The sequence below is a fragment of the Nilaparvata lugens genome, chromosome 1 (assembly GCF_014356525.2).
Source record: "Nilaparvata lugens isolate BPH chromosome 1, ASM1435652v1, whole genome shotgun sequence".
NCBI lineage: Eukaryota > Metazoa > Arthropoda > Insecta > Hemiptera > Delphacidae > Nilaparvata > Nilaparvata lugens.
In genome coordinates this window covers 55097285-55221398 of record NC_052504.1, presented here as the reverse complement: position 1 = coordinate 55221398, position 124114 = coordinate 55097285, and the positions used below count along the sequence as shown (strand labels likewise).

Sequence of the window (124114 nt, the reverse complement as noted above, 5' to 3'; positions counted from 1 at the left end):
TCGAAATTTGTTGTTTAAATTGTATCTGAAGCCTTATAATTGAGAATCTAAAATCAAACTTTGCATAGATGGGGCGGAGCTCCTGAAATTTTTACAGATATGGGACTTGTGGCAGTTGATAGAGCTTATCGATGACCATTTCAGGTATAACTTTAATCAAAATCGTTGGAGCCGTTTTCGAGAAAATCGCGAAAAACCCTGTTTTTGACAACATTTTCGCCATTTCAGCCGCCATCTTGTATTGCATTTGATCGAAATTGTTCGTGTCGGATCCTTATATTGTAAGGACCTTACGTTCCAAATGTCAAGTCATTCCGTTAATTGGGAGATGAGATATCGTGTACACAGACGCACATACACTCATACACACACACACACACACACACACACACACACACACACCCACACCCACACACACACATATACACATACAGACCAATACCCAAAAACCACTTTTTTGGACTCAGGGGACCTTGAAACGTATAGAAATTTAGAAATTGGGGTACCTTAATTTTTTTCGGAAAGCAATACTTTCCTTACCTATGATAATAGGGCAAGGAAAGTAAAAAAATATAGTCACGGATAAAGGTTGTAGTAGCTCGTTTCAAGATTTCCAAAATTATTGTTATAATTCATACTTTTTCAGATGCTCCGAATGATTCAACGTTATTGGGAATGTTATTATCTAGAAAAGGCTAGAGTGAGTTTTTATGTCGGACTGCTCGATTTGGCGAGAATAGCAGAAAACTGGAAAAGGAATCGAAAATTGGAGGTTTTTGGGCATCCTTTAAAAAGCTCCAGGTATAAAAGGTCAACGTTTTGTATGTAAGCTGTCCAATACTCCAGAATCATTGAACGAAAAACTCAGCTTGTTCGGAATTAATTCCCCAACTTTTCCACTACCTCGTGAATTGTCTATAATGTAGGACTAAACGGAGTTATTTCACTATCGAATAGCAAAATAGCTGGGGCTAGTAGATTGTAAATTCGCTACGTGTATTCGAGAGGTAAGTAGTTCATCTACATATTATTTGAGAGTAGGTACCAAAATCTTTCGCCAGCTAAAATGAACCACGAATCAACTTTTATTTTATCAGACCATGGTTTGACTCGCTCAAATTTCGTAATGTTACAAGAATGACTCATTTGTCGACAAACAGAACAATCATAAATTGTATTGATTCTCTTTTGTTTTTTCATGAGCTGTAAGACTTGAAGGAGAATTTTGAAACTGAAAAGCAGTTTACACAATTCCCCTTCCATTTGAAATTGATTTATACTAAAATATTAATTTTATTTTAATGTTGCAATAACTTCCATAATTTTCCAAAAGGGTACTAGATTGGTGATTTGAACGAATTTCAATAATCCGTACAAATTAAAAACCTTCATTTATCAAAGAGAAAATTTCGTTTGGAGTCCACTGAATTGGTAGACTCATCCGAGTTCAGTTTCAATTTTCTTATTAGCTCACTCTGAACCGATGGCAATGATCGGCCAACTCATATCGCTCATGTCTTCTGAAACTGCTTCCATAACAACCTCAACACAAAACAATTTAATGAATTTCGAAGTGAATGTATGAATCACGATGCGAATCTTATAATTCCAAAAATACTATTCAGGGCGCTTAAACGCAACCCGCGTCACTTCCAATCAGTGGGCTACACAGAGCCGGACCCTCATTGGGGCATTTGAATGTCAGTAGCGTTCAGCGCACTATCATGGGAATTCAGAGATATGAGTTCTACATTCAGGTTGCTTCCGTACCACAGAATGAATTAGCATCTGCTGTTTCAAGTTTTTTAGAAAGTGAAATGTTTGTATTGTAATTGATAATTGAGCTCATGGATGCAATAACAAGTTTGGTTACGAAACTCTCTTAAACAATCTAAACTTATTATATTGTCTCTTGCAGTTGTAACATCTACACCCACGCTGCTTAGCTCCTCGTAGTATGGAAAAGAGAAAGGAAACTAACTTGATTGATTCATTCGTAATGCATTTCACGAATGAGTACGGAAAAACGTTTGTTTCCTCTACACCTAATAAGTACCGACTCTACTACACCTAAGCCTGTACAATATTCCATGAATTAGATCTATGCTCAAGGAGAATGTTATGGAAAAAATGTATTAGCAATAACACTTCATGCGTCATGAGTCTACTCATTGATTACATGGTATTGGTGCCAATAATATGTACAGTGATTATAATTATTGTCAATGTCCATCGAAGTCTAGAATCCGTAATCTTCAACTGCAATAATTCGAGTGTTGCAATAGTCTATTGTTCCCTCAAGCAGCGTCGCCTCGTGAATCATCTGCACAGTAGCAGGTCAACAATGGATATCTGTTATCCATCAATCATGCTATTAATAGTGAAACCTGTACTACTCCTCAATGTAATCATTGTGGCATGCATACTCTGCATCTAAAGTTCAATTTTATCACGTTAATATAAACGTGTAGGTCTATCAATAAAATTTAAAAATAGCTCCGCTTATAATTAGATATTCTTACAGCATCAGTAGTAAATTAGAAGATTTCATACTCTTGCAAGAAATTGGAAGAAAGTATGAGATTGAGTGAAATATAATAATAGTCGGGCCTTCCAATTGGCTTAAAACTTGATCTGTAGGCTAATTCCACTCTTGAATTTATTTAATTATTTTAGAAAATTACCGTTACTGTGGTTCATGTTATTTTTTAATGTTGAATTTCTGGTTGTGGTTACGGATGATTGCAATTTGAAACATGATAATCATTGATGTCTATCTGTTTGAATGAAGTACCCGTACAGCGTACAGGTGCAATTCTATGATTAACATCACGCATCATTTGCATGCATCCGCGGTGGCGCAGGCTTCTCACGAATACCGTATCTCTGCTGGGTGGAAGAATGTTACTCGCACTCTCACTCCCTCTTCTCTTTAATTTTACCAATGAGGGAAAGTGAGTTTGATTGAAATAAAGTTTTGTTTTTCAACCCTCCCAATCATTTCATGAAGTTAAAAAGAGAAAGAATTGAGAAAACTGACAAAGAATTGGTAACATCAAAAATCAAATATTGGACATTGGAGTTTCAAAAATTATTATTTTTTTAACGATAAGTTATTTAAGTGAAGATGAGTCTCAATCTAGAATATTGCTTGATCATTGGAAAGAAAGGGTAGCTTACCATAAGTTGTATCAATAATTGTGTTTCAATTTTTTAAATAAAACTGGAAATTGTTGATTTCAATGACAAAGTAGCCTATCTAATTATCACTAAATTCCCTCCTTAGTTCAATCTCATTCCATTGTACGCATTTAACATTATATAATAATTCACCTACCTTTTGGTATTTGATAGTTTAAATCTCATCTCCATAATGTGAATGTGGGCGAAGAAGCTCATCTGTATATAGTTCGTACAGTAGTCAGTTTTCTGAGTAATTGAAGAAGTGAAGCGTGAAGTTCGGAGAAAGTGTTTCGTTTTGGTGAGAGGTCTTCTTCATGAGAGTTTGGAAGATTTTGTTTGCAGAAGTAAGCTGTCCACACACCACTCACACAACACTGCCTATATAAAAATAATAAATCCATATTATAATGAGTGTCCATAATTAAAAAAGTGGACAAGAAGACAAAATATACAGTTATGTTTTTGTGTCATTGAGTGGAAATACAAGGGGAGGGTTTCGTGTCCCGAAGAATTTGAAAAAAACTCAGCTGAATGAATCGATGTACATAGCTTTAAAATACATTCAGCTGAACCTTACAGGATTCCGGGGCTAGATAAGTAACTAGCTAGATAAGTATGAATATAAGTAAAAGTATTACTATAAGAATTATGAATATAACCACTACCTCGCCGTAAACAAAGCTATAGTGCAAGACAGGTGGTTGATAGTAACGTCAGCACAGGTAGGGCTAATAGGGTTATTAGGGTTAATAAAAACACTAGCTGATAATTATAGATCAGCTGAAATCAACAAATTTCTATTGGTGTAGGAGCCCCACTTATGCTGACGTCATCAGAATGCACTATGGCTTTGTTTAAGGAGGTAGTGATATAATTCGTACCGGTATTCTATAATTTTAAAGAGAGAAAACCAGATTGGAAAAGAGGAGAAATTAATTAAAATTCTTTATCAGAAATAACAAATCTTGAAGTAAAATTCTCTAACAGAGAAAAATTATTAGAGAACAAATAGAGAAAACTCCACTAACAGATAATACCATTCAAAATGTATTTTTGTAAACTCATAAAAATCATCAATATGATCCCATCCCAGAGCTTTCCTATTTTAGCGAATGGGAGGAGCGATAAGTAGACCTAATAATTACAGGCTAAATGATGTGCACCATCACAAAGAAATAACACATTGTAAAACACGTGTTGAGGTTATAAATACAGGTGTAGAAGTGGATTGACATCGCAGATTAGTGAGTCGCTGTCCTTCGTCACAATGCAGGTGCGAGTCGCATCTTCATCGCCACTTGCTCTGCACTTGGTTGTGCTTCTATCCCTTCTAAATACAATTACTCACACTCAAGTCTTCTCCAAAGCTGAACAAAAACGTAAGTCACTCCTCATATCTGAATTATAAAGTTAATCTAATTTACAATAATTTTAAACATGAGAATTTCAACAATCAGAAAAATGAATGTTGTACAGGATGAATGTTGAAAATTTTTGTTTGTTATGGTTCAATCTGAAAAGCGTAATTTTTTTTTTTTTAAAAAAAGATTTGCCTTAAATTGTTGAAATTCATTATAACAATATACTTACCTATTCCGGACGAATTCGAACTGCTTATTATTATTTGATCCATTCTCAACAAGCTGGATGTTCAACCAAACTGGTTTTCAGTTAGAATACCGATAGAAACTGTTCGGTTATTTAAGCTATTTTAATTAGTTCGGTTTGTCGTGTTATGTTGAACCTGAGGTTGAATCACGGCATCAATTCCATAGTCTTGGAGCCGTATATCTCCTTTCTGGATAGTCTATACTAGAGAGTACTAGTCTATTGAAAATTAAGAGTTTGTATTTTTTATATTATTTTGTTCTCTAAACATTGAATCCGTAAGATGATCAACTGAATTATAGAATTAATTATGAATAATAATACTTGAAATTTTACGGTATTTGAAGTAATCGAAATCTCAATTATATAAATCAAAATTATAAAGACAAACAAGCACCCTTGTTCGTATCTTCTCAAATTGAGATCAACATGGTACAAGATCTAATATTGTAGTATAGAGAAAGTACCTCAGTGGGCTGGAAGTCAGTTATTTTTTAACATTTTGAATTCATGTATACTGCTGTATCACAGAACGAAATCTCTGTCTTGGGCGTTTGCTGAGAAGACATTAATTTGTAAGCTAGTTACTTATAGTACATTAGAATATTACATAATTATAGAGTACAACGTAAAATAATAGAATTTAAAGGGCTCCGTCAACGTAATACGGTACTGTAAGACGTTTATGAAGGGGTAGATATGCAAAACGCTTAACATCGACTCGACTTGAAAATCATAAGCCATCGTTTTATAGCGTACCATAATATTGAATAGAATTGTCACTATGGTCAGTGATCTGATTCGTGATGCAAAGTGATTGATCAGCTCCAATCAATGCCGTCGTGAGATGATAACACTCGAAACCATGCAATTATCGACTCCAATACGCTATCAGCTCTAATTTCTTGTCTAAAGGTTAAAATTTTGGGATAAATTAGGATTAATTTGGCCTTTAGTAACATTTTTTGTTTGTATGAAAACTATAGATTATATTTAAATTATTTGCTGTATTTTTAGACCAAATTTACTGCAAACAAGAGTTTATCTTAAAAAGTGTTTTTGAAGGGCACGCCTACCAAATATTTCGAAATTACGACAATATATTCATATGCGAAGCTTTAGCCTGAATACTTTCTATCATGAACGAAAAGAATTCATAGTTTTATAACTCTATTTTTTATAGAATCTTGATACTTGAATTGTTCAGAATTTCGATGACCAATATTCAATTTTCATCATGTAAGCTTAGGTCAATTCTGAGTCAACCTTGACGATTATGATGCGCCCTCGCCCTGGGATCCTAAGTGGTATGCTGGCCTATAAGTTCAACTTATAAAATAAATTAGATATCAGTGGACATGAATGACAATACGAATCTAACAATGACAATACAACAAAAATAAATAATTTGAAATAGTAGATTAAACTTATTCGTGGAGAGCGACATGATTTTTGAATCGTGTTGATTTCTGCCATTCGATGAAAAAGGAAACAAGACTTTCTTGTCACAGCCATAAAAGCAGTCACTTGCAATGCGGAATGAGGAGAATCTATTGATTGAGAGACAACAAAGCCTAGACCCAAAGAAGATGACTTTTAGAACTGCCAAGAGAATACATAATTTTTTGTAATGGTTTCGTGAATTCCTCATTAAAAAAGCATTCAACTTTTGTACAATCTTTTGTAATGTGCTCTTCTTGAAACATTATGTAGCCTAAGTTCAATCAATTGTAGTAGCAAAATTATAATAATACCATCAGATGCCTTTTAAATAGTAGACCTTTTGTTTGTTCATGAAATGGATACGGTAACTCATAACATTTTAGGTAATAATATTATGAAAATAATTTGTAGGTGTGGAAAATAAGCGAGGATATCTTAGACATCCAGGATACTTCAGCGGAAAATTCGGACATCTTTATTCAGCGGAAGGTGACTAACCTACTGAATTGATTTCAAAACTATTATATCTGAATTCCGATACTATTTTTGATCTAGCCTGCTTATTTTCATGTCACTCAAATTTACTGCTGTGTGTGAAGCTGACTCATTTCCACATTATATAATTCTTTGAGATAAAATAATATATTAAGTCATTCGAAATAACAAGGATACCTTAATCGAGATTCTAGATCAATTTTCTGGCAAAGACCATTTCAAATATTGATGATTGACGAATAAAATAACCATAATATTATAACAATACTAAACATATTGCTCTGAATAGCAGTGGGCAACAATATTAGAACCAAATCAGGAAAAATAGCAAATTATAAAATGACCACATGAATGAATTTTATTTCAGATTTTTTTCTAAAAGCAAAAAATGAAAGTATTCACGCTGGAAGATCCACTACCAGACCGCCATTATACAGAGTGTCACCAGCTATGTTCCAACAAGAAGGTGTTGGCAGAGGCTCCCTCCTGAGACATGAATGTAAGATTATTGACAATTATTTTATTGGTTTGAGGATGAGGTTTGGTTTGGAAGCATTGAAATCTCTGGTAACTCTTCAAATCACAAAAAATCAAGAGATGCTTGCAGATTATCTGACAGCTTTGAATTTTGTTGTTGGTATGAACAGCAAAAATAAATGAAGTGGCCTTAGTCGAGTGGAATAGAAGCTGGCTTCATAATCTAGAGGCCCGGCTTTGAATCCTAGGCCGATACTCTTCTCGGTCCACTCCCGTGTTTCGGATGGACAAGATCGACGTCGGTCCCGGCTGCCTAAAGGTAGGCGCACACAGATCGTCATCGGACGGACGACACGCATCGGACGGATCAGACGATTAGATTTGATGCATTGTTTTCAATTGGAGTGCGCATACCTATAGGTATGAAACATTGTTTGAAAACAATGCATCAAATCCAATCGTCCGATGCGTGCTTTCGTCCGATGACGATCTGTGTGCGTCTAGCTTTCGTTTGTGCGTAAATTTCCGCAGCCGACAATGACAAGCATTGTTCTCATTCATATTGTCCAAATTTCAAGTGTGCTAAAACAGCTGATCAAATAGCTTTTGATTATTTGTGTTATTATTCAAGAATCAAACATCTCTAATGATAACAACATATTGCCATTTAAAAGTATAAACTCAACCTCCCCCATTAAAACATAACTGAACACAAACTTTCAGGTTATTCAGACAAATTGAAATCTACCCAATCTGAGATCCTCACCCTGTCCTGGTCGACCTCGGCATTTACGCACAAACGTAAACCCAGCTTGAAAAACAGTTGTTAGGTCGTGTCAGATGCCCTGAAATTGATCGATTGCGACCTGAAAACTCTGACACCAGACCTTGAGCCAGCCAGGTCACTCTATATTATTATTATTATTATTACATTAAACATCGAAATTTATTAATCTCTGCTACTTCAGGATTATAGAGAGTGTGGAAGAATAGTTCTGTGGAGAGATTTATTTTTATTTCCACTACTGTTTTCCATTCAACTTCAACAAGAAAGAAGAGAGGCCAAGATCAATCAATTTCCACTGTATGATGTACTACTTAGTATGATCGTGACTACGTTTTTATCATAGAATAAATATAACATGAATATGACGATATCTCATGGTATAATAAGGCTCTTATGAAATTTGAAATATAATCGTCTTAAACCTTGAGACATCTTCTTATGCTATCTTTTATCTATGGTTTCATTTAGTATAAATAAAAATAAGTAGTGCTGAGATTCTTTCACCATAAAAATGGTTTTTCATTTTTTCAGCATTGAGAGGTGACGCCACATAAAAAAGGAAAAGGCAATAATAAACCACCTGTGCGATTTACAATACCCCCAGAATACACGAGGACAACACAGCCTGTATACTACACAACTGAGAGAGCTACTATGCATCCAACCACAACAGAAACATTTTTCACAACTTGGCCAACAACCTCAGGAATCGAGGGGAAGGGACACCATAAGCCACCATCGAAATTCACAATACCACCTGAATATACACCAATGACAGAGCCATTCCATCATGAAACTGAACCAGTGACTAGTTACCCCTACACAACTCAACACGTCCACATAACATCAGGAATTAAGAAAGGTAAAGGACATCATAAACCAGCTTCCAAATTCACAATACCTGCCGAATACACTCAGACAACAGAACCTGTACATTATACAACTGAACCAGTGACAGTGCACCCAACAACTACTGGAAGAGAAATCTTCACAACACATCCAACAACCGCAGGTGTTAAAAAAGGGAAGGGACACCATAAGCCTGCTTCTAAATTCACAATCCCTCCAGAATATACCCGGACAACAGAACCAGTACATTATCCAACTGAACCAGTGACTAGTACACCAGAAACCACTCAATATGTATATATCACTCAACCAACAACTTTGGGAGACCATAAAGGAAAAGGACATCACACACCAGCCACCATGTTCACAATACCACCAGAATACACACAGACTACAAAGGCTGTATACTATCCAACTGAACAAGTAACAATGCATCCAACAACCTCTGAGGAAGAAGTTGTCACAACTCATCCCATTACAACACAAGGCTCCAAAAAAGGAAAGGGTCATCACAAGCCAGTTTCAATGTTTACAATACCACATGATTATACCCAGACTACGGAGCCAGTGTACTATCATACTGACCTAGAAACTACCCAGAAAGTGTATACTACACAGCCAACAACATCAGGAATCAAGAAAGGAAAAGGGCATCATAGACCAGCTACCATGTTCACAATACCCCCGGAATACACACAGACTACCGAGCCTGATGTATACTATCCAACTGAACAAGTAACATTGCACCCTACAACCACTGAGAAAGAAATTCTCACTACTCATTTTATAACAACACAAGGATTGGAAAAAGGGAAGGGGCATCACAAGCCAGTTTCAATGTTCACAATACCTCACGAATTTACTCAGACAACAGAGCCAGTAAATTATGAAACTGAACCATTTACTACTCAACAAGTGCACATTACTTATCCCGCAACATCAGGAATCAAGAAAGGGAAAGGTCATCATAAGCCAGCTTCCAAATTCACTGTACCTGCAGAGTACACTCAGACAACAGTTCCTGTACAGTATACAACTGAACAAGTAACTGTTCATCCAGATAATACTGAAGAAGTGTACATCACTCAGCCAACAACATCAGGTGTTAAAAAGGGGAAAGGACACCAGAAGCCAGGATTCATGTTCACAATACCACCTGAGTACACCAAGACAACAAAACCTGTATATTACTCAACTGAACCAATCTATATAACTCATCCAACAACTCATTGGTCTATGAAGGGCAAAGGTCATAAAAAACCAGTCTCCAAATTCACAATCCCGTATGAGTACACAATGACTACTCAATCCAATTACAATCCCACTACAATTTTCCATACTTCCAATCCAATGGACTATGGTCAATCAACATCTTCTGTTGAGTTTTTGACAATCAATAATGAACCCCACAACTGGCAAACATCAACAATTAGTTACCCAGATACTACCCATTCTTATGAGGATGGACAATCAACTGATGAACAATTCACTATTCCAGGATATGAAGGTTCAAAGCCTGGCCATTCTGAAGGTATTGTTACAAAGCCTGCATTTTTTACTGAGGCTCCAATAAAATATGAGTCTACTCCAGTTATATATCAGACCAACCAATATAATGGAATGCAAACTGATTTCCAATCAACTGAATACCCTCATTATGAAGAATCTCCATCAATGCAAAATACAGAGCCTGCACATTATCAAACCATGAAGTACTCAGATTTTGATCAGTCAACAGTTCCAGTGGAGATACCAAGTGAGTCATCAACTGAACCACAACATTATGAAGAGTTCTCAACCATCCAAACAGACTCATCAATGCAAAGCACAGAACCTTCTCACTGGCATAGACCAGGTTAAAGTTCCAGATACAATTCAAGTAGATTTGAAAGGATATCCATCTTATGCTGAGAACAGACCTGGCATCAAAGGAAGAGGAGGAAGACACAATATGATTTCAAAACCTTGGTACTTCATGAGCAGAACTTTTCATTAGGAACCTATTATTTCAATTTCCCAAGCGTTGCATATTTTGAGCCCATGAAATGAATTCTGGACAAACTCGAATTGCCAGAATTATTATAATGAGATTGAATAATAATTATGATGTACTATAAAAATAAGTTATATTTAAGTGTTCAAACTATTGTGAATAAAGATAATTTTCTTAGTTCTATTGTTTTTTATTTTACTCTTATTCGCTAGTTCTCAACAAATCTCTGACCTGTGAGTTGATAATAGTATAAATATTATAAGTTAAATACCAAATGGAATGACGGAAATTGAACCCATGACGAATGCAGTGATAGCAGAACTGCATAAACCACCCTCCAGTCAGTGATTAGACTGCTAATAATAATATTGTTGTTATAGCTGTTTTATACCACTATGAACTTGTGGAAATAGTGATGCCTTTCTTGTCTAATGCCTGTAGCATTATCTTGCAGAGACTACCTACTCAAATTAATACCGGAGCGAGATGAATTTGTTGGAAGAAAAGGTTCAAGTGTTCTATATCCTCCAATCAAATTACGAGAATTTAAAATGAAGTTTGAAGCTCTATTCCAAGAAAGTAAAACTTTATTTTGAGTCATCTTGAACACAAAACCAGGGACACTTTTCTTAATAAAATAATAATTCATATGGCTATAAATTCATTCAAATGACACCGTTTCATTTATAGAAATGAGAAGATTTGTGTTCGTTCAATTATTGTCAAAACTGTTTCTATTTGGTTGAATCTATGTATTCAATTTATTAGGTATTTCTCATGGATGGCTATGGAATCAATTCCGGTATTTCGTTTTTTATTTATCAAATTATACACCGTTTATCATTTATTCCAAGACCAATATATAACATTATCTTTGTAGGTAGCAAATTCAATCCTGAAAATGAGTTTTTGATTTTGATAAATAATGACAGCATCTTACAACTCGAAAAAAAGAGTTTTCCTTTGTTATCATCATCATCATCATCATCATCGGCTCGACAATCCAAAGCGGATCTTGACCTACTCTAACATTTGCCTCCATTCTACTCTATGGCAGCACACCTCCAATTCCTGACCCCAACAACTCTTGCATCTCCAGTAACTGCATCCATCCACCTCAACCTTGGTCTACCAGGAGGTCTTCTACCTTCCATGTTGCAAGCCATTATCTTTTTTGGTGGAAATAACTCATCAGCTTTTGCAATATGGCCTGCTCCCCTGACCCTAACTACTAGGATAGGAGCCAGCACATCAGTGAGACCATACATGTTGTACATATCACGATTCTTTCTTCTGCGCCACACTCCATCCAACAGCACTAATCCAGAAATTCTTTGGTTAATCTTCCATCTTCCTCTCGAATATACTTAAATTCTTATCAAGATATTGTTAAAGTACAAGTCTCACTGGCATAGGTAAGCACTGGCCAAATTAGCGTTCGGTAGATCAATTTAGCGTTCAATTACCTATAAAGATATAAGTTTAAATGGTCTTAAGAGATTTCAATAAAACATAATCTTCCAAGTTAATATACCATCAACGGTACCTATATCTTATAACCAAAATTAAATTGGCTGCTTTTATTATTAGAGTATTAGTATTTGAATTTAGAAAATAATCTAACTATTATTACTACCCTAGATCAACAGGCTATTAACACTGTGAATTGAATTCTTAAGGAAAAGAATTCAATTTTCTCTATTAAGCCTCCTAATAAAAATTATCGAACATTTTTATATAAACTGAATTTCATTGTTTTTTTTTACTTTCCTTGCCCTACCTAAACACTAGAGGTAAGGGAAGTATTCTCCTAGCCAACCACGCAAAACGTTCGATCCCCGACTGGATGTTATTATATATATATATTTTTTTTTAACTTCCAACAATTACCGGTAGTAATCAACTTTTATGGAAGACTAGCATGTAAACCGTGATCCGCAAGAGTCTAATTGAAAACTTGACTAACTGAAAACTTGAGACCTACGGTACTGAAATTTTGAAGAATTTAAAATAGTCCTACAACCATCCTCAGTAAATTAAGAATCTATCTACAAAATTGAAAGGTACGGTAATCAGTCCAGTAGTTCAGACGTGATGATGCGTCATTCGTGAATTTCATATCCCGTACGTGTGTATACTATCATACTCACTCGATACTTGTAGATATCCCACTAGTAGCGCGACAGCGCCGTGGTCGTCATGGGTTGTCCCAGCGGTTGTCTTCATAGAGTTCCTGTAGGCTATAGTTTGGCTTTTGTTGAAGGTGTCTAGAAGTATAGTTCCTTAAAGGCGCCTATGCTTTAGAAATTCTTTACTTCTTCTGGAAGATGGTTGTAAATCCTGCTTCATAAGTATCTGGGTCCCTTTTGCGCCAGTCCAGATATCTCTGTCAGTATCATTTCAAGTTTATCAGTCAAGTAGTTCAGACGTGATCACGTGATGATGCGTCAAACATAAATTTCCTATCCCGTACGTGTGTAAGCCAGCTTTCCTTTATTATAGTATGGATGAACAATAAAAAATAAATAACCAGACTTTTATCAGAAATGATAGAATCAAAAAATAAAATAAATGATAATATTAATAATGCAATTTAGGAAATTTACTTCATTTTAAAAGATGTTCGAAATGCCGTCCTTCTCTCCTCCTTTGACAGTGTGCCAGTAGTCTGTCATGAATGTGAATGGAATGTAAATAGTAGGTAGTATGTAATAGTAAATATACTAGTATATTTCGCACCTAGGGCCGAAAATGAGACTTTTCTAGCTCGAAATCGGTTTTCAAGTCCGAGGCCATAGGCCGAGGATTAGAAAAGATTGAGAGCCGGAAACACATTTTTGCCTGTGGTGCGAATGCTATTTTTCGCCACACAGAAAAATAAAACATTATATATTATATACTAGCAGGTAACCCGTGCTTTGTAATGGTCTATTTCAAAACTTGACGTAAATGAAATCTAGGAGAATTGAAAATAGGCCTATAAGAATCCTCGGTTAATTAAGAATTTATATGCAACATTTCAAGTAAATCAGTCCAGTAGTTCAGACGTGATGATGCGTCAAACATAATTTTCCTATCCTTTACACATGTATACCTGTATAAGCCAGTTCTTTCCTTCATTATAGTATAAAAAAAAAGGAAGGAGGAAACCGTATGAGCTAGTGTAGTGCTTGTTCAATTAGTGTCCAGTGAAAGAGCAGAGCAGTGATTGAGTGAATCTAGCTTTTATAGTACAGTCATAAGTGTACATATTAATTAAACAATCAATATCAGTGAGAATATCTAATTAGATATTCGCTGTTAACATTTTCAAGTAGTATGTTAGGGTAGAAAAAATTAGCTCATTAGTCTCCAGACTAGATAGCTAGCTATAGTATTGTACAATAAAAAAAATTAAAATTATAGTATAGAAGAATAGTGATAGATAGATGGATTATTTATCAGTATCCTTGAATAAGAATAACTTTTGAAAGATTTGAGATATCGATGTGCGGTTTTCACCATACTTTCACCATCAGTATTGCGTTAGAACTCGTAGAGAACGGACGTATAGTGGAGTAGTAATAGTGTAGTGTAGAAGGAGTGAGTCAGCAGTTTCTTCGCGATCAAAAGTGGAACAAAAATATTGCATCGAATATCGGTCGTCGACCGCGCAATTCATGCAAGCAAAGCGACCTGCTTTTCGCGGCCGTTCTAAAGCTCGCGTTCGCGTTTCCGTGTGCGTGAGTGTTGATACTAGGGCTGTTTGAAAGGTATGTTTTCAAAATATGTCTAACTTAGTGAAGCCAGCTAGTATTCCTACAGAAGAGCAAAGAGAACAGGGAGCCACTAACGACAATATGGACACCAACACCATGCTAAATACATCAGAAATCCAGTATTCACCGGATAAATATATCAAATTAAATAAACTCAAAACTTCAACCGAGCAGGTACTTTTCATCACCTGGAAAGAGACCGATGAGAAGATGAAGGAATTGGAGAAGAGCAACTTAGAACTGTTAAAAGAAGTGCAGGATTTGGAAGAAAGACTTCTGAATATTGAGAAGAAGATTCACAGCTCACAGCCTACCAGCTCAGCAGCCGAGAACAACTCAACAAATGAGGAAGAATTGGCCAAAAAAACGGAAGCATCAGAACTCGTACTAAGCGGGCTACCACGAAGAGGAAGCTTAGTACTCCATCGCCAGAAGTCAAAAATGTGTCTGCAAAAAGAATTCAACAGAACTTAAATTCTAAAACCACTGACGTGGAGAAGAGAGAGAAGAAAGAAATGCCACCACCCCCAATCATAGTGGATGGTATCTAGAATCTAGATGGACTCCTTAAGAGTTTGGAAAAAGTGTCGCCAGCTGACAAATTTAGAATAAAACTCTTGAGTAGAGAAACGTTCAAAATAAAATAATGCAGTTGACTCCAAAAATTATCGGAATGTTACCAGAGAACTGATTAATGATGTATTTAACTGGCATTCCTATGAAGATAAGCAGTCGAGACCAATGAGAATAATGATTAAAAAACTTCATCACTCTTGTAGTACGGACATGATACTGGAAGATTTGAAGATACAAGGATTGAAAGTTCTAGAAAGTTGTAAATAAGCTAAAGTGGAAGACAAGAGAGCCATTAGATATGTTCATAGTCTCATTCAGCGCGGAAGAAGATATAAAAAAAGTTTTTGAACTTAAAAATATACTTGATTGCAATTAGTATATTGGGACAAAATACGCCAGACTTCCCCACCTAACCTAATCTAACATAACTAAAAATCCAACCTAACCTAACCTAACAAACCTAACCTAACCTAAGGTCAAGGTCAAGGACAGGGTCAAGGTCAAGTTCAAGGTCAAAACTTCAAAAACTCTAAAAAAAATTTAAAAAAGAATTTAAAAAAATTGAAAAAAAATAAAATAAAAAAAAATCAGAAGGTCTCCCACCCACTCTGGAGTGTATATATAGTGTTCACAACAGTGGGGTGGGACCATCAGTGTTCAGTTAAGAGCTATAGAAGACACATCTCCCACATTCAGTTCTAGGACCCGGCGTTTCAGCACATTGCAGCACAGCCACACACTTCTCTTTGTGGAAAAGTATCCTAGGACACACCGTCACCATTTTGATCCTCAATAAAATAGCATATGTTCAATGAATTACTAATTTCCATTCCTCAAATCCTCTTTACCCACATTTAGTAATGTAAGAAGAAGTGATCATTCTATAGAATATACAAGGAGCTTGAATAACCAAACAGTAATGAGATATCCTCTGCAGTGTAATGGTTAGCATGTATGCTTTCAAGAGTCTCAGATATGAATTCTAGAGTGTGATCAAATCATTATATCACAAGGGATATATTTTCCTAGTTATATTTCTCAGAACAGCATCCAATAGTATTCAGTCAGTGTTCAGTCACTGTTCAGTCACTGTTCAGTCAGTGTTCACTTACAGCTCACTAGAAGCTGCAATGAGCTTGGATATAGTAGTTGTTAAAGTATACATAGGGTTCGAACCCACTAGAACGTATCATACCATGACCGTGCCCGTACCGACACATGCAAAAAAATATTCTTTGCATCATTTGATATGTAATGCACCCATTAGACCGTTCCGTCACCGGCCAAGCACGGAGCGTGCCATGCACGTCCAGGTCAACATTTGTCAGCCAGTATATTTTGTCTGTGACGGAACGCTCCTTGCATGGCACGTGACGCCTGCAAACCCCGTTGTAACCGCGTATGCACCGCGTTGGTAACCAGTTCACCGCTACATTCTCTTGCTAACTGACGCGTTCCCAACAACTTCTGACCGGGCATCATACGCGTATCATACGCGTATCATACCCGTATCATACGCGTACCATACGCGTAATGTACTGGCATAGACCGCTGTTGATCCGGTGTAGTGGGCATAGTTGTTATTTTACGTGCCTGGCATGGTCTGACACGGTCCGTGTCTGATACGTTCTAGTGGGTTCGAACCTTTAACAACAAGTAAAGTGTAGTGGTTAGCACTTCTGCTTTCCATTCTAGAGGACTAGGGTTTGAATTATTCATAAGGACCCGGGTTCAGATCTTCATTGTATTTATGGATGTAGGATGTTTGGTTAAGGAATGTAGGTAGGTAGAGTGTAGGTGTAATTGTTTGTAAACCGTTACACCACGATGGAAATCTTTTGTTGAGATAACTTTTTTCAATAGAACAACTATGACTCAACAGAAAAGTTTTCATGTTTCAACTGGTCTGTATGACATCATAATGTACTTATAGCAAAGTGATAAGGAAGTTTTTGAATAATAACGAAAATGTGCAAGTATATAGTATTTATTATCAAATCTCAATTATTGGAAAGAATATACAAATGAAACAGCTTCTCTCCTCTTGTATAATCATCGGTCCTATGATACCTCTCAACTGATGACCAAACAGAGAAAAGTGGCGGTGGGGATAACTTTTCCTGTTTCAACAGGTCTATGATGATGTCACCCCATCATGACTCACTTCTCAATTCCTCTTTATCATTAGTAATGTAGGAAGAAGGATCTCATTCTGTATAATTTGAGTCTTTAAACATAAATCCTCTATGGTGTATTGGTTAGCATGTCAGCTTTCCAAGTCAGAGGTTCCAGGTTCGAATCCAAGGTGGTAAAGGTAAGTATTAAAGGTCAGTATCAACAGAACCAGTGCATATATTTTTTTGTATGTAGAAGTCTGAACACTTTACTAGTGGGTAGAGAAGAGAAAACGATATTTTTATTCTTCCCATATGCATTTATTTTCCATTATAAAACAGAATATATAGATTAGTCATTGAAAATCCTCTTCTATATTTTGTGGTTTCCTGATAGACCTCTGCTGACCTTTTCTCTCATTCTGGAATACTGCATACTCCATCAGTTTGTACAGTATCCCAAAAAGCAGCACTGTAGATATATATTAGTAGAGCAGGTTCTCCTGAACAGCCCTCAGTAACTCTAAATCTCTTCACAAGTCCATCATCTCTACAGTATGAGAATCCTGCAAAGGTTACCTTCCTGTTGTTGCTGATAAGAGTTAGACTCTTGTCACCGCATTCAAATTCAGACCAATACTTTTTGGATGAACGATCATCAAAGATCAATTCAATTTTGACATCCTCATTTTGCCAATTATAGACTTTATCCAAATTTACAACAGCTACTTCACTATACTTGAGACTGTAGATAGTATCCAAAGGTACTCGTTGGCTATCGCCAAACAGAATATATCCTTTAAAGTATGACATTGTCAACAGTTAGCAATTGACTGATGTTCTGCTTTTTATCGGTTCCAAGGTGCGGTATAATCAAGTGGGTGTTATAATTGGAAGAGTTGTGAAGAAAAACGGGGATGAATGTTATACAATATCTTTGAAGGTTGCACTTGCTGCACAGAGCATTTCGGTAGACCCCTGTTATATGACAATGGTCATACACCTTGTCACCATTGAATGGTTTCTCGCAGGCTTCACAGTTGGTGGCAGCATTGTGTCTGGCTTCCTCCCTCTCAAAAAGTGGAAGCATCCTTATTTGACGATGATTGATTGCCTCATCTAGATCTCTCACATGAATGGTTACAGTTTTGATAAAGTGTTCAGCTGCATCAGGTCCTCTGTAGACAATTGGTTCCTGAGGGATGAGGTTGGTGATTGATGGTCATGATGGAAATAAGTTCTTATCTCTAACAAAGTAGAGGCAGTAGCTCATAGCAGTGTGATGCTGGATCACTTTGGTTGCCTTCCTTCCCAATCCATTGCTGCTCTTCCTCGGGCTTCTCCAGTAGACATTCAAAATCTGCATAGGCCACCAATGGTAGTCTAAATTTATTCAAATGTTTCTCGAATTCCATTGTTGGTGGGCTTCCATCTTCCTTGAGTTGAGGCATGATGATCCTAGCAGTCTTGTTGTTGACACAGTACTCCTCATGATCTCTCACCCTCTGCTCGCCATTATTGTTGGTGGTGTAGTGTGTGAAGCATCTACAACAAATGATGATGTGTTGTTCATCTTTACTGAGCTGAGATCCTACAAGTTTTTCAAAGTTTTTTATGAAACAGTAGAGACTGTTGATATTTTCCTCTTCTTCTTCTTCTTCTTCATGATTGGTGGTGGTGGCTTCACTACCATCATTGTTATGGAGGAGTAGTAAATCAAAATGATCCTCCTTCATTTCTTTCGCAACATGTCTCGGATAAATAATACACTTGGAATCCACCCCATATATATTCACAGTTACACTTGGATTATCCCTCTCGAAACTGTCAATTTGATTGATGGTGGTGGGAAAGATATTCCATTGAAATTGTATTTTTCAATGAGCTAATGATATCTATTGTTAACTCAGTGTGATTGCGTCACACCAGATTTTTTCAATTGAAAGGTGGCCATAAAATATGATACATGATTCCGATACAGGATTTCCATATAAAAGGTACCTATGGTGAAAACCGCACATCGATATCTCAAACCTTTCAAGATTTATTCTCATCATTTCCTTTATTATAGTATAGATGATGATATATCCATCTATCTATCATCTTCTATCTTCTTCTTCTTCTTCTTCTCTTCTTCTCTATACTTATAAAAGGCTAAGCCCCAACAGACTGAAATCACACCACAGCCCAAACTACTAAGCCTAAAAACTTGAAATTTTGCACGATTGTTTATGGTAGCCTGAAAACATCCACTAAGAAAGGATTTTCAGAAATTTGCCCCCCTGAGGGAGCTGAGGCCCCCCCAAAATTTTGTACTTTTTAACCGCTCATTTCACAGCAAAGTCATAAGGAACTTTTTTGTTCAGCTACGAAAAAAAATTAGATCTATGCAGAAAAATTTCGATCAGGAGCAAAAGGGGGTCCAGGAGAGGGCATTTTTCGAAAATTTTGATGTAAAATCACACTACAGCTCAAACTAATTGTCCTACAGACTTGAAACTTTGCACAAATATTCTTCAAACATGCTAGACGCGCACTAAGAACGGATTTTGAGATATTTTGCCTCTAAGGGTTTCAAAAGATGAAAAAGGATCCTATTAAGTAAGGTTATGAGCATGGTAAGGTGAGTGCCATATGGAAATGAGATAATTTATTTATTGACATGTGATATTCCAACATATGTTGTAATCATTGGAAATAACAAAATAATATGATAGAAATTCAAAAAAGAACATCTGTTCTATTATTGCTTTCTACCTGATTCCACTCAACCTCAATAATATTGTTCTGATAATTTTTTTTTTTTATAAACATTTTTATTGCCCATAAAAACAAAATACAAAATAAAAAAAACTTACAAAAGAAATATTCTAGATTATAATATTATGCTATTTTACAAATAAATTAAAATTACATGGCACCACCCAGGAAGGGCAAAACCCTGACCGCTGAGTGAGAGTATCAGCTGTTTAGACAATATAAAAATTTATTTACTAATAATCAAAGCTACAAAAATCGAAGTTAACAATAAATTACTAGTAATTATAATATTTGACTGATGTCGAAGAAAAATTTTTGTATCACTCACTTATTTATCTGTTCCATCCTCTGTCTGCCCCTATTAGAAAGATATTCTGACAATGCATTTGGCATGATATTTATTATTTTTGAGCTAAGATACCCCAATTGTCTTCGCACTATTGTCAAATCTGAATAGTTTATATTATAAATGTTATGAGATGTAACTCTCAGGTTATACATAGAAACGTTATTATTCACTGTAAATTCATCCTTCCTCATCCATGCATAATAGAGAAGTTTCTTTATATAAATTTGACGTACTGTCATCACTTTAAATTCAGCAAATGTTTCACTACTAGAAAAAGCCCTTGGCTTATTAAGAATTGCTTTTATCATCATTTTTTGAGATGTAAAAATTTTATTCATGAAAACATCATACGCTCCTCCCCATACCACTAACCCATATTGCAGCACCGATTGAACATAGGCAAAGTAAAGGACCCTAAGTAATTTAATGTCTAATATTTTAAGAACTTTATAAAAGGATAAAGGAAATAAATTTTAAGCGTTTACAGATATATTCTATATGAGGCTCCCACTTAAGGTTACAATCAACCATGATGCCAGATACTTTATAGATTTTTCATTTTTTAGTTGAGGGCATGCACAATCCTTCCATTTCTCAAAATCACAATTTGTATGTATTTTTAAATTCATAGCATCATTTGGTTGACCAACTATTGTAGGAGAAAATGTAATATATTTAGTTTTTGATGTATTTATACTCAATGTATTAATATCAAGCCATTGTTTAACAATGGATATTACTCCTTCTGCTCTCGAGTACTTCTCTAACCATGAGCGGTCCTTAACTATTACAGCCGTATCGTCAGCAAAGGAAATTATTTTCGAACTATCAATATTTAGTTTGAAGATGTCGTTGATATAGAGTAAAAATAAAATCGGGGACAAGACGGTACCTTGTGGTAATCCAAAGTCGTTAAGTTTTGTAGTATTTGATTTGTAACTGTTGTTATCAGATATTAATTGTGTCCGATCACTTAAATAATTCAAGGTGGAGTCCTCTAATCCCGTACCTCTCCAATTTTTTTAGTAATTTATTGTGGGGTATGGTATCATGGGCTTTTGCCAGGTCAATCATTATAGCTAGGCATTTGTTGTTATTGGAAGACATGGCTTCAGAAACTTCATTTGTAAAGGCGGCCAGAGCATCCTCAGTATTTTTGTTACTTTGGAAGCCATATTGATCCTTATGAATTATGTTGTGATTGTTTATAAAACCCATCAATCTAGTTTTGATTGCTTTCTCCATTATTTTTGCTAGATTACTGATTAAACTTATGGGTCTATAATTCTCCGGAAGATCAACGTTACCTGACTTGAAAAGCGGTTTAATTCTGGCTGTCTTGAAGCAAATCGGGAATTCACCAGCCTCAAAGCATTATTAATGATGAAACATAAAGGTTCTGCAATCCAAGTAGATATTTTCTTTATTGTAATATCATTGATATGGTCTAGTCCGGGGCTTGCTGAATTCTTCAAATTTTTTATAATACATTTAATCTCATCACTCGTAACAGGATTCAGGGTAAACTGTTCGTTTATTAATGGGAAGTGGTCGTTGTATATTTCATCACAATCTACATTTATAGCCGGAATTTTACTAGCATATTCTCTACCTACATTTGCGAAAAAATTGTTTAATTTATTGGGGTCAATTTTGATATTATTTCCTTTGTCAGCATTTTTACCAATAATTTCCCTCATAACATTCCATAACTTATTACTATTGTTTTTGTGTTCCTCTAATTTATTTGTATAATAATTTGTTTTAGTGATATTGATCAATTCATTCAACTTATTTCTATAATCCTTAAACTTGTTTTTTAATAAAGTGTTATGTGGCTGTTTAATTAGTTTTAATTTCATTGAATCCCTTACATTTATTGACTTGATAAGACCCGGTGTAATCCAAGGCTTTAAGGCTCGTTTTTTATGTTGAATAGATTTCATCTTTGTAGAATTCTCTATATGACACCTAAGTCCCTCCACAAACAATTCCGTCAATGAATGCCCAGACAACACAGAGACCTCTGTTGGACGTCCAGTGGATGGCCATGTCGGATATTTAGAATATCCGGCGGACATCCGTTTTTTGCCAAAATATGTCCTATGGACGTCCACAGGACATTCAAGTGTCACAGAATCCGATGTCCGTCAGACATCCAAATTTAATCCACACTAGACATTGTTTGGATATTGTAGGACATCCTACGGATGTCTTCCGGATGCAATAATTATGAAATTAGGATAGCCACTGGACATCCATCTACATCCTAATTCAATCCATGCTAGACTTTTTTGGATATTGTAGGACATCATATAGATGTCTTGTGGATGCCATAATTATAAAATTAGGAAATCCATTGGACATCTACTTACGACCAAATTTGGTCTTGCTTTCTTGACCATTGAGGAACTAAGATGTTTGTCATGAATACATTTTTTTATAATATAGTGAAGATTTAGTTACCATTCCGGTGCAGTTCTTGGCCCGAAACGGTACTCAATTCTAGATTCTGTTAAAAAAGAATTTCAATAAATAAAATGCATATTAAAATTTTAACAAAATTTTATTTTGAAATCACAGGTTAATTAAAAACCATCAACATCAGTTCATAAAAGTATAACTTTCCTCCCTAGGTGTCAGTGGCGGCTCCAAAACAAAATAAACGTGTGTGTAATAATAAACAAGGATATGTAAGTGATCGTGTAATAAACAAAAACTATATTCATTCTATTGAAAATTTATTGGATAATTGGATATTTAGTTAAAAGCAATTGAGAATGTAATTGAACTTGAGAAGTTTGTGAGACCTTCTAATATTGAGAATTCCACACAATCAGTAAGGGTTTGCGTGAGCGCGTAAGTACAAGTTAAAAATATTACTGTGCTATATATTGTATTTCCAGGCTAATAATATTAAGACTGATCTTATGTAGAACAGTTTTGGGCTTTCTATTTCTATTGTATTGATTGAATCTTGTAACTTATTTATTTCACTTATTGTTATCTCTTACAGTGACTTGGAATTTTGTTGGGAAAATGATATAATTCAAGTTCTATGACAATTATCCCTATTAAAATGACAATTTAATAATCCCTATTTATCGCGTTCTTACTTCCTATGAAAGTTAGGATTGGTATCTGCAACCTCCAATCTATATTTACACCAGCCGCCACTGCTAGGTGTACAAATAAATATTTTACAAAATGGATATAACCTTGAAAATTTTGATTCAAAAGTATTGATAAAGCAAGACTTTTTCCATATACTAAGATAATGTGGGAAAACGTAAGAATTTTGTTATGAATGAGTTACATTATTCTAAGAGAATCATGAAAAAAGTTAGTAGTACTCATTGAACTTAATTTAAACTATTATTTATAGGCCTATTGTTATTTACTTTTAAAAACATATTCAAGGTTCATGAAGTATGGCAAATATATGATGCAATTTTAGATGTTTAACTACAGCTACTACAAACACCGTTTTTGTTTTGTTTTATGGCAAATATATGATGTAATTTTAGATGTTTTACTACAGCTACTACAAGAACCGTTTTTGTTTTCCGGTTTGACGTTCAGGAGCATGCCTCAACCAATTTTTGGTGGCCTCTTCAATCGTTTTTTCCGTTGCTTCTTGAAACCCCATCTTAACAGCTTCTGAAATGAAGATCAAATTGTTGTAAACTGCTGATTTTATTATAGTCAGAGTGAGGTTTAAATGGTGTTTTACAATTTTAGTTTTCAATCCCTTAAAACGATATTCAAGGCAACCACTTTATTTCTCTTGCCCAAGTGAACAAGCCCTACTGTTCACTGAATCACTAATAGACCAATCAGGACCCCCTATATACCAGGCATTGGTCCTGGACCAATCACGAGTAATGTAAATATATACTATATTCTGTCTAACAAAAGAACGGATTGAATATCATAATAATAATTATTGACCAATCAAAGTGAAGTCTAAGATTCAAGTCGACGATTTAGCATTTTTCTTTATGTTTATTGTTTGTTCCTCATTTACGGCTAAATGCGGCAATGGATTTTCATGAGATTTGGCAGGAATATTCATTTTTTAACTATAAGTCGATGTATACACAAGGCTTTTTGAAATTTTGCGTTTTAAGGATAATATGGTTTAGGCCTATAACTGCGAAAATCAGAATATCTCATCCCCGAAAATCATAAGTATAAAGACGAATGAACTTAACTTAAGAAGATAATGGAAACTTAAATTTTTATTTAAAACCATAGGTTAGGGGTTTAGACTTTTGCTTTTAAATCGCAATATGCTGGTATTATTCAAAATGTTTAGATAATGAAAAGCAAAAAGCTTGCATCTCAGAACATTTGTGTAATTTAGTTTTGCTGAACGTCACCTTAAATTTTTTTGGGGATGCGGTATTTTGACTATAGCTATAACTGCGCAATGTCTACTGTTCCCAGAAGTACTAGTAGTTTTGTTTTGGTAAAATTATCAGCTGAAAGCCTGAAATATTGATTCACATATGACTACTCCTTCATGTAAAAAGAGCTAATTTTCAATTTTGGCAATCATTAAAAAAATATATTGAACAGAATGTGAAACTACCTCAAGACTTTTCAACTGATAGTGTTTTCGAACCAAAATAATTCTTTGCTCACATTCACTCCATCGTTTTGGTAAACAAAGTATAGTGAGCCACTACCTTCACTAGCTAGTGAGTGAGCCCCGGGCTGAAGAGCTCGCTAAAACACTGATATTGTCAGCTGTTCTATTGAAAGCGTTGAAAGTCAAGATAAATAGCTCAAGTTGCATTGAGTTACGAATTGTATGCAACTAATAGTCGTTTGGACAACTAAACACATGCACTTACTCTCAAGGACTCTGGCACTTTGAAGAATTGAAAACTGTTTTTTCCCTTTCGCACCAAACCAGCTGTAGTCTTTGGCTAATTCATCACCAATAAGTCTTCTCATTATTCTTTTCGTCATGTCATTTATGCTGTTTTCGCCAATTTTACTCAGGTAGTTGACCTGGAAAGTTAAAAACAAAAACCATATTAACAGTGTAGTAAAACTCTTATTATTAACACTGCAAGCAAAGTCCAGCACAACTGTAGTAAATTTAAAATAACACATAAGAATAAGAGGTGTCCAATCTGAATGAAGTTGAGGATAAATAGGTACTCAGCATTTCGAGTCAACATGCAATATGCTCTGCTGACCAATTGGTTTGGATAATAGACTCAATACTATATAAGTCATAGCTCAATTACATTTTTATTTTCTAATTTTTAATAAAATCCACCTATTCCAAATTCCTACTTATCCAAAGAAGGTTTGGTCCCAATAAGCTTGGAATACCAAAACTCTACTGTATTGTCTCAATTTGTTTAAACAATTTATAAAAAAACTAGTAAAAACTTCTTTACTTTAACATAGTAACATCAAACATAATAATTTTATTTTTTAATGGTTTTAACATCAATATGTCCATAAGATCCAAGCATTTCTCCTGACAATAATATCTTATACAGTTTAGTTTGGAGAAACTTCAAGTTTAAAAAACTTAAAAAATTGAACACCAGTTGCAGATTTACTTGTACATTAAACTGAAAATTGAAATCTGAAGTTGTACCAACAAAGTATATCTTACCATGTTATTTTTGGAATGATTATCTCTCAGCTCCTCTTCTATTTTGAGCAGACTCTCCTCAGTCTTCATTGGCAATCGTGCCGGATCAAAGTTGATTTCATCATGCTGCTGGTTTGACCAGGGGTCTGTATTTTGATTTTGAGATTTCAATATTGATTCCAACATGTCTCGGTTGCTGTTAGTAGTAGCTCTCAGAAGAGCTAATTGCTGAAGAACTTATTTTCTGAATTCTGGAACAAGTATTTATAATATTAAAACAAAATATTTAAAAAAATAAAAATGGGGATTTATACTTTCACCAGTATTTACCCATTTTACCAGTGATTTTAGAGGGTACATAAAAATGCTTTTTACTCAAAAACTATGGCTCTAATTGAAAAAATATACAAAATAAAAAGTATTTGTAATGCAATTTTACATCTAGAAAACTTACTCTTGTTATGAGTAAGTAATTTTTTGTTATATGATGCACAAAATTTTCAAAGTCGTTTGGTGATAAGAGTTTTGAAAATTCATTGCTCCTAAACTATTCTGAATCTAGCTTCCCCTCGTCCTAGAATTGAAATTAAACTCAAAGATAATCCCTATTTGTCAATTTCAGCCCTAATCCACACTTGGAATTCAAGTTTAAATACCATTTTCGCTAAATTTTGGAGGGTTGTTGTGAGTGCCAGGGGTGAAACATAAGGATGTGCTTCACTGACCTATTGGGGGTCATATAGGTCTGCATGTGTGCCAAGTTTCATCCCGATCATATAAGGGGTTGGAGAGTAACGGGCGCCCGATGAAATTTATTGAAGAATATCATTTAATTGATACTAACATATTATATACTCAAATATATTATAATGTAGTATATTTGATTGAAATAAATAATTGAAAAATAAAGAATGAAAATGAAAAGTCAACTATTTTATACAAATAAATTAAAAAACCCATGGTCATCCATTGTATGATGTCCTATGGACAACTATCTGGGATTTGTTTTGGACCATCCAGATTGGATATGTGATGGACGTCCAGTGGTAGTCCACAATAGCCGTGGATCAACATAGGATATATCGGAAGCGGATCGGACATCCAGTGGATATCATGTGTTGTCTGGGTGAATACCGACGTCATCATTAGAGTACAAGAACCCCCAGTCTTCGTCTTCGATGCGTTTAGTCAGTAGTGCATAGTCAATTATAGGAAAGCTACTTTTTTGTTTCGCCTGTCTGTTATTTGATAGATGGATGTGTAAAGTAGTTGAAAAGTGATCTGTAATTGATGTTTTTAATACATTACCAAAAGATTGTTCTTTTATATCACTATTATTAGTCTTGAGAAAAATATGATCAATACAAGTTGCCGTGCTACCAATTTCTCCTAAATCGGTTGAATAGCAAATTTTCACCTATTAACCTAAGGAAGGTTATCGGCTCCAATGTAATAGATTCTTGGTAAACTATGAATGGATCTATCGCCTATGAATGAGAAATCCAGTTTTCAGAGCAAATGAACTTATAATCTTCAGAAGAATTTTGGCAATATACTACACAAATACACAAAGAACAATATCTTACACGCTTAAGCATCTAAAGTCACTACAAGCTAATGTAGCTTTATAGTTGACAAGCTTATATAGTTGAAAAAAAAGGCTACAGGCTTGTATACACAAGAAACAAATTATAGACAAAATAGAACACTATAAACTGTTTAAAACTCAATTTAAAACATTAAAAATTTCAATTAAACAGAAAAATATTCAGAGAGCACAAAACACTTTCCATAGCCAGCCACCATTTTTAGAGAGAAGCAGGAAGCCTAGCTACAAGGAACAGAGCAAAGCTTTGTATACACCTCAAACCAGTGTCGACATTACGGACACGTCACCAAAAAATTATAAATTACAAGTTTAGAATTCACATTTTATATTTGTTCTCAATAAAACTTTATTTTGAAACTGTTATTTTAAATTTTATATATCCTCTATATTATCTGTTAATTCTGTTAACTCTGTTTACAGAGTTTGTTTTTTCAGTGATACCATTGAACATGCAACACAATCATTTACGATAAATTCTCAGTCAAAAAGTTGTCTGTATATCGATGACTCTGATATTTACTATAAAGCTTTATAGATCTCGAATTGAAGATTTGATTCCAATCAAGAAAAAATGTAATATTACAAATACCCCCCTCTTGACATAAAAAATTTTACTGTTTGAAAATTTAAAGAAAAAAAATTACATTGACCCAAATGGAAATTTTGAATTGTAAATTCGAGAACAGTAACAATTTTTTCTATAAAAACATTACATGTTGTCCTATAATATTGAAAATTATTATAAAAATTCATCAATAGCATTTGTTATATGTTTCCAAACAATATTTCAAAGTATAGAATATCAAAATTACTTTTGATTTAGCTTTATAATTTAAAGGAAAATATCTCAACAGAAAGTTTAATATATAAAGAATCGTTTTTTGAAATTGCACATAAATTTAATAGATAGAAAAATTCAATTTTTATTGCATAAAAAAAAATTTAGTATGTTGAATAAAAATTATTATTATTATTTTTTTTTTTTAAATGAATTGTTACATTTAATTTTCACATAAAATTTCAATAAATCAAAAAATGTTTATTTCTTTCACTATTGACATGGTTGATTTTATTGATGCAAATTTTGGAAAACAGTCTGTTAAGGCACTCAGTATGATTTTCAGTTAAGTGTGACTCCAGTGTGATGACGTTAGTGTTGGGCTGATCCAAATACTCGTAGTGTTGGGCTGATCTGGATGCACGTAGTGTTGGGCTGATACTTGTAGTCGACTGATGCATATCAAACTCGATACAGGTGACATCTCAGTTAGCATTGCCTCATGCTTGTAGTAGACGGCTGCATACCAAACTCGATACAGAGTCACGTAAATTTTGTATCATATTTGTAATTATACAATGTACATTTCAGGCTTGAAATGACAATGTAATTCGTTTTTTGTAAAAGAGATAGACGCTGCATACAGGATTAATTTAGGTGAGGATTAATTTAGGTAAGGTTTGGTTTTTTGATATTTTCAGTGTTCAAGGTTTAGAGTTCTGCATACAGGAATAATTTAGGAGAGGATTTTTGAATCAATTCTTTCATGATACTGTGACTGTTATTCTGAATTCAAAGTTGCGAACGTGAACATGGATGGCAATTACCTCCAGGTAATGTAGTAGTGTTGAAGTTTGAGATACATGGTCAGCAATAAGCGTTGGCATTGTCATTGGCGTATATGCTTTGGTGTCGGCATTGGCATCAGCGTTGATATTGGCATTGGCATCAGCATTGGCGCAGGCATTGGCATCGGCGTAGATATTGGCGTAGATATTGACATCAGTGTAGATATTGGCGTAGTTATTGGCATTGATATTGGTGTAGGCATCAGCGTAGATATTGGTGTAGTTATTGGTGTAGTTATTGGTGTAGATATTGACATCAGAGCAGATATTGGCATAGTTATTGGTGTAGATATTAGTGTAGATATTGGAGTTGATATTGGCGTTGACATTGTTGTAGGCATCAGCGTAGATATTGGTGTAGATATTAGTGTAGATATTGGCGTTGATATTGGTGTTGACATTGTTGTAGGCATCAGCGTAGATATTCAATTGATGAGTCACACTAGTTCGAAAATCACCCAAATGTTCTTAACACTCTTCATGGCGTTCACTTGTTGTCGATTTCGAGATTCACATGATAATTATTTCAATGTTAATGTCTGTGCTGTACCTGTTATCTTAAAATGCTTATAAACTAAAAGGAAAATTTTGAATAGGCTATCAATACAATCTAATACACATGAAAATTATTTTTAAGTATATAATCAATATAAAATTGAAATTTGTTAACATCTTATTATACAGTCAGCAATACATAAATTGTGAAATTTGGAGACATCAATTACAAAATTTCACTAGAAAAAAAATAATTTCATTTCCATTTATTCATTGTTCAAATATTTTATAAAAAGCAAATTATTCAATATTATTAATCATCGTTTGTTGGATACTATAGTTTATTTCGACTTTTCAATGTTCTAAACACAAACTACATTTCATGACAAAACTTTACTATCAATCATTAAACAAGAAATCATTCAAAACATCAATAATATTTTGCTTCAAAGGCACAATATTCATAAGTAATCTGCATCTATGGCAATCAACATTATTAATCAACACAAAAAATATTATCTCATTACTGCCTCTCTAAGTCATAACCTCTGTTATTCCTTCTTTAGGCAATAATGGGTTTCCATCTCAAAAAACAATCACATACCAGCAAAATTCTAATCAACAAACCCCACTAAAATTCTACATACACTCCAGCATCCATTTCAAATGATAATCAATCATATCAAAATTTATATAATAAACAATTTTAAAATTTAGAAAAAGACATCAATTACAAAAACTTTAGAGAAATTTTAACCTTTAACTCATTTCAATTAATAATATAACAAGACCTTTTTATTTAATGAAAACATTATTATTCAAGTTAACTTTCATTAATACATCTCATATATATGGCTACACAATTCATTAATACTTTCAAATTTTAAAGTTTATTTATTATAACAAAAGAATTTATACATAAGATTAAATTTCAGCATGTTCTAAATTGAACCATTTATTTTTTAAATAATTTCATAATTTAAAGACTGTATAATAAATACAAACATTTCAAGATTACAATACAAAGATGATCAAGATGGATAATGGATAAATAAGTTCCCTAAAAAATACAAACAAGAGAAAAAGAAAATTGGGTAAATAAATTTCCTAAATAATACAAAGAAGAGAAAGATTAATTAGAGCCTATCCTACATGTCAGTACTGAACTTTCATAAGGAAGTATATTTAATAAAAATATACTGAAAATGAGAAAATGGGACATAATTCGCTCTGAAAAACCTAATTACCTAATATGATACCTGAAAAAAATATAGACATAATTAAAATATGTAATACATGATGAAAAAATATACCGCAAGCAAACAATTATTTACACTACAATGGATAGATTTTAGAAAAGTTAAGTTTTATCAACAATTTAAAGATTAGGAAAATAAGCTACTATTTTAACTTCCAAAATTATTTCAGAAAAATACAAATTTAAATGACTATGGACAAGATTGGTTAAGATATGCATCATAGAAGAATTTTACTGAACATTACACAAAGACAGGAAAGAATCGAAATTTGAAAAGATTAAGGGCCAAGAAAAATAGGCTACAGGAAAGAAAAAAGACACAATTATGGACTCTTACCATACACTGCGTAGCGATTATGCTATTCTGAATCCCGGCATAACACAGGATTCCTAATCATCGTGTACTGGGGAATACCCTTTCATCATGTGATTCACTGTCATCATCTTGTAAGTAAGCAACTTGAAACAACCTTTGAATACTAACACATCAATGGTGACTTTGTGTTTTGTTTTCTTCAAGAACATGATTTTATTCATGGGTTCATTTGTTTCAACAAAGCCGTTTTGCTTACTAAAGTTAGTCATGTTTACTAAATAATGCTTTGCATACACCCTTTCAATTTTCAATTGAAAGTTGAATTCATCAACTTGATTCAAAGCAAGATTCATTTTGTTTACATTGTTCCTAACCTCTACAGAAACCTGTCTCATGTAAACATTCACTTTACTTACTGTTTTCCTAACTATCAATTTTGCAATACTACTTTCTTTACTGTTGACTTTCAATAAAGACAACTCCCTACCTACTACATTACTCAATACTACTATCTCATTAGGATTTACTTTTTCAAAAACATTAACTAGGCCTACATTATCTGAAACTTGAAATAACTGATCTTGTATCTCAACACTACTATCATCCTGCTTCAATTTGCCTTTATCTTCATGACTATCTTTCAATGTTTCATGTGTATCTTTTAATAGAAGGTTTATACTAACCTGCTCTAGTCTTATGCTAGCAATTTCCTGCTTCATATCATCAAACCTAGCACTTTGATCCTGCTTCAAATCATCAATCTTAGCATTTTGTTTATCAAACTTAGCATTTAGCTCATCAAACTTTTGTGTTAGGAACGCTATAAGAATCAGATAATTTTTAATGTTCACCATTTTGCTAGTCTGCACAGATAATATATTCATTAGGACTTGATCTCTCTTGAACCGATTTCCCACTCAGCAGTATACCATTCATAACCTATCAAGATATCTATCCTACTAATAATTTTTCATAACCAGGGATTCGATGGTGTACCATTTGGGACATATTTATTTTGTAATTCGGTCTCACCACAGGGGTAACATTTGCCGTGCTACCAATTTCTCCTAAATCGGTTGGATAGCAAATTTTCACTTATTAACCTAAGGAAGGTTATCGGCTCCAACGTAATAGATTCTTGGTAAACTATGAATGGATCTATCGCCTATGAATGAGAAATCCAGTTTTCAAAGCAAATGAACTTATAATCTTCAGAAGAATTTTGGCAATATACTACACAAATACACAAAGAACAATATCTTACACGCTTAAGCATCTAAAGTCACTACAAGCTAATGTAGCTTTATAGTTGACAAGCTTATATAGTTGAAAAAAAAAGGCTACAGGCTTGTATACACAAGAAACAAATTATAGACAAAATAGAACACTATAAACTGTTTAAAACTCAATTTAAAAAATTATAAATTTCAATTAAACAGAAAAATATTCAGAGAGCACAAAACACTTTCCATAGCCAGCCACCATTTTTAGAGAGAAGCAGGAAGCCTAGCTACAAGGAACAGAGCAAAGCTTTGTAGACACCTCAAACCAGTGTCGACGTTACGGACACGTCACCAAAAAATTATAAATTACAAGTTTAGAATTCACATTTTATATTTGTTCTCAATAAAACTTTATTTTGAAACTGTTATTTTAAATTTTATATATCCTCAATATTATCTGTTAATTCTGTTAACTCTGTTTACAGAGTTTGTTTTTTCAGTGATACCATTGAACATGCAACACAATCATTTACGATAAATTCTCAGTCAAAAAGTTGTCCGTATATCGATGACTCTGATATTTACTATAAAGTTTTATAGATCTCAAATTGAAGATTCGATTCCAATCGAGAAAAATGTAATATTACAAAGTTTGTGTAGTTTCTGTTACTCTCGTGAAAGAATTAATAAAGGATTCAAAACCATTTTTATTTAGTATATGAATATATTCACTTGTTATATTGTTATTTGCATTCAAGTCAATATTCATATCTCCAACAAAGACACAATTATTCTTATCTTGAATTGATTAGAGGCTATTCTCAATACTGTCTAGGAATGTAGCAACATTACCACTAGGGGAGCGATAAACTGCAATTATCAGTAATTTGATATTGCCTATCTCTACATTCAAACTTAACGAGTTAGCCTCTTGTATATCTATTGAATAAATCTCAAACATGACCTCCTCCTTAACAAATATACAAATGCCATCACACTTATTTAACCTGGAGCATTTGTTAAATGTTCTATAACCCTTTATTTTATATTCAAATAGAGATTCTTCACATATCCAAATCTCAGTCAAGATAATTATATCAAAATCAAATTTTAAATCATTCAAAAATACTACCAGTTCGTCAAAATTTTAGAAATACTTCTTATATTCATATGAAATATATTTATAATATTCAATTGATTTCTAGCTGACGGTGAGTAATCTATGTAGTTTTCTATTTCATTAGTTAACTTTATTTCCTTATCTAGTAAATTGTATATTTCTTCTATTGCTGACATAAAAATATAAAAGTCTATTGGCAATTAACTGACATCAAAGCATGTGTGCTGTATTACTAACGTTCATTATTGTTTTTTAGCGACAAATTCGATCTACTAGCACACTTTAGAGTGTCTAGATCAGCATGACTTACCAGTCTGATAGGTCTTGAGTCTTCTTGCTTACGTAAATATATTTTCCCATTCATGACCCACGTATATCTATATCCGTTCTCCTTGGCAAAGTGTTTCGCTTCCATCAGAAGACCACGATAGTATGCTGATAAATTTTCATTGATGTATACTGGCCCATCTTGAAGATTCCTATTGACTGCTGTAGTTCTCAGTTGTCCTGGTGGTTGCATTTTTCTCAGATCCTTCTGTACTTGCTTATATCTAGAAAACCAGTTATTTTTCTCACTTCTGTTATTGAATCTTATTAGTATTGGTGGAATAGTCTTTTTGTTATTTGTTGGAACTCTATGAGCTACATCGATTTTAGAAACATCATTTTCAAAATCGAGTGCTTTTGACAAGTCCTCAATAATTCCGTAGACATCTTCATTAGGTGTTTGTGGTATACCATGGATCTCCAGGTTGTTGCTCCTACTATACTGTTGTAGCTCGACGATTTGCACCTCCATTTCATGCACCCTTCTAGCTAATTTTTCGTTTTCTTTTTTCATTTCACCATGCTCCGCTTTGAAGTTATCTATTAATAAATTGTAATCGTCTATTTTAGCTGAGAACAATTCCACTGAATGTCGCAGTTCGGATACAGTATCATTAGTTTTTTTCAATTCTTCTCTAAATCCGTCAAGTTCCATCGATATTATAGATTTTATTTCCTTTAATATTCCGGTTTCTTGTTTGCACTCTTTAGTTAGGTCCATAGTGTTTCTCTGATTGCTAGATGAAAGTTTATTTTTTTACACCCTGAGCACTTTCACTTAGCCAAATTTGCTTTTGACAGTTTCCTATAGTTTATTTCAGAAAATCCCATGCACTTGAAATAATATGAGTTTTTACAGGACGTGCAATTTAAAATTTTTGTTACCTCGACGAATAAATCACAACAGCAACACTTCAGCATTTCATTTTAAAAACAAATACATCCAATAAAAACTCGCAACAAATATAACAATCACAGTTCCAAGCAGACAACAATTATTCAAACACAGATTTTAAGACTTCTTCAAACACGTTGCAGCTCAAAAGTACGTAGTACTATTATCACTCCGATAGCAACTTCGAAAACAACCTCTTCTTTCAACGTCTGAACCGATACTGATACTGTACCGATACTGATAATTGATAAATATGTTTAATAATATTATTATTATTGATATAATAAAAGTATTGTTTTAATAATTAATTATTATCATTAATATAATAATAGTATTGTTTTGGTAATCAATAAATATTTTTATTTTCACAAACTCTGTATAATTTATAATGGTGAATGTGAAACAGCTGCATCAAAGAAATTATCTCAAAAACATATGTTTAGGAAAATCAGTTTTGAACTTCGTATAATGTATAAGCCTACAACACGTGGCATGTATGATTAATTTTTCAGCTAGAACAGTTTTTTGAGACTGCTAAATAAACGTCTACAGTTTTATCAATGCTGTATCAGCAATACGAAAACGCATGCAGTTAATATGTCTTAAAATGAAGTTGTTGATATCTACATGATAATTATTCTCTACCATTTTTATTTAATTAAAATTTCAAAATTATTCAAGCCTTGATAGAATGATTGACTCACTGTACAGTCAGTCGAAAATTTTAATATTGAAATGAGGGGTATTTTGGCAAGCTGAACAAGAAGGTAAGGTCCTATGCACCTTTTTGATATTATTTCTTCAAATGAAAAATGAGTTTTGTGGGTTGTCAAAACTCCCCCTGAAAGAGAACTATTCATTTTGTCCTATCTTTTAGTAAAATAACAATGATTTCTGCATTGAATAACACCTATCTTGCCAACAAGAATCAAACTCTTTGTGAATTTAGATATGACCTAAACTTTAGATTTATATAATTCTATTAATAAATTCATGGAAATTGAAGTACTTTTTTCAGTTAGTTGATGAAATTGATTATCAATAGAGAAAATGATTATAATTTTATCAATAAAGAATTAGTTGAATGAATTGTCGATGTACTGAGTTCTTGGTCAACAATAATTCCATATTGGTAATTATCCAATCATTATTTTTTTCAGAAGTTATTTCATTTGAATTAGAAAATATTTATAAGCTCCTATCAATTTATCATTCGTAACAAGGAATCTTCAAAACATGAATTTAATCAAATAAGAAATTGCCCATACTTCTGTATTCATGTTCGCATGTTTTCCACTTGTGATGGATAGCCAAAATATTGTGGAGCGAGCTGCACGGCGAATTGTAATCGAGGGCTCTGATTGGCTGAAAAGTTCAGCGTTCGGAGTGAGGTGAGGCGAGCAGTTAGAACAGAGGCAAGCGGCACGGCGAATGGTTCGGAGTGCGGTACGGCGAATGATTAACAGCTGATTTTTAACATTATGAAACAGATGCTCATGTTCGTTGAAAGGCAAGATGTTCGGAGGAATGCACGGATTGCTGCGCGGTTCGAGGTTCGGTTCGGCATGTGTGGATGCACCTTTAGTTGTTACAGGACATTTATACAGATCACAGGCCAAAGCAACATAATAATCTATCTTCTTCTTCTTTCTCTTCTTTTTCTTCTTCTTCTTCTTCTTCTGCTTCTTCTTCTTACTCCTCTTCTCCTTCTTTCTCTTCTTCTTCTTCTTCTTCTTCTTCTTCTTCTTCTCTTCTTCTCTTCTTCTTCTTCTTCTTCTTCTTCTTCTACCTATATCTAAAAGGCTAAGCCCCGACAAACTGAAATCACACCACAGCCCAAACTACTAAGCCTAAAAACTTGAAATTTCGCACAATTGTTTATTGTAGCCTCAAAACATCCACTACAAGAGGATTTTCAGAAATCTGCCCCCCCTGGGGGGCCCCCAAAATTTTCACTTTTTAACCGTTCATTGCACAGCAAAGTCATGAGGAACTTTTTCGTTCAGGTACGAGAAAAATCAGATCTATGCAGAAAAATTCCAATCAGGAGCACAGGGGGGCTCAGGAGAGGGCACTTTTCGAAAATTTCGATGTAAAATCACACTACAGCTCAAACTAATTGGCCTACAGACTTAAAACTTTGCACAAATATTCTTCAAACATGCTAGATGCGCACTAAGAATGGATTTTGAGATATTTTGCCTCTAAGGATTTCAAAGGATGAAAAAGGATCATATTAAGTAAGCTTATGGTAAGGTGAACTCCATAAGGAACTGAGATAATTGACACATGATATTCTAACATATGTTGTAATCATTGGAAAGCTTAAAAAAATTTCATCAATTAGCTGATTGAATTGATTTTGCGTTGATTGAGAGCGCGAGCTTACCACGTGTTTGTTCCATCGTTGTATGCTTGGCCAGTTCGGTTTGCACATTCTATCAGCTGTATATGGAGTCTCATACACTCTGATTAGAACAGAGCACAAAGGTTCTCTTTGGTTAGAAGTTTGTTGATAATTCTTTTTGCAAATTCAAATTTTATTGCCATCAAAAATCACATTGAAAACTTTCTTAATAGACAACAAGATTACAGAAACAAAATGTCAAACATATACCTACATTTATTTGTAGCACAGCCAGAAAAAGACAAACTTGAGTACTAGCCGTGAGTTTATTGGATATAACTTAATATATATATTTTTTTGTTAATAATTTGTGAATAAAAATCACGAGTTGATGAGAGATGCGAGTAATTCCTTATATTTGATCCGAATGGTTATTCATAATACAGAAGTTGGGGTCACTGCAATCAAAAGTTTTTTATTCTGTACGGTAGCTAATAAATTTCATACGTATTGGTTGTCCATGATGTATCCAGTGTCCATAATGGAAGTAATTGAACTACTCAAAATTAATGGCTTACTGGTCCCTCATGGATTTATAGTATTCCTGGTGATTGAGCCTGTCTTTTTCAGCGTTGTCAATTAATAATAAAGCTTAATTTACAATTTGCTTACCCAGCGAACTTCGTACCGCCAATGTATCTCATGTTACACTTGACTTTATTTGGTGAATCATGAAATTTATCTGACAATCAACATGTTCATTTACATCTCAATACGGACTTCCTATGTGCTTAGTCATGCAGCATTCGTTATTCCAAAAACATATTATTCTTCTCAATCAATTGGTAGTAGCCTAATATCTATCAGTAAAGTTTTCAATTAAAAAAAAAGGTTATATCAGTGTTTCAAAGAAAAATATTCAATGTTCTCATAGCTGTAGATTGTCGATATAATGGTCCAGGAAATATGCGATGTACGATGAATCAGACAGAATTCCATATTCTTTCCATTTTAGGATGAATATAAGCTAAGCTAAATTCAAAAAATTGTAAATTATCCTTTCATTCTTCAGTAATTAATGAATGCATGCAATATGAATACTATACATATATAGTATATATATATACTATATATATATACATACATATATATATATATTATATATATATATATAATATATATATATATATATTATATATATAATATATATATATATATACTCTCTTTCATTTTCTTTACTCTCTATACTCTTTTCTATACTCTCTTTCAACATTTTCCAGTTTCTCAATGATAGGGGAGTGATAATTATTTGTATAGGTCTTCTAAGGAACCATTATCAACAGCTGGTACCAATCAACTACACTTCAACTCCAAACTACCGTTTTAATACCAGTACACAATAATATTCATCTCAGGGTGATATGTTTATTTGTTTATTACAGCTGGTAACTTTAGATGCTGAATCATATTATCACAATATGATCTTGAATCATGATCATCTTTTCATTCTTCAGTAGCCGCTCGGCCGAAAATTTTGAAAACATATGTCTGAAAATGGATTAATAAATAATTATTATTAGCCACCCTATTAAAATTTCTGTTCAGAAACCATCCCCAATATTCACACAACATACCGTATTCCCAAAGTTTCATGCCGTTATGTCAAGTAGTTTTCAAGTCTACAGGGAACAAACAAACACACAAACAGACATTCATTTTTTTATAAATAGATTTCCATTCGGCTCAAACAAAAGCCTCGCTAAATGAAGGTAGAACGATAAGGATTCAGTTCTGTTATTTTTACATTTTTTCAAATCACTTTCAAAAAGTTCATGTAGTACCTACTATTGTGTTTGAGACACTTCTGGCGCTATCATAGTTTCACCACTATTCTGTTCCACACAGTCTTATCTCTTGCAGTCGTTAACTAGCCTATATCTATAATAATTATATAGAGTAAAGAGCTGGCTTATGCACGTACGGGATAGGAAAATTATGTTTGACGCATCATCACGTCTGAACTACTGGACTAATTAACTTCTTAATTTACCAAGGATGGTTATAGGCCTATTCTCAATTCTTCAAAATTTCATAACGTCAAGTTTTCATTTTCTCAAGTTTTAAAATAGATCCTTGCGAAGCACGGGTTCTTGCTAGTACTATAATAAAGGAAAGAACTGGCTTAAACACGTATACCCGTGTAGAGGATAGGAAAATTATGTTTGATGCATCAACACGTCTGAACTACTGGACTGATTTACCTACAGTACTTGAAATGCTGCTTATAACTTCTTAATCAACCGAGGATTCTTAAAGGCCTATTTTTAATTCCTCTAGATTTCATTACGTCAAGTTTAATTAGACCCTTGCAAAGCACGGGTTACCTGCTATGATTACGTTCTACATTGTAGTCTTTTCTAATTTTTCCATCTTTTCAAAGCCATCTCTTCTGTGCTCGTGCTGTTGATAGTAGATAGTCGATAGTAATCGTTTTTATATAGATCGATTCTGAAAAATCGAGTTAAAAAAATCGAACTCGGCAGCTGGCTGATAAAATTGCGCTTGCGTACTGATGAATGAAGTATTCAATACTAAGACAGAAATGGCGTTTTTGTGTTGTTATTGGTTGTCTGATTTGTTTTCATGAAATGTTTGTATCATTTTCCTCAAATTCTATCACAGTTTTAATAGAATATGGTAAATTTGTGAGATGTAACAATCGTAATCATAAATGGCTAGCAGAGGACTTTTTGAAGGAGCCCCGCTTTACGTCGAAGAAATTGACGTCAATGAAATTGAAGAATATAATTTTAATGGACGGAAGGTAACTTACATTATAATATTTTTTTAAGCTTTCTTTCATAATTTTTAACTCAATAACATATACTGCCCTGACATAGGATACTTTCTCTATCTTGCTATGTTAAACTTTGCTGTTCATGGCAATGAAAATTCCATCTGTATTTTTCTGCTTATCTAATACACAAATTAGCAGTTCTCTTTTTTACTGTTGATTAAAAATATAAGCCTCAACTTCTGTTTGTTTTATTGTATCCATCTCCCAAGTATCTTATTGATAACAGAAGAAATTTGTTTGTTTAGTTCAAGGAGTAATTTAGTTTTCCTTGGTTTTATATTTTTGAGGTTATGTTTCATTGTACTATCAAAGAGAAATTCTCATAAAGGTAGTTTTACCCAACCATTGATAGAAACATTTTTTTATCATCTATTAAGTCTTTATCAAAAGTTAGAGGGCCAATTTGGGGGCACTTTAGTTTTTGGGCCGCGGAATCTAGCATTGAGACCTACATAGATCGATAGAGGAGATCAATACAAGATCAACCAAGTATAACATTGTTGTCGATTTCCAAGGATTAGCTGAAAAAACATGGCGGAAAGTTCAAAATTTTTATATCAATTTTTATTTTTTTATGGCTAAAATATGTTTAAAACTAGTGCAGTCTTATGTAAAATTTGAGGAGGAATCCAATGAAACTAATTTCAGGTTCGTGACTTCAGTAGTTTTTGAGATATTGCAAAAAATGTGCGATAAATTGCAAATTTTTGGTTTAAAAGAGGTGAACCTGTTTGCATGGTGATTGATAGGTATTTTAAACTATTGAATTTAGTAGAATAATAAATTCTAAAGAAGAAATGTCCAGTCACTTGATAGCCTAAACTCAAAATTGTTCTAGATATTTGGGAAAAAAAATGCACAGTCAATACTCTTCAATTCTCAAATTTAATTTTTTTTACCACTTTTAGTGACTACTAAATTGGCTAAATCTCATTGGGATTTTTGCAGGGAATTCATTAAAATAGATTTGAGATTAGAACATTTTATAGATTATTAAGATATTTGGAAAAAATACAAGAAAATGTAGTATTTTAGCTTTAGAAGAGTTCAATATGTTTGCATAGGCATAGTGCAGACCGATATTGAGGATCACATTTCAATGCAATCCAGAAGCTTTAAAAGATTGTAAAAATAATTGAATCAAATCAAGCTTTTCCTAACCTACGCTTTTCTCAATGTAAGCTTTTCCTAACCCAAGCTTTCCCTAACCTAAGCTTTTCCCAATCTTACCTTTTTTCCTAACTTAAGCTTTTCCTAACCTTGGATTTTTCCTAATCTAATCTTTTCCTAACCTAAGCTTCCCCTAACCTAAGCTTCCCCCAACCTAAGCTTTTCTCAAACGTAGCTTCCCCTAACCTAAGATTTTCCTAACCTAAGCTTTTCCTAACCTTGGATTTTCCCTAATATAAGCTTTTCCTAACCTAAGCTTTTCCTAACCTAAGCTTTTTCTAATCTAAGTTTTACTAACCTAAGCTCCCTCAACCTAAGCTTTTCTCAGACCCATCTTCCCCAAACCTAAGCTTTTCTTAGACCCAGCTTCCTCAAACCTAAGCTTTTCCTTATCTACGTTTTTCTAACCCAAGCTTTCCTCAACCTAAGCTTTTCTTAGACCCAGCTTCCCCTAACCTAAGCTTCTCCTAACCTTAGCTCTCTCCTAACCTATGCTTTCCCTAACCTTAGCTTTTCCTAATCTAAGCTTTTCCCAACCTAAGCTTTTTCCTAACCTAAGTTGAGCTCTTTCTAATGCAAATTTTCCTAACCCATCTTTCCCTGACCTAAGCTTTTCTCAGACCCAGCTTCCCCTAACCTAAGCTTTTCCTAATCTAAGCTTTTCCCAACCTAAGCTTTTTCCCTAATATAAGCTTTTCCTAAACTAAGATTTCCCTAACCTAAGCTTTTCCTGACCCTAGCTTCTCCTAACCTAAGCTTCCCCTAATCTAAGCTTTTCCTAACCTAAGATTCCCCTAACCTAATATTTTCCTGATCCAAGCTCCTCCTAACCTAAGATTTCCCCAATCTAAGCTTTTTCTAACCTAAGTTCTCCCTAGGTAGCAAAAAATGGTGTTGCAATATTTTTATTTGCCCAAATATCTCGAACAATTTTGAGTTTAGGTAATCAAGTGACTGGACATTTTTTCTTTAGAATTTATCATTCTACTAAATCCAATAGTTTAAAATACCTATCAATCACCATGCAAACAGGTTCACCTCTTTTAAACAAAAAATTTGCAATTTATCGCACATTTTTTGCAATATCTCAAAAACTACTGAAGTTACGAACCTGAAATTAGTTGCATTGGATTCCTCGTCAAATTTTACATCAGATAGCACTAGTTTTAAAAATACTGTAGCCATAAAAAAATTATTAAAAATAAAAATTGATATAAAAATTTTGAACTTTCCGCCATGCTTTTTCAGCCAATCCTTGGAAATCGACAACGATGTTATACATGGTTGATCTCGTCTTGATCTCCTCTATCGATCTATGTAGGTCTCAATGCTAGATTCCGCGGCCCATATACTAAAGTGCAGCCGCCAATTTAATAAATTGAAAAATATTATTGGCTTTATGCTCTTCTGTATTTAATTCTTCAATAAAATTATAAAATTTCATAAGTGAATGCTCCGTGTTACTGTTGACGTTTTAAATAATAATAATAATTTTCTGTTCATGGCGTGGTCATAGGCATGGCCACAAGTGAACAAGTCATGAACAAAAAAAAAAACTGTCATAAGACAGGTCAAGAACAAAAATACATGTCAAAATGCAAAGAGCAGCAGCAGAAGAAGCAGCAAGACTAATGCATGAAGAATCTTCTTACAGTCTGAGGATTACAATCATAGAACTCCCTCAGAGAATAGAAGGGGTTCTCCTGAAGGGAAGGCCTCAGTCCCCTCTTCAAGACCGTCTCTGGCAGAGTCCTGGCTGGAAGTGGCAGCTTGTTCAAAATTATGGCCTTAAAATAAATTCGAGAGCTTGAAAGAACTAGCTCTGTTGATGAATAGTGTTTATGGAGTATAGCCTACAGTAAATGTTTGGAAGTTGATACGTTTAATATTCACTTGGAGACGCTATGACTTGAGGCCATAGAAACAAGTAGTTTTAAAAGAGACAGTCTCACTCAGAATCAAGTTTTCACTCGAACAAGTAGAGTCTGATAGAAACAAGTTGGCGTAGCCTAAATCAGTGGTAGGCTATTTGGCTTTTATATATTTCATTTCAGATACATATTGGCATTATTTTTTCGGTTAAAAGGTCTAATATGTACATATAGAATATATTAAAATAGTTATTCTGGAGTTTGGTAGAAATACATTACATTTACATAGAACTCAACTTATTTATTTAAGTTAGGTACTTTCATAATTTAATCTATCTTCTATTTGATTCTAATTGGTTACCAACCTATATGATCTTATATGATAAACCTATGGTTTATCATGTAAATCATAATGATATAAACCATAGCCTACATATAATCATAAAATATTAAAAAAAAACAGCAGACATGTCTTCAGATTAAGATGTAGGCAACAAGCCACAAAACACGCTTGTGTCCATGAGACTACTTGTCTGAGTGAGAACTTGCTTCTGTGAGACTGCCATTTATAGAACTTCTAGTTTCTACAAAACATTGTCCATGAAACTACTTGTCTCTGTGAGAACTTGTTCCTGTAAGGTTGCCATTTATAGAACTACTTGTCTCTACGACTTGTTGTCTGTATGAGACTACTATCGTTTAAAAGCACTATTTGTCTCTGTGAAACATCCCAAAAAATATGAATAAAGCCAACTTCATGTTTCAAAATCCAGGTGCATGCCAATTTTCCTTCGAAATAGCCCTGGACCCAGGGTGCTCAAAATGCACTCATGCGGCGATCCAAATTTTAATGCATGTGACTGTCCGGTCATAGAACAGGTATTACAATACAAATATCTTGGTATTGTATTCGATCATAAGTTGTGCTGGGCTCCCCATGAGCAGTATCTCAAGCAAAGGTTTTGAATAATGATCTATGCTTTTGGACAACTAGGGCGAGTCCTGAGTGCTGGCCATCGCCGGTCTGTGTATTGTGCATATGTGCAGACGTTGCTCGAATATGGCATCTTGGCGTGGGGTGGTGCCTCTTTGGGAGTCCTGGCCTCTCGCGATCTCTCAGAGAGCCCTTATCAAAAAACTTCTTGTCAAAAATCATAGGTATTCAACACATCTCCTCTTCCAGGAATTCCCAATTATGAATATAAAACAACTGTTTATAAAACATTCTTCTTGTTTTTATTAAAAAAGTAACTTTACTTTCACAGAAATCCAACATAATTACCCAACCAGAAACAGATTGCATTCCAACATTCAGATTCCCCGGTTAAATAACTCCATTCAACTAGGAAACTGTTTGTACCTAGCTCATTGGCTTTACCGTAATATTCCAGTTGAGATCTCTGACATTGAGGGGTGAAGCGTTGCTGTATACAAGCGTAAAGTGAGCAGGTGGCTGCTCTCCATTGGGGCAGAGGCTTCAGAGGCTCTCCTAAATTCGCCTTATAGATGAATATTTCCTTTAAAAATGCCAGCATATTATTCCACATATTCATCCATATTATTATGTTCTTAGTTTCCATTCCCCCACACAATATTAAAATAATAAAGTTATGACTGCCGAGTGAGATACCCTCAAGCGCCGTTGAGCTGAAAATTATTATTATTATTATTATTATTACTGCAATCATTTCTTTTTCATATTTTACTTTCAATTCCAAACTATGTTCAAGTATCATAATTTCCTTAATTCAAACCAGTGTATTTTTACTGTCTGATCTAGTTCGACTCCTCCATGCACACGGACAAATCATCCACGCAGGGAGTATATTCTTTATAATTATTATTGTTACACTATTATTTTGTAAATATATATTTTTTGATGAATAAATAATTTGAACTTGATTGATGGGGTAGTACCTCTCATCAACAATTTATGAACTGTGCAGGCTGAAAATAAGTAACTTTAATTTATTCCATTTAGAATATGTAAGGATCATCCCAGTGACTGGAATCAGCAACAGGAATTGTTTTAAAAGTATTGACAACAATTACATAACTGTGAATGTAAATTAAATAACTTGATTATTATTAAATAAAAAAGACAAAGAAATTGTCAAAAACCACAGATTTATTGAGAGTTAGAAAGACCGGTTACGGTTGTTACACCATTGTCAATCTCTGATAAACAGATTATCAGAGATCATCTCAGTTTACCAGAGATTGACAATGGTGTAACAACCGAAACCGGTCTTTCAAACTATCAATAAATCTGTGGTTTTTGACAATTTCTTAGTCTTTTATTTAATATGAATAATTACCAAAATATCAACTTCTCAACTACACAAAAAGTAAATAACTTGACATGATTATAAATTGATAGATAATTTATTCAATATCAAATCTATTTTAATAGCTAGGCGTATTCTCCTTTCCCAAGTCAATCCATTCATACATTGCGATTTTTAGAAATAAACTCCTTTACTTGCATGGTGGATGCTGCATACATCATTTCAGATTTCATAAAGATTACATGTAAAATTCTTCCAATATATTATGTTTTTGCTCAAGTTAAGAAAGGGTGTAATGGTCATTTGTCGATATATACCAATTGCTTTATCTGGATTAAGGATAATAAATTTCCTTATTTTACTACAAGTAACATGATCAGTCGATTTTCCAATAATATTCTTAAATTTATAATTATGTAATATGTAATGCTTTTTTCAAGAATAGGTCTATAATAAATTGAATCATTTTCACAGCTCTTCTTTTAAATTTGGTAGGGCCTATTTGGCTGTATATTATTATTCAAGGAAAACATTGAAGTATTGATTTGTCATTTCTTGATATATTGATTCAAATTCGATGAGCTAAATGTGTAGGGTAGGTTTCCATATTGTTCGTTCACTTGTAAGGTTTTTATAGTAGCTTAATGTTTTTGAAAATTTGAAGATGCAAATACTTTTTTTTAATGTTTTTACAGGACAGTGTTATTGGAAGAGGGTCGTTTGGGGAGGTAAGGCGATGCATGTGGAGGGGGAAGATAGTCGCCGTCAAGTACATCGACTCAGAGGTGGAGAAGCTGACGCCTGTCGCGGCAGAAGTGCGTCAGCTGTCTCGCGTCAGGCATTCCAACATAGTCACACTGTACGGTGCCTGCAGCGATGGTCAGCGAATATGCCTGGTCATGGAGTATGCCGAATGTGGATCCTTATATGATTGTCAGTATCCTATTCACATCACATTCAAGTGTTGTCTCGCTACTGTCCCAACGTAATTCATGTATGATACAAGTATCACCCCACTCACCTATATGCTCTTTAAATTGAATTTGAAATCATTGTGTCTGTAATTCTCAAGGATGTGTATAGTATAAGTGTATTCTACCAGATTTTTTTACGTGCAATAATACCGGCCTCACATCTTTCAAACGAAGTATTTCAAATCTCATCGTTGGTCAAGTGCAAGAGGAAACTCTTAGGCTCAACTCACACTACCTCGACTCAAATATTGTACGACCCCAGTCGAGGATACTCCAGTCTCTCGGATCTTACGACTATCTTGCTCATTGTCACAATTCACTTCCATGCTACTCCATTTCTAACCCATTTTTATTAGACGAACGAGTTCCAGTTCGTCTCTACTGCACATGCTCATTTCCATAATCTGATTTTCAGGTTTACATATTATGATAACAGTGAAATAGAAAAAAGATGAGCCAAATAAATGATACATTTCATGAATTACTATGAATACAAATCTTTCTTTACTATTGTTTATTGTATCTAACCTGAAATAATTCATATTTGAGAGAAAAAAGTCTAGATTTATCCTTACAAAAAACTGTAGGTACTTGACTCAGCAACATAAAAATTTAGTGGAAAGTAGAATTAAGCCTATAATACTGTTAGACGATTCCAATCTCAACTATTCACTAGAAATGCTAGACTAGTTCATCTAGCAAGAATTTATGAGGTTTTCCAACTCAATAAATTAATGGTATACAATTGTGAGTTGAGATGGCTGAAATTCGCCCATGGTACCACTTTTGTTTCTTTATTCATACAAAAATATGTGGAAGCAACAGATTGATGATCCATCTTGCCTTCATGACAACAATGAAATAAACAATAGAAAATAAAGTTTAGAATTGAAAATAATAATAAAAATTAATGATAACTAAAATTACAATTCAATAAAATAAATAAGACATACAAAGCGTATACCTAATGCTAAATTATATTTTGATTGTAAAGTTTACAAAATAAAAGCTATCTATCTCTGAACCTATAGTTGTGTGGTGTAAAGTTTCCAACCCCTCATTGTTCATGATTTTAGTAGTAAAATTTCTCATGTTTCAAATTTGGTCAAGTGGTATCTTATGGCTTTAGATAATCTTCAGCCTCGTTAATGTTTTTTTAAAGCTATATTTTTTATTTTGAAATGCTTAACCCACTATAATTTATAAATGTTTGGTTTACTTTGATCGTCTAACTCTGAGGATATTAGGTTGTGGAATAATCTTTGGGTCTCCTCCAACGAAAGACACCAATAATGATTCATAACGTATATTTTTTATTTAGAAGATGATTCTTGGAAAGTGATTTTGTCGATTAAATTCGAGCTACAAGGAATATTATGTATATATTTTTAAAAATTCCCATTTACAAATATCTCTACAAAATGTTGACCTAGTTCAGTTTATGCACGGCTCTTTCATTTGTTTTCAGTATTGCATGGCAAACCTCTGAGGAAATACACAGCTGGACATGCAATGAGCTGGGCTCTGCAGTGCGCCAAAGGGGTTGCCTATCTGCATAGTATGAAGCCAAAGCCTGTCATTCACAGGTTAGTCTCCAAGTTTGTCTGTAGGCTTAAATTAAATGTATTTAAGTGAAACTTGGAATTTGAATTGTAACAAGTTGACTTCAAGCTCATTTTATGTGGACGTCCTATGCTGCTCAAAATTTACCGACTTGCACTGATAAGAAGCTAATATCGGGGAACCGAGCCTCGCTCTGGTGTACAAGAGCATAGAAAATTCATAATAAAAGAGGAAATTATAATATATTTATAGTTTTTATTTAGAATGATATACTATGTTTGCTACAATAGGTTAATATACTATTTACCATTCCATACTAATAGCATCAAGCTACTATTTTGGATTTAGAGTAAACATGTACAACATTCACAACTATTATAATGAAGTTTTTACTTGAGAATTACTTATAAATCTACTAAGCAAAGAAGGACTGTTATTCTTTCATACACTATGAACACTGAAAATGGTCATTGCTAATACTCTATCTCATCACTTTATAAACAAAATAATAAATATGCAAAGGCTAAGAGCCCCCCAGCAGCTGAGTGCATCTGCTAAAAAAAGTTGGTTGAAAGATTAAAAGGAAACTTAACTTTTTTGATGAATTTGGAAACATCGCGAAAATATAGAATAGATTAGAATTTATTGTTTCTCATAAACAACAGTACAATATTACAAGAAAAAAACAAAACAAATATATTAAGTTATTATCCATATTTAATATTTATTTTTGCCAATGCTATGGCTCAAAAATAACAATGTAAGAATACAAAGAAATATTTCTCATTCAAACATTGCCATATTAGTCCGGGCGCAAATGTCATGAATAAGGCACTCCGTGGTCAATTTTGAGTAACAGTTGTGGAAGATGTCTCAATTCCTTTGTTATGTCTAGCATAATGAGGATCGTGATGATGATAAGTCGAAATCACAGGCAAACACCTCGGAAACAAGATGGCCGCCAAAATTTTCAGGGTTTTGCTATATCGCTTGTATTTCAATAACCGTTCAATAATCTTTATTCTTGTCATCGAAAATTACAAATGTTATAAACAAACGTCATGTGAAGATAAATAGCATTGCATATACTAACAATATATCGTACCGCTAACACATATACATAACATTAAACATGTACACATATGTATACATATACAAATATAATATAAAACAGTCAGATGCTCATGTTATGACTTAGGTATTCGTCAATTGTATAAAAAGCCTGTTTTTGAGCCATTGTGCTACTGTAGATATGAACTTTTTTGTGGTAAATTTTTTATTGTTGTCGGTAATTTATTGAATAATAAGTACTGTTGATAATTATAGCTTTTGAATGTTTTTTGCAGTCTGATGTATTGGGTAATTAGGCTATTTCTATTTCTAGTTCTATGTTCATGCTGATGGCTATGTCTTGTTAATAGAGTTAGGTTTTTTTTAACATGGACCAGGTTACAATAAGTGTGCATTGAAGGGAGAGTCATGATTCCAAGCTCGATAAAACTATTTTTACAGCTTTCAACACTCCTTAGACCAACAATACTGCGAATTGCTTTTTTTTGCCAAATAAATGCCTTCTTCATATCACTTGAGTTACCCCAAAGAGGGAGCCCATAATTGAGATGGGAATGAAACAAACCATAGTAAGTCAGAATAAGTACCTCCCTACTGACACAACATTTTAGTTTTCTTAGTAGGTACATAACTCTGGACAGTTTCTTACACAGATCCTCTATGTTGCTACTCCAACTCAATTTACTGTCTAGGACAAAACCCAGCAGTTTAATCGGCTTCAGGTACTCCTGGTGCTCCCTGCTTAAATTATTTCTAAGCGTGAATAGAATATTTTCTGTTTTACTCTCATTGAGAGTCAAACAATTAGCAGCATACCACTCCCTGCAGCGTTCAACCGAGGAGTCAAGCCTATCAAGTACAGCCTCTACACTAGTATTAGAATCAAGTATGGTAGTGTCATCAGCATAGAGTACAGATAAACATGGAACATTAACACTAAAATCATTCACAAAAGCTAAGAATAGAAAGGGTCCAAGGACTGATCCATGTGAAACACCTGCCAATACCTTTTTTGGTTCTGAACATTTATTATTTTGCCTATTCAGTCGAACTATTTGTGTTCTGTCACTAAGGTAACTTCTGATCAATTTTAATTCCTTATCTCTAATGCCATAATGTTCAAGCTTGCTGCAGAGAACACTGTGAGAAATTGTATCGAAAGCTCTACTCAAATCCAGCATTTTTCCTCCAATTATCATATTTTTCTCGAATCCCTGAAGAATAGAATCTACAATCTTTTCTACAGCCATAGTGGTTGAGCAATTAGGTGTGAACCCAAATTGGTTTTCATGTAAAATAGAGTTGACTGTCATGTACTCATACATTTGTTGGAAAATACAGTTTTCAATGATTTTACTTATTATTGGTACAATCGCTATTGGTCTGTAGTTTTCGGGCAGGTCTCGATCCCCTTTTTTGAAAATAGGATTGATTAAGGACAGCTTCAAGCAATCAGAAAACTGTCCTGTTATTCACTAAAAAATAGTTCAAGATATTTAACCGTTTTTCAGACGAGAATATTTTTTAAAATCTTCCTCTATAATTTTTGTTTTATAAAATTTTCCTCTGGAGCGCATATTTTTTTAGTTATAACCTTCAAAACCCCAAAAAAGCTTTTTTTTTTCTAAATTTGTTGAAATTTCATTCCATTATAACTTTTATTGTGCAGAGATACAGAGAAATTTTAAATCTGTGAAATTTGGAGCGTTTTTTCAACTTTGTAACGATTTATCTTCATTGAAATAATGAAGATATTCGACATCATTGAAAAATACAAGATGGCGGTCATTTCTGACATAAATTTTTATATAGCTTGTTATTCAGTTATTGTGAGAAATATCGGATTGGTTTTACCACCAAAGTGTTTAGAATCAACCAAACAATGATGTTCGAGAGAACCATCTTCATTTCGACCACTCTTTAATTATTTAAACAATTTCAAAAACTTTAAACATACATTTTGCGGGGACAATATTTCACTTTCCATTCTGTATATGTATTCGCAGTAGACAAAAACTAGTATTATTAGCACTGTGTTGTGGAATATTTCCAAAGCTTCAAATTACATCTGGTTGGAGGCTGTAAGTCCATATTTTACGGCTGGAGCGTCATCGGAAATACTGTAAAAAGTACTGTTTGCAGAGGAAAAAACGCTTTTTCCACCAGAAAAAACTCTTTTTCCACCAAGTGCCAATCCCAACAATTAGAAAATCGTGTAACTCATAACTTCTTGAAGGTACAAACTTGGGAATGGTATCAATCTATTTATAATGATGTAAAGTAGCTTTCTTATAATCTATAAAGGCCATATAAATCTCAATTCGATATTCAGAACACTTTTCGATCAATTGGTTTATTATATGTAAATTATCAACTGTTGAGAATCCTCTTCTGAAACCAGCTTGCTCATTTGGTTGATGAATTATAAGGATTGGCTGAATACGATTTGTTCTGAACAAAGCTCAGGCTAGAGCTACCAGAGGACTGTAATTTACTATTTAAATAATCAAATACAAACAAGGGGCAAAATTATATCTTCAAATTTGAGCCAGGTTATTTGTACAGTTAAACTCTGCATTAATGAACAATAAAAAAGAGCAAAAACTCACCAAATTTATTCCAATCTTGACTACTTGCCCTTCGAAGCCTTTATTGGGTGTTTTGGTCAGGTTCAGGATGGGACGAAATCTGGGAATAGATAGGTTCTTGCTTACGGGCTGCCTTTTCGTTGATTCTGCGTTCAACTTGCAGGTTATGCACTGTGTTTCGAACAAAGCTCAAACTGGATTCTTTATAAATTCAAATCCGATTCAAATTAATTCAATTCAATACTATTTACGCTGTTATATTCATAATTCACACACACGACACTCAAACAATTTACAAGAAATTTCCGATTGAAAATTACATGACAGACAAACACAAATTTGGTCTTGCAAAAAAACGGGCCGACGAAAAAAGACAGACAAGACTTACAAAAAACATCCACAATGCCAAGCAGCAGGACGGTCTGCGCCGGCGCAAACACAAGCCTGCTATTGGCAGAACTACAGTCTGGCATTCTGGCGCTACAATTCGAGTTCTCTGGCCAGACCACGATTTGTCATGGCTTTCATAAATAACTTTCCAATGCATGATGGACGATAGTTATCGGGCGATATTAACTTATTGGGCGATAGTTATTTATGTTATAAATGTCACCTTTTTTGAATAGAAGAATTATATCTGCCAATTTCCACTGGTATGGAACCAGTTGCTCGTTTAGTATTTTATTGAAACAATCAACAAGCGCTCTCAAAATGTTTTGCCGAGATAGCTTTTATCATCTCATTAGAAATATTATCTATTCCAGCCATCTTATTGCCCCATATGAATAAAACCAGAGCAAATGCTCATGAGCAAGAGCATGGAGCATAAGGTTTTGCTCATGAGCAAAAGGTAGAAGCAAAAGCATTTGCTCATTTTTATATGAATAAGCTTTACCTTTTACTCTTACCTTATGCTCCTGAACTCTGGAGCAAATGCTCACGTATTTTAGAGATTTTTCATCAGCTGATTCGCTTTTGTAGCCTTAGTTTGTCTTTATAGCTCACGGAAGCGCTAAATATACAAATAGGGTACACCGCTTGTGTTTGCATAGTCTGCTCTGTTTTCTATTTATGAATAGAGTTTTAGGTTAGTTGAGTTTAGAATTTTGAAATAATAGCGTGAAAAAATGACATCTCTATAATAATATTCAGCATATTCTTATAATATCAATAGCCTTCTTATAATCGTCTACACTTTCATCTTCTTAAATACCTATTTCCTATTTTGTGATGGCTATCTTTATAACAGGTAGCTTTTGTATTTATTCTTTCATAGGAATAATGGTGATATATATCATGGTTGAATCTAAAAAGAGTTTTATAGCTCTCAACTATTGGTTGTGATCGTATCTGGTATAGTTTCCTCTTCCTTATACGAATTAGTTGAGCCATTTTACTATGAGCAAAAGGTGATAAGCTGCTCTAGACTAGTCTCACCTTTTTTGAAGCATTTGCTTCAAAAGTTGAGCAAATGCTCTAGTTTATTTATACAATTTTGAGCAAAAGCTTTTACTTTTGAGCAAATGCTCAAACTATTTTTTTGATGAGCATGAGCAAAACGTTTTGCTCACGTTTATTCATAGAAAATGAAGCAAATGCTCCATATTTTAGAAGTATGAGCAAATGCTCAACTTTATTCATATGGCCCAATATTTTTTAATACCTTTATAATATCAGACAATTCTTGTTCATGGAAATCGGGTAATTCTTCTTGTGCAGCTGTGACCGTAGTATATGTATCTATACCATTCCAACTTTTGAATAACTCCTCATAATGCTTTCTCAATGATGCCTTCTCTTTTCCTATCGATACAGCCTCTTTTGTCTTTCAAACCCGTATTCCATTCCACACCACTTGAACGTTTTCTCTTGATTTTCCTTGTAGAGCCTTCAGTTTCTAGAATTTGGTTTATGATATTATTTTCATATTGCTGTAAATCCTTGCAAATATGGCACCTTGCTAATTTGCATAATAAATTATATTCCAACTTTTCTCTTGCATTTTTATGTTTCATTTCCTCACGAGCTTTTATTATTTCTTTTGTGCTTTGTGATAATTTACCCAAGCTGCTACCTTGTGAAACCTCAAAAGTGTTTTTTTAGCACTTTCCAATATATTATTTTTCTTGCAAACTAGTTTGGTGATGAGTGAAATTTATCAATTGTATTTTTTGCTCCAGCTCTCTTAAACCATTGTTATTAATCACTGGTGTTCTGCTCATAGTCCTGTTCCACTCTATTCTAAGTCTTCTTGTTGACCAATCTGGTGAAAGCTCAATTATTATCACTCTGTGATCAGTTGCAAAATTAATTATTCCTGTCACTTCAAAACGCTTAATAATTCCTCTCTGAGCGGTCAGCACATAATCTATTTCGTTTTTAGTCTCTGGATTGGGCGAAATCCACGTCCACTTTTTCCCAGCTCTTTTTTTGAAAAAAAAAGAATTGATTATCTTCAAGCCCTGCTGAAAACAGAAATCGACCAACAACTGTCCTGCTCCATTCCTTCTGCCATAACCATATTTGCCTACTACATTTTTTTGCTTCGTTGTCTTCTTGCAGACCGACCTGAGCGTTGAAATCTCCTAGAACTATTTTTGCATTTTTCCAGTTATTTTTTTCATGTCTGATTGCTGTTGACAATTGCTCATAGAACGCCTCACGCTCTTCTTCCTCAGCTTCTGCAATCGGAGAGTAAACTTGATATAAGCTTAATATCTTAGAACAACCTATTCTTATTCTTAGAACAGCGACTCTTTCTGTTATCCCTTTAAATTCAATTATTCTTGATTTTAATTTTTCTTTGATTATAAATCCAACTCCTTTTTGGCCTTGAGTTTCTCCAAAATAGTAGAAAATATATCCATTCTTTCTTTGTAAGATTTTTTCATAGTTTCTTCTCACTTCAGATACTCCTAGAACATCTATACTTGTTTCTCTTAGTGCTTCTTCCAATTCACAAAGTCTTTCTTCTGTTCTTAGAGTGCGAACATTTAGAGTTCCTATGATTGATTAAACCGGGGGGGTTTTGGTCGTACTTCCGCACGGTGACCAACCGTCCTCGGGGAAAACTGCTTCTAATTTCATCCGAATCACAATCCATTTTCCTGTCCGTATTGTTGGTTGGCGGCCTAGTTTCCATTTTTCCTATTCATTCTCACTGCCTGTTTGATCTAATCTTGAACTACCATCGTGATTTGCATCTGATTGCTCGCTCAGACTCCTCTTTGCTTTCTTCATAATTTTTTATGAGGAATCTCTCTAGGCTGTTATTCCCACTGAATTTCCTTCCCTTCTTTTTAGACTGGCGATCCTGAGAATTTTTCCTTTCTCCTTGTGGCCGTGATGATGCCTCTTCACTTCTCGCTCGTTTACCGGAGTTAGACTCTTGTCTGTCCAATTCTTCCAGGGATAAAAGCGTCCCATCCACCTTTAACTTCTCCCCTATCATGATTACTCTTCTACCTTCTGCTTTCAATTTTACAAGGTGCAGGAATAATTGCTTCCTGATTGCCCTGCTCTCACGAGAGAAATCCTCCTTTATCTGAACATTTTTTGAGCTCTTCTGATTCTTGCAGTTTTCTCTTTGCTCTCAATATATTGTTTTTCACTACCATCGAATTCAACTTTACAATTACAGGCGATCCTCCCTTATTTTTATTTGTTCTCCAAAATTCTCTAATATAATTTCCATTAAAATCAGGGACCACATATTGCAAAATTCTTATCACTTCTTGATTCATAGCAAAAAATTCCTTACTTTTTACTCCAAAAACCAGCAAGTTGAATTTCCTGTCTTTGTCTTCATTAAGCATGACATTTTTCAAATTTTTGTGTTACATGTGGTTAATTTCCTTTTTTATCTCATTTATTTCCTTTTGAAAGTTACTATTCAATGTGTCGACCTTATTGTCCAACTCATCAAGTTTCTTCAATTTTCCAAATATTTGGTCTATTTTTTCCTCAATATTATTCATTGTGTGGTTGATTTAATTTCACGGCCACAATACAATGAAAATGACAAACACTGACAAACGATGTGGGAATGAACGGACAAAGATTACAATACTGACACCTCTAAGGAGAATCTGATTTATCGTTGCTGTGGTGATGAATGGAACTTATCAGAGAATTCTGTAGCCTAGGTCACGGTAGATAAGAAGCCGACAGGTAGTTCAGGTGTTCAGATTCTTTTTCTTCTTCTTCCAACTTCGTACTCTGCTTTTGACTATTATTATTGTTGCTCTATCCTATTATTTCCCTGTATTGCCTGCGCGGTAAATTTAGTTTTTGAAGTTTGATGCAAGTTGATCAAAGTCCATCTTCCTTACTTCAACGTGCGAGTGTATCTTTCTCCTAATCGTTCAATTCAACCTAGAAAACCGGTACTTGTACACTTTTGAGTGACTGAAATCCGTTACTAATTATCCAAAAAATGCTACTCTCTGTACATTGGACACACTGCGATCTAGAATTAGTTTACCAGCTCAGAAAAACGACATGTACAAAACTTTGTCACTCGAATTTTCGATTTTTCCACGAACACGATCTGAAGACTATTTTACACAGCACTTCAAGGCTGCCAACCAATGAAAGTTATAATGGAATGAAATTTGAACAAATTTGGAAAAAAAGCTTTTTTGGGCTTTTGATGGTTATAACTAAAAAAATATGCGTTTTAGAGGAAAATTTTATAAAACAAAAATTGTAGAGGAAGATTTAAATAATATTCTTGTCTAAAAAAACGGTTGAATATCTTGAACGGTTATTGAAATACAAGCGATACAGCAAAACCCTGAAAATTTTGGCGGCCATCTTGTTTCCGAGGTGTTTTTGCCTGTGATTTCGACTTATCATCATCACGATCCTCATTATGCTAGACCTAACGAAGAAATTGAGACATCTTCCACGGCTGTTACTATAAATGACCACGGAATGTCATTTGCGCCCGGACTATAATAATAATAGATATCGGGGCACCGAGCTTCGCTCGTTATTTTTATTTATTGATAAAACAGAACACAATTCTCTAAAATGATCGTGTTTATATTCCACAGCTGGCTATACGTCATCTTATGAATTTCGGGGATGCGATATCTTGATTTTTCACATATTCACTTTTTTACTATCCACAGCTGTTTCAGCCAAGGATGAATTATCCTTTTAATGTCGTTCAGCGAGTTTTCCCAAGGATGAGACCTAGTACAATCGAATCTTTATATCATAAACCTACTAAGTTCCAAATTTCGTGAAAATCGTTAGAGCCGTTTTCGAGATCCATTATACATAAATAACCAGATATAAAAATAGCCAGATATATAAATACAGAAATTGCTCGCTTAATATAATAGGATATAACCAAAAGTCATTAGCCACATTTTCCAACTACTTATGCTCATAAAAAAACTAATATCAAAAATAAAAAAATTCATATTTCTTTTAAAAAACGACACAATACAATATAATATCTAACATTTCTATGTTACAATATAGTTATAATGTTTCTATGTTACATCGCCATATGCAGTCATAATAATAATATAACCAAAAGTCTTTAGTCACATTTTCCAACTACTTATGCTCATAAAAAAACTAATATCAAAAATAAAAAAATTCATATTTCTTTTAAAAAACGAAACAATACATTATAATACCTAACATTTCTATGCTATACAATTACACTGCTACATAATTAGCCTACTATATTGTATGGTACAAGAAACAATATGCTTCTATATTGAATACGAGGACCACGACAATATTCAGAAACATAACCTTAAAAAACAGATAGATAACCGGTACCTCAACTTGAAAATCAGCTGTCATAGCCATCTTAAAACAGGTGTACCATCGTCAATTTTCAATATATTTTAAAAAATCTGGTCTCATTGGATTCACAATAAAATGGCGGATCGAGCATTCTGCGTAAAAAGGGCGTATGAGCTTATACGCCCTTTTTACGTAGACCGCCTCAATTGGTCTATAACCACTCTCGGTTAAGCAAGAATCTATATGCAAAATTTCAAGTCAGTAGTTCTGACGTGATAATGCGTCAAACATAATTTCCCTATACTTTAAATCTGTATAGGTGATTATTCATGAATAATTTTATCTTTCAAACCCTCAAGGTTTCTTCATATTTCAGGTCGTGTTTATATTTTACAGCTGGCTGTACGTCAGCTTATGAATTTCGGGGATGAGATATTTTGATTCTCCACAGACGCACTCGCTCACTCACTTTCATTATTCACAGACGACGAAAGTCTCCGCTGTTTTTCCAAGGATGAATTGTCCTTTTAATGTCGTTCAGCGAATTTTCCTAGGGATGAGACCTAGTGCAATCGAATTTTTATATCTTACACCTACTATGTTCCAAATTTCTTGAGAATCGTTAGAGCCGTTTTCGAGATACATACATACAAACATATAAACAGAAATTGCTCGTTTAATAGTATAGGATGTGCATCGCCTGTAGTGAGATTCATGTTTTGAAGTCAGTGGAACTGACAGGAAGGCATTAGTGCCACCTTTTCATTTCCACCGCATTCTTTAGTAAGTAGCTGTGATACAAGTTATCCCGGTAAATTTGATCTGATATCAATTGTTGATTGATTGGTCAATTCTATCAGATATATTTTATTGGGTTGTGTCAAAGAAACTGGCCAATCCTACGTGACTCTGCGTTTTCCCAGTCTTCGAGAAGGTATTGCATTGTTCTCAGTTTATTCTTGATTGCACTTTCGACAGACTCGTTTAAAGGGCCCATCGTTGTTTACAGACATCTAAACAAATTACTTTGTTCATAGGCACTTTCTGTAAATGATCAACTATCGCCAGTAAAAAAGTATGTGGCAAAACTATGTAGTAGTGTTAGTAAAGTTTAGTCAGTGAAGTAGCATCATGAATTTTAGCAGCACCAGTGCATTTCGCGAATATATCACAAGAACTGGAATGAAAACGTTCTTAATTGAAAATAATCTTGTAAAAAAGGCATTCAATGTGTGGAGTGTGAAATCATGAAATCATGCACCTAATTAATTTTTCGCAAAATGGTATTTTTGTTTACTGTCGTTCTAAGAGACTTATTAGAGACAACACGATTTACTACGTAGTGTGTCTGACGCCTTTTCAATAACTTACTAACCGTGCTTTAACGTGGATGATTTGATAAACCGTCTTTGACTGTCTTGAAAGAAACTGTCTTTGGATATCAGGGAAAAACTGTCACGGGTACGGTAGCGAAACTTATAAACTCATTCAGAAAAATTTTCGAAGTTTAGTTGATTGTTGTCTTAGCTGTAGCAGTCTCAACGGTGTATGAGTTTAAGTAGTTTTCAAAAGTTTTTTTCAGTCAACTAAAATGGCCTGTGGCAATTACGATCTAAATGATTCAATATCAATAGGCGACCGAAGAAGGGTCACTAGGGATGCAAGCTCCTCCACTGTTGCTATCGAAGCAGTTAGCCCTAGGCAGCGATGGGCCTGTCTCTTTCACTGCTTTACATTTTATTCTTTAAGAAAAAATATATTTTTCATTTTTCATTTTTCATTAATACATTTCCATACTTGAGAAATCGTCAACAAACGATTTGGCAGGGGAAGTCATAGTCAAACAAACAGTGCGGTGGTAAAAAAGGATAGAGCTATCTGCTCTGTCTAATGACATACAAGCAAAGCAATGTTAATCAGGTGCTGGAGGATCCTGAATCTAACTATAGCTGACTTTTTTAGAAATCATTAATCATCACTAAACTTTGCAAAATTAAATCAAACCCGCTTATATATTCTTCCAATCCTCTCTGTAAAGTGACTGTTTCAAATCAACAAGTTTCTCTGTCTCACCCAACAATATGAATAGACAGCAATGATATTGATTCATAATTTTATTTCCAATCTCATTTCCATTTCAGAGATTTGAAGCCACCAAATCTTTTGCTGGTGTCTGGCGGAACAGTTCTGAAAATCTGCGACTTTGGTACAGCCTGTGATAAAACAACGTGCATGACAAATAACAAAGGAAGTGCAGCTTGGATGGCACCTGAAGTTTTCGAAAGTGAGTAGCCACTAATTATAAATTCATTTTTCTTGAGGAAGTATTTGAGTAAGTTTATTTTGATATTCATTAGGTTATTCAGCAAGCTGTTCACTTTTTCCGGAACAGCACCCAGTGTATTATCAGATGTGCATTATCATGATCACCGCGCTCTTAATCTAAAAACCCTGAACTAAAACTGTAAACTTACATATCCTCAAGATCTATTAACAATATTTCTGGTACGTAAATACTGGTTCTTTAAATTTAAATATTTCAAGCTACAAGTCTCAAATGCTCTGAAGTGGACTGTATAGAACGAATCAAATCTTTGAGTTGAATAATATATCCATTCATGAAAACCACATACAAAGAACATAGAAAATCAGAAAATGTACTCACCAAATCCCAAATCCAACATGTCGCGAATCGAATTGTTTGCCCACTTCTATTTGAGGTAAAAGGTGGACAGTTGGATAGGATGGTGGATGAGAGGAAAAGATAGGTGAAATTATGCAAACCGATCTTTCCGAAATGCGATTGTTATAGTTGGTTCCTTGCTGTTTTCCCGTTCTGAGATGAAGTTTACTGTCTGGATATATAGCACTATGACTTGACTATTGATAAAAACAAAACTAAAATTTAAGTTCTGGCATTCACTTTTCACTAATACGAAACGTGAATAACTTTTCACGTAGAACGAAAATACAATATTTATGTACACGAATAAATGTCTAGGACGAATTTCCTGACTCTTAAAGCCTCGAGAGCGAGTACATAGCTGTACGAAAGCTAAAATCCACACTGACTCGCAAACTTTCCAGTGCCTGGAACGATAAATTGATGAGTAATAGATATTATATAAAATTATAGAAGCTCTCCTGCCATCTAGCAGTCAATGCGCGAATGAATACAATTCAAATGGCCTCAACATCCCCCCCCCCGACTGAAAAGCAATTTTCAGACTAACTCGAAAAACAAAAAATAAATATATATATACAACAAAAGCCATGACAACAAAAGTTATTGTATTGGCAACGGGAACTATTTTTTTACCGGCCTTTTCAAACGACTATTTTTCAACCGCACAAGTGCAACTCGCACTTGTCCATCAGCTCCAGGGAAAACCTCTTCCACAATACCAATAGGCCACTGCAACGGTGGTGAGCTAGGCTGGTCGACAATTACTACGGTACCAATGGTAAGAGGGGGCGACGACTTAGTCCATTTTTTCCGTGTTTGTAACTCATGTAAATATTCCACTCTTCACCTGTTCCAGAATGATTGCACTAACTGATCAATTAGTTCATGTCGTGTGAGACGATTTACTGGAATATCAGTTACATCTCTCATAGGGAATGCTTTCAATAGCGTCAAAAAATGTTCAAAAAAGTTCAAAAAATGAGCAGGTGTCAGTGCGAGAGGTTCGCGCGGATCTTCACTTAATGGACACAACGGCCTGGAATTCAAGACGGCCTCAACTTGCACTAACACTGTATTCAACTCTTCATAAGTGAGTAGTTGAGTACCGATCACTCGGAACAAATGCGATTTGACGGATTTGACATTGGCTTCCCAAATTCCACCAAAATGGGGAGAGTGTTCAAACTTCCAATCTATACGATACTCCGCCAATTCGTTCATGAGAGAGTTTTGAAATTCAGTCGAATTCAATAACTGCGATAATTTTTGTAACTGTTCATAGGCACCGACAAAATTTGTGCCACAGTCAGAGTACATAACCCTACAAGGGCCTCGACGAGAAAGGAAACGGCGAAATGCTGATAAAAACATAGCTGTTGATAGATCTGAAACCAATTCAATATGAACAGACTGATTAGGATTCACAGAAAAACAGAATGAACCAGGTTGCCATTTCAAACCAAGGACAGCTAAAAGATTTCCCAAATCGAAATCTTTGGACACAGCCGATTTTTCATTTTCGGAGAAATTCATCATTAATTCATGTGAGTTGGAGCTCCATTTCGTAAGTTCAAACTTCCCTCTCTTGAACAATTCTTTGGCTTGACTACAAAGTCGATTTGCTTCACTTAAAGAAGACGTGCTTGTCACAACATTGTCCATAAACATTGCCCCAGGAAGATGAGCTTTAGCATCAGGGAAACTTTCTCCCTCCTCTTGAATTAGTTGATGAATAGTTCTGAGAGCTAGAAACGGTGACTCACTCAAACCGAAGACGACAGTTTTTAATTCAAAAATTTGTATGGGATCATTAGACAAATCTCCATAACAAACGCTGAAATTTTCGACATGATTCATCGACAAGAATCTGTCTGTACATCTGCTTTATATCAGCAGTAATGGCGATGGAAAATAACCAAAAATTAACTAATAAAACGAAAATATCAGTTTGCAACTTGGGTCTGACATGAAGTATGTCATTCAATGACACACCAGTAGTAGTTTTTGCGCCTGCATCAAAAACGATACGCAAAGGCGTCGACTGACTCTGAGTTTTGATTACAGCGTGATGAGATATAAAATAACCACTCTTATCATTCTGCTTTTCGACTAATCCCATGTGACCTTGCTCAAGATAGTCCAAGATTACATCATGATAGGCTAAACGCATGCTTGGATCCTGCATGAGTCGTTTCTCCAAACTGATGATCCGGCGTTCTGGCATAGCATATGAATCACCGAGACAATCAGGAGATTTAGAGAACGATAGCGAAACAACAAATCTCCCTGAGTCTTGTCGCCGAACGGTCGAAGTAAAGTTATTCTCACATTCCAATTCCTCCGCCGTGAGTTGTTTTCCTAAATCCGGAATGTTTTCACCTTCCCAAAATTTTCGAACTAAACTATCCAACGGTGAGGTGAGGCAAGTCATCAGACATGTTGAATGTTCGGCCGACGATTGAGATAAAATAGGAGCTCTACCCATTAAAATATAATTAAAAACGCTTTCTAAAGCCGTCAAAAAATTTGATTCAACTTCCACTCGACCACTTTGAAAAATAGAGGGTACTAATTCAGCTCCTACAATAGCATCAATTTCGCTGGGGATATGATAATTCTCATCAGCGAGTTGAAGACCAATCAATTTTGATAATTAGGAATGATCGATTTTACTAGTTTGAAAATGTTCCATAATTTTTTCGACGACTAATGGTTCAATAGAAAACTTTGCATTAGAATCGAATCTGGATTGAAGCGTGACAAATGTGCGCCCAGCAACTGATTGCGAATTTCCGCCGAAACCATTCACAACTAAATGGAAAGGGGAGATAGACAATTGTAATTTTCGACAAAGTTTAAGAGTGATGAAATGACTCTGACTCGCTGAATCCACCAAGATTCTAATTTTGTGCAATCTACCTTTCTTATCAGGGACTTCAACTTGCGTGGTAGATAAGAGGACACTATACTGAGATGAATTCGAGTCTATTGAACAACAGTTGATAGTATTATTTTCTACTTTTTTCGCCTCCGAATTTGATGACGAATTTGGAACAGATCCAAAATGTAAAACTGAATTATGTTTTTGATGACATCGATTGCAATTAGCACCTGTACAAGCTTTACTATAGTGAGCTGGCGAAAAACATTTCAAGCAACAACCCTTCTCCTTCACAAAACGGAAGCGATCCCAAGGCGATAACTGAAGAAACTGGCGACAATCAATTAATTTGTGATTTGTCAATGAGCATTTCAGACACTCCAACAACTTTGTAGGTGCCTTGGTCTCTTGCGAATTCGATTGAACGACTAGAACTTAAGATTTTGCGATTTGTTTCACTGCTGGCTTACATGACTTAGCAGATTCTTCATAAGGCAACGATTTAATTTGTTTCTCTATAAACGACACAAAATCAGCATAAGTAGGATCATCCTTGGCGTGTACTGAAGCTTCAAATGCTTTCCGAGATACAGGGTCCAATATTTTCAAAGCTTGAAACAGGAATATAGCATCAGATACATCTTCACCACGTAAGCGTTTCAAGGCTGTAATAGAACTACAGAATTGATCCAATATTGAAACTAAACCAGCACGAGACTCAGATCTTAGACTATTGAATTCGAAAATTTGTTTCAAATAAGCAGCAGTCTGAGAGCGGGGATCATCAAACCGCTTAACCAACGATTGCCAAATAACTTCATAATTATTAGCAATGGGGGGCAAATGACGAGCAACGTAAGCAGCTTCTCCTTTCAGCTTACTTACAAGATGTTGCACCTTGTGTTGATCTGAAATCGATTTGTTATCATGGATCATGCATTTGAACATTTCATAAAATACAGACCATCAAACACAGGAATTTCGATTTTCGGTAGAATATTTGTAGAATCATTAGTCATTGCAGGTTGAATAGGGTAAGGTGCAGGTACGATTTCACTACGTTTATTCAATTCCCTAGCAACAGTCTCAATATATTCAAACATTTCGATATGTGAATTACTAAATTTAGTTACAAATGCGGGATCAATTTCCATTTCAAGTTCCTGTATTTCCAACTCAGTGGCCTCATATTGGTTAACACTTGTTAAAGTGGAACTATAAAGAATTAGAAACTGCTTAGCACTTGCTTCTTCTTTCAACGCCCTTTTAGACAAATCATAAGTACGTTGAATTCGTGTAAAATATTGTTCAAGTTTAGCTCGTTTGAGCTTCAACTGTCACTCATGATTGGATAATATTTAATTATTTTCATTAATCATAATGAGAATACGATAACAAGAATGAACGATTTCGAACGAGAACGAATTGATAATCATAGAACAACGATTGTACAGAGAAATCACAAATACAAAGTAGGAATAAGCGATAATTTTATCTGCAGTGCTGAACAATGAGTTTCTGTTGAGCAAGCAGATAAGCACTGCTGCTTTGCAAGCAGTTACGACACGAATGCACAGTACTGTCCGCAACGCAACGTCTAGCATAATAACGATACATATTTCGAAATCAATTTTACAATGCAAATTGAATTGAATATATTGAAAAATGAATGCCAAAACAAATGTATCTTACAAAATAAATGAGCCGATGCAGTCCGGTTGACCAGAATGGTACATAAATACTGGTTCTTTAAATTTAAATATTTCAAGCTACAAGTTTCAAATGCTCTGAAGTGGACTGTATAGAACGAATCAAATCTTTGAGTTGAATAATATATCCATTCAGGAAAACCACATACAAAGAACATAGAAAATCAGAAAATGTACTCACCAAATCCCAAATCCAACATGTCGCGAATCGAATTGTTTGCCTACTTCTATTTGAGGTAAAAGGTGGACAGTTGGATAGGATGGATGAGAGGAAAAGGTAGGTGAAATTATGCAAACCGATCTATCCGAAATGCGATTGTTATAGTTGGTTCCTTGCTGTTTTCCCGTTCTGAGATGAAGTTTACTGTCTGGATATATAGCACTATGACTTGACTATTGATAAAAACAAAACTAAAATTTAAGTTCTGGCATTCACTTTTCACTAATACGAAACGTTTCTAACTTTTCACGTAGAACGAAAATACAATATTTATGTACACGAATAAATGTATAGGCCGAATTTCCTATAATATTAAACGACACGAATATCTAGGCAGATTCAGGACGAATTTCCTGAATCTTAAAGCCTCGAGAGCGAGTACGTAGCTGTACGAAAGCTAAATCCACACTGACTCGCAAACTTTCCAGTGCCTGGAACGATAAATTGATGAGTAATAGATTTTATAAAATTATAGAAGCTCTCCTGCCATCTAGCAGTCAATGCACGAATGAATACAATTCAAATGGCCTCAACAATTTCAAAAAATATGAAAATGATTTGTAAAAGATTATATAAGATTTTTTGCCTATAATACAGAGAAGGTTGTAGTTAAAATTCAAACGAGATTTCCAATAGTAAATGGTGAACAAAGCTTGCCTTGATGGTACCCAAATTCCAAATAACTCATACATCTTCTTAAGTATGAAATCTTCAAACGTTGAAGTTCCATAATAAATATTCAATTGCAACTCATGGTGGCCTAATAAGTAAAAATAAATTCCGACTTCAATGATAGGGTGTCATTAAATAGTCCCAACTTTCCATAAATAATATTATTGCTTGATGTTATTATAGCAAATGACGACAGAGTCTTATCACATTTGAGTGAATTGAGGCAGGGAAATAAACATGCAGAATAAGGTGCTAAGTAAATTGTAAGTATTTTCTTTATTAGTCATCTCACAAATGGTCCATTCGGGAAACTGGAATGGCTAACGGTCTTGCCAATAAGGAACAAGAACCTCCTACCTATAATGATAAGCTCCTTTCATTTTTTTAAACAGTACTAGACAATATAAGAAGCGTTTTTGCACTGGCGGCTGACGATTCGGCAGGGCATGAATCTCTCCGATTGGCTGATTATCAGCTGATTGGTTTGGCATTCGGGAATCAGCTGATAAAAAGCCAATCGGAGAGCTTCATGTAGCTTGGCCCTAAGACTCAATATTTTCACTAGGAAATGTTTGAATGTTTAGAAAACATTTAAGTGTGGAGCTCCTCACATTTCTATTGACATAACCTTATGATTATTTATCTATCGCTATAATGTTAACTGATTCTTTCAGTTTGAATTGCATTATTAGAATAATAATGAAGTTGCCCTGATTTCTATTGGAATTTTCCACGCTGACAAGACACCTTACGACACTCGGAATTGGCGACATTACAGTTAAGTTAATGGTTAATCAAGCATTGACCATAACCTACAATTCTGACAGATTCGAGTGAAAGCCTTTTGTGCTTTTCATGAAGTATTATTGTAGAAGGTGTAATAAACGAATAAACAATGTTTTCAGCGACGAAATACACGGAGAAGTGTGATGTGTTCAGTTGGGGCATCATACTGTGGGAAGTGCTGAGCCGCAGGAAGCCATTCGATGACCTTCACGCGACCTTTTCCATCTTGTGGGCGAAGCATACCGGCAAACGACCGCCTCTCATCGAAGGATGCCCCAAGCCTATCGAAAAACTATACACCAGGTATGTACAAGCCTATCTTTATATTTATCCTTTATTCATTCATGCAATAAGTATAAAATCATTACTTGTTTGTTTTATACAAATGAAAATGAATGTTCGCCAGTATGCTTCCTATGGATTTGAAATAGTATCTTACGTAACAAGGATGGGAAGGGGCCTTTTGCAGGCGAGAATGATGTTTCTAGAATTTCATTCGAGCACTCCAAAAGATATTCACGTCCAAGTAACGTATACTATTTTTTGTCATAATAATCTAAAGAAGAATAATTGAGTAACAGAAAACATTACCTGCTTGTGCTGACGTTACTACACGCATTCTATAAACACAACCTAGTTTACAAATTCTGAATTGGGAATTTCTTGATTGTAGTTGACAAAACTCCCACCTGGAGCGCTGAAAGGCGGTTTTTTGTACCGGTTTTGCTGTTCCTATTTCGGAACTAGGAAACATATTCGACTGTAAAGAAAACATATGTTTTTATTACAGTACATTATGCTGTAATGAGAATCATATGTTTATTATTTGTTCTACAATCAGCTGTTTACCGGCTTGATTTCATGCATGGAAAGCAGCTGAGATTGAATGACTATGACAAAAACTACTTTACCGATCGGGATTGAACTGTGTGAATATATTAATCATATATATCAATTTTTTTGTTGATGGCGCAAAAGCTGTAGTCAACCCAAGGGTTGGTGAGGCTGTGCTGGAGGCAATCTTGGGAGCTTCTGAGCCTGTACCGAATGTTTTGATTACCGGTACTGTAGCGAAGGACAGGGGCCCGCTAGTTGATTCTATAGAGCTTCATGCAGACTGTTAGCATGACTGAATTAGCATGAATTCTGACTTTTGAAGTAATTTAATTACGGTAATCTTTGTTATTGATTATTCAGTATAAATATAAAGTTGAAAACATTACTGCCTTTTTAATTGGGTAAGATAGCTTGTAAAGTGAGTTAACTGATTGGTTGACGAATACATAATTCACTATGGATAACAAAAGGATAGAGTATTATACAAGGAAACTAATTTTCTTACAAAAATTATATTATTTTCTATTTTATGCTACCAGCTGGTTACGATTACTGTGGTTTCAGGTGCGACAGAGAAATCAAATTCCATTCACGTTCGTGCAAGCAATTAGAACATAATATACATAATTTCTCAGTTCAAAAGCCATGTATTCTTGCATTTGATACAATACAATGTCACATTCAAACTATGTTATTGAAGATTATTGATTTGGGAAGAATATGTTATACGATTATATGGTTTAAATGAAATTCAACATTTTAATACAATCATTAAGCTTTTAAATTGTTAATTTGTATTGATGTGGTTTGTATATTTTTGTTAATTTCAGCTGTTGGGATGGCACAGCGGCCAACAGACCTTCCATGGAAACAGTAGTTCGAATAATGACTCAGCTTTTCAGTTTCTTCAGCGGGCATGACCAAATTATAGACGAATTTGAGGATGGTTAGTCAATCTACTCTCTCAATTATTATTACAATTCAAAAAGCATGGTTGAAATGATATTTATGAAGTTTCCTGATATTATAAAGGTTGGGCAATGGAGTATGGATAATTTGAGCAGTTTCACACTCATTTTTAAGCGAAACTAGAATTTTTTATTCGAGTGTATACCTTCATTTCTGCCATTTTGATAATTAAAGGGGAAGATTTTGTAAAATTGATTATATACAAAAATTAACATTTGCAAAAATGGTTCTGTTTTTCTAGCAATAGCAAATAATTTGTTGTTTGGTGTGGCATTAGTCGATACTTCATGATTGGCATTACTTTTTTGAGAAAAAGTTCTCTGTTAATTTCAGATTGTTATCCAACAATGCTGCGTGACAATTTCCCACCACAGTTAAGAAGATGACATAAGAACCTCGATACTGTTTGGTACATAAATGCCATATATGTCATCCTTCCCTGGATGCCTCATTTCGTTGCTGGAAATGTGAAGTGGCCTCCTCGGTCACCGACCCTGTCACATTGTAGGCCCAATTATAAAAAAAAAAGAATAAATTATTTTCTTTGACTACCTGAAAGCACGTGAATTCATCAACAATCTCGTAAAATTGAAACCCTGAGTTATAATTTTCTGATTTTTGAGAAGAAAACAATAAAATATTTGGTCGATAGCACGTGCAACGCTTCAGAGGAGTATGGACTGGATAAAACGGATGCCATTTCACGATCTTATTTATTTATTTATTCATGGAGACAACAGGTAAAAAACCCATTTTGCCTCCTCCAAGACTATGTTTATATTGAAGTTTTTGAAATTCCTGCATGTAAAAGTTGAATTGGACTGTGATGATTCCAAATTATAAATTAGATAAATAAGATCATGGTGAGAGAAGGAAGGAGCAGGTGTCTGACTAAAAAATGAAACATACTCAATATCACTGACAATTGCTAAGTCTAACAAAGTGTGTGAGTTTGGTAGATGGTAAGTTGGCAATGTACTGTTTACAAAATTCAAACCCATAGAGCTCACCATCGTAACAAGCTGTCTCTTTTCAAAATTATTTTTCAACAAATCAGAATTTAGGTCACCAAGGAGAATAATGTGTTAATATGTGTCAATTTGCTCTAGAAGAGCTTCTTCCAGAAGAGACAGTCGTCCTGCGTTTGGAGGACGATATACAATACAAACGACAACCTTGATTGTACCAGTTGACAACTCAACAAACAGGAATTCCGGCGATCTTGAATAAGGTTGTGGTGATAACCTGATTAATCTAGGCCTGAGAGATGAACGAACGTAAACCGCCACCCCACCTCTGGTCAAGCCAATCCGATCATTTCGAAACAGAGAGAAGCCATTCATGTCAAATAAACTATCATGTAATGAAGGTTTTAACCAAGACTCACTCACTCCTATAACATCGAAGCTGAGAGATGAAAATATTTCTTTGAAATCATCAAAATGTCCGGGAAGAGACTCAGCATTAATATGACACAGTTTTAAAGAAGCAGCATGCTCATTCAATTTACTTCTAATACCCGTCACATCCATAATATTTATAACTGTACTAGTGAGATGCTCTACAAATAAAACTAATTATTACAGTAATTGGTAGACTAATAAATTGGTAAGAATGAATTACAGATAAAAAAACTCACAAAAAAAACTAATGAAAATCGTAATTGAAATGCTGATAGATAGGAAAAGAATTGATTGATAGGATTAGAATGAAATGAAAAGTGATATGAACAAAAGTGAAGGGGAAAAATGTAGATGAAAAATTATGTTTCAAAAGAGAAAGATGGAATAAGTTGATGTTTCGAAAAATAAATAAACAAAATAAAATAAGAATTAAGTTCAGATAATGTCACTTAAGGCAATCTAAAAGCTATATGAAGCCACCTCGGCAAATAAAGATAATGGATTAAAAGATAAGATTATAGCGTGAAGTTGAACACTGGTTCCCGCTTATCTGAATGTGCAAAAATATAGGTTTTGAATTCTAATCAATAATTCTAATACAAAATAATAAAGGCCACGTAAGTACGCATATTCATAATTATTAAAAGCTTAATGGGAGAAACAAGAGCAAATAATGGCGATAAAACAAAAAACAATATGAAGAAAAAACAAAAAAAAAATCCATAAAACCAATTTAAAATTTCAAAAAAAAAAAATGTTTTTGAGTCTCAAGTTCTAATTGATCAATATTCAATTTTTACTATAAGCAAGACATTGGTTAGAGTTGAGTCCTCTTAATTTATCTCGTTTCTCACTACCGTTTACATAACAATACAACCATTTGTATGTAAATAGCTGTAATTGAATTAATGAATCACTTACACTGATTCTCCTGAGAAGACCCTGTCACCTACCCTCCAGAACACTCGTCCATCTATTGTCCACACATTCTTCCAGCCCACCCTCTCAGCCACCTCCCTGCAGAACTCATACCTCTGACGCGTGAGGTCTTCCTTGATAGTGACAGGAGTTCCTCTCAGCTTCTGTCTCATTGAGATCACGCAACGCCTAGTCTGGTAGCTCACAAACTTTACAAGTATTGCTCGAGGCATCCTTGCCGGCTGCTGACTGAATGGAGGCCGCTCGCGACCAACCCGGTGACAACGGTCTATGAGATTCGGGTTGAAGTCCTGAATGCCAAGTCGATCCTTGAACAGCGAGGACACCACCTCCAGAACATCTTCATTCGCCGACTCGGTCACCCCAAAAATACGTAGGTTGTTTCGGCGCTGGTATTGGGCTAGACCATCGATGCGAGTTTCCAACTTCTTTTCCTTTTTATCGTTGGAAGACTTCATTGCAGCTAATTCATTTTCAACTGCAAGCAGCCTAGCTTCTAATTTTTGTTCGACTTTTACAGAGACAATGTCAGTGATGCTATCTGTGAGTCGGTCGGCCAGAGTTGATACCAAGCCGTTGAAAAATTCGCCCTTGTTCAAAACTTCGGACAGAGTCTTTTCAATGAGGCTGCGTATATCGTTTACCCCCTCTCCATCGGTTGACGAGGGGCGGCGGCTACCAGTCGATGACTTAGCCTGTGCAGAACAAGACTCCTTATCTGCCTTTATCGAGTTTTTGACTCCTGTAGCTCGTGTAACCGCTGGCGAAGATTGTTTACAAGCCATTTTTAGTAGAAACTAAATACCGTCCTTCAGAGAAAAGTCAAGAACTTGAAACTTTATAGAAAGCTGCAGATTACCTTGATGAATACACTGGCAAAATCACAACTCAGTACGACTTGAAAAAACCACTTAAACACAATAAAAATGCAGGAGCTCACAACCGCGTGTTACTCAGCCATCGAGCGTTATCTTATCTCTCGAGTATGGACTGGATAAAACGGATGCCATTTCACGATCTTATTTATTTATTTATTTATTTATTCATGGAGACAACAGGTAAAAAACCCATTTTGCCTCCTCCACACTATACAATAATTTCCAACATAATACAATTTTCAATAAAATGAAGATAGAAAATATGAGAAAATAATAAATTATAAAAATAGCTAATTATAAAATTATGAGAATGAAATAAGACGAAAAATAGAAGAAATATACAGTCGTATATAGAATAATAAAAATACATAAACTGAATTCAATAAGAAAAAATGCACACATACCTCAGTAAACTATAATCATTACTAGTATATAGACAAGAGGAAAAAAAGTGTCCGTGTAATGTACTACCATTTACCATTAGCCTTTATGAGGATAATTGAATAAAAGAAATGCAAGCTATGAAATGTATGTTATTTCTAGTACTTAATCAATACTACCAGTTTTTCCTTTCTAATTATGAAACTGATAACCTTAAAGATGCACAGTGGAGAAAAATTGAGTTTCGTTAAAAAATGAGAGGGTAATAGCTGTTTCAAATTATTCATACTTCTTCATTCATCAACCCTGTATCAATAACTTGACCATTGCTATTATTATATCGGAATATATTTCTTTAAAACTGGCAAATTGCCGTAATGCTTTTGAAATGAAGGGAATGAAGCATATCACAAATTACTTTAATGTAATTGTGAAACAAATAAATTTGTGAACTACATTCAACCTTCCTCTATAATTCAAATGATTTGCTTTATTGACGGTTGCTTTCAGAAACTTGTACTTGGAAAATAGCTATTGAAGAAAATTGAAGAACTACAAGACTTAACCTATTTCGGACTATGTGTTATCTAAATTTGGGAGAGGAATAGCACAAGTATACCTTATTTTTCCTCTCCCTATCATTTTGATTATGTACTTATTGTATAAATGAATAAAGTTTCTACATTCCTAAATTCCTGCATAGCTCCTTATAAAGAAAAAAAAAGAGGAGTTAAGAATGGTTCAACTAGAGCTGATTATGATAAGAGCATATAGAACTGAGTGGTTGGGTTAAGTTCGTCGAATGTCACAAACCCGCCTTCCTCCACATTTGTACTACTCCAAAAACCAATAGGTAAGATAAGTATTGGCAGCCCGAGGAAAAGATGTAGGCTTTAATAGATGATGATAATGATGAAATAGCTCCTAACAAAACGTAATTGTTTTCAAAAATATATTCTTTTATAATTTCTTCTTTAGTATCTTCTCAACAGTTTTTTATACTGATTACGATTACATTTTTCATTGACAGTACTTGTTTAGGTAATTCCTTCACACTGTTAGCTATTTATAATAGCTAATAGTGTCATCACTCTTCTTCGTCACTTTCAATGAAAATTACATATCTACTCTAATTTGGAATGTATTCTCCAAATAAATTGAGTTAAAACATCTTACGACTCATTCTTGTACAAAATAATATTGGATTAGACAATTTAAAGAAATCACATCAGATGACAACGATTAATTCAATAGACTCCATTTTTAATGACATTATAATTATTATTTAATCAATGACATTAATCAAACGATGATATTTCTCATCGTCTTATCAATCAACAATAATATTATTCACAACTTCGGTTACATTTCACAGATGATCAAGTGTCAGATCAAGAAGTGCATTCTTCGGCCGACGACACTGATGCAACGAGTAAAGAACTGGATGCTTACTACGATTCCGTCAGTAAGTATTAGCAATCTTGAATATCTGCTCAGTCTTATATCAGTTTCATGTAACTTGATTAGCTCTTCATTAAGTAAAATGTATATACAGTATAAAACGTGTAAAATGCCTGGAGCTTTCTTTGAGAGAAAGCGTTGGGGACGAAAAAAGTAGACAAATAAAATTAGATTAGGTCGGAAATCAGATGATTTGATGGATAGACATTATAAATTAGTTTGTCCAATGACAGATAAGGATAGAAAATCAATGTTAATTAGATGCTGACTTTGTAACATGAATCTCACTACAGTGAGGTTCCTAGTGTACTTTGTATACCTAGTATGATCATAATTACGAATCTTAATACTGTATAGCGTAATCAAAGCTTGTTTGATTATTATTTTTCAGAAGATTTGACGTCGGTCATCAGGAATTGGATAGTCATTGTGATATAACTAATCATGTTCTTATTATAGTTTTTTAAAATTTGATTTCAATTATTCAACAATTAAATTTGAGTTGATTATTTTATAGTAGTGAGCTATACGTCGAACTTCTAGGACTATTCTTGAACTGAGTATAGGCCTTTCAACAACTTCTAACATAATTTGTGGGTTGATCATCTCCTCAAGATCAAGCCTGTAATTGTACTAATGTTACTTGAATAAATAAATATTTTACTGTAAGTATGATTTGTTTCTTGCAGGAAATAGTGATTCGTCATGCAACAATCATACCTTCACGAACAATGATACCTTGGAAAAATACAGCAAACCACTACAGATTCACGTCGATCCTGTGAGTAACGTTTATCTATTGTGGTTTCAACTGTTATGTACGTAATTTGGAAGACCTGAATTTTCTATAGATCCACACGATTGATTGTTAGATCTTTAATTATTGTAATTAGCAATAATAGAACAATTGAAAAGTTATCGTTCAATGTCCAACCAAAGAATAAGTATAAATGAGCAATGCTTTTTCTATGGTTCAACAATATTACAATTAATTTAGAATCACCCAATTGCACGAAAGCTAATTGAACACGAAGCTTACTATGTGTGCTGTAGAGATAATAATCTAGAGCTCTAGGAGGACAATCTTTAGATGTAATGATCATTTGTCAATAGAGGAAAACAACATTTCTATTAAATGTAGAGGCAAAACATGTTTTATTTATTGTTTTTCTGTTGGAAATTCTTTTTCAATTAGTTTTTTCTAATTAGGAAAATTTCTAAAAAGTTTGAAAGTGTAAAGTTCTAAAAGTTTTAGGAAACTTTTTTCCAAAAGATTTTTTCTAATTAGGTGAATTTCTAAAGCACCTTTACTCTTTAAATGTATTATTCTCAACGCCAGTGAAAAATACATTCTTCATTTTTTCTATTGCTAAGCTACCTTATGTCAAGAAATAACTTTAGCATTTGAAGAAAAATCATGAAAATTATGTTTCTACTATCTTGGAAAATCGTATAAGGAAAATTCTTATAATTTTTAATACATTCTGTAGGCCTAATTCTTGTTGAAGTTCTATATCATTTCTCATAACTAAATTTGTATTATTTTTTATAATTATTGTAAAACCGAAGGGGTGAAAGTAATCTTATTTTTCTAGCCAATTAACAATGGAAAAGGAGAGGACACTAACAATAACTCAGAAGAAGTGTTAGTACAGGCTGGAACAGGTCTCGATATTCCAGTTATCAAACCACCAGTGATAAACTCTCTTCCAGAAAATGAAAATTTTACAAAAGGTGAGTTCCTCACGAAATGTGAAGAGATATTCTTCTTGAAACCTTTGAATATAACTTTCTTTATCTGTAATTGTAACATTTCACTACCAACTGTGAAAGAATGCTTTCTATTATATGGTTTGACATTCCACTTGTCTTTTAGGTAGCTCATCTTCATATTTATCTTTATTCAGACATATATACATGAAATGTACATGAATGCGTCAATCATATACATTCTTAGTAATATAACAAGTCAGAACAAATATAATATTAATTTACATAACTTATATAATGGTCAGTTTTCAAGAAAATCATCCATCGAGTAATACGCTTTTTTAATTAAGAATTTATAAAGGTCATCCTTGAATTTTCGCAGTTCACTGTTAGTGGATGATAGTTTTAAAAAGTCTGGCAGTCTATTATAAAATTTGCACCTCGCATAGCTAGGCTTCCTCTCAAATAGCTTTCCCCTATGAGGCTGAGTTGCAAAGTTTCCTCTCCCTCTAGTATTATAGGAATGCATATCGGCTCTTTCTGATATTGCACTAAGAATTAAACGATTATTTATTTATTGGATGGAGTAAACAATACAGTAGTCGGAAAAGAAAAAAACAGGCTATTGCCCAAAACTAGTTATTATAACTTATTGCGTTATAATTTAGGTTATCAAATATTTTTTATAGTTCATTATGATATAAAAATTCTAAGTTTTACATTGATAAGTAATTGAAAAGTTATGTTGTGTAGAAAGATAGATCAGTGAATAGTGAACTATTCAATTTTGCGGTTGGGAAACTGGAAGCAATAATTAATTTCTCGAGCATACAGTTTAGTTTTCTTAAAACATTACTCTCTTCAAAAGTGATCATCATAAATTAACATTGAACATAATTTTATGTTTGGTAATGGTAATCTATTCTTCATTTAGAAATGTATTTATACAATTTCGCATGATAAAATAATGCTGCTAATGAGAGCATGAAATGGATTCATTGATTTTGAAGCTGAGCATGACAATTGTAATCGGTCTTCAACTAATTATTATTGGTTGTGTTGAAGATTTATCTACTTTGATTAGCTTCTAATTTATATTTCATCCCTCTATCCTCAAAAGAGTTCTTCAAACGTATTCCATGTCCTAATTCTTCAGAATGAATATTCTCACCAGCTCATTGTGAATAGACAGCACTTTTAATGGATATCGGAATTGTTTATCAGGAAGATATTAAATTTCAATATATTTGTAGAAGATGTATGGGAAAGAATATAACCATAAACTGGCAATAAGAACAAATTTAATAATATTTCTTGTCTATCGCTGCTAAAAAATCTAAAAATTCGTTTTATTACTAAGTTTTATTGTCAGGAGGCTATAACTTCCATTCAGCTAGAATATTCGCAGCCAGCATGAGAGCGCTCATGCATTGAGAAGAGCAATAATTATGACATGTGTTTAAATTTTGAGGAGCAGTTTATCATTGGTGAGATGTGGAGGAGAGGGTGACAGCTGCTAGTGTTGGTGCTCTACTTATAAATAGCAAAACACTTGTGAGTCATCGACGCAGCGCACAGTTCAACAATCTCACTTTTGCTTTTAGAATAGTTTTTGAGCCATCAGCTCAACTCAACACATTTACTGGAATCCACATTCTCATTAAATTATTTCAGAAATCAATAAAGTTGATAATATTTATCTTGAGAAACATCAATTTGAAGCTAAAACTAATAAAGTATTGCTTTACTTTATTTTTAAAAATTGCCTCTAAACCCCATTATAATATTTTCTACATTCTAGGCCCTTCACATTCCAGATCTCATGAATGAAATTTGTTTTAGATCCAATTGGAAAACTTGTTGCATTCATTAAACTTGTCACATGCTAGTAAAGTTTCATTATTGCATATTTTTCGGGATTTCAAAATCCCAAAATCATTCACTTAATCTCTTATTAGTAATTGTATCTTAAAATTAATTTTTCCACCATCTCTCTTTGAAATATTTGATTTTTATTATAAACTAACAATTTTCGGTTTTATATATATTCCGGTCCTATAAATCTTGAGAATAACATGTTGAGATGATCAAATAATTATAATTTCCTTATGATTGTGGTGACCTCCATGATATTTTTATTGCTTTGATACAGGAAGTATTTAAAAAGTAATTTGAATTTGAATTTTAGAGCTGAACATTCAATTTCAGCTCTGATGTTTTGCGTATCAATGATGTTTAAATCAGTTAGGAAAATTACAGTATTAAATAACCCCGTGGAATTGATCATCAAACCAAACTGTCCAAGCTATCCAAAGATGGCAATGAGTGGAAGGAATCATGAGATATTGCAATGAATTACTTGCCAATTCACAATAATTTAAGAAAACTTCTTTAAATGCTTTATCATTTAGACTTGTCATGATAATTCTTCCAAACTTTCTTTCTATCTCCATACTATTTATAGTTTTCAATTTAATTATTTACAAAATCAAGAAATACTTGGGCTATACTAATAATTAAAGCCCTCCTACTTCCAACTTCCAAGTAGAGCCTTCTAACATTCATTCCAATAGTCTTTAGCGGAGATTATAGCAATCAGTAATTGAAATGGCATTTAGGGTTGGATTTGAAAGCAGATCGTGAGCATAGTCAGCGCATAGGTATGTGTCACCTGGCAATGCATGCGATGCAGGCATTTAAAGTGGCTTGGGTGGGGAGGGGAGGGGATATTAGTCTGTGATAGACTGAGTGGCAGCATCTGTGGCGGCACAACGCTCTAGGCTTGTATGAGTAAGTCATTTCACACATTATTTCCCACTAACAGCAAACTGCAGTTCTCCTGAATCACATTACGTTTTAGGCAAAACACTCGTTTCTGTTAGATACCCAATTTTTATCCCATCTCCGTATTTTGCTTCTTGTTAGTCTTACATGACAGTCATCCCTATTATGTGTTAAGTGTAGTTCTTTATTGTTAATAGTACTAACTATTTTTTGTAAATCAATTTTGTAAGTCAATTTTAAATCAGCATTCATTTTTCACAGTAGCATTTTCCAAGGGCTGTCAATTTTGCACGGTTGGTTTTGTTGTCTTATTGCATAGTAACATGGTATTGGTGTTTTCAAATTGTAATTTTTATGCTGCTTAAAGCGTTAACATATTTTTCACCAATTTTGAGTTTTCAAATTTCCATAATATTATGAAGTATTCTTTAATCATTTTTGAGTTGGTTCACTCCAGAGCTTCACTCCTCAATCATATATACACATTCGTTTAGCAAAACATCTGACATGAAACTATACTTTAGTTCAGGACAGTATATTTGTATGATCATTTATTCTTTTTTATTGAGTCTAATGGGCCCTTTCATAATAACATTATGAAATAATGGTTCTGAGTTGAATTCCTCGGATGATAGGTGCTTTTTATTTTTTTACATCCGATATTTTCCCTCATACTCGCTTTTATATTATTGAATTAAGATTTAATGTTTGAATTGATTAGACAATGTTACTTGAAAAATGAAGTTCAATTCCATTGAATTTGAAAGACCTGGTTCAATTGAAAATTGAACTTTGAAGACATTTTTTCATACATTAAATGTATTAGGACAGAATGTAGTCACGCACAGATATGAGCTTAGCAAGCTAAGTATACCTTGTCTCACTTCCTGAGCTGAGAGTCAACCATGCAGGGGTATTCAACTCTGTCGTGCGTCCCCTGTTTGGATGTGATAGGAGTCGTTCGGCACTGCCATGAGTCTCCGACATAGCCACTCTCAACACTGGTTGAATACCCACTAAACTGCCTCGTGTTCCCCAACACTGGAAATCTCATAGAGAGAATCATGAAGTCCTAGTTTATTAGTGAGCTTGAATATTCCTATAACTGTTTTCAATCAATTGGTTTCAATTTAGATATTGTTGTTTTTTTTTCATAGTAAATTTTCATTCACCTTGGCGCTTCTGAAGAATATTAGAATTTTTTTAAAACTATCAGATTAATAACTTTAGAATTGATTTTTAAGACCAGATCGTTGTAATAACATTTGAATTTATCTTTGTTTTGCCTCTATATTATTCAAATTTTGATTCACTTTTCAATTTTGAAGGGTGTGAATGAACGTCTAAGTGTTAAAAATTTTAAATGATTTATTTGACCATTCAAGCAAGTACGTTTCACTTGAGAATTTGAATTGTTTTCTAATTGGAGAAACGATGAGTCATTTTTTGATCGTTAATAGATGCGCAACCAAACACACACACAGCAATACATTCAGCTATTTCTGGCCGCCCGGCTCGTGAGAGGGGAGTAAATCAGTCTTGAAAACAGTTCCCTTTTTGAACAAAGTTTTTATAGTCGTTTCAGAAAACTCGCAAAGATCTGAAGAAAGGAAGTCGGGCTTTGTGAGGTTACTTTTAGACAAATAAAAATAGTTTTCAATGCTCTTTTGACTACCAGCAGACTAATTTATAACTGAAGTTTGACTACTGTAGTAAACTACCACTTACTTTGCGTCATAGAATGATCCTGTTTTTCTTGGAAATTATAATAGAAAGATAATTAATTGAAAATCAATAATAGATACAAATTTGGAAGTCTTCTCTAAATTCCTTCTCAATCATATTATAAATGTCTAAATCTAGTCTTCATAGATAGATTTCATGACTTCCTTGAAACATCTCTATAGAACAGTCAAAAGATGAGTCATTCAATCGTGTAAATCCATTCACAAATATTGTCCTATTTTTATTTATTTTACCTAAAATCAATAATTGATAATGAAATTATTATTTACAAAATGTACCATACAATGCAAATACAATTATAAGCATTGAGATAAATTCTCAAGAGATCCTCCAGAATAATTCCTATAGTATTGTCAAATCGTAACTGAATATGAAGTAATAGACATGGAATATCATGTATAAAAAACACTCAAGTGGAATTTATCAAATAAATATGGAATTTCAATAAACAACGCTCAAGTGAACTTTATTAAACATTTTTACATTCATTTCATTGATTTAAATAAGGAAACACTTTCATATTGTGTAATTTAAAACTAGAACGGTCAAAGGTAAACATATTTGAAATCTGTGTAATTCATTCTATTAATTGAAATAAGGAAAACACATGGAGATAGTGCCATTTATATTTAAAAGTTCGAATAGCCCATAAACATTTTAAACACTCATCATAGTTTATTTCATAGATTGAAGTAAGGAAAACATTCAAAAGCTTTGAGCTGCGCCTGTTGCTCTTTCCCAATCATAATTGATGAATGAATGTATTGCTTAATATATAAACAAACATTCAAAAGCTTTGGGCTACGTCCTCTCCCGATCATAGTTCAATAATTTGTAGCTGCATGAATGAATAAATAAATGGACACGTAGAGATCGTGTGATTCGAATCAAGAACCCCTCAAGTATGAAAATTGTTGAACACTACATCAGTGGATTGGAGAAATATGGATAGATGGATGGATTGGATGGATGTGGTGATCGTACCGCAGATTGCAGCGTTGGAGTGGGATAGCAGATGTGTTGTCAGTTGCCACCTTGCTAGTGAGCCAGTGTCTTCGGCCATTAGCGCGCAATAAGCCAATCAAGAATGCAAAGGGTCCAATGACTGCAGGCCGCGTCAAATGACAGGACACGTGCCTGAAGAGCTGACTCAGCGCTTTATTTCTGCTCTGCGGTGCTAGGCCGTGCTATATTCATTGCCTGCTGTTTGTATGCGTGCGTAGCACACACACATTGAACGCATGGATAAATAGAGGCAAACAATCTGACGCATTCGAAGAATGGCAACGCTGAGCTTCACAGTTGCAATTGACTCATCCACTACCTGGTTCAGGAAGAATGAGCTGTCTCGTTTCCAAATGCGTTTCAATTTTAAGTCTTTGCGTTCCAATTTCTTGAATTTTATAGCAGTTACATACACGTTACACATTTCTCATGGTTATTAAAAATTTTATAAGAATAATGGTTAGAAGTATTCCATAATTTAGAGTTCTTCAAATGTTTTTCCATAGTGTTATATCAAAGATGTACAACTGAGTACGAGATCTTTCAAGTTGGAAAAAGTTGTATTTATAATTTTATTTATAACTAAATAGTTGGAGAGAGTTCAGAGTAATAACTAACCTTGTAAATGATATTGCTTATTAATTAACAATATCCTCGTATAACATACAAGTAAAATTTTCTATTTACAAACAGAGATTTTATTATTATTGCAATAATCCGGAAAAATAGAGAAGTTATTAATTGAAAGGTAAATATAAAATTTTCAGCGATAATACATTTTAAAGATTAAAATTTATCATATTTGGAGTTTTTCCAAGTCTACGGAGTCTCCAGCAATTTTCCATCATTGAAGCTGTTTTATTTTCATTTTTCAAAAAATAGCCAATAAACCATGATTTCCCTGAATTTACTTTCATTGAAAGATAATTTCAACTCGCATTAGACTTGTTTTTGCGGCATTTTTAACTCCTTACAAACTGCTGCAAAGCAAATGTGACACAGGAAATTTATAATTCCAGAACTCTGATTTAAACCGCCCATTATAAACGTTAGTTTATATTATATCCAAAACATTTATCCAGAAATGACGTATTCAGTGCATCACAATGCAGTACTTATTCAAAGGCGTTCAGCGTTGTTTATGTGTCTCATTCGGAAATGAACAGGCAAACTGCGAAGGGAATTGGAAAGATTGTGAGAAGAGGGTGTGGTGGATTGTCGCAGTTGAAAAAGGATAGCGTTTAGTTTCTCCAACAAGAGAATCTTGGAAAGACTGTGAGAGTAGAGTGAGGAGGATCTTTGCGTTGGAAAGGGACTGGAAGAGAAGAAGAGGGAGAATGACAGGAAGAAGGACAGGAATAGGATGGAAGAGAAGAAGAGGAAGGATGACAGGAAGAGAAGAGGAGGAAGAAGGACAGAAATAGGATGGAAGAGAAGAGGAGGGAGAAGGACAGGAATAGGATGATGGGATGCGTCCAATTTGAGGCGGTGACTCAGCGGCCGCTTTTAGTTGGTTCGGCGGGCGGGCGGAACTCCGTCAGTCATGTGTGAGCTAAAGTGCTGCTCGATGCTCTTCACCGCCGATGGTGTTTTCCATCACAGCTGCTATACTTTCAAAAGTCAGTTGCATTATTTTTCCCACTCGGTTTTGATAGTTTATTAACAATTTGCATTTTTCTCCAACTAACAATCTAACTTATCATAGCTTATTTAACGTATATGTTGTCATCCACTGGAAGTAAAACTGTTACTGTTATAGCACAACTGTAGGACTGCTACAATCCAAGTCATCAACGCTGAAGTCATCTTGTGTATTTTTAAAACAACCAACAAAAAAAATACCATAACACTAATATTCTCTTAAACAGAAACGTGTCTTGACTTAGGATTGTGGTTTCCAGTGTAATAGATTGAGTGGACTCCAAACTGCGTATTTCATGAATGTTTTAAAAAATACCATAAAATTATTTCTAAACTTGAAAATATGCCTCATGATCAATTATTATGCTGTAATAGTGGAACACGTTTTTTATGATTTTGGCCACCAAACTTTCATTAACGTTTAACGAAGGCTCATGAAACTAACATTTTTCCTTGAAAATGCGTTCTATGATACGTTTTATCAATTGTAGTATTCAGTGCACTAGTTTCATTAATTTATAAGTCTTTGGTCACCAAACTCTATTTCAAGGACGTTTTATCCTATCCATTTATTCCCTTAAAAAAGTCTTATTCGTTTGTTCAACAAACTGCGCATTTTATAAGGGACGTAGATTGTAAAGTGCAAATCCACACAAAAATTTATTCAGTATAGCTGGTGTTAGAAAATAAAAAAATTTTCACTTTGTAGATTGTTTAATGTTATCAACGTTCACATTTATTTGTTCCTAGCCTTAAAATTGGGTATTTTGTAAATGATTTACAGGGAATATATTTTTTCAATAATTCTATTATTGCGAATGATACCCTCGCTTGGACGTGAGTAATGGGATGAGATGATGAAACGTCCATGCCTACCGGCGGGATTCGAGCCTACGATCAGGTAGCGCTAGCCGACTGAAGGGTTCAACGCCTCTGTTGTCTCGGCTAACCTGGCCGACAATATAACTGTAGATTCGATAGAATTGAGCATAAATTTATTTAACAAAATCATCTAATGTGATTCTATCGCCAACCATCATTTTTCCACGTGAAATGTGCCTACTACTCATTTTTGTTACTCAATGTAATACTTCCATCTATTTCTTGTCACCAGTTTTCTAATTAGTGATATAGGTTATGGAACATAAATCTACATGCAAATATGAAATATGTTATTCATCATTTCATGTAAATAGTATTATCTCTCAAGCTATTTCATCCTGTATCCTCCTATGGGTTATCAACAAAAACAACTTGGTAAAGTAGCCCATACAAGTGAAGTGATTTTATGAAAAACTATGAAGTTGTTTTTGTTGATGTTATAATAACTTCATATTTAAACAAAAAACCTAAAATTAGGCTTACCAAGCTGGCTGCCAACATCCGTAACGGATAGGAACCACAAGAAGAATAATAATAGTTTTTATTTTCAAAACCATTCTGATTTATTTAGTTCTTGTTGAAATGTCCATCATAAATCCATATAATGTTTATTACTACTCGTATATATCCATTTGAAGATTTGGATGTACTATTTTAATAAATGATAGTTATATTATACAACGTTTCATTACGATAATATAGAATTCTTCAAAGAAGAATACATACATAACAATATTAAAATATAACCTTGAATGCTCTGCCTGGAAAGACTACCGTAGTGTTTAGTGACCCAAATTGCATCCTGTTTAATCTGCACTCAGTAGAAGCAAATAAATAACTGGAACTTACAGCGGTTAATCCATTACAGTTGAAGGGTGTTCTGGCTTTCTTCAAACCAATTTTTGACGCTGTTGAAAGAGATTACACCCCTTGAATGACGGACTTTAATCGAATCACTTGGAGGTCAGCTGGTCACCATATCTAGTCCATCGTCGCTGTTATCATCTCTATAGCCCATGAGCTATGTTTGTAGTTGAATTGTAGATGAATATCGAAGTTCAATAAAGCTGGGTTTATTGAACGGAACTTGACAAACACATATGTTCATCATGTGTATGATAAATTTTGTTCAATCTAATAGAATCTATAATAAAGATTAATTTATTAACATTTTGTTAATAACTTTGGTATAAACGTAGCTTAAATCTTAAAACAACACTGATGAATATTATGCTTTTAATGAATATTGGTTCCTGCTAAATCTTCTTCAACAATGAATCACTGATTATTTATGAAGTGTGAATGCTGTTAAGAACAGTTCGTCATGATTGCAGTAGATGAATTTTTTGACCTAGTTAAATCTAGGGATTTCAGACCCATGATATTCTTAATGTGTCACACAATAATGGTATTCTTCATACATTTATACAATAATTATATCATAAAAATGATAGGGAGAGAAAAAATAAGGTAACCTTGTACTATTCCTCTCCCAAATTTAGATAAGGTTTCACATTGTCCGAAATAGGTCTTTCAGTTCTTCATTTCACAAAATTGTCAGTCCTTAATTAATTTCACAAAGTAGATTTTCAAATTTAGATGCTTCAAAACTAAACATAGAAGTAATATTTCACATTATTATCACTAAAATAGGAAATATTCACATATTAAAGAAATACTTTTGAAGAAGGATCGAAAAAACAACTTAATAAAGGTTGTCAGTAAATTTTGCGCTTACGCTCTATCTCCGGATACATGATTCTGTTTATAAGTTATTTTTCGCAATTCATCCAACTTTTAAATTATAAATATGGAATCTTAATATATTATATTATTATTATCATGAATCATAAAATATTAGTAAATGTGGAAACAGCAAATCAAGGATTGTCAGGATATGCATTGCGATAACTTTCACTCATTCGTTGAATTTTGTTGGCTTGAAAATAGAATAGATCCGCACTGTTTACTCATCTTAATAAACTACTTTTCATCTGAAATTGCTTTCTTTCCAAATCTTGACAAGAGAATCAAAATCTCAAAATTGTAATATGATTGTAGGAATTTATAAATTTATCATTGAGCTATTTTGTTCGAGCATATCATACCCGTAAAATTAATATGTTGACGTAAACCCTCTGAAGAGATTCAAGTTTTATTTTAAAGTTAACAAACATAACTTGCTTCTCTTAGAAACAATAATAACATAGCACGACTTCATATTGAACTTGAAGAAGTTCTTCTTTTGTGTAACTGAAATGACATCGCCGTTAATACAGTATAATGAATACTATTTTGTCGAAAGATACAATTAAAACAAGCCAAAACATCTCTTTGGAATTTCGCCATGCTTGAAGACATTCTGATGGAACATCCAAGTATACCGCATTGTTTATATGATCGGTTTGAGCTCTTTCCAACTTTCCGTAGTCCTCACAACGTGGCTTGGATTCACATTGCATACTTCTATAACTCAATAATTATTCTGCATGGTTTGATCTATTTTTATAGGGCTACCCAACGGTTTATTGATTGAAACCGGTTGTGTCTTAGAATAATAAAAGTGTACTAGTTATTTTAATAAATAACTTTATCTGAATTTTGTAGGCTGTTGAAATCAGACATAAGACTAAAAATTCAAAAACTTGATTCAAAATAAATATTCAGATCCACATCACAAACTATGAAGATAAATATCCACATCAGGTGGAAACTATTCTCAAAAAGACAGTTTATTGTAGTAGCGATTTTCCAAGTAATCCACAAAATTCTAAAGAAATTCTGCAGTTGATGAAAAATCTCACTTGTCTCTTGTCTGTTGATGAGCAGTAGATTGGTTAAAGGTAGTTTCCTTCCTTTTTGATAAGACGGCTTCTCTGAATGGTTCTTGTGGATTTAATCACGGTCAAAATTTAACCGGCTTTTGTGCAACCGGCACTGAGTCCTAACTGCACCCTTAATAAAGGCAATATTATTCAATTTGATTTTAAATGTTTCTGTACAAATACAGTTTTAATAAGAATAGCATCAGCTGATGAAAAGTAAATTGCGCGCGTTCGTGGCGAATAAGTCAGTACGCACCTTATTAAATTTATTCAAACATCTCTTGAAATGATAACCATCTGGATGAATGATGATGAAATAAAGGTGAAAATCCCTAGTCATAAGCCCTAATACGATATAGCCTACATCTCTCAAACATACTCAAAGGAGTAGGATCATGAGTGGGTCTAAAATGAAAAATAAATTCAAGATACAAGCAACATCTCTGACGATTTTTCTAAAATTAGTGCAAAGTTTGGTATGCTTGTTCCTGTTAGCGTTTCTACTTATTATACTAGAAAATCGTTTTCAGGTTCCTGGTATCTGATTTTGGTATCTAATTCGGTGCCTGGTGAATTTATTTTTCTCTTAGGGCCGTTTGCACAGTATAGATTGCTAAACTCGATTAAGTTAATCGAGTTTGAGTTAATCTGAAAGTTTAAACTTGAATCGGTTTTCTCAGTGCATTTACTAATCCAGTTTAAGTTAAGCTAGTTTAGCGTTAAGTTGGTAATAGAATGCCATCGTTTATAATATCAGGAAGGCTCATTTTTACAGGAAATTTGTTATTTGTTTACAAACCATCAGTAAATTGAGGTTATGTAGCTACTATTTCCTCGTTCAAAATCCACAGAGCTATAAGCTGTACGGTAATAAAAGTGGAAAGCGATCAAGAAATTCTTCAAAAAATGATAAAATGCTATATTACTATTAGAAACAAACTTATAATTAGTTGGTACCAAAAAATATATTCTAGAATGTAAGATAAAACCCTTATTTTGTTATTTAAATCTACTACGGTCTTCCTCGTTTGTTAGATATATCTCAGTTATGTGTTATTAAAAACATGTTTTCTAATCAAAGACCACTGATAAAAATTGTCTTATTTTCTATCAAGTGGTTTATTTAATCAAATACTAAATTGGCACTTGCTTTACTCAAGCAAACCCGTTAAAAAATTCTCCATCATCCCATAAATTTAAATGATTCGTTTTTGCCTAATTTTTCTCAATCCAAAATTTCTTAGCAGTCATCTTATCAATCGCATTAAAAACTTCTATCAATTCCTCCATTATAATCATTTTTACATTCAAATAATGATTCACTATAACTTAAATAATTGTTATCGTCTACAGAAGCATTAAAAACAACCATCGAAAAATAATTTACTATTTGTTTCCCCATCAAATCTTACAGATGTCTAGTTAATCCAAATTATTTGGTTTAAACCTCCTGTTTTGGAGGTTTAAACTTTCCCAGAGTTTAAACTGATACTGCGCAAATGGAATTTTAGTTTAAACAAAAAAAATCCAGATTTGGTTTAAGCTTTAGCTTAAACTTACACTGTGCAAACGGCCCTTATTGTGGTAGCAAACTTAATTATAATATAATTGTTGATTACTTACTTACTCTTTAGCCCTTCAACCCATTGATGGTCTTGACCTCCCCTTCCGCAGTATGCCTCTCCATCCGTCTCGATTTTGCGCTTTTCTTCACCATCCTCTGATGTCCATCTGCCTCAAGTCAGTTTCGACGTCATAAAAATACGTTTCCTAATTAAGTTGTTATTGCTTTTCAAATCAATCAAAGAGATCCTGTCCGATTCCGAGGCTATGTTTGCAGGTTTCGTATCAGAGTCGGATTGTTAGCCCCACCCTAACCCCCAGCTTGAAGGACGTTGGGCATTTGTTTAGAGTTGCCATCTCCTAGGTACTTGCTTTCACTTGAGCTCTCAGAGTGTAACCTTCCCTGGATTCTGTTGGGGTTTACTCCCTGAAGGTCCCTGCTTAGTGCATAAGCGAACAACCCTATTGGTTGTTGATTGGATAGACTTAATTCAGTTGATGTTTGATTGCAGGTGGTAGCAGTGTTGATGACAATAAGTGGTACTTGATGTTGGATCCGCAGTTGCAGCCTGTTCCTCCCGACGAGTCCTGTCACCAATCCATGCAGATTTTCCAAGAGCACAAGAATGTAATTTTCTCTGAATATTCTATCCATTTGAAACAATCACATTATTCAAAAATTCTTGTTTTCTTTTGAAATGCACGATTGGAATGACCGTCATAGACCAATTTACTGAATGAAGTTTTTACCAAAGCAAATTTCAGCGATTAAATAAAATCGGCTGAAATTGTCAAAACCACAGATTAATTGAAACAATTTGAATGCTTGTTTTACTGAGTTTACTAGAGGTTGATAATGGTGTAACAACTGAAACTATTATCTCAAATTGTTTTAATAAATTAGTGTTTTCAAAAATGTCACGTCGTTTTCATTCGATATGAACATCTAACACATAACCTTCTCAACAACATGAAAAGTTCAGCGCTCCTATTTGTGCAGGTTCTATTGTTTGTACTGTATTTAAAAAAAAATGAGTTGAGTGGGTAAAAAATGAAAAACAAACACAAGATAATTGAACAAACAACATCTCTGGACGTTTTTAATACAACTATCGCAAAATTTGGCATTCATTTTTTATTGGCACGGAGTTTCAAGTAATTCATTTGAAAGCAATTTTGGTGTTTTAGGCAATAGGGGTCAATCCCTACCTCCGTAAACAAAGCTATAGTGCAAGACAGGTGGTTGATGGTAACGTCAGCACAGGTAGGGCTCCTACACCAATAAAAACACTTCTAGCTGATATAGATTAGCTGAAATCAACAAATTTTTATTGGTGTAGCAGCCCTACCTGTGCTGACATCACCAGATTGCACCATGACTTTGTTTACGGAGGTAGTGGGTCAATCTAGTAATTTTCAATAATGTTGAATTTTAATAAATTATAACCACATGGTAGTTTTTTATCAATCTTCAAATTCCTCAAGCTCTTCATTTCTACAATTCTATTTTCTTCTTATCACACGATTTTTTAAAAAGTTTCTCAAATCTATTAATCATACATTGACACATCGTTGGTAATCCACATATCATTGCTCTGGTGCTTTCACTTTTAAATACGAATTGGCAGTGCATAAGGTTTACAACTGTTAAAGTTTAATTATCAAAATAAAATATGTTGATACATTTTCATCTGTAACTTATCTGTTGAAGATAAATTTTGACTTGTATATATTTCTTATTGTGTTGATTTGGAAATAAATTTCAATAATGTTAAAGCTTGACTTTCACCTATCAGTATCAGTGTAATTGGCATGTCAGTATCACAATATTTGTAATGTCATTGCTAATATTTATTCTTTCCATGCGATATAATGGGACTATTCTCACCCGTCCCAGCGAATAAGAATACTCGCTATGAATTTGATTAGAACTCATAGGGAGAAAATTTGTACTGAACCAGACACGGACTCTGATACTGATGTATGGAGATCAAGCTTCATACCTGTACGTTTCCGATGCTAATATTATAAGTGACAAAGTGACTGTTCTTTTTGTTTTAGCTGGCTCAAGAGTATTTCAGAGTGACAACGCAAATAGCGTATCTATCGAATCAGATGAGAGACTTAGCCGAAAGACTGTCAGTTACCGCTGAGGACCAGCAAGAGGATGAGGAAGTGCGCAAGCTTGAATCAGAAAAAGTGAGTACTTGAAAACTATTTTATCAATCTTAAACAGATAATTACAATGACTGGGAGAGAGATAACAGTCTCAACCCAAAACTGTTTCCGAAATTCTGATAGAAATTTTTTTCACTTCTCACATTGTATTTCAATTTTCAGTTCAATAGAAAGTAGTACTAACTAGACATTTCTAATTTGAATGGACTAGATGATACAAAATTAAAATGAAATATCACTAGTACGTACCAAGTCTTGATTCTAGATTTAAATATTATTTGAAAAGTGAATATTGAATCAAGCTATATTACATTTTTAGCTGAGAACATTTAAATCTACAAACATTAAAATAAAATGCATAATTAAATTCAAATTTTGCATTCTCATTCGATTTTAATGTACATTTGTACAATGTACCAACTACTTCAAGTGCTTTTTATATAGTTTGCAAATTAGTGGGGTTGATTGTAAGTTTGAACCAAATGTGAACAGCTCATGGACTTAAAAGGCTATTTGACAGGGCCCTTTGCAGGTGAACCATGGAATAGTAAGTGTTGTGCTGATTTTAACTGTTCTTTCAACATGCTAGGCCATGTAGTTCTGTAATTTCAAGCTAGGGGCGCTATGTTCAGATCTTGCCGTTGAACATATTATATTTTTCGAGACACTATTTCATCTCCTGTAGAGTTCTATCAGGTTATTGATTTTGTATAATCCCGACTTCATTCTTCAACATGGTGATTTACTTTCCACTCCCCCGCCGTGCTTTAATCAAGCTACGGTCGCATTTATTATAATGTTTCAACTTTGAGTTTGATCCAAAATCAGCTCAAATTCAGTTAAAGTTGACTTTCAAAACTTTAAACTTTTTCTCATGTTCAACATTCTTGTACTTCTTTGTGTACATACTTCAGTGTACTTTACTCAACAAGCATACAGTATTAATTTGTAATGACTGAATGTTTGTCGATCAGGAGAGCTTAGTGCAACTGCACCGCAACCTCACCCGACAACTGCAGCTGTTGAAGGGCCGAAGAGGCGAGCAGCGACCCGACGACAGCCAGAGAACGAACGCCCCAACGGAGGATGGCGGAGGGGGGGCCGGTGGCGGCTGGGTCTATGTGCCCAACATACCCCCCACCCACACACCCAACCCAACCCATCCAACGTGATCATCACTATTAACAAACCTACTTCCCGCATTGCTTCATTCTACTTTCCATCTCAATATTGGCCCTAGGCTGGACACAGGTATTTAGTCTTACCTCATACCGTATTGTATCCGTACACTCTTCGAGGAAAGGAGAGACTGAAATGAGACAAAGATAAATTCAAATCAGACAAATAAGGAAATGAGACAGAGATAGTGGTTGGATTATCCGCAACGAAGACTCTGATTTGATAAATTATAGTTCATCTAAAATTGATCATAATTCATAATGTTTAATATTTCATTATAACATCATAATATTCCATCATATTTAGATCACTATAATTGAAAGAATAATACGTTGACTATATATTTTAGTATGGAGTAATACTAAAACATGTGGAAGCAAATCTCCTCCTATACAATCAAATTATTAGATCACTGTAATTTAATAGTAGTAACTTCGTCTAAAAAGTAGTGATTGTATAACCTAATCTAATATTAAGACTCAGATTTGTGGTTTGCTTAGTCCAAATTTAATCTAATATGAGTTGACAACAATATAGAGTGCTTCTTCCAGTTGAATTTGGGTTGAGGTTGACTCAAGGATTGCTTGTTGTGTCTTTTTGCTAGTTTTTGCTCGAAGACAGACTCTCGATCTGACATTGTCGTTCATACCAATCTCTCCTTTTCTAAATAGAGTGTATGCTTTTGTTGTTTCTATTATCACATATTTGCATTCATTTTGGTCGTTAATAAATTTTATTGAATGATGGTGACCATTGTTGTTGCTAAGTAGTAGCCTTTTTGAGAGCTTTCTCATGCACTTGTTTGTTGTTTGACAAGTTATTTACGTACTACATTCTATACAAAAGTTACTATTATCATGAAAAGTTACCAACTGGTATTGTGAGCTAGTTCTATTGAACTTTATGAACATTAATTCCTGTGAAGATTCAATCGTATATAATAATTAACCCCACTCCGGTATTACTGGCAATAAGAATCAGTGTTTTGTTGAATTCATTCTAAATGCAATGAACACTGCATTTCGAAATTTCTATGTCGTTGATAGAATGACTAAAATGGAAAAATATTTCCATAAGTACTGGTCTAGTACTAATAACTTGGTCTAGCAAAAATCTTGTTCATGAACAAATCCACAGTCAATATTACAAGCTCTCAATACTATTCCTGTACCTTCAAAAGTATACAAAGAAATCCTAGTATTTACAATAATTTTTTACGTATTGTGAATTGAAATTTATTCGTTGTAATGTGTCAATTTCCTAGGGCCTAAAAGACATACTTCTATTTTCCAGTTTATTTCACTTCATCAATTCTTAGTCGTCTTAGAAAGTTATCTTTTGTAATTTTGTAAGCACGAATTTTGATTTATGAGTGTAGCTTATAGGATAGAGAAACATTATTTTGTGTCAATAGTGTTTAGAATAATATTACAATGTGAACTATACATTAAATTATAAAAGTTGAAAATGAAACTTCGAATTAGCTTTATATTTTCTCCTAGTTGGGATTTGGATGTGTAAAACAGTTTGATAGGCACTTGACTTTGGAATAATTAATTCTCAGGAAGAATGATTTTTATGACACGAAACTGGTAACAATTGGAAAATGTTTAAGAATTTGCTTTCTTATCAAAGCGTTTTTGTTAATAGATATTTCTTTGTTGATGGTACTGCATTACAAACAGTAATTGCACTTATCCATTAAAATTAATGATTTAATCCACTTTTTAACTCTATTATTTGACATTTTATGGAAGTTAATTATATTATATAATATTTATGCAATATGTGATCTGATACTTTGCTACAAGATACGATAAATTATAATACTGCTGGAAGTATTGTCAGATAAACAAATGCTTTCTGGAAAACTAATTAATCTGAGGATTCATTTTCTTCCAGTTTCATTTGACATTTTCTCCTAGTTTTAGTCAATTGATTTTTATTTCCTGTTATGTTACAAAATAGCTCTAATATTCAGATAAATCAGAATCTGTTTTTGTTAAAATTTAAAATCTTAATTTATGAATTCATGACTTTGGAAACGAAATTTTAAATCTGAATTGCTGAATTCAAGATTATTGTGATCAAACATCTTATTTTCCTTATACGTTATGTTTTATTCATCGCTATCAATGTATGTATTTAAGCATAATCAATATTTTCAGCTATATTATATTTTTATTCTCCATCCGCTTTTTTCTTGTTTCCAAATCAACTGTGTCAAAAGTTGAAAAATTGTAATCTTTGTAAATAATGTATTTTCATCGAATGTACAATTTGTGAAATTTACTGTATTAATGTAAATTCTTTTAGTCAATTTGTATTATTTGTAATTAATTGTTGTTATCTGTAAGACGTTTTAAACACATATGACATTTGAACTTCATTTTGAAACTTTAATGAATACTTTGCTCTTATCTTGATATTGCCGTGTAGTGTAGTATCCATTTCAAGCTTCACGATTTAGTGATATTTTTAGATATATCTAGTATTTACTTGCACGTTGCCCAAATGTGCATTATTGGAGCTAGTATAGTTCCTTTCTTCAGCTTTAATACTTATACATCACTGTCTCTAATGTCAATACTGAATGAGATTCATATTATATAATAATCACAATGGTCTGTTTCTCCTTAAGTTGGTTTCCAATTTCTCTCATCTCACAAAACATTGCTCTGCTCCTATAAGAAACTACATCACGCTTTACCATCAGTGTAACGATTTACTTTTGACTTGGCAAAATATCTAGCCTATTTATCTGTGTGAAGGAGACAAAATCCTTTTGAAAATCGTCTTGAAATCTATCACTTAATATTTTCACCAAAATGAGTTAGCTTTAATCAAGTTAGGTTTCTATGAAATTAAAATTTCAATGAGTAAATACAGGTGTCCTTTGTAAGTTGTACTAATTTTGATCGAACACTAGTATAAAAGAGTATTGTCTCAAAGGTTTCAATTCCCATTATCCTAAACACGTTGTGCGTTATTTAGCTGTTAGTATTGGTCAATTCTTTTCTTATGAAAACTTATTGATCGCTTGTATCAAGCAATGAATAGGCCTAATTAGTATCATGTTTATGTTTGAAATGAAAATAGGAATATTCATTCAATACTCATATTCGCTCCTTAAGGCAATAACATTATCAACTACCTTTTGGTCTATCTATTTTATTGAATAATCATTTTTAAATATAAATTACTTGTTGAATGTCAATTTCATATGTATAAAATCTGTTGAAACAATAAAAACTGTTATTGAAATAGGCAACAAGTACTTTCTCTGAAACCCTGGCCCACTACTGTGATCTCTATCATACTTACTTACTTGAATCCTTCGTCGTTAGCTGGGATGACCAGACAGACTGTGTCAAGGAAGACGAGGGGCACGTTCCCTCAGATTCTGGTGAGACCATGGACATCGTTGGGCAATAAAGGCTCATCCTCCAGCTCCGTCAGCGAATAGATGGGCCGCTTTACCAAAAAAAAGCATAAAACTTGAATTACCATTGATTTTGCTCATATTATGAGGCTATGAGCTCTCAAATGAAAATCAGGATTTCTGCAGTGACTGTATTATCTTCTTGACACTAGATCAAGTTTCATGTCTTTCAGAACATGGTGCATTTCATGTACATGTTTTGAATCAGGAAAGCGCGAAACTAGGTCTCAATTTGCTTTGAATAGGTACTATTTGTGAGCAAATTGAAATGAACATTACGAAAATAATATAAATAATAATTATTGTTACTTTGTTTCCGTCCTACTACTAATTCTCTCTGAGGTAGGCTATCTTGAAAAAAAGCAATACATTTTACAAAGTTTTTTTCCGGAATTGTAAACACTTCTTGAAACGGGGGCACACCTGTCATTGTCATGCAACGTTTCGATAATACAGGCGGAAGACTGTGAAACAGACAACAGAGCTGGATGCGGCACTATCCTGTCATAAAGCCGGTACCACTACCACTTTCACTACAGAAAAATCGGACATCAGTCGGATCGGAAAGCTGCATGACAAGTTTATCCCAGCCTTCTTTCTGTAAAATACAGATTTACTCAGCTCTAATCGAAGCCAATATTTAATTGGTACTTATGTGGTCTAATAGTTTGATCCCTAGTTTTTTGGGTAGAAGTTAAAATTAGCAAACTGCGCATGTCTGACTACTTAATTCCTAATATAAAATTATTACTGTGCTAGCTCACGGTTGGTTGATTCGAATAGCTGGAAACAACTCAGCTGGTTGATTGGATGCTATTGCTATGCATAGCTCGTGACTTAATGGTGTGGAAGTGATAAATCAGTCCAGGGACCAACTTGTGAGACTGTGACTGTACCTACTGTCTAACAAAACTATTTGTAACAAGTAAGTTGTAATTGTCGTCCAACACAGAGCCTAATCTTTAGGACCCCAGTATTTTATTCCAGTTAATCAACATTGGGTAATTAACTCTAATTTTCATTCGTGATTCCACTCAAATAGGCTGCTTTGGCGGTTATCACCTAAACAGAATCCATAACCCTATTTTTCAGTAATTATGGATCAACTTCCCTATAATGGATATTAGTTCAGTTGAAATACTAGATCGTTTGTCGAATGTACCCGAACCCTACATGTATTCAAATGTTTCAAAACAGTAAAGCAGCAAAGGTACAAGGAATATTAGATATCCAAGACATTATGTACCGTAGATAGAGGCATTATTTTCAACTTTCTTTGCTACCATTGAATGGAATCCTATCTTCACCGCTCCACTATGTTTTGATCAGGATTCTCTGGTAGAACATACAAATTCTAATTACTTTTCTTAAATTACTTATATTGGTAGTTCACAAAATGTCCACCCGCAGCTCTGTTAATATACTAGGAACGGTATTCTTTCGATGAAATTAACTTTATGTCACTTTCGTGGCGTAGAATCAATTGACCAGTTTTTGTTAGAATCCGTACAGTCTGAGCTCGAACGCTTCTTCTTGCTTGGTTATGCAAATGTGCGTGTGTTGGTACCGTATTTGTTATTTAGTGTTCCCTGTTCAGTGTGTGTTCAATGACATTGTCAGATTGTAGATATGACGGTTAGAACGGAATGAATTGATTACAGTATGATATGTTGATAAGGTTGATACAACTCTGATGAAATGTGATAACTTAAATCTGATAGCTAGTTCATTTATTCAACAATAGATTTTAACTCAAGCTTATCCTTTTATCCAAAAAAGTGAATTTGTTCCATTCCAATTGTTACTTTTTCATTAACCTGTAAGTTATACCGTAAAAAAATGTCTGAAAGTAACAAAAAAGCAACTATTCCAAATTATATGAGATTCATCATGGGTGGCTCGGCAGGGTATGTATCTTAAAATAATATTCATCTGCATTATATTTTCATGCCTCTTAACCTAGTTTCTTCCATTCACAGTTTTTTAGGTTATGTTTTTACCAATAAAAGCTCTCTATGTTGTAGTTCAAACACTATGTTACAGTACTTGTAAACATTTGAAAAACACCTACTTTCTCTAAAGTATTGAGAAATGCATTTTGCTCCTGAGGAGTAGGCTTATTAGGCTTCAGCCTGGGAGAATGCATTTTACTCTAGAGGAGGAGGCTTATTAGGCTTCAGCCTGATGAAGCTCCTCCTCAGGAGTGAAATGCATTCCTCAATACTCCAAGAAAAGTGAGTGTTTTTCAAATATTTACAAGTAACACAGTGTATGAACTACAACAAATTTATTATAGGCTAAAGTGTTTCGTCAATGAAAACAACATCAATTTCAAAAGCTTTTTATTGTAGCTATAAAAATGTGGTTGACAATTTTAAATTTGTGTTTTCATTAAGAAAAGTTACCTTAGATACAATTCTAGCATATATGAATATTTATAATTGAAATGACATTCTTTATTTTTCCTGAAAATTTCCTTTTGCTCAAGCTGAGGGGACATGTGACGGATGCATACCTGGTCATGGGAGGCATATAATTCTAGGCATAATCTATTAGGCCCGCCGCAAAGTAGACCCACGCTAATCCACGAATAGCAACCCACGCCGTGGGATGTTTTGTAAACCATTCCTAGGCTTCTCCAGACATCTGTGTAATACATGCAATGAATAATCCACTTGTCAGCTGATTGATTATAGATAATTCTATAGCAATGGTTTACAAAACATACCACGGCGTGGGTTGCTTTTCGTGGGTCTACTTTGCGGCGGGTCTTATACTGTGAATAAATTTATAAGTGATGATTTGAATTTCTATTGAAAGAGGTCACTGCCATCTGAATAAGTTTTAGTTGTGTAATTACGTGTATTGATATTGAATCACCGTCGATCCCACAAGTGTATGAGTAATGGATGAAGAAGAAAGTATTAAAGGTATGGTGTATAATGCACTTTTTCACTGCCATATCTTCTACGGTCTACTCATGTGGGTTTTCACTTAACCAGCCTTCAAGGGTAAAGGAGTTGCAACTCAGCGTGTTCGAGACCAGGGCTTATTACAATGCTGATTTATTTCTAAATGGTGACTTTCCTCAAATACTATTTGGCTGAAGCGCCTTCTTCTTTAAACAAGTAGAAAGACCTACTTGTTGAATACTTATTTGGATGGGCTACTTGTCGTCAACTGACGTCACCAGACAGTCTGTAAGAAATAACAAAATGTTAAACATGGCTCATCAACGTGCGTAGTCAATGAATAGATCGGTATTTCAATCAATCTTTGTCGGATAAGGAAGTGTGCGAATCTTGTGCATGGAGTGTTTCTTAAATCCTTTGAGAATTGTTGGATGCTATTGCTATGCATAGCTCGTGACTTAATGGTGTGGAAGTGATAAATCAGTCCAGGGACCAACTTGTGAGACTGTGACTGTACCTACTGTCTAACAAAACTATTTGTAACAAGTAAGTTGTAATTGTCGTCCAACACAGAGCCTAATCTTTAGGACCCCAGTATTTTATTCCAGTTAATCAACATTGGGTAATTAACTCTAATTTTCATTCGTGATTCCACTCAAATAGGCTGCTTTGGCGGTTATCAACTAAACAGAATCCATAACCCTATTTTTCAGTAATTATGGATCAACTTCCCTATAATGGATATTAGTTCAGTTGAAATACTAGATCGTTTGTCGAATGTACCCGAACCCTACATGTATTCAACAGTAAAGCAGCAAAGGTACAAGGAATATTAGATATCCAAGACATTATGTACCGTAGATAGAGGCATTATTTTCAACTTTCTTTGCTACCATTGAATGGAATCCTATCTTCACCGCTCCACTATGTTTTGATCAGGATTCTCTGGTAGAACATACAAATTCTTATTACTTTTCTTAAATTACTTATATTGGTAGTTCACAAAATGTCCACCCGCAGCTCTGTTAATATACTAGGAACGGTATTCTTTCGATGAAATTAACTTTATGTCACTTTCGTGGCGTAGAATCAATTGACCAGTTTTTGTGAGAATCCGTACAGTCTGAGCTCGAACGCTTCTTCTTGCTTGGTTATGCAAATGTGCGTGTGTTGGTACCGTATTTGTTAGTGCTCCCTGATCAGTGTGTGTTCAATGACATTGTCAGATTGTAGATAGGTTAGAACGGAATGAATTGATTACAGTATGATATGTTGATAAGGTTGATACAACTCTGATGAAATGTGATAACTTAAATCTGATAGCTAGTTCATTTATTCAACAATAGATTTTAACTCAAGCGTATCCTTTAATCCAAAAAAGTGAATTTGTTCCATTCCAATTGTTACTTTTTCATTAACCTGTAAGTTATACCGTAAAAAAATGTCTGAAAGTAACAAAAAAGCAACTATTCCAAATTATATGAGATTCATCATGGGTGGCTCGGCAGGGTATGTAGGCTATCTTAAAATAATATTTATCTGCATTATATTTTCATGCCTCTTAACCTAGTTTCTTCCATTCACAGTTTTTAGGTTATGTTTTTACCAATAAAAGCTCTCTATGTTGTAGTTCAAACACTATGTTACAGTACTTGTAAACATTTGAAAAACACCTACTTTCTCTAAAGTATTGAGAAATGCATTTTGCTCCTGAGGAGTAAGCTTATTAGGCTTCAGCCTGGGGGAATGCATTTTACTCTAGAGGAGGAGGCTTATTAGGCTTCAGCCTGATGAAGCTCCTCCTCAGGAGTGAAATGCATTCCTCAATACTCCAAGAAAAGTGAGTGTTTTTCAAATATTTACAAGTAACACAGTGTATGAACTACAACAAATTTATTATAGGCTAAAGTGTTTCGTCAATGAAACAACATCAATTTCAAAAGCTTTTTATTGTAGCTATAAAAATGTGGTTGACAATTTTAAATTTGTGTTTTCATTAAGAAAAGTTACCTTAGATACAATTCTAGCATATATGAATATTTATAATTGAAATGACATTCTTTATTTTTCCTGAAAATTTCCTTTTGCTCAAGCTGAGGAGACATGTGACGGATGCATACCTGGTCATGGGAGGCATATAATTCTAGGCATAATCTATTAGGCCCGCCGCAAAGTAGACCCACGCTAATCCACGAATAGCAACCCACGCCGTGGGATGTTTTGTAAACCATTCCTAGGCTTCTCCAGACATCTGTGTAATACATGCAATGAATAATCCACTTGTCAGCTGATTGATTATAGATAATTCTATAGCAATGGTTTACAAAACATACCACGGCGTGGGTTGCTTTTCGTGGGTCTACTTTGCGGCGGGTCTTATACTGTGAATAAATTTATAAGTGATGATTTGAATTTCTATTGAAAGAGGTCACTTTCATCTGAATAAGTTTTAGTTGTGTAATTACGTGTATTGATATTGAATCACCGTCGATCCCACAAGTGTATGAGTAATGGATGAAGAAGAAAGTATTAAAGGTATGGTGTATAATGCACTTTTTCACTGCCATATCTTCTACGGTCTACTCATGTGGGTTTTCACTTAACCAGCCTTCAAGGGTAAAGGAGTTGCAACTCAGCGTGTTCGAGACCAGGGCTTATTACAATGCTGATTTATTTCTAAATGGTGACTTTCCTCAAATACTATTTGGCTGAAGCGCCTTCTTCTTTAAACAAGTAGAAAGACCTACTTGTTGAATACTTATTTGGATGGGCTACTTGTCGTCAACTGACGTCACCAGACAGTCTGTAAGAAATAACAAAATGTTAAACATGGCTCATCAACGTGCGTAGTCAATGAATAGATCGGTATTTCAATCAATCTTTGTCGGATAAGGAAGTGTGCGAATCTTGTGCATGGAGTGTTTCTTAAATCCTTTGAGAATTGTTGGATAATATCTTATAGCAGCTGCTGGGAAACCTCAATGAGTATCAGCCAGTCTGCTGTGCGGTACATCCAAATCTGCAGCTTGCGGGTATTTCACTTAGGTACTTACTTGTTACTTGTATTTGTCCTCCTGACAGTCTGATGGCTGGAGAGTCGTCATTATCTTTTTTCACGACGGGTGATTTCCTCCATGAGCATGTCGTATATGTTGAAATGTATGCTCTTCAACATACTCTGATACTGCATAGTAGGGTCGGGTCAATAGGTATGGCTTTAGGCCTCTGGCAAATGCTGCCTCGTCATCTTTGTCCTTCAGGTTACGTGATAGTAAATTGAAAAAGTATGATATAGCATATGTTGGTGAGCAGCTGTATTTCTTCAGTCTATGTTGCGGCAAGTCAAGATTCTTGTTGCTTCGAAGGTTATAGCAATGTTTTTCCTGTCTTTTGGTAAGGCCTTTCTTCTTAACCAGTTTTATTGTTTCAAGCAGGTACAATGAGACTACTGTGAGTATTTTACTCTCTACAAATAAAGGTTTACAGTGCTCCATCATGTTTTTCTCCAATATCGTCTCAAGGCCCACTTCTGTATTCTCAGGCCTCTGTCAAGGTTTGTCTGGGATGCCCATCCCCAGGCAACAATACCATACCTCAAATGTGAGGCAAAGAGTGAGTGGTATGCAATGATTAATGTACTTTTTTCTTATATGTTTCTGATTCTTCGTATCTCATACACCGCAGATGCTAACCTTTTGCATAACAGCTCAATATGATTTCTCCATGTTAAGTGCCTGTCAATCGTTATCCCCAGGAATCTTGTGCAGCCTGCTATCATTGAGTCATCATTTGTTGGTCTCTCTTCTGGGTTGTTGTTGATTGGAGTGAATCTGATGGGGACTGTCTTCTTCCTATTAATGGTCAGCTTCAGTCTATTGCATGTGTCTGTGGCCTCTTCCAGTGCTGTCTCGACAATTTGGGTCTTGAAGATTCTGTGATGGTATCAAGATAGTGATATCATCAGCAAACAATATGCAGCTGTTTCTGTTGTCAATTTCTTAGGGAAGTTCGTTGATGTAGACAAGGAACAGTAGTGACCCAAGGATGGATCCCTGGGACACTGCTCTGAGTGAGGATTTTTAGTTTCAAGAGCAGTTTTCTTGTGTTGTACTACTCCAAATACTGCTTTCTTTTGGTGGGGTAGTCCTCTATCCATTCCAATGCTCTTCCCTCTATTCTCAATTCTCTCAGTTTCACAGTTAGGATGTTCCAGTCCAGTGTGTCAAAGGCCTTTTGATGATCTATAAATAGTCCCATGACAGTATTTTTTTCCTCCCAAAGTTGGTTTATGTTGTCACACAATTCAGATATTGCAGTTGTAGTTCCCAGACGCTTTCTAAATCCATGCTGTTGTGCTGTTATAAGTTTGTTGCTCTCCAAATGCAGGAAAAGCTGGTCATATACTGCTCGTTCGATAAGTTTTGAGGTTATAGGCAGGTTTGCTATGGGCCTATAGTTTTTGTGATCCATTTTATCTCCTCTTTTGAATTTTGGAAAGATCTTGGAGATCTTGAGAGCCTGTGGGAATACAGCTTGCTTTAGGGATGAATTTACTATTTCCAGTAGAGGCTTTGTTAGTTCTTCTTTGCAATTTTTTTCCAGCGATGTCATCATGCCTAGCAGAGTTGTTCGATTTTAGTTTGTCTATGAGATGGTGGAGTTGTGCTGTATTTATCATCTGGAATTCACTTAATGCTGCGATGCCTGTCAGCTTGGCCGTACGTCTTAGAGTAGGGTCAAATCCTGTTGTTGCTGGCTGTGTAAATGCTTCATTTAGGATGTTGCTAGTGTGAAAAGGATCAGTGATCTTCTGGTCCTCTATTTCCAAACAGAGGTTTTCCTGCCTGTTAAGATTACTTCTGTTCCGTTCATCATTGATCATTTTCCATAGGGTCTTGGTTTTGTTGTCGATGATATAGTTTATAGCCTTTGCATACAGGCTTACTGGCTAATCTGGCTTCTGTGAATTATGGCAGCCCTGTACTTCATAAGATCATTGCTGCTGCAATCTAATATTTGCAAATTCTATAAAGAAAGAATATTCTTATAGATTTAGATGAATAAATAAATATCTGGGCACCGAGCATCGCTCATTATTTTTATTTATTGATAAACAGAACACAATTCTTTAAAATGATTGTGTTTATGAAAACACAAATTTGAAATTGTCAACCACTTTTTATTAATATAAATTATTATAATTGACCGAGCGAAGTGAGGTCTAAGATTCAAGTCGACGGTTTGGCATTTCTCTTGATGTTCAAATGTTTATATGTTGCGCATTTACGGCGAAACGCGGTAATAGATTTTCTTGAAATTTGACAGATATGTTCCTTTTTTAATTGCGCGTCGACGTATATACAAGGTTTTTGGAAATTTTGCATTTTAAGGATAATTTTTGAAATTGAAATTGAAAAAAATAATTATAAAAGGAGAAAGAAGCCTCTTTCATACGCCAATATTAGAGTAAAAATCAGGCTATAGAATTATTCATCATAAATCAGCTGACAAGTGATTACACAGATGTGTGGAGAAGCCAGTCTATTGCTGTATCTACATAAGGTCTATAGTTTCAATCAGGTACTTGTGGATGAGAAATCTGCGTGAGATCTACTGTTCACAGATCTACTAGTATATACAGAACCAGGTTTCGTGGTACGAAACCTGGTTCTGTATATATTATAATAATTTATAATAATAAAAAGTGGTTGACAATTTCAAATTTGTGTTTTCATTATGGAAAAGTACCACAACATCACTCACAACACAACACTGTAAGATTGTGTTTATATTTTACAGCTGACTATACGTCACGTCAGCTATGAATTTCGAGGATGAGATATTTTGATTTTCTACAGACGCACTCGCTCACTCACTTTTTTACTATCCGCAGACGACGAAAGTCTCAGCTGTTTTTCCAAGGATGAATTATCCTTTTAATGTCGTTCAGCGAGTTTCCCAGAGATGAGACCTAGTGCAATCGTATTTTTATATCATAAACCTGCTATGTTCCAAATTTCGTGAAAATCGTTAGAGCCGTTTTCGAGATCCGTTGGACATAAATAACCAATATATCATGCAATATATACAGAAATTGCTCGCTTAATGAATGAATTAATTTTATTTTTTCGTTTGATATAATATGATTTCAAATTGTGCTTTCAATTCTGACAGGTAGCAACATTTTTAAAACCACTTTCTGAGTTTCTGAAGTGAATCACTTTAAATCACTAATGAGTTGCATAAAGTATTAAAAACCTACAGAAATTATAATCTCTAATTGTAGCACAGCATTGATATCATAACTGCAATTAGAAAGTAGGTCAACTGTAATAACGATTGAGGCGAATGCCGACTGGTTTTTGAACTACTCTTGGGTTACGCACTTCAATCGTTTGTTCAACCCTAAATCAATCGATTCTGAAATGAACTTTTTCTGTCCTTTCTCTCTCTCTCTCTCTCCCTCTCTTTGTATGTATATACAGTATTGACTATTCTCTGTGTTTTACCATACACAAAAACTTTCTAGACCAAATTAAACCAAATGATTCAGCAAAGAGCTAAAGTATTCTGCTCAGTGTATACACACTAGTAATTTTATTGGAAAATTGCTTTGTAAAAGCTCTAAACTTGTAAAACAGTCCTCACTAGACATATCAATCCTCTATAATTAAAATTCAAATCTTGAAATTGCACCGTCCAGAAATCAAGTTAGTGCTGAACTATTGTTCTTTACTGCAGTTTTCCAGGGTGTTTCGCTCTATAAATTATTCTCTCCCATAAACTTATTCGCGAATTTATTCTATACCAATATAGAGTGGCCAAAAATACACCAACTATCCGTGGAAGAGATGCACATATACTTGAATAGTGATTTTCTGCGTAGACAGACACTTTGAAACTGTTATAATTATGCAAACTCTTTATGTTGAAAATGAGATTATTATAATGTTTTATATATTCATCATTTACAAGGACAAAGAAACAGACTACAGTCCAAAACTTCTTTTCATCCCAATTTCCTAAAATAAATTATCCAAATAAAGGTTATGTGCTATACTTCTTTTCATGAAACTCTAGAAAACATTTTGTGCTAACCGTATCTGCATCGAATGAACATTTTTTTTGTCCGAGATCATCTGAAAAAATTGAATAGAGATTAAACTTCATAGTTTACGCAGATAGTTACGTTTATTCAGAAACTCACAAGTCTAATTTCGTATTCAAGAAGCTATGCTTCATTTTAGGTGATTCTACGTTAAACCACTCCACATGAACTGTTCTTTCAATAATTTATTATTCTTTACGAGTATGTGGTACACGTTCTAATATGTTTATAATATCTACTATTATTTTTATATCCTATCATTTAAAAAGTTGAAAAGGTCATTTGTACATTGAGTACCGGTAGTCTCTTTAAGATTACATTATCAAATTTGCTAATCGCTTGTATAGTTGGTGGGTAATTAAGAGGTACTCATTGAATAAGTGTCAATTGAAGCAATGTCGTACTTATTCACAGATGATAAGCATTCTGTCTCAAAATGTTTTCAATGATAACACAATCTGATAATTAATCAATAATCTCGTTGTATATGTCCTCCCATTTTCTTTCCTTGAGTAGATTTTGGATTAAGCCGTCGGTCCGTCGTCTTACACCTAAACTTGTCCTTAGTTTTTCTGGTTTTGATGTAGATAATTTTTAAATTTTAAACTTATCATAGCCCTAATTTATTCATTTTAGTATCGTATTTTTGTTCAATCACTTTTAAAAACAAATAGGCGTTATAAGTATTTTAATAGGACTACTTGAATGCTTAATAATTATTATTATAGAAAATTACTTATACCATCCTGTTTATATTTTTAATATCCTCCAATGTGACATTTGAAACTGGCATAAGTGCTTGAAACTAGTTGTGTTTGTGGCGAATCATCTGATATTTGCCACCTGTGATTAAAAACCTGTTTTGAACTTGCATTAGTTTATTTATTAATTGTATCAGTTTATTTAATATTTCAGTTCAATATTCTGAGTTCAATTTTGTAATCTCCAATTTAAAACATCTAACCATTCATCCAGTTTTATTCAACCTATTTTATCATAGGAAATCCACAAACCAAATTTCCTATATGTTTATATAAAAAAATATAAAGATGTTACTAGTAATTCTCTATAATAATTATCCTATTTGTATTTGGATAAATAAATTGAAATTCACTAAATTGTTGTTTTGCAGAATGGGAGCGACTCTCTTTGTGCAGCCATTGGATCTTTTGAAAAACAGGATGCAGCTGAGTGGGATGGGGGCTGATGCGAAGGTCAAGAAAACCAGCTTCCAGATGTTCGGAGAAATTCTGAAAAGTGAAGGCATGACAGGCATGTATTCTGGCCTATCGGCCGGTCTCATGAGACAAGCCACCTACACCACTACAAGACTTGGCGTTTATACTTGGCTGTTTAGTAGGTTTAGTGGGTAAGTGAACTTGATACCTCCCTGCAACGTATGTTTCTTATTTTAATAGGCTTTCATATTACTCGTCAGATATTGGTCTCATATAATGGTATATTTCAGATTCGATTTTGCATTTTTTTTCAGTTCATTCCTAAAGGTGCGTCCACACATGCCAAACCTCGAACCGCGCAGCGAACCGTGCATTCCGCCGAACATCGCGCCTTCAGCGAACATGAGCATATGTTTCATAATGATAAAAATAAGCTCTTTAACTTTCGCCGTACCGTACTCCGAACCGTTCGCCGTGCTGCTCACATCTGTTTTAACTGTTCGCCGTACCACACTCCGAACGCTGTACTTTTCAGCCAATCAGAGCCCTCGATTACAATTCGCTCTAAGATTTCGGCTATCCATCACAAGTGATGCGAACATGAATACAGAAGTATGGGTCTTTTTTATTTGATTAAATTCATGTTTTGAACAATATTGTCACGAATGATAAATTGATAGGAGCTGATAAATAATTTCCAATTCAAATAAAATAACTTTTGAAAAAATAATGAATGGATAAAACCAATATTAAATATTGTTGACCAAGAACTTAGTACAACGACAATTCATTCAACTAATTCCTTACTGATAAAATTATAATCATTTTATTTTGTTGATTGATATTCAATTTCTTCAACTAACCATAAACTGACTGGAATAAATACTTTAATTTCCATAAATTCGATCAATAGAATTATATAAATCTTCAGTGTAAATCATATCTAAATTCACAAGGAGTTCGATTCTTGTTGGCAAGAAACATGTTATTCAATACATGTTATATGTGTGGACGCACCTTAAGTGAAGGCAATGCACATCATAGCAGCAGACTGAGAAAACATCCCTCCTTAGGTGTTCGAATACGTCCGTCTGTCTGCATGTGGATATTCGATTTTTTCCATCTGCAAGCTGACGTTTATCTGTTACTGTGAGGTTCCCCTTATAACTCACTTTGAATGCTACGCTACAACAATTGAAAGTTTGAATCTTTTCATACCATATAATTATGATAACGTTCTTTTCTATTTTTGGTAGGGTAACACTCACAGATAACTGTTTCAGAATTTTCTGCTTTAAATTATTAGTATAGATCTTTTATCATCAAAATAGTCAATTATCTTGTCTGACTCGTGTTTTGCTCTTGAAGTTATGTCTGGTTCTAATTATTCCATCAGTAAATAGGCTTATCTATTTGAACACCATACATCGTGTTTTCAGGTAGAGATTACGTCCTCTGTCCCAAGTCCAATTTTGAGTGACGTAACATTGACAAATAGATAATCCATTGAAGCAAATAAAAGAGCAGCTATGCTAATTGGAGTTGACGAATATTAGCCTCTATGAAGTGCAAGCTATTCTTCTATCATCAATTAGTAGCATTAGCAAATGCTCATTCATCAATATAGTTTCAAACGTCTAAAATGTTTGGGAAATATATTATTTTCCAATAAAAATATATTAATCTCATAAGTCGTGATTGAATTTTTTACGTTGGCCGAAAATGTGGCCAAGAATGAAACCAAACTTTGTGTTTTATTACAATATAATTCAAGTAACAAATCAGCTCAGTGGTAGACTACTTCATGACCTATAAATAGTTTATAGAAAGGCTCAATAACATCTTCATTTTTCATTTATTCTTATTCTTCTAAATTCCTTTTATAATTATATTATATGATAAGTTGTATCCCATTGAGTCTCAATAATAACTCACTAGATAGAAAAATCATTAATTAAAGGACGCTTATAATTTCGTTCTTCATCTTATCTTACTAACCTAATAATATCAGTTTCGGTTGTAAGATTGACATTGAGAAAGCAATAAATTTGATTAGAATAACATACTTGTCTTGTAATTTTCACTTTCTTTCTATTTTTTCTCACACTACAAGCTCAAGCTAATTATCTGCCTTTCTTCTTATCATTCTGTTATCTGTTATACTCAGTTGCAAACTAACCAAAATAGATCTGTCCATTGAATAATCCATTGAAATAATCTACTTGATAAAGTTGTGTAATCTGGAATTTATCAATGCAATTAATTTTGATTAGTTTTTTTCAGAATCGTTATGTAATGCAATTTTAAGAATACTAGTAGCCTAATAACTATTATTCAACTAGATTTGATTCAATGTGAATTTTGGACAAATACTAATCATGTTAATTTGTTATAGTAATTACCAGTGCAATGATTCATATTGATATAAATCTCATTGTGTTTAACTTGTGTGATCTCAAGTTCCAGGGTTCTGGAATCTAGCATCTCAACCAGCCTTGATAAGACATGTATATTTCAGAATTTCAATGTTTATAATGATCACAGGACTATTGAACCTTATGCTCATGTCATGAATCATAGATGATATTTAAACTATTTCACGCTGAAACAGATAACGAATCCGACCCTCGAGCACTGCAACTACTGCTTGACTTAATTTCAAGAATAAAAATCGTCATTTATTTTCATCATCCTTCATCTCATCCATACACAGGTCATAGAGTAAAGTGGGTATCATCAGAACAAATGTAGGTTATGAACGGGTATCTTAGTACAATAACTTGAGTTGTTCTCTAATGAAAAGAAGAAATTTCGTATCAAAGTGAGGACCTCTTTAGATAAAAAGTTGTTGAACTTGTCATGTAATTCTAAGTAGTATTTGCACTTGTTGAGGGATTTGGAATAAATTTTCTCTCATTTATTGAGGGAATTTATTATCTTATTGATGAAATGGATCAAAATATATTCCATGAAGGGCCTTTATGCCATCAAAATATTTCACCAAATTAACATTTACTACAAAGTAAACATTTCGAATTTAATTAGTAAAGAGTGAGACACCAAGTGTCCGAGTAAGCTGCAGGGTGCTTATTAGACAGACCAGTGACACCAGTCACAAAGGGGACATCATTGCAGTTCAATGCAGTTCAATGCATTCATCGCAGGGCATTCAACCGAATTGCTGCTATTACACATGGACACGGACACCAAGGTGTCCCAGCTTGGTGACCTAGTAAAACAGGATAGTTCATTTGTAATAAACTCGCTTTGTGTGACAGTCCTTGATCATGATATCATTCATTAAATAAATGATGAATAAATTCTATTTCCATTCAAATACAAACAAGCAATCAAATTGATAAAATGTACATAATATTTAAAATACAATAAAACATTTACTACAAATGTAAAGAAAATTTAATTTTTCGGGATATTTTTTTCATTGTGGAAAGCATTTTTGTTGCAGGGAGGACAGCCCGCCAGGCTTCCTGATGAAGGCGGGGCTAGGAATGACGGCAGGCATGTGCGGCGCATTCGTAGGCACCCCGGCCGAGGTGGCCCTGATCCGCATGACGGCCGACGGCCGATTACCGGCCGAGCAGCAGCGGAACTACACGAGCGTGTTCAACGCACTGATCCGCATCACGCGCGAGGAAGGCCTCCTGGCACTGTGGCGAGGCGCCATCCCCACCATGGGCCGCGCCATGGTCGTCAACGCCGCTCAGCTCGCATCCTACTCGCAGGCCAAGGAGATCCTGCTCAACACCGGCTACTTCCACGACGGACTCTTCCTCTTCTTCAACGCCAGCATGATTTCCGGCCTCATCACCACCATATCGTCCATGCCCGTCGATATCGCCAAGACTAGGTGACCTTTCAACTCACGCATCCACAAATATTACAATTGATAATATACATTATTTCAATGAATAGGAAAAAATAAAAGTCAAGTTATTTAGAATAAGAGTAAGCTCTGGAGGGAGTCAACCAGAAACATATTCAACTACTACCAGGTCGATATTGTCATGACTAGGTATTTTAACTACGAGTTTCAACTGTTCAATAACAAAAATATGCTTAAAAAAGAATACGCTAAAAACAAAATACCAAATAAATAATATTAAGTATCTCAACATTCAAAGATACTAAATATATTATACAAAAATGAAATAAATGAGTACCTACATTGTATAATCAAGTGTTATTGAACACTAATAGTAGCTTCTACTCACAAATTTAACACATTGAACAAAAAAAAGTGTCATAGCAAATTTGTCAACATCATAGCAATTGCTATCACAAGTAGTATCAGGCTATTAATTACCCGTATGTTACAGACAGACAATAGACAGGCGTTCACGGAAGCAAGAACTTATAAATTAGTCGAGGCGCTAGCTTACATTGAGCATACATTAGATTAGATTAGATTTCTTTATTTATGTATGTTACAATATTACTGGCTTATACACTAATTTACATTAAATGACGATAATGCTAGTTATTCAACGAATTTCACAAAGTATAAATAATTAATCAATGAGAATAAATATAAAATGCAATTAGAATAACGAATATAATAATGTGATTTAACTCCATAAATCGGCGATGTTTCAACTAATAATTGTCATTCTCTTAGAAGGATATAAAATATCCTTTCCATTAACACACGACCGGGTTGTGATGAATTAGAGCTGTTGGGAATTATAACTCGAAGTAATGTTCAAATAAGAAACTCTACTTAATAAGTTAGAAACTAGTTGATTTGAATCTTAGAATTAAGAGATGAAATATAGAATAATAGTGAATACGATATTGCATTAATAATTAAAATTAGATAAATGAACCAAATGTTATAAGGTGGGATTTAATTAAAATTTCAGAAATTGATTGAGTAATATTGACAATATACAATACTAAAGAACAGAAAATCTTGAGATGGGAAGATGAATATGTATTATGTAGAATGGGGATGGGATGTGGAAAATGGATGAATGAATGGGATGAAGAATGGAAAGGAAGGGAGATTAGAATATTTGTCATGCAGTGCTCTAGGGTTGAACAGACTCAGTCATTTTCTCTATAAGATACTTTTTCAAAGACAGGATGAAGCCCGCTCGGCTCTTAATGCATCTAATAGAGTTGGGAAGTTTATTCCATTCACGACAAGCACTGACAAGGAACGATTTGGAATAGACAGTGGTTCGATGATTAGGTATCCTGAGAGTATTTACACCAGTTCTAGTATGGGAAGCGTCTATCCTCCTACCATCGGAAACAAATTTGAAATCATTTTTGAAATAGTCGGGATTGCCATATTTTAAAGTACCTCTAACAAGTTTGATTATTCTGAAACGTCTCTGATTGGGAAGCTTCAGGGTAGAACTAGCAATGTGTGCTGGGGTGATATGTTCATGGCGTTCAAGAGAGTAAACAAAACGAAGACAATAATTTTGGCAGCGCTGCATTTTATCATTGAGTGTAACTTGCATGTCATTGAGGACAGAGTTGCAGTAAATGAAATGTGGAAAAATAAGAGATTGGACCAGTAGTAATCGTATACTTCTAGGAAGGACATCTTGTAATTTTTTAAGTGAATGCATTGCTGAGAAAACCTTTCTACAGGTTTTATTGACTTGTTCTGACCAGTCGAGGTTTTTATCCATAATGATGCCTAGGTTTTTCACTGAGTTGCAGTAGGGAATCACATTACCATCAACAGTTATTTTATGTATCGAGTTGAAGTCGATATTGTTTACTAAACGTGAGTAACCAATAATTATGGGTTGTGTTTTGGTTGGGTTGAGTCTGAGGCCGTTTCGTCGTATCCATTCCACTATCGAACTTATGTCTTGATTCATTTTTTGCACGGTTTCATTTAGTTTAGTGATAGGACAACTTGCATAAATTTGAAGGTCATCTGCATATGTATGGAAACTGGAAAATTTTATAGAAGATGGGAGGTCATTTGCATACAGAGTAAAAAGAAGAGGGCCTAAAATTGAACCTTGAGGAACACCATGTGAAACATTCAACCAATTCGACCTGTTCTCTCCAAGAGAGACACATTGTTTCCTATCTGTGAGATATGAATTAAACCAAACTATAGATTGATGACTAAAACCAAGAATAGCTAAATTTTTCAGAAGAACTTTGTGATCAACAGTATCAAATGCTTTAGAAAAGTCAAAAAGAGTCAATATTGTACATTTTCTTTGATCCATTGCCAACCTAATATCATCAGTGACACATAGAAGAGCAGTTTCTGTTGAATGAGATTTACGAAAACCAGACTGAAAGCTTCTTTTTCTGCTCAAGGAACTCAGTAACTTGTGCATGTACAAGTCTTTCTAGTACTTTTGATAGTGCGGATAAAATACTGATAGGTCTGAGGTCTTCAACTCTATTTGCAGATGGAACTTTAATCAAAGGACGAACTAGAGCAGCCTTCCAACTTTCAGGAAAAGATCCGTTCTCAAGAGACTTATTGAAAACGAATTTGATAGTTGGTAGAACAGCAAAGAGCATTTTCTTGATAAATTTGATTGGAATTTTGTCAGCCCCAGTGGCATTGCTATTAATATGCTGGATTGCTTTGAAAGCTTCTAATTCTGAAATTGGATGGAAGTGGAATTGATCTTCTAATTCTATGTTGAGGTTTGCTACTTGATCATTGAGGTCATTGTAATGATTTCTTATTGCTGACTCATCACGCTGATTTGAATGTGAAATGAAATGAACATCAGGCGCATGTTTGTCATATAAGTTAAGAGTCCAATTCTCAAAAGTCTCTACCATTTCATCAACTGAAGTTAAGGCTTCAATGTGATGCCATGGAGTCTGAGCTACATCAGTCAAAAATGAGGGTTCATTGAAATGTTTAAAGTCTCTAAAAGTAATGAATTTCTGTGCTGGTTTTGGTGGCTTATGAGAGAGCACACAGTAAATCAGGTCATGTCCAGAAATAGCTGGGACTGATATTTGTCCTGTTTGAACAACCTCGATGGGATCACTAACTATGAGAAAATCAATGAAAGTGTCAGATTCATTTGTATGGTGAGTTGGATCGAGTGGTAGAATAGTCAAGTTGAGGCACTGAAATATGTTAGTGACCTGATAATAATCAAAGTTGCGATTAGTCATGTTGAGGTCAGTGTTCATATCACCCATGACAAGGACACGGCTATAAGATGGCATAAGAGAAAGCAATGCATTTTCAAAATCAGTAAAATGACCGATTTTCGAGGGACGATAGCAAATTCCAACAAGTAATCTATTAGATCTGGACAAGGATAATTCAAGGAACATGAATTCAGGTCTATCAGAGTATACTGGCTCAGATGTGAGTAATATTTTAGTTTTATACCATCTTTAACATACACTCCTACGCCCCCACAAGCTTTATTCAACCTATCATTACGGAAAAGATTATACCCAGGCAGGGCAACTTGGTTGGTTGGAATGCTAGGTTTCAAGAATGAGATACCTATTATACTGAAGTCCTGAAAACGGAAGATTGCTCTGAGTTCGTCGATGTGACAACTGAGGGACTGGACGTTAAGATGGGCGGTCTTAAGAAGTTAATTGTAAGGCTGAAGCTTATCTGATAACAAGGCACCCACGTCAATGTTAGAGTTACTAACATAGTCGTTCAGATTGCTATTGATCGAGAGCAAGCGAGCTGCTTCATTATTGGTGCTTAGCATTGTTGGTGAAGCAGACCAAAATTAGTCCAAACAAAGGGCAGAGCATGACAGGAAGGATGAAGTTTAAAAATGAATTAAAACTAAAATTACTTAATCTAGGTGACATAGAAGTCATTGTCCATTTGATGAGCGAGTGCATAATCGATGCATCTTCAGTTCGACTCTTGTCAAAATTCATTAAAAATAATTATACAGTTCAATTAACCTTATTCACAAGACGGTGATGGGCTTCAAAGGGTGATCCTAGTCCGTACAGAAGTATGATGCAACCTCTTCATGGGTATAGGGAATGTCACGGTGATGAGTGATGTTGGAGAAATCAGCAGGAACTCAGAGGTTTCTCCTGTAACGAAAAAAGAGAGCAGAGGCAGCAGAAACAACAGGTATTTCTCTGTTATTGGAAGAAAAGACGTCGATGTCGTCAGTATAAATATAAATACCTACAATATAAAAATAGTGGTACTAACAACACTAACGCCCCCCTCCCACCATTATTGGTTGATTGAGAGTTATCAGTTGCTTTGTGTACCAGTTGTTTTTTAGTGCGGAAGAAGAAAAAATATATCAGACTAAATAACTGAAATTGATGAGGATAAACTATAATACAGTGACATGTACATGATTGAAATAATGTACTTTAAAAGCTTTTGAGTTATAGGAAGAGGAGAAATGAATTGATACAAGAAGTGGCTGAGACAGAAGAATGAAGGATCGTATACATGAATAACTGTTTTGGTAAAATACTAAACTTGATAAGAAGCAGAGTAATTTTGTTCCAGCTTTCGTTAGATGACTTGTGCTAGTTAATATATACTATACTACAATACTACAATAAAGTATAACAGTATAATAGCATTATAATAGTATTACTAATACTATAATAGTACCTATCATAACATTATCTATGATATAATTATGGTTGCTCAGTTACAGAATATTGTGTACGAGTCCTGTCGGTTGCTATTGAATATTGAAAATCAGATTCTTCTTATGATACACTATAATAATGACTCGATGTGAGAGGCAGAGAATTTGACTTCAGATTATTGTAAGGGGGTCGTCAGTGTATATGAAACTCGATGTCGTCACGTCCCAGGGTGGTCGACAGATTGTTGGAAGGGGGGGGGTAAGTTGTAAAAAAGCCCGCTTATAAAATCGCCTGTCCTGCAGTTACTACTCATAGAACACCTTTTGCTTTTTTCTTAATATTATCTACATATAACTGGCTTTCAATGTGGTCCTCTACATTTTTGCGATAAACTGAATAGTTTTTCCGTAAAAAATAAAATATCTTGAAAAATGTATTTTTTATTTTAAACTTTTTTTATTTCTCGAATATTAAAGTCGTTAGCCGACTTAGAGGAAAATGTTCCCAATAAACTTTGTAGGCCGTTTTTTCCTGAATCAAAAGATGTATTTATAGTTTGATGCGGCGGTGGGAGGGGATAAGCAGCACTGTTATGCTGCGGCGCGGTCCACCCCTATGATTAGTGCGCGTAGCGGCCTGCCTATCGCATCGCTCCTACTAGTCTATGCATTCAAATTATGTATTTCAGGAACGCTATCTTCTGTATTTTTGGTCGCTGAACACGATTTTTCAACTCTCAAGACTCAATAATTGATCATTCTCATCATATTCTACAAATTATGGACAAAATTACAAACTTAATCTCATTCTGCAAGGAAACTAAGAAATTATTGTTTGAAATAAACGACACTTCTAAGAAATTTATTAAGATGGAATAATGATAACATATATGTGTTTTTGTTTTTATTACAAGTTGAAAATGTAGATCTACATGAAAATGTAGAGCTTTCGTGAATTTTCAGTTTGTCGTGAACTTTCGAGAAATTATTTATCCAATATATAATAGATATGCATAAAAAATGTAATAAAAATTTAAATATTCATTCAAATTGTTTTCTCACAGTAATATTATAATGGTATTCCACTAACTTTTAATTGATTCATCCAGTGTGCCCGTTCAGACCGTTTTGAAATAAATGGTTGATAAATTGAAATAAACAAGTTGACTGTATCCCTGCACGTAGCTATCGTCTACAAATGGATTATACCTTAAATATGTTTGTACCACAGATACAACGAAAGTCAAGTCTGAAGCTGTCAGATGTTACTGGAAGAGTTGATATGTTTCTTATAGATAAGATGGATTGAAAATTGTAATTCTATATGGGCCATCAACACAGGTTTTTCTCCATTTTCTCGAGATGATTTATAAATTCTCTCGCAATCAATGAAAACCTCTTCACACAGTTCCTCTTAACCTATTTTCTCTAGTAAAGGGTATGTTTTGGATCTCATCTCAATATGAATTACTTTCTTCGTCAGTAATTAACTAGTAGTACCACTGCCTGAGAAAGCGTGAGCAGCTGCCAAAATATTACATGAGTCTTATCCATATTCACTTGCAATTACCTGACATCCTATAGATATTTCTTATTCGTCGTATTCCGCCGTAGATTTTAACAAAGCGTTGAAATTCAATTTTTAAAATAATGAACCTTTTTCTATCAAGAACTGGAATAGTGTCCATAGTGACTTAATTGAGATAGCCTCTTATCAAATATTTCTTATCGCATGTCAAATAATAAATCTCTGTCACAGCTTTAGAAATTAAGTCTCGATGGTTTGGATAGCATATTACTGGAGTGATTCTTTTACTCTGCTGCTTCTAATATGTTCACTACCTTTGTTTGAATTTTGACCATATACATGAAAAACAATGTCCTCCTGCATCACTCCATCTTCATTGAGAATTTTCATAACTCTTCTTATCACAAAGTTTCCATAATCTTGCAGCGTATTGAAAGTTTTGAGAAGTGAAGTAGGAGTTGAATTCAAGAGAGCCATTTCATCATTATGTGAATTTGTCAACGATATTCAGGGATTTAGTCAAATCCACAACTTGTCTCACAATTTCATGTGTCAAGTGAGATTTTCAAATATCCATCAGATGTTGACAAAGATTGCGGTTATTGTTGAAATGCAGCATGCATTTCTACAATCTTTTTGTTCTAAAATGAACTAAGACTAGTATCTTTTGTTTGATTGCATCGTGGAGAATGACAGCACTCTGTTTCTTTTTATAGATGAGAATACACTTTTACACTCCGCCACAACTCTGTTCAGATAAAAATCGTTGGAGAGCGAATAAATATTTCTTTCTACATTCAAAAGAGAATCACACACTTCTTCACTTGCTTCCAGACCATTGATAACATTTTGAAGATTCTGGTGTTCATCAGAGTCTTGAAGAAAAATATCATGTCCTCGTGAGAAGGTTATACGCTTCTGGAAATCATTATTATCTCTCTTTATTTTTGTTTTACTTCCTTCGTTGACTTCCTTCACAATTTCCAGTGATATCCATAATTGAACAGAATATCTTTGATGGAAGATTTATTTGAATATAGTAGCAGCCATTTCAGGAAAGCCTTGGAAGAACTAGCTATTCCAATCACTCCCCCATGATTTAGATGATCGAATGACGGTTTGCTACAAAGCACGATCGGTTGCCACTTTATCAAATTTTCAACGTTTCCTTTTGACAGAGAAATTCCCTTATTGGATATAATTTTCTACTTCTGTGGGTATTTCTTCATATTTTCTAGATATAACACAGACTCCATAACATAGTTTGTGTGATTGAATGAAAAAAGTATGGGATCATTTCTCTTACAGCAGTTTCTATGTGCAAAACCAGAGTCCTTCCTTATCAGCAGGAATACAATTTAAACTATGTTACAATAATCAGTCATAAATTTCAAGTAGTCATTGATTTTTCATTGTGATTCTAAAAAAAAACTCGACAAATAGCTCCTGACCTCTTTAAAATATACTTTGACAATCTCTCATATTTGAACCGTTCATGAGTCCTTCTTGTAGTTGTTTGAATTGATTGCTTGCTCTCACATCTATATTTAACTGAGCTCCACTCAATAAATTTCCAACAGTATTCTCTCCAAATATTTCAGATTGATCAAACATATATCCTATTCCACTTCCATTCAAGTACTACCCCAAGACAATCAGCCAAATTCAGCCTGATGAAAAGTAGTACCTATTCGTAGTTACAGAAATCAGTTGGTTAGAGTTGTATTGATTTACATTGCAATCAAATATTTAGTCAAATCACATGGAAGTAATAGCCATTATTTGTGCTTCAACTGTAAATTTATAATTTTTCGCTCCTGTTACACGGTGCTCTATATGGGGTATATCATTTATAGGGGTGGACCGAGCCGCAGCGTAACAGTGCTACTTATCCCCCTCCCACCGCCGCATTTATGATCGTAACCCCCAAACTTTATACATCATTGGATTCAGGAAGAACGGCCTAAAACGTTTATTGGGAACATTTTCCTCTAAGTCGGCTAACGACTTGAATATTCGAGAAATAGAAAAAGTCCATAATAAAAAAATATATTTTTCAAGATATTTTATTTTTTTACGGAAAAACTATGCGGTTTTTCGTAAAAATATAGAGAACCATATTGAAAGCCAGTTATATGTAGATAATATTAAGAAATAAATCAAAGGTGTAATATGAATTAAACTGCAGTAGGACAGGCGATTTTATAAGCACGTGTTTCTTACAATTTACTCTCCCCCCCCCAATCTGTCGACCACCATATGGGACGTGACGACATCGAGTTTGAACTCTTTCCACTGTCAGTCTTTGTTTAGAGTGGGTTTCGAACTCCCTCACTCTATACGGTATTTTGCCCGGCGCCAATCAATTACTATGAATTGATAGAATTAAACTAATAAAATTGAATTGATAAAATTAATTACTTTACTGTAACTTCACTCACTGAACTAATAATAATATTGAAGAAAAAGATAAAGATAGATAGATCAGGGTCGTGTGTAAGGGAATGTATAAAGTGAAAGGCAAAACAAAGGTTAATTATGAATTTATTATTGAACTTTAAATTTATATGAATTTATAAAAAATTGATCAAAAATATAGTAATGATTAGATATAAATACAAGATGATTAAGTTTTTTGAAAGTACAACAGTTCAAGTTTAATTTTAAACAACAAAATTTAACAAACAGTTATTATTACTTTTATCAGGTTACTTGAAAAATAAGATATAAAATCAAAGTATTGAACAACTCTAGTAAAAAATATGATTATAGTCAAAAATAAGAGAATTGATAAATTTTGAAGAATGAATATGATTAGGGGAGCCTTGCTTTAAAAAAACTATTATTTGTGCTTAGAAGTAAATTTCAACTGTAAGCTTCAAGAAGTTAATTAAAACTGTATCTACAGATTTGTATTTAGAAGAGCTAAATAATTAAATTTGCTGTTTACTTTGATGCTATGTAATTTGATATAGTTATTTGGGCTTTTTAGGGTGGGGTGGTGTGGATTTTTAAATGAGAAAAATTGAAAATTCTAAATACAATCTTTACCTGGCTCAGTCAATTCCCTATAGGATAATTGAAGTCTGAGACCAAAAACTCACTCCTACACTGAACACTGTCCAAAATCCAAGAGACTCACAGCAACTAACAGCAACTCACTGCAACTAACTGCTACTAACTGCCACTAACTTGCAAGGCATGGTCTGCCTGTTTATATACTAGAACCACGATTTTCCACCCCTCATCACCCTTCGCCCTCTAGCTCCGCCTACACTCAAACTCTTCAGCTAATATTCTGCTTACAAATTGAATTCAAATATCAATTTAAATTTACTATAATGTTTATTATGTTATATCATTTTAAACTATGGCTCCCCTTCATTATTAAAACAAATGATATCATACATTTTACCAATATTTAAACTCTAAAGTTTGGATACTGACAATTGAATGCATTGATTTGATTAATACAGTAATCAATCTTATAAATCTAATATGGCGAATACTTCAACAATAAATACATGAACTGAATAAAATACAATGTCATACAGTACATCATATAATCGAGTTGAATAAATCAAATTTATAGGGGTGGACCGAGCCGCAGCGTAACAGTGCTACTTATCCCCCTCCCACCGCCGCATTTATGATCGTAACCCCCAAACTTTATACATCATTGGATTCAGGAAGAACGGCCTAAAACGTTTATTGGGAACATTTTCCTCTAAGTCGGCTAACGACTTGAATATTCGAGAAATAGAAAAAGTCCATAATAAAAAAATATATTTTTCAAGATATTTTATTTTTTTACGGAAAAACTATGCGGTTTTTCGTAAAAATATAGAGAACCATATTGAAAGCCAGTTATATGTAGATAATATTAAGAAATAAATCAAAGGTGTAATATGAATTAAACTGCAGGACAGGCGATTTTATAAGCACGCGTTTCTTACAATTTACCCTCCCCCCCCCCCAATCTGTCGACCACCATATGGGACGTGACGACATCGAGTTTCATATACACTAAAGACCCCTTAACAATAATCTGAAGTCAAATTATCAGCCTCTCTCATGTATGCTCAATGTAAGCCAAAAAGGTTCGAAGAATACGTGTTCAAAATTTGAAGCTGATTGATCAATCCTTTCTAAAGCATTTGCAGATAATACAAACAGACGGAAAATGATTTTGACCTCTAGTAAGTCAAAAGTGAGAACTTGCTAACGCTCGTTCAAAAAACGATTAACATAAAAATTATAAGTATCAAGAGTAATGGAAGAATGTAAGGAAATATTTATAAAATATGGAGATTGATATTAAGAAAAACCTATTTCTATAAAAGTCTAACTCACCAGCTCAAGCTACAACTTGAATAGACTTTCTGAAAATTGAATATGAGAGATGTAACCTACTCTTTGTCTCTTTGATGACAAATTGAAGATGCCTGGCTTTCACCACACAATTTCCAAACAAGAAGGGAATAATGAATATCGAGTATACAGTAATATAAATCACGTCCAAACAAACAGTGATAAGAATACAATAGCAATAATTAATTACTAATGTCTAGCTCTTTGATGACAAATTGAAGATGCCTGGTTCACAAGAAATGAGTAGTTTCACCAAACAATTTCCAAACAAGAAGGGAATAATGAATATCGAGTATACAGTAATTTAAATCACGTCCGAACAAACAGTCATAAGAATACAATAGCAATAATTAATTACTAATATCTAGCTCTTAAAAGCGTCGATACTGAAAGTTCTTATTACATTCACAATTATTATAATCTAAGCTAAATCATACATTGTGGTACGAAACACCCTCCCTCCACAAGACGAGAAGTCTGCAATTTCCCTTGTGGTTCATTAGTTAGTGATGTATTATCTGTCAATTGCCTCTGAATCTTTCATAAATTAAAAAATCCTGATTAATTAAGATATTATTATTGTTGTTGATGAATTATTGAGTTATTTCTAATTCAATATATCCTAACCTAATACAAATTTATCATTTCTTTCAGAATACAAAACATGAAGATCACCGATGGCAAACCAGAGTTCAAAGGAGCCTTGGACGTGCTTGGCAAAGTAGTGGAGCGAGAGGGATTCTTCGCTCTGTGGAAAGGCTTCACGCCCTATTATTGCAGAATCGGTCCACACACTGTTCTCACATTCATATTTCTCGAACAGCTGAACAGCGCTTACTACAAATATATACTGAAGGTCGATCCAAAAGCCACTTAATATTGTCTTAACAGTATTTGCTAATGTTCAATGGAATAATCTGAAGCTTCAGGGAACAAACATAGGGTTAGTATTTTTATATTTAGCAGGATAATACTCTATACAGCATAGTCAAGAATTTCTGTTCATGTCTCAAAATTTTATATATTTTTTCTGAATAGTTAGTACTGTGGTAATGCTATATTATCATACTGTAGAAATATTTCTTATTCCTTTTTGTTTGTAGCCAAGAAGTTACATCGCGTACGGTATGTTGATAAACTTATTTTTCTACGAAATTATTGCTCCCTTGCAGATCTTACATTGAATTTATTCTCATACCTTGATCTATTAAATGTTAGCTTGTACTTCCGTGATAGATCCAAATGGTTTCACATGTTGACTACTCACGTTATCAATGAAATTTATTCATACTTACGTACAATTTATATTGCTCTCAAAACCTAAACCACAATCATCTCTAGTAGACGGGCATAAGCTAGTTTCTGTCCATAAACTCGCACATGATTACCAAAACATTTTTTTTTTAATTTATTCACTTATAAGGCTTTCTACAAGGCTTGTAGATGATCACTTGGTGACAGTTTAGTATTATCTATTAAGGAATGTTTTTTACATAAATATAGTAGTTTTATAGTGGTATTGTTTGGAAATGTTATAGACTACAATGGGCAGTTATGGGTTTATTGGACAGAATTAAAAACTTTTATGGTGCTTCAAGCATATTAACATTAATTTACAAAAAATCGTGGAGAATATATCAATTATTTAGTGCATCTTTACACTTTTTATCATGTATCAATATATTCTATCATGTATACTTTCTCATATTGAAGTAGAATTTTTTATTTGCTACTATTTTAATATTTCAATTTAGAAACAACGTGTTCTCTCTTTATACCAACTACGAACAGCAATCTAGTGCCAATTTGAAGACTAATAGAAAGCTTTCTTATTTCTTTGTAGTAGTGAAGGTTTCTTATTGTAAAGGTTATCCAAAATGTAATTGTTACAACACCTTATTTAATTTATTGTTTCCCCGTAAAGAGAAAATAACTCCCTTGGTTGCACTCTCGACAAGACTAATATAATTGAGTTTAACATCCGAAGCTATTTGTTTGTTATTCTATCAAATAAGTGATAATTTCAAGTCGTTATATTCAATGCATATAGGAGGTAGTCAGAATATAACGGTAATTTATTAACCATTTGTTAAATGTATCTTAGTCTTGATATCACAAAAATAATTTCTCCTTAAGACATTTCCTCAATTCTATTTGAATGAAACAAATTCATTTGTACTAATATTGCACTTATATATTGAATAGTTTGAGAGCAACCGTAGGATTTGTCCTCATAAGAGGACAAAACAAAAGGTCAAGTCAAGAGTAAAGAATCCTCTTTTTCTATTTGTCATCTGAAGAGTAAAGGTCTTCTTGAAATCAAGAGGACAATAATTAGTCCTCACAAAGTATATCCTTCTGGTTTTATACAGTTTATAACCTAATGCTAAACTTTTGACTTTCTAATTTTTGTTTAAAAATAATCCTGGTCTACATGAAAACTTTTCTAGAGTAGCCTAATTAATTTTATTCATTTTGAAAGTACTTATTCAAAAGACAGTCGGGGCAATATTTATATAAAGATATTCAGGGCAATATGATCATTCACAGCCTAGTTGAAAAAAATCTTTGTAAAACATCCACTTGAATATGGATCATATGGATATGATTAGGCATTTTTATCATGAGAGGGTGTTTGGGTATCTCTATTTATCATTTACAGATTACTCCTACATGTATTCTGATTACTTGTACGTTTTTGAAAATATATGTTTACGAAAAATTAATGACCCTTTTTACACACTTTTACAATTTAAAAATTATTGAATTTAATTACATGCATTGTAATAACTGTTCAATAGTTGTAAGCTATTGAACGCCCAACAATTAATTCTTGTTAAAGAAGTTAACAACAATATTTCATTGTTATATTTATACTGGAAATATTCTTATACATTTTTTTGAAGAAAATGTTACTAGCGTCTTGTATGATAAAGCTTAATAGTGTACTGTAGAATTATGTTATAAATTTGATCGGATGGTTATTTATAAATCAATCCTAAGACTGCAATAATAGTACATAATATAAATATATTGGTACTATTTTTGGTTGTTGCGTTCTATTCCCTTTTATTATTGCGTTCAATAACTGTATTTCATTTCTTTATTTTTCAATCAAATTTGGTTGTTACCATTAGAAGTATGGAATTAAATTTTATTTGAGTTAATTTGTTATATGTATTGCTGTTGAAATTTGACTGTTAATTTCACATTAATAGAATTTTATATTATATGATGGTTAATGAAAATGTTATTATTGAACATTATAAATCGTTCAAGGATGAGGATTCTTAGTGCAATCTATATTTTTGTTACTTGTATTGTTGGAATTGTCAATAAATTTAATTTTTATGAGATATTAATGTATTGTTTATTCAATGCTAGCGCCGGACCCATCAAGAACTATCATTCAATCATGTATTGAATACGATTATTCCAGTCTGATTAGAGTCAAAATTTCGTGAGATAAACTTGAAAAGTTTCACAAACAAATGTTATAAAAAATAATTCATGCCTTGAAATGATGCGATAGATTCTATATATAACCATTTAAATACATACATGAACGGATCAAATTTTCGATAGATTTTAATCAATCTCTTGGATTTGAAGAGAACCTACTACGTTGCCTCAATATTCTAGTCAGGATACTATTTAGATCTTCAGTAGGCCATGAGCTATAATATAACATGAGCCTCAACTCCTCGAACGGTGAAAGATTGGCTGGCTTGGTAGGGATGTAGGGGTGAGAATAACTCTCTCGCACTTCATCCCCTCTCCGCATGCATGCAGCTAGTTTAGAGAATTATGTGTATTATTAGTCTAGAGAATAATGATGGAATTGAGGATCTCGGCTGCCGAGTTCTGACCAAACTGTCACCCCCACCCTAAAAAAAATCAGAGTCGAGTCCCATGTGGTGGGAGTCGAAGGCTCATGTTATATCTCAACGCCTCTACCCAAAGTGCTTGATCAATTTGATGTAATTGACAACGATAAAAATTTATATGGAAGCATAATGGAACGAGCGCAACGATTTCTTGCTGGAGAGTACAGCATCAAGTCGTCCATTTGTAAGTTTGATTGTTCGACGATTATTTTTATCAATCAACTTGAAATTTTCAACTCATATTCTCCTAACCATTACACAGATCAAGCTCGTTAACCAACAAAATTTTCACTTCTTTATGTCCTTTTTGAGGATATAAAAGTATAGCATTGAAAAGTGTATAGGAAAAAAACTTTAATATTTATCATTTGATATGACAAATCAGCTGTCTGGTGGATTATTAA

General features: G+C 34.0%; 4 protein-coding genes across 5 annotated transcripts; 2 read left to right on the top strand and 2 right to left on the bottom strand.

Annotated features, from left to right (window-relative positions):
- Positions 1 to 22939: 22939 nt before the first annotated feature.
- Positions 22940 to 26376, bottom strand: LOC120353431. Its single transcript, XM_039437143.1, has 3 exons — positions 26034 to 26376; positions 25252 to 25411; positions 22940 to 24052 (listed from the first exon to the last, which is right to left on the bottom strand). The coding sequence occupies exons 1-3, from the start codon at positions 26196 to 26198 to the stop codon at positions 23937 to 23939; spliced, it is 441 nt and encodes a 146-aa protein (XP_039293077.1). The 5' UTR covers positions 26199 to 26376; the 3' UTR covers positions 22940 to 23936.
- Positions 26377 to 33891: 7515 nt separating this feature from the next.
- Positions 33892 to 34641, bottom strand: LOC120352090. Its single transcript, XM_039431781.1, has one exon. The coding sequence runs from the start codon at positions 34639 to 34641 to the stop codon at positions 33892 to 33894; it is 750 nt and encodes a 249-aa protein (XP_039287715.1).
- Positions 34642 to 39790: 5149 nt separating this feature from the next.
- LOC111053447 (mitogen-activated protein kinase kinase kinase 7) lies at positions 39791 to 93967 on the top strand. Its single transcript, XM_022340343.2, has 12 exons — positions 39791 to 40052; positions 46110 to 46347; positions 47857 to 47974; positions 59521 to 59663; positions 66453 to 66636; positions 68001 to 68116; positions 73116 to 73205; positions 73891 to 73982; positions 74797 to 74935; positions 87870 to 87985; positions 89419 to 89556; positions 90510 to 93967. Exons 1-12 carry the CDS (start codon positions 39960 to 39962, stop codon positions 90705 to 90707), a joined length of 1665 nt encoding a protein of 554 aa, XP_022196035.1. The 5' UTR covers positions 39791 to 39959; the 3' UTR covers positions 90708 to 93967.
- A 1700-nt stretch (positions 93968 to 95667) lies between these two features.
- Positions 95668 to 123180, top strand: LOC111053446 (mitochondrial 2-oxoglutarate/malate carrier protein). Of its 2 annotated transcripts, none has more exons than XM_039437131.1 (4): positions 95668 to 96063; positions 105309 to 105545; positions 108821 to 109222; positions 120478 to 123179. In XM_039437131.1, exons 1-4 carry the CDS (start codon positions 95996 to 95998, stop codon positions 120698 to 120700), a joined length of 930 nt encoding a protein of 309 aa, XP_039293065.1. In that variant the 5' UTR covers positions 95668 to 95995; the 3' UTR covers positions 120701 to 123179. The 2 variants fall into 2 exon arrangements, with proteins under 2 accessions (XP_039293065.1, XP_022196033.1); XM_022340341.2 differs by lacking the exon at positions 95668 to 96063 and adding an exon at positions 98284 to 98577 and having other exon boundaries at positions 120478 to 123180.
- Positions 123181 to 124114: the final 934 nt, after the last annotated feature.

Bases quoted from the DNA above. Each gene is read 5' to 3' on its own strand.
- LOC120353431 (XM_039437143.1), bottom strand. From the start codon at position 26,198: ATGTTGGAATCAATATTGAAATCTCAAAATCAAAATACAGACCCCTGG. The intron at 25,412-26,033 runs GTAAGATATACT...TTAACTTTCCAG, and splicing joins ATCATTCCAAAAATAACATG to GTCAACTACCTGAGTAAAAT. The intron at 24,053-25,251 runs GTAAGTGCATGT...TCTTCATTTCAG, and splicing joins AAGTGCCAGAGTCCTTGAGA to AAGCTGTTAAGATGGGGTTT.
- LOC120352090 (XM_039431781.1), bottom strand. From the start codon at position 34,641: ATGGAACTTGACGGATTTAGAGAAGAATTGAAAAAAACTAATGATACT.
- LOC111053447 (XM_022340343.2), top strand. From the start codon at position 39,960: ATGGCTAGCAGAGGACTTTTTGAAGGAGCCCCGCTTTACGTCGAAGAA. The intron at 87,986-89,418 runs GTAATTTTCTCT...TTTTTGTTTTAG, and splicing joins TTTTCCAAGAGCACAAGAAT to CTGGCTCAAGAGTATTTCAG. The intron at 89,557-90,509 runs GTGAGTACTTGA...TTTGTCGATCAG, and splicing joins GCAAGCTTGAATCAGAAAAA to GAGAGCTTAGTGCAACTGCA.
- LOC111053446 (XM_022340341.2), top strand. From the start codon at position 98,510: ATGTCTGAAAGTAACAAAAAAGCAACTATTCCAAATTATATGAGATTC. The intron at 98,578-105,308 runs GTATGTAGGCTA...GTTGTTTTGCAG, and splicing joins ATCATGGGTGGCTCGGCAGG to AATGGGAGCGACTCTCTTTG. The intron at 109,223-120,477 runs GTGACCTTTCAA...CATTTCTTTCAG, and splicing joins GTCGATATCGCCAAGACTAG to AATACAAAACATGAAGATCA.